The sequence below is a fragment of the Zophobas morio genome, unplaced genomic scaffold, assembly GCF_036711695.1.
Source record: "Zophobas morio isolate AGI-343-1 ecotype UQ-CSIRO unplaced genomic scaffold, CSIRO_AGI_Zmor_V1 ptg000266l, whole genome shotgun sequence".
Classification (NCBI taxonomy): domain Eukaryota; kingdom Metazoa; phylum Arthropoda; class Insecta; order Coleoptera; family Tenebrionidae; genus Zophobas; species Zophobas morio.
In genome coordinates this window covers 53,044-188,042 of record NW_026972370.1, presented here as the reverse complement: position 1 = coordinate 188,042, position 134,999 = coordinate 53,044, and the positions used below count along the sequence as shown (strand labels likewise).

At 35.0% G+C, this 134,999-nt stretch overlaps 12 protein-coding genes and 7 long non-coding RNA genes across 31 annotated transcripts in view; 11 read left to right on the top strand and 8 right to left on the bottom strand.

Annotated features, from left to right (window-relative positions):
* Nucleotides 1–4,803: 4,803 nt before the first annotated feature.
* Nucleotides 4,804–7,047, top strand: LOC135119486 (probable myosin light chain kinase DDB_G0271550). The gene is made up of 10 exons (XM_064043898.1): nucleotides 4,804–4,849; nucleotides 4,903–4,972; nucleotides 5,023–5,090; nucleotides 5,170–5,268; nucleotides 5,791–5,853; nucleotides 5,904–5,962; nucleotides 6,018–6,145; nucleotides 6,401–6,459; nucleotides 6,552–6,755; nucleotides 6,813–7,047. Exons 6-10 carry the CDS (start codon nucleotides 5,937–5,939, stop codon nucleotides 6,897–6,899), a joined length of 504 nt encoding a protein of 167 aa, XP_063899968.1. The 5' UTR covers nucleotides 4,804–4,849; nucleotides 4,903–4,972; nucleotides 5,023–5,090; nucleotides 5,170–5,268; nucleotides 5,791–5,853; nucleotides 5,904–5,936; the 3' UTR covers nucleotides 6,900–7,047.
* A 2,235-nt stretch (nucleotides 7,048–9,282) lies between these two features.
* Nucleotides 9,283–11,872, top strand: LOC135119470 (CCR4-NOT transcription complex subunit 9-like). The gene is made up of 9 exons (XM_064043886.1): nucleotides 9,283–9,364; nucleotides 9,567–9,663; nucleotides 9,789–9,877; nucleotides 9,933–10,088; nucleotides 10,534–10,640; nucleotides 10,773–10,868; nucleotides 11,027–11,160; nucleotides 11,221–11,304; nucleotides 11,743–11,872. The coding sequence occupies exons 2-9, from the start codon at nucleotides 9,578–9,580 to the stop codon at nucleotides 11,870–11,872; spliced, it is 882 nt and encodes a 293-aa protein (XP_063899956.1). The 5' UTR covers nucleotides 9,283–9,364; nucleotides 9,567–9,577.
* A 3,898-nt stretch (nucleotides 11,873–15,770) lies between these two features.
* LOC135119481 (uncharacterized) lies at nucleotides 15,771–17,572 on the bottom strand. Of its 2 annotated transcripts, none has more exons than XR_010278236.1 (7): nucleotides 17,383–17,572; nucleotides 17,033–17,324; nucleotides 16,903–16,975; nucleotides 16,782–16,855; nucleotides 16,508–16,598; nucleotides 15,970–16,356; nucleotides 15,771–15,905 (listed from the first exon to the last, which is right to left on the bottom strand). It is a non-coding gene; the product is annotated as an uncharacterized LOC135119481 (long non-coding RNA). The 2 variants fall into 2 exon arrangements; XR_010278237.1 differs by having other exon boundaries at nucleotides 16,782–16,850.
* Nucleotides 17,573–26,687: 9,115 nt separating this feature from the next.
* Nucleotides 26,688–28,364, bottom strand: LOC135119469 (dynactin subunit 5-like). The gene is made up of 7 exons (XM_064043885.1): nucleotides 28,358–28,364; nucleotides 28,042–28,105; nucleotides 27,774–27,852; nucleotides 27,456–27,521; nucleotides 27,317–27,402; nucleotides 26,964–27,066; nucleotides 26,688–26,791 (listed from the first exon to the last, which is right to left on the bottom strand). The coding sequence occupies exons 2-7, from the start codon at nucleotides 28,093–28,095 to the stop codon at nucleotides 26,688–26,690; spliced, it is 492 nt and encodes a 163-aa protein (XP_063899955.1). The 5' UTR covers nucleotides 28,096–28,105; nucleotides 28,358–28,364.
* A 6,841-nt stretch (nucleotides 28,365–35,205) lies between these two features.
* On the top strand, nucleotides 35,206–36,041 carry LOC135119491 (uncharacterized). Its single transcript, XR_010278242.1, has 4 exons — nucleotides 35,206–35,260; nucleotides 35,315–35,491; nucleotides 35,595–35,668; nucleotides 35,900–36,041. It is a non-coding gene; the product is annotated as an uncharacterized LOC135119491 (long non-coding RNA).
* A 3,614-nt stretch (nucleotides 36,042–39,655) lies between these two features.
* LOC135119459 (uncharacterized) lies at nucleotides 39,656–46,296 on the bottom strand. 2 transcript variants are annotated; one of them, XM_064043873.1, is made up of 47 exons: nucleotides 46,236–46,296; nucleotides 46,108–46,172; nucleotides 45,998–46,053; nucleotides 45,870–45,946; nucleotides 45,738–45,810; nucleotides 45,607–45,677; nucleotides 45,496–45,555; nucleotides 45,362–45,443; nucleotides 45,204–45,308; nucleotides 45,054–45,148; nucleotides 44,928–45,002; nucleotides 44,796–44,874; nucleotides 44,689–44,737; nucleotides 44,581–44,640; nucleotides 44,343–44,523; nucleotides 44,208–44,263; nucleotides 44,062–44,158; nucleotides 43,919–44,004; nucleotides 43,768–43,858; nucleotides 43,569–43,711; nucleotides 43,454–43,513; nucleotides 43,354–43,400; nucleotides 43,224–43,285; nucleotides 43,132–43,159; nucleotides 43,014–43,079; nucleotides 42,876–42,959; nucleotides 42,763–42,814; nucleotides 42,613–42,694; nucleotides 42,478–42,555; nucleotides 42,295–42,419; nucleotides 42,142–42,243; nucleotides 42,008–42,089; nucleotides 41,902–41,935; nucleotides 41,773–41,847; nucleotides 41,661–41,718; nucleotides 41,439–41,607; nucleotides 41,346–41,388; nucleotides 41,199–41,293; nucleotides 41,101–41,140; nucleotides 40,848–40,984; nucleotides 40,684–40,790; nucleotides 40,470–40,620; nucleotides 40,333–40,416; nucleotides 40,183–40,276; nucleotides 40,007–40,087; nucleotides 39,831–39,950; nucleotides 39,656–39,781 (listed from the first exon to the last, which is right to left on the bottom strand). In XM_064043873.1, exons 1-46 carry the CDS (start codon nucleotides 46,242–46,244, stop codon nucleotides 39,871–39,873), a joined length of 3,726 nt encoding a protein of 1,241 aa, XP_063899943.1. In that variant the 5' UTR covers nucleotides 46,245–46,296; the 3' UTR covers nucleotides 39,656–39,781; nucleotides 39,831–39,870. The 2 variants fall into 2 exon arrangements, with proteins under 2 accessions (XP_063899943.1, XP_063899944.1); XM_064043874.1 differs by lacking the exons at nucleotides 39,656–39,781; nucleotides 39,831–39,950; nucleotides 40,007–40,087; ... (1 more) ...; nucleotides 40,333–40,416; nucleotides 40,470–40,620 and having other exon boundaries at nucleotides 40,713–40,790; nucleotides 41,191–41,293.
* A 452-nt stretch (nucleotides 46,297–46,748) lies between these two features.
* On the bottom strand, nucleotides 46,749–47,499 carry LOC135119452 (uncharacterized). Its single transcript, XR_010278225.1, has 4 exons — nucleotides 47,394–47,499; nucleotides 47,287–47,339; nucleotides 47,160–47,230; nucleotides 46,749–46,959 (listed from the first exon to the last, which is right to left on the bottom strand). It is a non-coding gene; the product is annotated as an uncharacterized LOC135119452 (long non-coding RNA).
* A 12,902-nt stretch (nucleotides 47,500–60,401) lies between these two features.
* LOC135119463 (uncharacterized) lies at nucleotides 60,402–64,812 on the top strand. The gene is made up of 23 exons (XM_064043880.1): nucleotides 60,402–60,420; nucleotides 60,501–60,692; nucleotides 60,741–60,878; nucleotides 60,933–61,069; nucleotides 61,137–61,179; nucleotides 61,236–61,426; nucleotides 61,476–61,570; nucleotides 61,641–61,693; nucleotides 61,827–61,919; nucleotides 61,999–62,058; nucleotides 62,207–62,343; nucleotides 62,613–62,722; nucleotides 62,784–62,846; nucleotides 62,906–63,042; nucleotides 63,099–63,155; nucleotides 63,205–63,297; nucleotides 63,398–63,497; nucleotides 63,549–63,656; nucleotides 63,717–63,754; nucleotides 63,814–64,184; nucleotides 64,232–64,379; nucleotides 64,433–64,530; nucleotides 64,585–64,812. Exons 1-23 carry the CDS (start codon nucleotides 60,402–60,404, stop codon nucleotides 64,705–64,707), a joined length of 2,604 nt encoding a protein of 867 aa, XP_063899950.1. The 3' UTR covers nucleotides 64,708–64,812.
* An 8,152-nt stretch (nucleotides 64,813–72,964) lies between these two features.
* LOC135119483 (uncharacterized) lies at nucleotides 72,965–73,506 on the top strand. The gene is made up of 3 exons (XR_010278238.1): nucleotides 72,965–73,039; nucleotides 73,099–73,195; nucleotides 73,373–73,506. It is a non-coding gene; the product is annotated as an uncharacterized LOC135119483 (long non-coding RNA).
* A 6,028-nt stretch (nucleotides 73,507–79,534) lies between these two features.
* On the top strand, nucleotides 79,535–83,127 carry LOC135119456 (calcium-dependent protein kinase 5-like). Of its 2 annotated transcripts, none has more exons than XM_064043867.1 (22): nucleotides 79,535–79,898; nucleotides 79,950–80,088; nucleotides 80,139–80,275; nucleotides 80,330–80,396; nucleotides 80,461–80,509; nucleotides 80,743–80,852; nucleotides 80,936–81,023; nucleotides 81,077–81,113; nucleotides 81,170–81,293; nucleotides 81,347–81,411; nucleotides 81,462–81,506; nucleotides 81,555–81,650; nucleotides 81,704–81,809; nucleotides 81,863–81,936; nucleotides 81,988–82,135; nucleotides 82,195–82,246; nucleotides 82,301–82,398; nucleotides 82,455–82,582; nucleotides 82,638–82,733; nucleotides 82,789–82,840; nucleotides 82,896–82,964; nucleotides 83,022–83,127. In XM_064043867.1, the coding sequence occupies exons 1-22, from the start codon at nucleotides 79,717–79,719 to the stop codon at nucleotides 83,046–83,048; spliced, it is 1,989 nt and encodes a 662-aa protein (XP_063899937.1). In that variant the 5' UTR covers nucleotides 79,535–79,716; the 3' UTR covers nucleotides 83,049–83,127. The 2 variants fall into 2 exon arrangements, with proteins under 2 accessions (XP_063899937.1, XP_063899936.1); XM_064043866.1 differs by having other exon boundaries at nucleotides 79,535–79,901.
* LOC135119485 (immunoglobulin-binding protein 1-like) lies at nucleotides 83,106–84,909 on the bottom strand. Its single transcript, XM_064043897.1, has 9 exons — nucleotides 84,813–84,909; nucleotides 84,329–84,441; nucleotides 84,123–84,267; nucleotides 83,936–84,067; nucleotides 83,754–83,877; nucleotides 83,599–83,690; nucleotides 83,407–83,540; nucleotides 83,233–83,348; nucleotides 83,106–83,175 (listed from the first exon to the last, which is right to left on the bottom strand). Exons 3-9 carry the CDS (start codon nucleotides 84,246–84,248, stop codon nucleotides 83,135–83,137), a joined length of 765 nt encoding a protein of 254 aa, XP_063899967.1. The 5' UTR covers nucleotides 84,249–84,267; nucleotides 84,329–84,441; nucleotides 84,813–84,909; the 3' UTR covers nucleotides 83,106–83,134.
* A 171-nt stretch (nucleotides 84,910–85,080) lies between these two features.
* LOC135119488 (uncharacterized) lies at nucleotides 85,081–89,145 on the top strand. Of its 2 annotated transcripts, none has more exons than XM_064043902.1 (7): nucleotides 85,081–85,258; nucleotides 85,317–85,382; nucleotides 85,455–85,601; nucleotides 85,680–85,778; nucleotides 88,272–88,325; nucleotides 88,947–89,009; nucleotides 89,071–89,145. In XM_064043902.1, exons 1-7 carry the CDS (start codon nucleotides 85,132–85,134, stop codon nucleotides 89,130–89,132), a joined length of 618 nt encoding a protein of 205 aa, XP_063899972.1. In that variant the 5' UTR covers nucleotides 85,081–85,131; the 3' UTR covers nucleotides 89,133–89,145. The 2 variants fall into 2 exon arrangements, with proteins under 2 accessions (XP_063899972.1, XP_063899971.1); XM_064043901.1 differs by having other exon boundaries at nucleotides 88,227–88,325.
* Nucleotides 89,146–89,203: 58 nt separating this feature from the next.
* On the bottom strand, nucleotides 89,204–89,995 carry LOC135119453 (uncharacterized). The gene is made up of 4 exons (XR_010278226.1): nucleotides 89,902–89,995; nucleotides 89,687–89,739; nucleotides 89,375–89,472; nucleotides 89,204–89,317 (listed from the first exon to the last, which is right to left on the bottom strand). It is a non-coding gene; the product is annotated as an uncharacterized LOC135119453 (long non-coding RNA).
* A 5,327-nt stretch (nucleotides 89,996–95,322) lies between these two features.
* LOC135119460 (vacuolar protein sorting-associated protein 51 homolog) lies at nucleotides 95,323–100,692 on the top strand. Of its 4 annotated transcripts, none has more exons than XM_064043876.1 (27): nucleotides 95,323–95,395; nucleotides 95,459–95,596; nucleotides 95,656–95,760; nucleotides 95,812–95,907; nucleotides 95,975–96,060; nucleotides 97,384–97,539; nucleotides 97,628–97,701; nucleotides 97,755–97,887; nucleotides 97,937–98,028; nucleotides 98,080–98,210; nucleotides 98,268–98,374; nucleotides 98,438–98,480; nucleotides 98,538–98,687; nucleotides 98,745–98,812; nucleotides 98,867–98,926; nucleotides 98,980–99,102; nucleotides 99,162–99,237; nucleotides 99,288–99,364; nucleotides 99,418–99,474; nucleotides 99,574–99,665; nucleotides 99,721–99,827; nucleotides 99,877–99,933; nucleotides 99,985–100,106; nucleotides 100,212–100,271; nucleotides 100,322–100,374; nucleotides 100,436–100,514; nucleotides 100,571–100,692. In XM_064043876.1, exons 2-27 carry the CDS (start codon nucleotides 95,479–95,481, stop codon nucleotides 100,595–100,597), a joined length of 2,349 nt encoding a protein of 782 aa, XP_063899946.1. In that variant the 5' UTR covers nucleotides 95,323–95,395; nucleotides 95,459–95,478; the 3' UTR covers nucleotides 100,598–100,692. The 4 variants fall into 4 exon arrangements, with proteins under 4 accessions (XP_063899946.1, XP_063899948.1, XP_063899947.1 ...); XM_064043878.1 differs by having other exon boundaries at nucleotides 98,529–98,687; nucleotides 98,867–98,899; XM_064043877.1 differs by having other exon boundaries at nucleotides 98,529–98,687; nucleotides 99,721–99,818.
* Nucleotides 100,693–109,210: 8,518 nt separating this feature from the next.
* LOC135119492 (prefoldin subunit 2-like) lies at nucleotides 109,211–109,850 on the top strand. Its single transcript, XM_064043903.1, has 3 exons — nucleotides 109,211–109,363; nucleotides 109,480–109,603; nucleotides 109,676–109,850. The coding sequence occupies exons 1-3, from the start codon at nucleotides 109,248–109,250 to the stop codon at nucleotides 109,802–109,804; spliced, it is 369 nt and encodes a 122-aa protein (XP_063899973.1). The 5' UTR covers nucleotides 109,211–109,247; the 3' UTR covers nucleotides 109,805–109,850.
* Nucleotides 109,851–110,479: 629 nt separating this feature from the next.
* LOC135119462 (uncharacterized) lies at nucleotides 110,480–114,931 on the bottom strand. Its single transcript, XM_064043879.1, has 28 exons — nucleotides 114,886–114,931; nucleotides 114,767–114,826; nucleotides 114,627–114,708; nucleotides 114,518–114,571; nucleotides 114,334–114,442; nucleotides 114,035–114,083; nucleotides 113,827–113,936; nucleotides 113,576–113,627; nucleotides 113,365–113,520; nucleotides 113,279–113,307; nucleotides 113,165–113,223; nucleotides 112,994–113,107; nucleotides 112,867–112,939; nucleotides 112,685–112,804; nucleotides 112,571–112,625; nucleotides 112,376–112,518; nucleotides 112,195–112,326; nucleotides 112,106–112,134; nucleotides 111,953–112,043; nucleotides 111,759–111,898; nucleotides 111,623–111,709; nucleotides 111,469–111,570; nucleotides 111,259–111,413; nucleotides 111,152–111,196; nucleotides 111,018–111,103; nucleotides 110,931–110,962; nucleotides 110,773–110,873; nucleotides 110,480–110,722 (listed from the first exon to the last, which is right to left on the bottom strand). The coding sequence occupies exons 7-28, from the start codon at nucleotides 113,867–113,869 to the stop codon at nucleotides 110,530–110,532; spliced, it is 2,037 nt and encodes a 678-aa protein (XP_063899949.1). The 5' UTR covers nucleotides 113,870–113,936; nucleotides 114,035–114,083; nucleotides 114,334–114,442; nucleotides 114,518–114,571; nucleotides 114,627–114,708; nucleotides 114,767–114,826; nucleotides 114,886–114,931; the 3' UTR covers nucleotides 110,480–110,529.
* Nucleotides 114,932–124,437: 9,506 nt separating this feature from the next.
* On the top strand, nucleotides 124,438–124,967 carry LOC135119454 (uncharacterized). Of its 2 annotated transcripts, none has more exons than XR_010278227.1 (3): nucleotides 124,438–124,501; nucleotides 124,561–124,686; nucleotides 124,877–124,967. It is a non-coding gene; the product is annotated as an uncharacterized LOC135119454 (long non-coding RNA). The 2 variants fall into 2 exon arrangements; XR_010278228.1 differs by having other exon boundaries at nucleotides 124,874–124,967.
* A 3,187-nt stretch (nucleotides 124,968–128,154) lies between these two features.
* On the top strand, nucleotides 128,155–133,409 carry LOC135119457 (protein diaphanous homolog 2-like). 5 transcript variants are annotated; one of them, XM_064043869.1, is made up of 34 exons: nucleotides 128,155–128,240; nucleotides 128,406–128,480; nucleotides 128,537–128,644; nucleotides 128,690–128,805; nucleotides 128,916–128,993; nucleotides 129,119–129,194; nucleotides 129,257–129,367; nucleotides 129,424–129,564; nucleotides 129,617–129,736; nucleotides 129,801–129,919; nucleotides 129,981–130,068; nucleotides 130,125–130,159; nucleotides 130,221–130,300; nucleotides 130,356–130,438; nucleotides 130,497–130,560; nucleotides 130,614–130,723; nucleotides 130,785–130,850; nucleotides 130,906–130,951; nucleotides 131,005–131,181; nucleotides 131,239–131,303; nucleotides 131,355–131,505; nucleotides 131,562–131,728; nucleotides 131,781–131,849; nucleotides 131,914–132,003; nucleotides 132,063–132,131; nucleotides 132,182–132,253; nucleotides 132,311–132,443; nucleotides 132,494–132,591; nucleotides 132,652–132,762; nucleotides 132,823–132,897; nucleotides 132,951–133,013; nucleotides 133,068–133,152; nucleotides 133,213–133,311; nucleotides 133,364–133,409. In XM_064043869.1, the coding sequence occupies exons 1-34, from the start codon at nucleotides 128,235–128,237 to the stop codon at nucleotides 133,378–133,380; spliced, it is 3,063 nt and encodes a 1,020-aa protein (XP_063899939.1). In that variant the 5' UTR covers nucleotides 128,155–128,234; the 3' UTR covers nucleotides 133,381–133,409. The 5 variants fall into 5 exon arrangements, with proteins under 5 accessions (XP_063899939.1, XP_063899938.1, XP_063899940.1 ...); XM_064043868.1 differs by having other exon boundaries at nucleotides 130,906–130,954; XM_064043870.1 differs by having other exon boundaries at nucleotides 128,161–128,293; nucleotides 130,906–130,954.
* Nucleotides 133,410–134,298: 889 nt separating this feature from the next.
* LOC135119489 (uncharacterized) overlaps nucleotides 134,299–134,999 on the bottom strand; it is an 802-nt gene continuing 101 nt past the window's right edge. The window contains exons 2-3 of the long non-coding RNA XR_010278241.1: nucleotides 134,840–134,965; nucleotides 134,299–134,658 (exon numbers count right to left, since the gene is read on the bottom strand). This is a non-coding gene — a long non-coding RNA (uncharacterized LOC135119489). The remainder of the gene's footprint in view (nucleotides 134,659–134,839; nucleotides 134,966–134,999) is intronic.

The following is a 134,999-nucleotide window of genomic DNA, read 5'->3' as shown; positions in this document are numbered from 1 at the left end:
TTAGATTACAGTTTTTATTTTAGGGACATGGTTTCTTTTGGTATGATTATAGCTTAGTTTCAAACCAAACAAAACCAATAACAGTTACAAGGCACATAAGTTCAAAACGGCAGAATAATCCTGTTTTTTTGTAAAAGTGTTGCTTACATATATATGACCCGCTAGTGCATTTTATAATTTTCTTATATTAATTGCGTTAATTGCCATTAATGGCCTTTTAATTTCATAAAGTCACCTCATACTATTTGCTCGCAAGCCATTACACTGTTACCAAGGAATCCTTAACAATAAAATTACTATATATAGTTTTTTTTAAAAGGTAATTAAAAAAAAATTTTTTTTTTGTTACAATCACTTATTATTAGTAGTAGTAGTTAAAGAGGAGAAAGTATTTATAGTAGTACACAGTTTGTCAACGTAAATGGGTAAGCCCAACTGTTGCTTACTGTGAAAATGAATCTTTATGTGGATGTTTTTCTGTTGATATACAGTGCAAAGAATCTAATCGCATCCATATTATCTAATTGAATATATAAATAAGGCAAATACTAATATTTAATAACATAGTTTTTCTCAATCTTTTCTTAATCTTCTTTTTTATTCGTTTTTTCGTATATGTGTTTATATATCATTTCACATTTATTATTTTAGATACTTTATATAATAATATTAACTCTTGAATCTAATATATTAAAGATATGTTATTATCGTAAAACAAAGTAATTTAATGTGAGTGCTGACCCGCCTACGACAGTTTTTACGTTGTTTCAATCATTCCCGTGTTCAATCTTACAGTCTTGGTGCATTTACAAGTTTTTTTAAGACTACCACAGGGCATTTAAAGACCGTCAAGGAAGATTATTTTTAAGAATGTGTAGTCTTCTTGAGAGTAGATCTAAGCGAAAGACGCATACATTTACATGGATTGGAGCGCAATGCTATCTGCGTTCAACTTTGCTACTTAAATTGAACTTGATATTATTATACTAACATAGCTATTTCTAACCAATTTTGTTTTAGTTTAGGTATTGGTGTCGAGATGTTTTAACTTGCGTTATGTTGAAGAAGCTTATCCCTTAGATTTAACTTAAATCGCTCCTCTTGTAAAGTAGAGGTTATAGAGCAATACTAATAGTTCTAAATTCTTTAGTCAGGTAGCCCAAATGAATGTCTTACTTGACCATGTAATTAATAAGTACTACAAGATATTTAGCCTGTCAGCACAGAGGATTATCAAATAGTCATCTTGCTCGCCAGGCAATGTTTTATTCTACAAGAGATCAGTAGGTCTCGCATTTAGTGGGAATAATTTTATAACAAACTATTTACTCCGTAATCCTATAGACTCTAAGTTACCTTACCTTAACAAAAACAGTCTCTACGTTAAACCTTTATATCTTTCCTTTATATCTTTCCAGTCCTCTAGATTAAACTATTAACTATTACCTAAACAATATGGCTGGTTCCAAAGCCACGACACTAAGAGCGCAGAGTCTTGGTTAGCAATTAGGAGAAGAAAAACGTAGAACAAAAAAAAGAACGAGCCCCACTATTTCTCTCTGACCCGCATACTACGGCCGACCTTCAAAGAGAAATTAAGCTGCTCAATCTGTATTCCCATATTTATAGGGAATCGGGCACAGTGTACACCAGTATACGCTCCCAAAGGACCAGAAGAGAGCGATATCGGGCCCGGGCTCCCAGCATTAGTCTTGTGTGATGGTAGCAAGTAAAACCCACACCCATTAGGAGAGAGGTCATAAAACCGACTCTCCCTTAAGACCGACCCAAAAATGCCATTCAGAAACTCCAATTAGAAGCTCCCAGCCGGAGGGCGAGTCTCTTACATAGGTACTAATAATTTTACAGAAATACGACTAACAAAAATCAATAATAGTATACAAGGCACATTGATTAAACGCGTAACTATGCTGTAAAGATGACTAAACCCTAAACAAAGTTTTTTTTGTTAAATGAATATCAATTTTTAACAAAGAATAGGTATGCTTGCATATTTTTCACAGTCAAGGGACCTGCTTAGGTACTTGTATAAAAAAAATTATAAGGTCATACTATTCAAGAAATAATTGTTATTGGAACGGCTCTTAGAATTGAAGATAGCAAACAGCAGTGAGGTCCAAAAGAGAGCTTTCAGGGACTCCAGCTAAAAGGGAAGTAAATTTTCTATCTTTTGTAAAAACTCAATTAATCATATTAGAGTATGAAGAAATATTTTAGTCTGTCATTGTTAAGATTAGTTCTTAGTGCCGTACATAATCGAAAACTCCTAGCACACTTGAGAGTAAAAAATTGTAGGTTTTTTTTTATATAACGCTTAAGTAACATGCTCAGAAATTCAAGGATTGGTGGACAGACCTTATAAAAACCGAAGTGTAACTTAGGAATTATAGACTGCTTTTTAACAAAGTTCTTCAATCTTTATAGATAAGCGCTGCTGCGACTTTTTCGAGACAAGATAGCAAGCTTATAGGTCAATAATTTTTTAGAAAGAACTAGGGGTGGCCATTTTGTAGAATTATGATAAAGTGGGGTAGTTCCAGCGTTCAAAAACGTTTATTAAACAAAATCATATTCATTAATATACGTGCATGCATTTACTGAGAGTCTAAACATCGAATTCGATATATATCATCTAGACCGCACGCTTTCTTAGCGGTAAGGGAACCTTTGAGACGAGCACATCAAATTTGTGCTTTGTGGCTTAATAATAAGTCGGGTAAACTAAGGCCTAGCCGGAACACCACTTTACAAGGATTATGCATTTACGTCAATTTTAAGAAAGATCGATCCAGAGAATATTGTACAGATATCCTATTCTTCTAGCCTTCTTCCGAAAGGTTTAAAGGCTGAGAAAATGTTAACCATACCATTATTATTGAGTCTTAAATTAACGTTCAGGATGGGTTTTTTATGAGTAACGCCCCACTCCTAGCCAAGAAGTGGGTCTATCTTTTTATTCTTAGCATTGTTTGTTTGTCACCTTATTGAAAAATGCGCTTCTAAAACTAAAAATGTTAGTATGTTTATAATTACTATTATAACTATCGTCAAGGTTCATATTTCTTACTATATTTCGGTCACTTGCTATATTAATAGTTTTGCATTTCATATTTACGTCGTCTCTAAGTATTTCACACAAGTTTTTTTTTGTGTGCAAGGAAGTTTTGGGGAGTTGATAACTTTTCTTCTCCTAAAAACATCATCCTTAGATAAAAAATTATTATAGAAATCTATTTGTTTGGTAAACTTCTTCTAGTTTTGTTTGTAATTTTAAAAATTGTTCTCTCAATTCGTCGACCGGTAGTTCCTGGTCGGGGAATGCTGAATATTATAACCTAGTTATAGACCGCAAGATTTCCAAACTAAAAATTAATATAAGATATTGCATTTTATAGTAAGTTTTCAGTAATATTGATAATTGATTATAAAATATTAGTTGTGTTCTTAGTAATTTTTGCTGTAACCCATAGTTAATAAGAGATAATATTTATTGCAAATTCAGGGTATAAGTAAATATACACAGACAACTTTTAAATTGGTTAGAGGACTGAGTTGACCGAAAGCGAATTACTTCTTATTAGTTCATCAGGTAAATATACCAAGTGCTTTAATTTATTAAAGTTTTTCACGTTTAGTACAGGTGTATTAGCCCTTATAAAGGTTTATTACCCTGTAGGGTCCCATTAAATAAACTTATTTATTAGATAAAATTTAGTATTTTCTTTTAATAAAGCCTGACATTCTTAAAAACTTTTTTATAATTTGTTTTTCACAAAAGGTTTTACTGTAAAGGTGAAATAGAAAGAAACTAGCTCCGTCTTGAGGTAAAAGGTTAAGGCTTGCTCCATGAGCTGCGTACCCGCATAGCACCCAAAGCTCGCTCAGCTCTTACACGAGCTCATCGTCCAAAACCTTGAAACACTACGCCAAGCTTTTAAGGGCTTCGATCTCTATTTGCACCTAGTGGCTCGGCCTACCGCTACCAAGTGCCAGTTGTATTGTACGCAGATGAGAGCCCTGATAATTGGTATTGTCAATAAGGGGCCTAATTTCAACATAAAGATAACCCAGGGATTTTTTATCACGAAAAAAACACTGTAGCAAAAGCATCGCAGATCTTGGACTACGCAGCTCTTCACGGTGCCCTCTGCAATATATTTTAAAATCACCTTAGACAATGCTCTCGCAACAGCAATAGGAGCTTTGTGTATCTTGTCTCAGTTAATATTATATATGCTTTTAATCAATTTGTGTATACCTTAAGCGCTATGGTATCGTCTCTTCAGGTGCAAAAAGCTTGTTGCCCATCAAGACGGGCGCAATGCTTGCGCGAAACAAGAGTTATCTTGAGACTTTTAAGCTAATTATTATTATGCTGTAGATGATATTTTACCCATCTGCTAATGAAGACATATTGCTTTTCATATAATTAAATAATATTGATACTGTGGGGAAAGTCTTTTTAATTAAATGCGTCGTTTCATACTTTCAAACTGTGTTAAATTTAGCTCCTCCTATGTGTAGTTAAAGTTAAACTGTAGCGCCTATAACTAGTATGTAAAATTAGAGGAAATTAGGTTTACTGATTTGCCTTAGATCCTCGCCTAAGAACAGCTTGGGGCGAGTGATGTCATCAATTACCTTACTGCGCGCTTATAAGCTTAAATTAACCTTTTAATTGGTTAAGCGGCACCAGTAAATTTGCGCCTTTAAAGTTAGACTCCAAGTAAGCAGCTTCCTTCGTGTACATGGGTGTACTCTGTACTAAGTAATGAAAAATCTTTATTGTTCGGTTGAAAAAAGTTTTTCTCTTTTTATAGAGGAAAAGGTTTAATTAAAATTTTAATTATACGTAATTAACATTTTAACAATTTGTTTTAGTTGTCATCCGTTTTGACTTTTAATGAAGACTTTGAAGAAGTATATCAAATTGACTACGGCTTGTGTCTCGGTACAGAGATTATGGCGTACTTAAAATCTATTTTCACGTCAATCTTAAAGGTAAGGGCCCTTTTTCCCAAGTATACGGATGCTATCAACTGTCTTCCAGAGTTTTATACGCAGTAAAGGTATAAACGCTAACTATTTCAAGGCAATTTTTATAATTACTTTAATTTTATATATATACATATATAAATTCCTTTTTAGATTATTGAAACGAGTTTAATTCCGTTTAAAGACTTTTTAGAAGAAATTAAAATCCATTTTATATGCAGCTTTCACCCTTGCGTTCTAACTTTAAAGCAAGTATTTAAAAAAGGAGTTAATTTCTATTTGGTGATGGACTATTGTAAAGTTATTTTTTATAACAACTAATTTGTGTAATTTATGAATATATAACTTTGTTTCACACTAAATTTATTGTAACTCGTTACTTTCGTGTTTGTTTTTACGATTATAAGGTTATAACCGAGTATTTAATTTTTTTTGGCTTCATAGTTGTTCATGATTAATCTTTATAGATTACTTTGGTTTTTTTCAACTTTATGCAAATATTACATATTTTTTAACCTTTTTTTTTTTGAGTTACGTATAACATTGTATAAAAATAAGGTTAATATGAAGTTATGTAAAAGCTAAATTTTTTACATTTAAAGTTCCTTAGTCCTTTTTTATAATTTTGATTTGTAAAAATTTTATTTATATTATTTTTGTTTCATACTTTTATTAGTTAATATTCTTTATTATATATAAAATTATATATATTTAATATAATACGTAGATAAGCTTTAATATTATAAGTTTGGTTTATTATTGTTACTCGCTCAGGAGGGTGATCTGTTCGAAAGACTTTCTAAAGAACTTGTTTTAAGCGAGGCTGTGACTAAGAAGGTTCTCCAAAGTTAAATTTATTAGTTATAAAGTGCCTACCCTTAAGTCAGATTGTTTTGCAAATTTTGGACGTGCTTTTATTTATGCACCGAAATGGATTAATTTATCGGTTTCAAACTTTGTATAAATTTTCTATAAAGATTATTTTTAATTAACAACTTTAGGGATCTTAAAATTGAGAACATTCTATGCGATGGAAATGATGCAGTTCGGCTGACTGACTTTGGCTTTTCAGGCATGGCTAGTTCCTCAAAGGAGTTTTGGCTTCCTTGTTACAGTCGGTATTACGCAGGTTTACTCTTCTTTACCTTTTTAATTGAACGTTTATGTTTTAGCTTTATTATGTGTTTTATGTAAGCTTATACTCCGTCCCAATATATATAAACTTATAGTTGAGAAAATTGCAACAGATTTTATTTTTGCTAATGGTTACTTTATTATATTGTGTTTAATTTATAATTCTATTTTTATAAGTATTTTAAAAACATTTTATTGTTCGCAAAGTTAATAATTTAAAAAAGTGCATTTTAATGGGTTTTTTCATAAGCACCTGAAATAGTTTCGATGAAACGCTACTCTTTTCCAGTAGATCTATGGGCTTTGGGGGTATTTTATGAATTTACACTTTTTTTGTTAATATTTTTTTAAAAATAATTTTATGAGTGTTTATCAGTTTTTTTTAATTTTTTTTATTGAAGACGATGACTTTTATACTTCTTTTGGGCTATGCTCCTTTTGGCAACGACCTGAATGCTCGCTGTATTTTTTCACTGGAGCTAGACGAAGAAGAAAGCGCAAAGATCTCTGCCGCTGCTAAAGATTTCATAGAAAAACTGATGCGCATGAGCCCCGTGGAACGAATGGGCCTCGATAAAGCTTGCAGTCATCACTGGCTTGCCAAGGTAAGCGACCAATCGACTTTAAACTCTAGACGGTTAATAACTCGCTTGCAAATATAGGAAAGCTACTCATACTATACAGGGCTTTCCCAAGAGGAAGTGACCGTTTTAAGAACTCTGTTAAATGAATATATGAAGAAATTTTAAAGAGATTATGAGCACTACGTATTACAATCGCAGTGACTCTTATGATAGAGAGACTGTAAAGTTTCGCATACTATCAAGGTGGCTAAATAGTTGTTCTGCGGCACTTTTAATCCAAACTCTAATGTTTAAGAGGAATAGTATACTTACTGCTAACATCATACACGCCCTACTCTTAAATAAAATAAAAATTAAGGAAGTATTTTACCAGCACACACATTTTCACACAATAGCGTCATATTAGTGCGGAGAGTCTCTTTAGTATATTTAAGAACATACAAACTGTAAATTCTTCGAGCTCTCATTTTTCTAAGCGGTATTCTGATATAAATTGATATTGACCATTAAAGTGTAAAAAAAATTGGCAATAGCGTTTAAAGGTCTTCCCTACTTGCGTCTTCACTTGCAAAATGCGCGGCTTTAAGGGGTCAGAACCTCGACAATTAAATATTGTATGTCAGGTGATAGTTATAACCTCATAGAAGACGAGGGCTCGTAAATAATTATGCATTCGGATGTTTTGTGTTGCGATACATATTGCTTTGCTCCAAGAATTTTATGGTAGTAACAATTGTTTTAATATATAGCGAGAACAACAATTACGCAGGGCGTTTTATATTTTAAAAAAATTGTTGTTTTCTGGCTCACTTCATCATTCGTCTTTCTAAACTTTTATCCTTAAAGAGTAGTATGGTGATGTATTTAACTCTAACTTCCGTGCTCACTATGCCATAACTGTATCCGTCATGTAAAGCAGTAACAGATCATTCACACTTCAAAATTAACAGAAATATATTGTCTGAAGTACCCTGGGGATATAATGCATGCGAAAAACAAATGAGTGAATAAGTAACGAGATGGAGGTATTGTTTGTCGCAGAGTTTACTGACTAAATTATTAGTGCACTTGTCTGTTACCCCCCTTAAACTCGAGGTAAAGACGTAATTACTCATATTAATAGTGTGAAAGCATTAGCTTTTGCACTTAACTTGTGCGCATGAATACAAAAGGTCTGTTACATTGCACGCCAAGACTATTTGCTTGTGTTGCCTTTCCACCCCTCTTTCCCACTACTTGTTCTTTGCTTGGTAATATATATTATACACTAACAAAAAATAAACAACAATACAAAAAGAAAAAATAATGAAGCAAAGAAAAATTTAAACAACCACCGGAATAATGAAGACAAAAAACACAAAGTTCAAAGATAAGAATCCTAGATAGAAAAAAATAATGACAATTTTATTGATTTTTTATTTTTACATTTTATGAAATAAATTTTACGCAAAATAAAAATTAAAACTACTCAACAAAGCAAGTATTTTTTTATAATAGTTTGAGTACAGTCACGTTAACTTTTAAATTTTTTAAAACCTTTTGTTGACTATTTTCCACTAATTATGTTTTCACTCTTGATCAACAGGTAAGCGAGCTAACCCATTAATAGTTAATCGCTGATTTTCTAAAGCACTCCGCTTTACTATTAACTTTGCACAGTGTATATTCGGCAAAAGATCAGAGCATATATCACATGCCAGAATAGCTAAATATTTACGCAGGCGTTTTATTTTGTAATTTTTTTTGTTGAACCACATATTAGTAATACTATATACAGTACTACTATTAGCGCAAACTAATATAATAGGAAAATGTTCTTTAACTTAGTTTTAATGAGCAAGTATAACTTAAAATAACGGTTGAGCTGAAGTGTAACTAGGTATTAAAATTATTAACATTAAGAGTAGCAGCTATTTAAGCTTAAGGCGAAGTTTAAATAGGTAGTTTGGGGAAGCGCGCTGGCGGAAATCTCTTCAACCCTGTTCGATCTGGGTTAGTCTGCTTGTGGGTGACCGGGAGCTAACCACGTACTGCACTTCCCCTTTGAAAATCGGAATATCCATGATACTCCTGAAGATGTACGGGCACCTACTTCCGCCCGAATCAAGACTAAGCGGTAGGCGCTCGGCTTACCGGGCATTCGCAAAAACCATTAATAGAAGAAAAAACGTAATTACCACCACGGCCTTGAGTTTGCGCTTCTATGCTCTTAATCGCTGAGCTACGATCACAACTCAATACCGTTACGATGGTTTTACGTGTATAACATGTACAAAGCTAAAAACCCGAAAATTTAGAAGGACATATTTTTTTAATATCTACTCATAACTGTAATATTGTCTGTCTTCTTATTGCCTTTAGTTGGGCCCAGCTTCGGTCTACTCATGCTAAAGACCCTGAAGAGTACTTTACAAGAGTAAATCCTACTTATTCACAGAAAACAAGTTTGTATGGGAATAAAATCGGAGCGTGGAAAAGGCCACATTAATGATTTCCCAAATAGCAAATAAACGACTTTTCAAAAGGGAGAGATGAAAGAGGGGGCAAAAATCAGTTCTCAGACGAGCAAGTCGATGAGAGGCAGAACGTAAATGATGAAAATCTCCTGGCCTTCTTGCTCGTATATGTAGGTTGGCACCTTTCTTCTGACTTTTGTTAATAAAGCACTTTTATATAAAATGAGCTAAATTGTAACAAAGCTAATAGATAGTCTAAAAGGTTTGGAGTTAACATGACTTATTTTTAAAAAAGCGCTTATAGGCTTTCAGTTAGCCTGCTATGCCTTCCGTTATATACTGGCGATACCACTTATTTTTTATTATGTATTTATAGTAAAATAGTTAATGAACTTTAAAAACTTGGATGGAGCCGTTTACGAGGCTCAAACAAGCAGGAGCAAGTTATTTCAGCTCATTGGTGACTTAAAAAAGTCGTTAATTTTATAGTTATTAAATTATTAACTTATAAAATTTTCTAAATTTCGTATTATATTTTCTTTATATAGTTTAATATAGTTAGTTTTAAAATATTAATTTTTAACTTTAAATACTTTAGCCCTAAGCTGAAGGAGCAGGCTTTACTTGAGCTTAACAAAAACAGAGAATTTTTTCCTGACTTAGCTCCCCTATTATGGTTTTCAATAGGTTTTTACTTCAGAAATCTTGTTAGAGTGCATTCTACATTTTTTTTATTAATTAGGTACTGCAGCTGCGTTAGTCCAGGAGATAATGGTTATTTATCCTCTGTTATCTCCGCCTGTTTTAACCAGTCAAGCATCCAACCGCGTATGTAATGCACTTGCACTTTTGCAGTGTCTTGCGTCTCATCCTGACACTAGAAATCTTCTACTAAAAGGTCATTAGTTAGTCAGTTAAGCCTAACTTTATTTATATTCGGTATTGCTAACTTGAGAAAGATAAGGCATATATTTACAGGCTGCACACTTATATTTTAAATTTGGATTGTGTAGTACAGGCGCTTTTCTGATCTCCATATAGAGATTCACCTACTTTTTTTTTAACAAAAAACAAAAGTAAATACAGTTTTTTAACACTTTACAGTTACTGATAGATTGAGAGTTTTTTTTAACCTATTTTTTGTACTTATTCTTGACTTTAGTACGAGTTATATGATAAAAAAAACAATGGTGGTTTTAAAAGTTGTAATTTATTTATAATTATTTATTATTCTTTTTATATTAAGTTAATATTTTTACTTTTACTTCAAATATATCTTGCTTGCTAAAAAATTTATCATAATTCCTAATCTTACTTTAAATTTTAACGCACCATACACATAGCACACATCCCGATGTTAGTGTATCCCTTCCTGAACACCACCAATCCCGCACTTCCTTTTCAATATTTGCGTTTGAGAAGCCTCGGTGTTATTGGTGCTTTAGTGAAAGTATTACTTTTGTGTTCTTTTGAAAGTTCTGCATTTTTTCCTTTATTCCTTTATAACTATTAAAACAATAAGTAATGTTCTCTAATTTCATTTGTAGTCTTTTATAGAAAATTAATAATTCATTTTTATTAGACGGACGACCCTGAAATTATTGGGTTTTTTTTGTCCACTGAGCTTGTTCCATTGTGTTTAAGAATCATGGAGATTGGAGCTTCGCTTTCTAAGACGGTATCCTAGAACCCATAGTTTATATAATAACTTTGTGTTCTGTTAAAAGTTTAAGTATGTAATCGTATCTTATGAAGGCATTAAATAATTAGCTCGGGAAGTGTAGCTGTAAGTGTACTAGTGGAAAGTTTTTTTATAATTCAGTACCACCTCCGTAGGTAGCAACCTTTATAGTGCAAAAAATACTTCTAGACGAGTCCGGGCTGAACTTTGTGTGCCAGTCCTCCGACCGTTTTCTCTCCATCGTCACTGTGCTCGGCTTGATGGTGCAGAGTCTGCTTGAAAGCCACAGGCACCCACCTCTCGCCCCCAGTCCACCTGTAGACCTTTGCTTTTAGCTTTTTTTATATAGACTGCAAGGAACGCTGGAGCCGCAAACCGCTCGCCTCTTCCGCCACATCATCCGTTGTTATCTGCGTCTCTCGGAAAATCCAAAGTTCGACTACTTATTTGTCGGCTTATTTCTATTATTGTTTCCATTGGTTTACCTAATTATTTCAAGTAATCTTTATTAATCTTTCTGATTCTATTGTATACGTTGTGCTTACGGCTCCAGACAGTTCTTCTTTAAAAGTTTTGTGTGCATGTGCTTAATTTTTCAATTTGTGCGTTTTTTATGATAAAATTTTTGAGCTTAAAATGAATTAAAATAATATTGCTTGGCCATTCTAATTTATGACAAACGCTCTCAGTTTGTTTTCTTGTACCTACTAAACTTGCTTTATAGCTTCGTTGTGCTGCTTTAATTAAGTTTTGCTGGTTCCTTTTTGCGGATATCACGGTACTGGTTTAGTTGTTAAACATATTTAAAGTCAGTGTGCGGGCATTTTGATAACCGTTCTTTATAATCTTTTCATAATTAATGAACGAGCAGAGCACGCGAAGTATTGAAAAAATGTCTTCCGGATCCACTGAAACATCCATTATTTACTCAATTTCTTAAAGATGATTCTTTAGCTAAGAAATGGCTCAAACAACTTTTATTAAACTTGTCTTCACTATAATTCACTACAAAAAAATTTAGAAATTTACACTTGTAGATGGTCTTTTTCCATTCAGTTTAGTAATAAAAAGGGATCTTCTCTTATTTTTTAAGCTGGTTTTGGTTTTTTTCGCTGGTTACACGCATTTGTTAATAAGCAAGTCGGTCGAATTTAAATAAAGGCTGCCGATCGCGCGGGAGAAGGCCTAATTTTTAATGCTCATGGTATCCCCGGTGGATCGTGTTTGTAGTATACGAGGGGCAGTCTAATTACTGTGCATAATGTGTATATGTTCTTTAAAGTGTACAAATGTTTCTACCTTTGGTAAACATAAGTAATTATGCTTCATACAGGCGCTCCCTGTGGATGGTGTTGTGCTAGAAAAAATAACACGTTTACGAATATACTGCTGGACAAAAAAAAAGATTTTTTAAGTCTACAACATAACCTGATTACTATATCAGCTTCGTACTGTTGTTCAGAAGGGGCTGAAGTATCTTCCCAGTACTTAATAGATCGATGTCTTTAACGCCCTTTACACCAGGCTTCAACTTATATGTAGAAAGACAGCTGCGCTTAAACATTAAAGAATTTTTTAAATTTAGCTTATTATATACGTTTCTTGCGTTATATTATAAAGGTTATATTAAGGACCTTATTATTGTTCTAGAGCCAAACACCTTAAAAAAACTATAGCAATAAATAAATTTTAGAAGCGTCCCACTTATTTTAACTCCTCCCCCTTGTATCTTATCTTTTAAAAAAATTATATATGGAAATTCAGTCGAGAACGTCTAAAAATTCTTTTAACTTTGAAAAGTCCTATACTATTGGACATGCTTATTCTTGTTATCATTTGCCCAAACTTAAGCGTTTCAAATGATCATTGATTTTGTGTACTTAACTGAAGCGCCCCATTTATAAACTTTATGAAAGAAACGGCACTATCCGGAGGGCAGCAATAGTTATCAACCCATGAGTTGGCAGTGGTTCCAATAAAGTCAAAGTTTGAACCAAGCCGAAAGGGTACGGTAGCCTAAGAGGGAGGAGGGGTTGGTGAAACCGTGACCACCACCCACCTCCACTCCCAAATAACTCCGTGTGCTGGCTTCTTTCGGGGTAATAACACTTTTGGGTTAGTATTATTTGGTTTATTATAAACTTAATGCGAGGTTTTATAGCCTATAAGCATCTGTTGTGGTTTTTCCTTCCTTAGTGTGAAAAAAAAATAAATTCATTTAAATTATGCTAAGACATTTCTTAAAGGTGGGGTAAAGTATCTGTGCTTATAACCAAATGAGCAGAACTGGTAAAAAAAATATTATCTATATTAATTACAGGAGAACAAAAAAAGAATTAATTCATTATTAGTTTAATTAATTAAGTGGTCAGCCAATCTCATCAGTATGCGACTCTCATTTGTAGCTATTCTTGTATTATTACTTGCCACTACCCCTAGGCATCAACATTACATCAACTTTCTAGATGAAAATAGTATAAGGTTTGGGTTATATTTTTTAAGTGTTAAAGATTTTCAGTTGTAATATCCACAAGGCCTTGACCGCTTACTAATAACCTAAAAAAAACGGACTTGAAACTTTGAACAGGGCTAATAAAATTAAAAAAAAAAACTAAGAGGAAGTCTTGGAAGTAAATTTAACTGTTAAAAATTGATGTAGGCTTAAGAAGGAAGCATCCATTTAGAATGTTTGGAAAGGTTATAAAACCACCAATTAATTTGGTATATTATTTAAAAAAAAGAATTGAAATGAAAGTAGATGATAGAAGGGTGGAAATAATAAAAAATGATATTAATACTAATTCCTTTTATACTTGGTTAGTAAATCCTCTCCCTTCATGGTCAGCGTAAGCGGATATCTTCACTATAGGTGTTACTTACTTGTATATTTAACTATCTGCACATGCCATCGTTAATATAACGCATGCTAACGTTAAATAAGGCGACAAGAAGTTAAAAGTAAAAATTTTCATTGAACTATATTAAGATTTTATATGCGCCGTAATATAGTCCACATTGGTTTATGGACTAAATAAAAAAAAATACAAAGATTTAGAGCGCGCCTGCATCCATAATTCTTGAATATTAGGGAAAGCAATTGTTATGACCCTTTTAATCTCATTTCTTCCTAATTCTTATTTTCAAAAATTACTAGAAGTATTAGACTTGAAGTTTCAACTTCCTCTTCCTTTGGCTTTAGTTAAGCATGAAAATTTTATTCCTTATTGATTGTAGTTAATATTTTCCGCCAAAAATAAAAACAACTGTGTAATAAGAATTTATTAACAAAATTATAATAAACTAATTAATAGTTCTTGTTTGACTAAAAAGCTAATTTTTTACTATGAAATAAACAGAATAATTTTAGTCACGATCACGGAAGATTGTAAAATTTTGTAAGGACAAATAACATCCAACCGGGAAGGCAAAATTAAAAAAACTAGACTCGGGAATTGAACCTTATAGAGAAAGCAAGAAAACTAGAGAAAAAATATCGAATCCGGTACTTGGTCTCGTAGGTGTCTACTATTGAATCCCGTTAAAGTAAAATTATTGCTCATCTCGGACCAAGCGTTGTAACAAAGATATCTTTAACGCCTTTCAGCCTATTAGCAATTTCATAGGTTCCAAAAAAACAGTTTATGATAATAATATTTACAAGATCAACAGGACACCTTTCAACTAAATTTATATAATATCAATAATAATTTTTTTTTAGCAAGAAAATAATGTTTCTATTAGAGAAACTTTACTTATCCTAAAATTTAAAGACACCCAAAAAAAAAAACAATTTTTCCTGGTCATGGTTAAAGATTTTTTTGATGTCTCAAAAGCGTACACCACAAAAACATCAGTAGTATTAAAGCAGATTAATTTAGTTACTTTAGTCATTGACTTTTACAGTTAGTATGGTTGGCTTCGCTCTTGTGTTATCTTATAGTTGCCTTATCTTAGTTTTGTCAGAGGATCTCTGTCAACAAAAATCGAATACCTTATTTTGTAAGATGACTTTTCTAAATTATGATGGGTTATACCTATAACATATAGCTATTAATTAGTTATTATCTCTTCCACCTATAAATAGATAAGAAGTAAAACTAAGAAAAAATTGCGTTCTTTTATGTATACACTTTCCTTTAGGTTAATATTTTAATATATTTAAAAGAAATACCCGAGTTCAGTTACAGAGCTTTTAAACCTTCCTGATATTTTCCGGTCGTGTGAGGATAAAGTTTGAAGATGAATAAGACTTAAACAGGAAATTTACCACCATCGGGCTGTGGGTTTCCATTTTACTCACAGCATAACAACTTTTTTGTGATAATAATTAAGCAGTAGCAATATTATGCTTGTAATTTTTTTAAATTAAGCGAGTAAAAACACATCTTTTGAGTATCCAACTTTGGCTAGCTTAATGCGGGATTAGATGAAATTCCTGTAATATTATTATTTACCTTAATTCCGAGATAGCAATAATTTACTGTATTATTTACTTTGCAGAAAACTTTTGCGCTGTAAGTTGCAAAGGTTTTCGGATCCTAATAAACTTTCTTCGGAGCTAACAGCGACGTTCTGATTTTTTTCGCTATGTATTTTTTTTATAAATATTTAATTGGATATTAACTTTAGATCTTTTTCCTTTCTTAACTCTATTATTCTTTTCATAGTAAAGTAAATTTTAATTGAATAACAATGAACTAACAAGCTCGTATAGTTGCAATAAGTTGTAAGAATGCCTTTTTAAAGCAGTTTAAAGTAAATCCTCTCTTGATTTCTAGTTAAAGTCGTGCTATCTATAATTTATTAAAGAAGAACTAACGAACGAGTGTTTTTAGCTTTAATTTTGGTTATTTATCTTTATAAATTTAATTTTGCTTTTTTTTGTTTCCGTCTACAGAGATTTGAGTGAACACAAACTGACTGCTTTAGTTAATTCTCCTTTCGAAAAACTCACAAAACTACTTATCTTGTAAGTTATTAACGTTTTTATTTATCTTTTAACAGCTTTTCCCTTATGTGAAGTTAGAGTTATCGCTTTTGTATATAGTACGTTTTCGTAAAAATAGGCGTACTGTGGTACACAATCTTTATGGTTTACCTTTTAGAGAATACTGACTTTACCACATCAAAGAAGCAAAGCGCAAAGAGACTTTTATAATCAGTAGGCCTATCCCTGGCACGTGTATGCTGTTATGCAACAATATTTACGTAAGGTAAAGCCGGTACTAATGCGCTCTCTGCCTCCACGTGGACATATTTATGCATAAAGTACAATGTTTATAACGGGCACCGGTAGTAAAAATGGGCCCCTTAGTTGGTGGCCTTTCAATCTCCCCCCCCCGGTGCAGTCGTTTATGTAGTAATAATTAAGATAAAAAAGTTGCTGACAAAAATCATTTAACCCTTCTGGACTTCACATCTCTTTTTCCTTGGGGTTAAGGCAGGTACTCCTATACAAGGACGGGTAGTTTCAACCAATTTTTTCCTAAATAAGTAAAAAGTTATTACTTATTATACTGGTAGTTTTAAAAGTAAAAAAGTTAGAAGTGTAAATTTATTAAAATAGAAGTATTATTTTCAAGTCGGTAAAAAAAATTTAGGTACCTTAACCATTAACTGTTTAAATTATTCCTTACCATTTAAAATATTGTTTGCTTAAAAGAATTGAAGAAAATAAGATAAACTCGATTGCTCCGAGTTTTTTTCATGTCTTCTTGCTCCGGATTACTTGTAAATTTTTAAAAAAATTATTTTGTAATGCCCAAACATATAAATAATAGTAATAAATCTATAAAACAATAACAATGGTATATAGTAATTATAAAATATTAATATAATGTTAAAAAATAAACAAAAGGTAATATATACTAAATTTATTAGCAGTGAGCTTTTAGAAGAATAGAAAAAAACCTCTTTCTTTAGGAGTTTCTGCGTGTACTTTTAGGGCTCTCCCCTCTAATCGGATTTCTTCCTTGGATTCTTCTCTGTTCAGAGGCCTTGTCAAACTGCAAAGATTGTAATAAATAGTTACCGATACGTGTTAGTTTACTGTAACAATAAGCTCAGTCCAAGACTTTAGCTCGTAAACTTTACTTCCCTCACGCCTTTATAAGAAAAACTGTTCTTGGTCTAAACAGAGTCTTAACAAACAACCAACTTACTGCCATCGAGGGCGACTTGTTTCAGGGACTTGTCTCCTTGGAAGAAATGTAAAGTTTGTAAAATTGCCTTAAACAAGTGAAGTAAAATAATTGTAGTAGTGCGCAGAGAGTTTCAGATTAAGATTTTTTTATCTTGTTATATATGCACGTCTACAGATATCTCGACTATAATAAAGTTAACTTCATTGCTAACGGTGCATCTACTGATCTTCTAGCTTTAACGTTATTTTAAGTTCCTCCAGTTCCTATAATTTTCGAGGACTTAACTGGTGCCATAGCACTATAAATTTACCTGCAAGTGAAGAATATTTATAATTTTAAAAGAAACTTTATGGAAAAGTCAAAAATACTAGAGCTCGCTCCCGACGCCTGTAATCAAGTTTTTAAGTTTGGTTAATTGTAAGCCGTTTTGATGTACAAAATGCCTTTCATCTATTTAAACTTTTTTTGGTAGAAAACACTTTCTAGACGGTTACTTTAGTTGTTGCACACTTGTTTATTATCAAAAAAAACTTAACATTAGTGGAGAAAGCGTGCAGTGTTTATGCGGAAGAGATTTTCACCAGTTCACACAATTTAATAAAAACTAGTGTAACTCGAGTGGTGTGACTGTCGGTGCTAAGGATGCTAGCCAGAAAGCGGAACCAGTTTACTGACTCACGCCTGCCAACCAGAGTGACTAGGGAGACCACTAGCAATACAACAACATCAAGCAGAATTTATACTGTAGAATTCTTTTGATCGGTCATATATTAATAATTTTTGCCCTTCATTATAGGCACATTTTATATTAAATAACTATTTATAGTTTTCACAAAGTGAAATGAATTAATAAATACTTTACAAGTTTACGGTTTAGGGTTTTTTTTTGGGTTAGGATTGAGTTAGGATTGGGTTTAGAGAGCTTTTGCTATGTTACTATGTAGCATCATGAGCTTGTTAGTTAGATGGTAAAGTGGTTTGAGGCACTTCTTGGCACATAAACTATCTTAAAATTTATCAAATTACAGATTATCTAACAGAATGCATTTTACACTTAAAAACACAAAGGGATAAAATACTCCATAACATTGGGAACCATTGGAAGCTAACGTACTCTCGAGTAAAAACTTAGAAATGTAAAGTTATTTCTCATCCAAATACAGCTATTTGGTGCGAAATCTTTACTTTGAAAAGTTCATAAATTTTTATATTTTTTTTTGCACATATATTTATATTAAAGAAAGTAAAAAGATATTTTCTGAAAAGTAAGTGAATGCAGCGCCCCCACCTCGCGTATGCTTCATGAAGCGAGTCTATATTAAACCTATTAATCACCTGGAAAAAAGATGTTTGTCCATGCTGGGATTTATTGAGATCTCTACATCCCGGTCATCGAGAAAGGCTTGCGCACGCAAGGCATTACATCCTCCCCTATGGCCCGGATGCGAACAAAGCATACTTTCAATAGGGGTGCAGAAGCGACCTTTTGTAAGATATTGGTGCATATACTGAGGTGTAATTGACAACAGCTGTTGGCTTTGAAGACGGTTACCATCCTTAAGCTAAAGCAAAGGAGTTTCGAAAGAAAAACCGCTTTGGACCAGGTCTTCGACAAAGTACAAGTTTCTGTCTTCCGGCCCCTCGATGCGCTAAATATGCAGTGCACAAAAGCACGCAAAAATGCGGCCAATTATATACTGTCAACTATTTTATGACGGCAAATATTACCTGTCAACACCTTCGACCTCCTATTAAACGGCGCTGCAAACACTTAGAATCCACTCCTTTTAATGTAACTCCGATAATATCGTACGTCGCTTGCTTGCCCACGAAGACGACTTCTCGGCAACCGCAATAAACACTTTGATGACAAGCCCGTCAACAGTGTTTGTGACAGTTAGGGGACTTATAATCGTTTGCAACTTTAGTTGGAGGCCATAAGCCTCCGCCATATGCAGATTCGGTCCTGGAACCCAGATGTCGTTTTACGCAAAAAACATGAAGTGTAGAAATTGCTCTCGAGACTCCTCTTTTTCCAGTGTCTCGTTCAAGTTTTGCTACTCTTAAAGTACACCCAGGACCGCTTCGATAGGAGCGGTAAAGGCGGAGATATTCTGTTAGACGTAGGTGACTACACCTGCGCATTACTACTATTTGAGTCAAAGTTGGGCCCTATCCTAGAAACTAATGATGACGCGTCTCCATCTGGCAGTTACACTACCTATTCTAAAAGACGGCGACTTCGTAACAGAAAATAACGCAGACAAAGCGACACTTTTTACTGGTACCTCGCTGCTCTTTATAAACCACTTGTTTCGTTAGTTGCAGATGAAGTGCTTTTATAGTCGCACTTCCTCCCTAATGCTGAAGAGTAGCTTGAGTCAATCAACATTGTGAAATTAAGGAAATTATTAAAGCTCTACTAATACCGAAGGCATCCGGCTCCCACGATATATCATTCATTAATGTGATATTAAAGCAAATTTTAATGGGACGATGAATCATCCATGCTGCCTCGCAAACTCGACGGTGAACTTCATTTTTTTTCGTTGCGCTGAGGACGACTACTGGTTTGATGCTCTCGAAGACACCGCGATCAGCCTCTCCTCCTAGCAAATAAAATTCTATTAGTCTCTTGTCAGCCGTTGGCAGAGTAACTGAAACCGTCCCGCTCAAGAGTGTTTACTGAAGGGAATCATACCCTGCCAGAGTTTTAATTTAGATATCGACAAGAGATTTCCAAAACGCAACAGCTCCTGCGCCTGACGGAATAGATGTCTCCTGCCTTCAGTTTTAAGAAGGTGACAGGCTCCGTCCTTTTTGTCATCAAAAAAGCGTTCGACCAAGTTTCGCAGAAGGGCTTTTTTCGCAGTTTGCGTGCCATAACCCCCCCCCCCCCCCCCCCCCCCCTCCCCCCTACTAATTTTAAACGTGACCAAATCCTAAAGGGACCCATTTTAACGCATCTTAAGGCAATGCGCACTCATCCTTAAACTAATTAAACTGCAAGTATCCCGTAAGGATCTCTTCTATCCTACGACGCGTCACAGTCCGACAATCCCACAATCGGAGGGCCTTATATATACGGCGAATACGGCACTTTAATCCTCGTTAAAGTCGCCTTCCTTAATGGGCCAGCATATGTAGTACTATTCATTAACGTCTCCAACTGATGTTGTCAATGGGATATTACTATGAATGCGGAAAAAAACAAAACCCTTTTTATCATAAAGCACATTGCACCACCGTTGCTGAACTTTTAAGGGAGGGTAATCATTGGTTGCTCACAAATGGTATACTTGGGGTGATTGATATAAGCTCTCGTAGCGGCCACACATATATTCGGCCGCCACGAAGGTTAATGCGATGTCCTGCATAATATGCGACGCTTGTATGGAGTACGACTAATTATCACATTTATGTCTGCTGCCTGGACCCTACGACTCTCAGGCAGTGACCTCTTCTTTTCAAGTGACACAAAATAAGCTGCTACTCTTCATGACGGCGCTCCGCTATTCCTTTCATAAATGCCTTGCATTAAGATTTCCAGGTTGTGTAATTGGCCCCCGTTTTTTGACGAAATACCACTACCAATTACAAACTGCCTCAGAACAGCAATCGGATACTAGCAGAGGAGCTCAAATACTAATAAGACGAGGCACAATTTAAGTTAAAATTACGAATGAACTTAAAACTTGGTCAAGCTAGTGGATCTCTCTCTTCAGATCACTTCCTAATGCCTTACAATATTATTTTGAGGTGTCTAGCCCTCTAATTTCATAGGGAGATATATTGTCGTTAAAGATTGTTTCCATGCTTAGCATTCTTTTATTAAATATAGAATAACTTTTCAACAACATATTGGATTACTTGAAAATTTATATATTATTTTTTTAAGTTTAGCTACATTTTGTTAATACGTGATCTTAAATTGGTTTTATATCTGAAAAGATATAATCTTGTAAAGTTGAGAGATTATAAAAACAATTTTGCATGTCAGTCTCGGATTTACCAGAGGCGGCTGGGAGAGTCATTCGAACGGGGCCATCCGGCGGAACTTTCTTAGCATCCAAGCTAGCATGGACGACAACGCCGCCCCGTCGGGTTAGGGAAGTATAAAAGAGTAAATTTTTAAATAATTTTTTTACCTTTTTTTCCGTTCTAAATTAGTAGAACAAGTTAGTTAGCCGCATTTCCAGGTGCTAGTTAGTTAGTTTCGTTCTACTTAAGTACACTTCTTTCCAAGGTGAAACAACTGACTTACAACTGGTCGAAACTAGTTATCGATTCAGCTAGAAGTAATCTTTTGGTTTTTAATCTAGTTATATCGACTCAATTTGGAGCATAGGCTCTTAATTTATTGGTAAAATACTCTAATGATAGTAATAAAATGTAGTTCATATCTTCAAGAGCTAAGTATTGTAGTTTATGTGGTAAAACATCAAACTTCTAATTTGAGGAAACTAGTTCAAACATGGTCGATACAAATGTAAGAAACGTGCAAATAAGCGTGGACTTTTGCTACTGGAATTAAGCTAACCCTTTTGATCATGCATGCTAATTTTCTTACATAACAGTAGGAAGGTGAAGAAACGAGTAATAGCTTCTTAAAAGGTTCTAATCAGGTAAAAGATCTGATGGTTCGGCCTATAACTAGTATTCCGCTTCAAGGTGAAAGAATTGTGATGCCATTGAAACAAAGGCCATAAATGTAGCAGCTGCAGTTAAATATTGACCATAGACTAAAGTCTGACCATGTTAAAAGGGATTTTAATACAAGCAGTTATTTATCAATTGATTATCAGGCTGAACTAACACCGATGCCAGCAGTCGGGGTTATTGAGAGCTCAATTTATTTCTCAAAATAGTGTTAAACGGACTAAAACGGTTGAATTGAGAAATGAAATTCCATCAAAATATTAGGAACTCCGTAAGCTAAAGTACCAAACATATTTTAAGACGCTTAGATAATATAAGCCTAGCCTTCAAAGCTGATAGATGGATGTACTAATTCCTCAATCTGTCTACAAACAGGTATTATGGCAACGTAGAGTGGAAAAAACAACTTCTAGAGGAGTTCTTTCACTAAAGCCTTTTAATTTGACGGCACGCGTGTCACCTTATCAATTAGTTTAATAAAATGTGCATGGCTGTTAAAAAAAAATTTGTGCTTCGTCGTAACAAACTTCCTCAACAGACTACTTACAAAAGTAGACTCAAAAAAGTTATCATGGCCTTAGTTAATTGAGCTAAAGATGTGAAACTCGAATATAAGACAAATATAAACTTTTGTATCGAATAAATCTTTGCAATAAGCTTTTGAAGTAGGCATATAAAGTAAACAAGAATTGAAACGTCTTGATGGATGTCAACCTCTACAATGGCTCATTGTCGCCACTTTGAGCTTAACAGTCAAGAAAAAGGATCAAACTCAATCTTGGCTAATAGATCTGAAGAAGTCGTAACAGGGAACCTTAGAAGCACCTGAGGTTGGAAGATAATGGAACTAAGTTGAAGGAAAATATTAACCTTTTACAAGGTTAAGTTGGTTCGATACCATCAGTTTCCTACAGTTTACAACTTCACATACATGACTAGTAAAAGTACTTTTTTTTTCGTTAATTAAGGACTCTGAAAACGCGTATAAAGAGTTTAGAAATGTAGATCCATTCTCGAGGTTGCTATTTCGCCTCCTTAACTTTGCTGTAACTGAAGATAACCTGTTCGGGGCCCATTGTCCACGATTGGCAGCTACACTATGTTGACATCCAAGTGGGATGGTTCAACCGTTAGCTTCGCGCTTTCGGTAAGTTTTGGACACTCGCACACGAAAAAGATCGTGCCTATATCAATAAGTGAGCGAACACGTTGGCTTTAGTAAATAGTTGCGAACGAAAGCTTCAGTTAACCTCTTTCAAATCCTAAGTGATACGTAAGTAATATTATTTGCATAATACCTAGATGCCTAATATTGAAAGCTAATAAGGTCATGTATAGTATATACTTCCGGACAAAATATGTAGTAGTAACAGTGCTAGTATTGTGCTAGTATCCTAGTCTGAGTTAGTTGCTAGTATATAGTACTGTTTAGTTGAAGCAATTTGACCACGGTGATGCTCCCTGTCACCTATTACACAATAGCCTTGACTCCCTTAGATGTAATACAGGACTAAATTATGATCCATCCTCCATGATATAGGGTCCCGTCCGAGAAATTACTTTTCCCAGTCAGATATAGAAAAATTTACATTACATACTTTTTCGAAAACTTAAATAAGTCGATGGGACGGTCTGTCAAAACGGGTTTGATTAACTTTTTTCACATTAAGACCAGCAGAATACAATGCTCTCGATATGGTGGATCTTGAAACTGGTTTATCTAATTTTATTTCTGTTTTTGAAGCTTTCTGTGCAAATTCTATGGCGCTCAATGTCACTTGTCGTACAAGTCGAGCTATATTCTTGTTTTCCAAGGTCTTTGAAAGCCCAGTTTCATTGCAAGGGCAACTCTTGGATCATATTGAGCTTTGATCCGGGATATTGTGGCCGTACTGTCACTACAATCACGAGTGAACTCAGTATAAGGCTTGCCTTGACCTTAAAGGCAAATATACATATTTTCTATCCTCTGAATGTTTACGCTTTTTTTAATATAGGTCTTTAAATAAGCTACCTTTATAGTCACTCAAACGCTTTAAAATACACCCTATAATGGAGTGGCCAAGGAAATTTCTTATTAAGGTCGGAGCATTTTTGCACGAAGGATGTTACGCCCAAATCGTTTTAATCGATACTTAAACTTTAAAAAGCGATAAAGACAAGTAAGAAAGTAATTCCTCTAATTAATACAAACTACATTATATCTTATTCTGAATTTATACAAATTTATAAGAAATCAATATAACCAATTATTCATTAAAGTGTCATAGAATTTTCACGAAAAAATTTAAACCTAGAGACAATTTTAAACGATGGACCAGAGTAAAGTTGATAAAGTGATTGATGGGGCACTACAGAACAGTTTATTTACGTTGACTCCATCAGGTATCATAAATAATGTGGTGGCCCACTATGGACTACGATTGAAGCACTTATAAAACTGAGGAAGTAAAATGGCGGCTAATACATATTACGTGACCTTGATGTTGGAGGAATTCTTGACAAACTTGGCAAAAGTCAAAAAAAAAATGCCTCAAGTAGCGCAATGAAATTTGGTAACCGAAACATGCCGAGCTTGAAAAGTAGAGAAACCCCGCCCCCACCCCTCTAATTTGTAAAATCAAATTAGAAATCCCAAGAAAACCCTATCCTTCGCCTTTTGAGACAGAGACCGATTATACCAATGATGAGTAAGATAAAGCCAATTTTTTTTGTGCGAGGTGTTTTCAGTTACTTCCTGATCACAAGAGATGTAGCTCCTACAAAAGAAAGTGGCGCTAATTACAACCACAATCCTCGTAATATAACTTGCGAATATCTCGAAAAAAAAAAAGAAAGAAGGAATATCAACTTTAAACTTTCTGCGTACTGAAAAACCGCCAGGTCCAAACGGCGGAACCAATGGCATGCTTAAAAACTTTACTGAGGCAATAATAAAGGCTTTAATTTCACTTAATAATTGTTCTTTTAAGTCCTGTACATTTCCAAAAAGATGGAAAACGGAGCAGTCATGTGCTTTATAAAAAATTAAAGCCTCTCCCTCTAAATCCTATAAAGACTACTACCCTATGTCTTTCATCATGTATTAGCATAATAGCTGAGGCTATAATACTTGGACGATTACAAAGTTTGTGGAGAAAACTTGTTGTATACCAGTGATTCAGTTTGGATTTCGAAGAGGTTTCCAAACTCGTCACGTAAGTGCTCCATAACAAATAAGTAAATGTGGTACGCTGGGCTTATAATGAAACTATTAATCCTGAAGATACCAGTTTTACTATATAGCTTAAGTCTTTTCCGCGTAAAAGAACTTTTTAGTCAGAGTGGGAAAAACTAGCTATGGGCGTCCCCCAAGGCTCGCTGCTATTTCTCATCTTAGTTGCTTTATGCAAGTCGGACATACCCAGAACTAAAATCACCTCCTCTTTTTTGTCACAGTTTGCGAATTAAGTACGGTTGTTTACACCTGCTCCAAATTTTGTTATATAACTTTAAAACATGTGCAAACTTACGTTTCTGCGCTTGAGACATGGTTTGATCAATGGGAATAACAACTAACTCCCTTAAGAGCACCGCTATATTTGTATCAAAGAAAAGGATTAATACCAAAGCATTATGACGCTTTGCTTTCAGGTAGCGCCCTGGCACACGGAAGCCCTACACTTGGTTGTTTGGATTAAGCCATTTTTCTTGCAATATTACTTTAACTACCTTAATAGCAAAGCGAATAAAATTTTATCCCCTCTTGTGTTAATAAAGTTCTTTGTTATTGTACAAAAAAACTTAAGCTTTATTAGTAAATTATTGGGGAACCATGACTTGGTCCTATGGTAGTCAACTAGATATTAGCGCCTTTAAATCGACTGCTGAGAATTATTACAGGAACCTCAGAGTGTGGCCGGAGTGTTCCTTTGCGTCGTGACTTGAAAATGGTAACGCTTTTCTATATATTTCCGTTGTATTACTGTGGAGCGCTATGATAAATTTTTAGCTCATTAAACGAATTATTTGTTCGAGACACATTGTATGACGCAGGTCTTGCGCTCGTTACAGGAAACCACGATCCCCCTCCCGGTTCCCCCCACGTGGATGATTATACCCCCTTTCTTAATTTCAAATATTATTAAGTAGTATTATAGGCCCTCTTCAAATAACACACGTGCGCTATCACCCTGTTAAAAGCTCGTAGATTCTCTTGATCTTAGCGAACACCGAAAAATACCGTTTGTTAAAAATAAATTGATCAGTTTCTGTTGCTTGCTTACGCTCTTGTAGCGGTTTTCCTTCTTACCAGGTTATATTTTATTAAACTGTTTGGCCTAAGTAAGATATTTTGCAGTATTATGAACCATTTAAAATTTCATTATAATGTCTTAACGCAGAAGAGGCACCTTATACTTTAAGAAACCCTGTTATTTACTTAAAGCTTCTATAAAGAAGCTTAATCTACGTATTTATCTGGAATTATGAAGTTTTCGTACCCCCAAAAAAGGGTAGTAACGTACAAAAACTAGCCCTTCCCGCTACAAAAGACAGTTGGAAAAAGTGGGACGTTCATTGCAAATAAGCAAGTTACAAGGTAATAACACTAGTAAAGTGCGTAGCATTGTGGTCGACGGCTTGAAGAATTGTCGAAGACTAGTCACTCGCAGTTGGTTTCTAAGTCGTGTGTTACGGCTAACTTGACCTGCTACGAGCAGCAACTTATATCCTTAAATGGGCGTTTTACAGTTACATTTATAAATGTATTAGGGGCTTGCTAATAAAATTGTTTATTATAGTAAACTTGTTAGCTAGCAGCTCGACCTTCTGGTAAAATAAGACTAATACTTACACTTAGAGAAAATCTAGTTATTAATTAAAAGACTTGGAAGGTTAGTCAAACTAATAATAAAAACTTTAAAAATAAAAATAAAAAAATAGTTTATGTTTAAAAGAAAGGTAAACAGGTTTTACGTAAGACAGTTAACTATATCATAGAAAGCAATAACATATGTATGATATATCCCTTAAGTTATTTTATTAACTCTTGGCGTTTAGTAAAAAGAAGATAAAACGATCTCGACTCTTCTTTTCTTAATTCTTCAGTGGCTCCGGTCAAGTTACCTTTTTGTATTCCTTTATAAAGTTACATATGAAGTTCACTTTAGTTAAATGCTAACACTTCTTTAGAATGTTGCACTATCACTATTAATGTATAACTTTCGAGGGTAAACAAAGTAATAATAATTGGGAGATAAACAAAAATTACTATGAAACGATTTATTAGTGAATACATAATAACTGAAACCTGGAGATCCACCGTACAAGGTAAAAGGAGGTACTACAGAATCAGAAGGAAGAGTAGTGTCATCTTTAAGTTCACAACAATCTTTAAGTACACATCTTTGGCCCTTTAAACGAATTTAAAAATTGAGCATTAAAATAAACAAAAAGAAAAACTCTACAGGCTTGAAAGAGAACAAAAAAAACAAAGTATAACTAGTAAACCAATGCTAAGAAAACTATTGCCAGCCACTAAAGCTCACAGAAGACTTTGTTTACTAAATAAAAATCTTATTAGCAACGCAGTAAATAGAAAGTACAGTAGTTAAGAAAATTAACAAAATAATTTAAAAGTGAGTATAAATACTAAATGTGTACTACTATGCAGTTCCTTCCGATTTTCACGTACGAACCAATAAAGGAGGCCTGAATAACACAACCGTCTTCGATAGTAACAAAGTCCCCTGAAATGTTCGGTGCCCTCGTATTATTGCCCGTTTTATTATAATAAAAATACCGATAACCAGGGGACTAAAAGCAACGCCCTTTTTAAAGCGCTTGTATGGAGGCCTAATAACGGTCCCTTTTATATAGTTAACAATTACTACTAACTCTTTTCTATTTTTTTTATAGTAAAACTATATTAATAAATGTAGAAAACTACTAAAGAAAATCAAAATTAGGTTTGTTTGGTAAGAACCTTGTAAAGCAAAACTAAAATGTTGCAAAAATATGAGCCGTTTTTTGTTTTTAAAAAAACTAGAAATTAAATAACAAATAACTTTTTAATTCGCAATGGGTATATTGAATGTTAATAAAAATTAAAGAAGGCAACCTTGTCCAATCCTACAATATCTGCCAATTTTAATGCTAGAAAGGTCCCCTCTTAATATGCTATCCTCGCTGATAATCCCCTAAATTATTAATAAATTTGAAAAAAAAAATAAAAGTTAATTTATAACCTGAAAACCTCACAAAAAGTAAAGTTATAAAATAAAAAACTAAAATTAGCTTATAAATATAGTGCCTAAATATTTATTTTGAAAAGCATTTCTTAATAACATCAAAAACTTTATGTAGTATGTGCTCTGTACAAACCTTACCTGCAACGATGATGTTCTGGCTACCACACAGAATAGATTTACGGCTGACAACATTGCCCGTAGCCTTTTAAAATGAATAAATGTTATGGGAGTATTTAATATTAAAAAAAAAATTACAGTTTCGATAAAAAGTTCCTTTGAATACATTTATTAAGAGCCCTACTTCAATGCCTATTTGCTAAATTGTATAATATAAAAAACTTTCTAAACTTTTTTTTTTTAACTTAGGCGTAAAATAAAAAAATATTGTGGTAACTTAAATTACTAGAAGTTATAATACAACAATTTTATGACTCGTAAATGGTGCGGGACGTACGCAGCATCCTAAGCTATCGCCGCGACCACAGCGATATAGGCTTTACGCCTTCATTGTAGGATCTATTCTTGCAGCTGTGTAGGTGCTGCATACAGTGTAGTGTGGTGCTGATGGTTACACCTTCTAAACCGTTTTCAAGAGGAGCTCCCAAGACTACAAATCTTTTGAGTAACCTTTATGTTTAGTAACGTTGGAGTTGTTATTACATATGCTCTTCTATAATCTAAAACAATTTAGCAAAATTTTTACTTCTAATAAAATTTTCTGAAATCTTAGTAATTTTTTTTTTAATTTTAATAACTAAAAAAAATCCTCAGTGCATATATTTTTAACCCTCCCTCCAATTTCTTCGGGACAGTCACATGGAATTATTTTAAAACAAGTTTGGTAGATGCGAATACTTTATACTATACGGAGGCAGATAGTTTAGTATAACTCTTAAATCAAATCTAGTAGTACCCAGAAAAGTTGGAGCTGACAGCCCTCTTCATACTCAACAGGTTTTAACTCAGTATCTCTTGGTTCAGACCCAGTTTGGATGTGTTTAAAATTTAATCACCTTACAAATTTAAAATTTGTATTATTGAGAGTAAGCATAAATTGTTTACTAGATACCGTGGTAATCTATTGCTACAATATGTATGGTATATATATACTTTTTAGTGAAACACATGGGAGGCTCGAGCGCATTTTCGAGGGCTAGCACGAAGACTAAACGTCTAGAGGACGTTATAGCTTAAGTTGTTAATTAGCTTGGTAGTATAGAGGACAAGAAAATACTAAGTTAACTAGTTTTACTAAATATTTTAAACAAATTTAGAAACTTTATTTAAACGGAGAGTGTTAATGGTTATTGCGCATATTAAGTTTTAGGTCCCCGTATCGTCTGCTCGCTACATATTTATTACTTTGGTGAGGAATTTATTGTTTAATTTTGGTAGCTTGTAATTCCTTTCATTATCGATGTTTCTATTATAAACTTAAAAAAATTGTTGTAAAGTACTGATTAGGAAAAATTTATGTTTCCAAAATTGCAGATAGTGTCATTCAGCGGTCAGCTTCAATTCATATAATTATTATGATAATCTACTTTGAAATAGACGCAACTATTATTTCTCCAAACATTGGTTAAACTTATAAATGCTTGTTTGAAAGTATACACGCTATAATTTAACCTCCGTATGGAAACTAACATTTCAGAGAATGATTAGATTTACATAATTTATTGTGGTTTAAAATGAATTTTGGCACATTTGCAACGCTTGTGAGTCCACGTGTAAACTTCAATTATTACTGCAGAGTAGTAATATTATACCGAATGTTAGTGAAAAGATCAAGAGGATGTACGGGCTCAACAATAGGCGCCATAAGAGGCCTGGAAAAAAAAATTCTAGTATGATGAAAATTATTTAATAGCTTTAGTATATATTGTTTTATATTTATACTTTTATACATAAAATTTTCATAAATTAATGGTTATTTCTTAATTATTACGTTTCCAATTCATTTTTATTAATAAATTAAACTTTTTGCTTAGTTACTAAATGACAGTATGTCAATATAAAGCTAACAAATTTCTTTCTGAAGAGCACAGCAGAGTATGACTACGAAATTTATAAACAAACCTTATATTTATTTAAAACTGAACAGCAAGAAAGTTAAGGCGGGTAGAGAAATAGTTTTTACTAAGTTTAAAAAAATTAATCACTAAAAATTTTAATATTTAAATACTTAACGCTACAGTTAAAGAGTTGACTATTTGTTTAACAATAAATACATCGAGATGTTCTATAAGTTTAGGGCAGGAATCTGGAATGTGGTTTCTGCGCATTTGACACACTTGGATTGGGAAATGCGGAATTTATCGGTACGCCCAAATAAATGCCATCCAAAACATCGACCAACTCTACCAACTCTCCCCTTTTTTTTAAAGGTTCTACTGAAACATAAATATAACCAAAGTTTTTGACTTTAAAATAGTACTTTCGTTCTTTGGTACTTTTACTAATACGAGGGCATAGGAGTGTTGATTTGATCATGTTTTCTTATTTTAATAACTTCAGTGGGGTGGAAGCCTTGATTTCACAATTCCGTTTAACTTCCTCTAATTTCATTTCAATAAGGATAAGACGTAAAACAACCTTAAATTCTTTGTAGAAAAGGAGGCGAGAAGTGTAGTACTCAAAGTTTTCTGAAGCTAAAAGAGAACTTAAACGTCTGTAGTTTTACTCACTAGGCCTATAAATCCTAATTCCATACTTCTAGTTCGTTGCTCCTGAGAATTCGAAGGAGTTTATCTTAATTAAATAAGAAAGTATTCTTCAGTCGTCCCTGTTGCGTATGATAACAGGTGGGTCTTAACTTTAGTTGTACCTTAATATTATTAAAGTTATTAATACTAGTACCACTATGGTTTGGTGTAATGTCTTATCACTATATTATTGCTATTATTATCACTGGTAATATTACTATTACCGGTTTCATTAAAATCTTTATTATTAGTACTACCCTTGCTAACACACCTATTATTGCTATTTTTATAATTAAAGCGTTTACCAGTTTTTAAATTAGTTTCCTTACTATATAATTGTGGTTATCTTTCTTGTTAGAATTTGCATTATTATTGGTATTGTCTATGACCACATCCAACAATTCGCTATCCTCTAATATATCTATATTAACCGTTTCCGAGCTTTCCAAAGTTTGAAGAGCGGTACTGGGATTAAAATTGGTAGTAACTGTGTTATTATTTACCTCAATAGGTTCTTTTCGTCTTTTAATAAATTTTTCATAACTTTTTTTTTCTATTTCAAACTGCCATACTTGTTTTTAAAACTTCTAGCTCCTTTTTAAATTCTATGTTAGCGGCCCACAAAGTGGCGATAAGTTCTTGTTGTTCGCTGCAAGTAGAAGTGAGATCTAGGGAAGGAAGAATTTAAGAGAAAAAAATATAAATAGTAAAGAAAAAAGAGTTTAAAATTAAATTAATAAATAATAATAATGGCAATAATAATAAAATAGACAAATAAAAGAAAAGCTCTTCTGAGGAAGTTGAATGTTTCCTAATAAATTTTTGGTCCTCACCCAGAGATCGGAGTTAATAAAATTTTATCCGATACCAAGTTTATCGAAAAAATGCTGGCTAAAGAATTATTAATGTAAACCGATTTTTTAGGTGAAAAGTGGGTTTGAAAAAAGCATCAAAAAGCTATTTGGCTTGGATTTTTGATAATTGTCTAGTGCTATAGATTTCCATAAAAGAAATTGACCCCTTTAGGATAAATTAATCAAATATACATTGTTTAAAGTATTATTAGCATGGTGCTATTCAAGTACATAAAATTCAGAACCAGTTACAACTAGACAGAAAGCATCTTGGATCGAGGCCTACAATACTATATCATGTAGGGGCGCCGATTGTCGATCGTCTGGTGCTCTTGATGACGATATACTAGCGCTACAACCTACTGTTCATACACTAGATTGAAACTGGTGGTGTTGTGTATTTGTCTTTCTATAGTTCTCTGCTATTCAATTGGTCCAATGCCTAAAAGTAACTAATTTGAGCAATGAAAATAATGCTTACTTGCGATTTATAATCTTTTTTATATAATCCTTTTAGGAATTATTTTAGTAGTTATTATTTTAATCATTTATTGCATTTTTCATTTTAGTTTATTTGTATATTTTATTATGAATTTTTACTTTACTACTATTGATAATGTATTTTCATAATAATTTCATTTTATTCTCTTAGGGTTATATTGCACATTTTATACTTCACAGTATTTTTACATATTTATGTTCTCTCTTGAGATAGCGTGATCTCGCCAAAAGGTGTTTACGGATACCAGCTTAAATTCTGCTCACCTGAGATTATTCTTTCGTAGTTTTTATCTGTTTTATCTCCTCAAATGCTGGCTTCAGTAAATCTATTACATAGGCCAATAAATCTAGGTTTCTGAGAGAACAATCAGGCAGCGGCTTAGGTATACTACGGAAGCATAAATAATCCTGTTTAATGAAGAACAGGAAGGAAAATATTTAGAATCTAACTGTTCTAATGGGTGGTTCTGGTTGAAAATAGTAGATACTAGTAACTAACATTATACGTGTAGTGCTCGTACCTAGAACCATACCAAAGTCTCTCTATACAAGAGAAGTAAGCATTTTTACAGTTAACCAAGATAAATTGTCCAGATACTCTACTCCCAAACATAGAGTCATACAACTCAAACACTATTCTGTATAATTACACTAATACAAACTACTCCTTTACCGCCGAGATAAAGCAGTGAATAGTGCTAGTTAGTACCCCTCACTACGCAAGCTTTTTGGTGCATTTCTCGAGCTTTCGACCGCATCTATTTGCTCAAGATACAATACTTGCAAAATTTATCAATCTCACCAATGTGCAGTTAGTTTAAATGGATTTACTTAGCCGTCGTCTAATAAGAAAAAGATTTAGTAGGAGATGCAGCTAGTATATAATATCAGCTATTTTTTCAATAAATGATTGACCATCAGCGCTCTTACATGAAACAGAACTGTCACTTTGCCAAGTGAAACTGTAACCATAAGGTACAACCCTTAAATTCTCATTATACTTAATTACCAAATTATTCTGGGAGTAAAAAAAAAAGATTACTTACAATCAAGGAAAAAAGATTAAGGCAATTTATATTATAAAGAAAATGCTTGTTAGTATTATTTGTTTCGAAAAAACCATAGCTATTATTAATATAACTAAGTTGACACTTATTATAATCCCTTCTTAAGTGCACATAAATTTAAAAAGCTTTAAGTTGCTGAAGTTATTATATTATTTTCATTATTATAGTTAGGATTACTACTGCTGATGTACTCAGATATTCTTGTAACTCTGAACATATTGCCCGTTCTGTTTATGTATTTCAGTCGACTATTCTATCACTCTAGATAGCCTGAGCAACCTTTTATGGAAAAGACATAGCTCCTTTAAGAGTTGCGCAGGTGAGCATTAGTCCAACGACCCCTTTTAATGTAAAGGAAGTGCAGAATATTTGTTAAGTCACTCTCTAAATTCCATTATTTATTACAATATTGAAAGTACTAAAATTAAGATGCAGGTTTTTGGTGCGTCCTGTTCTCTTGAATTTTATTGTACAATGAATAAGTATAGTGTTAGGTCAACGTCTTCTTTTTTATAGTAAAAAAAGAAAATAAACTGAACTTTGATGCACAATACCACCTGCGCACATGATTAGCAAATCCAAATCTAAGCCAACAGGCAAATCATTTACATATACAAACGCTTTCTTATAAGAAAAAATCAATTAACTACGTGTAAATTTTTTAAAAAGTAATTAATTCTAAGATAATTTGAATTTACGCCATACCTTTTTTCGGTACTGTATTGTAGTAGTACATGAAAAATCAATCACATGATAATGGAGTAACAAAATATATTTTTTAAAGGCTTACTTTCGTTAGGACTTGATAATACCTTAGTAATATGAGCGTCACTTTTTTAGCGTTTAATAACGCTAATTATCCAATCGCAGTGGACTTCAAGAAACGTGCTGTGCGTAACTATATTGCGATTAATTTACGTATATTACATTTTTTTTTTTTTTAAGGAAGTGTTTGTTAAGACTCTCAATTGCAGAGTCTCTCGAGTTGACTATAGCGCTTATAACAATATAATAAATATTAAGAGAAGCAGTAGAGTTTACTGAACTATTTTATAACTGCACACAAAGACAAAGACCAGAGAGACTGGACATTTTACATAAATAATTAACTAAATATAGTATTGTGACGTACAAAGTTTTCCACGTGCGCCCTTTTTCAACAAAAGTGCAAAAGAAGCCTTATATTCAATTGGCCAAGTCATATACCTTTAAATATTCCTAAAATTATAGATCACAAATAAACAACGTTAATCAGTAGGTAGTTATTTTAACATTTGCTTAAGTTTACTGTGATATCTAATTTATAGTAAAAGCAATGCTTGCATCTTTTAGATTTGACCAGTCTTGTTATAATGAGCTCCTTCTAACGCTCAAGTGATTTCATTTATCAAAAAAGAAATCTTTTTCCTTAGAGTTCACTTTATAAAGATTTATCTACGAGGGTATTAATTATTGTTTGCACAAATTGAAGTGACGGTTTAGTAACCAATATTTGGCCACTTAACTGCTCTTTTCCACCTAAAATTTAAGGACTATTTGTTTGTTTACATTTTGTTGGTAGGCAGAAAGTAGTAACAGTGAAATCAACGGTATAGATTCCTTCTTCAATTGGTATTTAAAGCGATGTGAGCTAACTAGTAATATAAAGAAAAATATTTTTATGAACGTACCACTTTGCTTGCTGTCTCACTAAATAAGAAAGTAGACAAGAATAAAGATTATCACTTTACGAATTGCTCAAAAAGCATTATTTTGTGGTTAATACATAATATTAGAGATTAGAAAAAATTTTAAAACAGCTAATTTTTAATGATTTAGAATGTTACAATCAAACTCTCATGGTTATTTGCTAGGTCAAAAGCTTCCCGTAATTAATTTTTTAAAGTTATTTTTTAATCATACAACCAGTTATTAAAATATTATTTGGATAGTATATTGTTTGACTTAGTATTAATACCTCAGAGTAAATTTGTGCTTCATATTTAAGAAGGGTTTACCGGGAAGGTACCCTTTAAGGCTGATGCAGTCAAAAATTTTAAGACAGAAAAGTTAAAAGGATGAAATTTTGCGTCTTCCTATTGATATTGACAAATTAGGGAAGCAGTAATAGATGGCGATTAAATGAAATATAAGATACAAATGCAAAGATATTACTAGTCAACATCTAGGCAACATTTTATTCTGCAGGTTTTAAGAGGAAAGTTACTTTTTAAGTTGTTAGCCATTGTCGGTATGCCGTGTGTGGGTTGTCTCTTTGCCGTACCCTTCTCTTCTATTTTCCAAGGGAGGTAAATGTATCGAAGTTAAAACAAGAATCTCGCTGTCATGGATCATACACCCGACATAAAAAGTTGTAAGTACCCCTGCCTCCTTCACAAATTGCTGACACGAATATATACGTAAAACCCATAAGACTAGAAGTATTATTGATCATAATTTGTAGCCAGAAGTCCTAAATAAGGTCTTATTAATAATTATACTCTTAACTATAATTAAGTATAGACTCATAAAACATCTTGGTGTTCTAACGACCTTTACGCCATTGTTTTACACATATTTTAAAGGTATTTAAACGGGTGCAACTTTAATACTTTTCCCACCGAAGGAAGCGAGAAATACCAAGTGTTGTAACGCTCATGTAAGATTTGACTTCAAATATATATTTAATTTTAAATTAGTAAGAAAAGGCTATACAGTAGACTTAAATATTCTTTAAAAAGTAACAAATTTTTTTAAGTTAAGTGTTTTCTTAGCCGCAATGAATTTTTTTAAAAATAAAAAGAAACTGTAAGGGTATATCTATAAAACCTTAATTAGAGCTATACTTTTTTTAAGTTTTATTTCAATAATTACTAACTTATATTATAAGAGATTTAGCTAATAACGATCTTACCGTCATCAATAAAGAAATGCTTGCTGGCTTTCCAGATTGACTTACTTGTAAGACTATAATCCTGTTAGAATTAATGTAACTTTTTACTGTATATAACGTTATCCGAATTAATAGTTAATTATACTATGTACTTTACAAAATTAATAGCTTACCAATTTACTTGTAATATTATTTAAAGTCTTAATAGTCGCGTTTAGTATTTTTCAGGCCCTATAGCACCTTAATAAGATCTTATTTGTAAAAATTTATGGAATAACGAAATAAAATTAATTGGAGACTATTCATTTTCTCATCTTATTGCCTTGAAGGGATTGTAATCTTTTTATCTCTAGAGTATAACGCTGTGGTTTATACAAGGGAAATATTGGTTTTATTTTTTGTTTAAATAACGATAAACTAATTGATTAAGTTAAAAAAGCAGCATTACCTTGCTATTCTATCCCAACTACAGCTCTCACCGATAACTAAATTATTATTGTTCTGAGTTTAATATATTCTATGTAATGTTTTCAGTAATCTTAAACTGCCGAAAAGATGCCTTTTTAAGCTTAATTATAACCATAATTATATGTAATTTTGCTACACATTATTTTTTTTAACGTAAATTTTAAGGGATTCAGGTAATAACCAACTTACCTCCTTCGGCAAAGGAATGTTCTTTGTCCTTATTTTGACTTTGTTGTAAGATTATTAGTATGATCGTATCATGAAATCTTTTTATTATATAATAATATTTTTTACACACATGCTATTCGAGTCCATAATAGTTTATACACCGTACTTTTAAATTTAATAGCTTATCAGGTTAATCATATAGTTACTTCCTTGTAATGTTATTAAGAGCCTTAATAGTCGTGTTCAGTATTTATCAGGCCCTATAGCAACTTAATAAGATACTATTAGTCTATACCTTACTGCTCTTGGAGAGACACTAATTTTGAAGCGTTCTTGATATAAGATAGCGGTATTCCTTTGTATATTATATAACTTATAAATTTAAAGAAAAACTAATATTGCCTTAAAAAAGGTATTTTTATAGAGAAATCTGTGACTAACAAATATAAAAATTAAAAACAATGTAAACTACCTTTAACTTAAAGCTCAATAGCCATTTTATTAAAAACAATATGGTTGACCAACCACTGACCCAATCTGTTAAACAAAGATTTATAAAAACTCATTAACATACTTGAAGCTAAGTACAAAAGCCGGGAAAAGTGAAGTAAACTAGTTTAAAAAAGCTCTTAAACTAGTCCCATATTCATCCCAAACAGTTATTATACTTAAGATCGTAAGATAATACTAACTCTATCTCTGGATATTGAGATGGTAACTTCAGTATGGGCTGAGCCAGTAGGTATTAATCTGTTATAAATATTCCTTTTTAACTAGATAACTAGAAAGATCACCCCATAGATGATTAATGCTCTCTTACATTTCATCCCTGTAGACCATAATCTGGAACATCTACTATTAGCTACTTTACGAATCAGTGCAAACCTAAATTCTTGGGTCCACAAATGAACAAACACAAGCAGAGAGGGGAATAGACCTCAATTCCAAGTGGTCAAAAAATTTGTACCACTCCATCTTAGATTTAACTAGATCCCCGCAGCGACTTATATACTCCAGCGTTTTATTTTTTAGCGATTATTTTGGTTTGAAGGTTTAATATCAGCTCTGATAGTTCGTTGGGGCGGGTTGATAACATTGCCATTTTCCTCATTAAAAGATAATTTTCCCCTGTTCACGAGGTCATTAAAGCATTCGGGGGTTTTTATCTCATTAAAGATACCTTCTATAGGGAATATTATGTTATCTTTTAAGTTAACTACTTCTTTAGTAGGTTTATATGGCAACTTGCTCCAGGATCCCCAACTGCGTCGAGTATAAGGTAGTATTGAATAACTAATTCTTAGATGACAGGTTATATCTGTGATAGAAAAAATGTTAGGATTCCGTCTTGCCTTTCCTTTTAATGATTTAATATACCACATCTTCGACATTTTTTTTTCAAGAAGACGTTCTCATTTTTAGCCTGTTTTTCCGCATCTTCCGCTAATATTACGATTTCTTTAATATCGAGTAAATTTTTTATACTATGACGGCTTGACTGGTAGAACTAAAAACTCTTATTCTGTTAAGATGAACCGCAAATGCAAAAGAGGATTCACTCAGTTGGGTGCTATTAATCCGTTATAAGGGCCCGCTTACTCGGCCTGCACAACGTCCTAAAATTCGTTGTGTGCCTTGTTTAAACCACAGCTAAGAGTGTGTCTAGGTTACGACCCAATCAAACTTTACAACTTCACCTACAAGTAAACAGTTGCCAGCTGGTGCCGTCAATGAGACGTATGCGGCAAAAGCAAGGCGCCCTGCATTTCGAAGAAACGCTTACAATGCTTCCACTTACTTTGTAGTCGCGGAGGTCCAGTGCTCTTAAGCTAAATATTGAAGAATCATTATCGAAGGTCAAGACGGTGACGCAAGCGCTTTCTCCGCTTTTGGGCGCGAAGGGCAAGATCATTTTTTGCAGCCCATTATAATCTGCACTCCTCTTAAGTGAACTTTATTGCGTCGTTCGTAGTGGCGACATTGGAAATACCACAAAACAAACTACCGCAGCTGACAAATGGCGTGTTGCTCTGGTACTCAACGGCACCCTTTACGATGACAATTGAAGTATCGCACTATAATACTCTTTCAAAACGCGTCAGCTGCTGCTTATGGATTTGTGGGACACCCGTAACGACTTATACGAGATATGGTAAGGCACACATTACCGTTAACGTCCTGCACACGAAAGATAATTAAAGTATTTACCAATATAAAATGATTTTTCTAAATTTAGCAGATTACTAATGACAATGCGAGCATTTGCAGAAAGTCATTAATAATTAAAAAATATATGCAGTATTATTACACGGTAACTTCAGTACAAACTGTTCTCACACTACCCATTTCTAGAAGCAGACTCAGCACAGTAACTGACTCATTATGCCCAAGTGGCTCTCTTTAAAGATCTTTTTTTTAGCGCACTATAGAGCTAATTCCTTTTGAGCCATTAAGATGGATACTTTTAACTCCACCGATACCCCAGAATAATTATTGTAACCTTCAAAGAGTTAGTATCTTTGAAATTGCAACTTAGTGGGTTATTGGAATTTCATTAAATGTGATATTTTAAATCAAAAATGAAAAGCATTTACTTCGTTTGTCCTCTAAAACAATTTGCAGAATCTCAGGAGTTTTTGAAAATTGTTAGTCAGTAGTGGTAACTTGTGGTGTTAATGGAGTTTTTCAAAAGTTATTTTTCTTTTTAATTAGCTATAAAATGGTAAGCATTCGCCCTGTTTTGCGGATTTCGTGGTAACCTTTATAAGCTTTGACTACTTATAACTGATTCAACTCTGTCTAACTATTTGAAATTATATCGCCACTACAGTCGTTTTTTACATAAATTCGAGTCGCAACAACTTCACGTGGTATATCAACGAGTAATCTATTATCGTTTGTACATATGCCTATTAACGTGTGCACAAATAAAACGTAAAAAAGTTAAGAGATATTATTTTAAGTCGCGGCTGTTATATCAATTTCAATGAATTAAAAGAGCTCTCTGTCTCCTAACAAGCTACAAGAATAGTTTCCTATTTACTCCTCCTAGTTCAAAACGCTATACGCACTACGTCGCTAATAAAAAAAATTAATCAAAGTAAAAAGGAATTTAATTGGTGATACTGATTTTGACTGGCTCTCCACTTCCGAATTTTTAGTATATATACCACGAAGCTTTTACTAACCCTCAAGTTTTATTCTATCTATTTTCTTTTTGCATAATTCTACTTAATCTATTATCTATATTCTTTTACTATTAGTATATAATTATTCTTTTTCATATAATTACTTGGTGTTCTATTACTGTCGGTTCTTCGCCCTTCTCTATTCTAGCGGAGATACTGCGCCATTACAAGACGGACGTTTACACTGGGAAACCAGGCTACGGAAACTTTTTCCTCGTCGAGAACTGCTTGTATGTTAATAAAAGACCGAGTTAGAAGAGTTACAGCGAACAAGTACAACTTTGGTCAGCTTGCAGGAAAAAGTTGGAGAAATCTGGAGGACTCGAGAAAAGAGATGGGGGGGGGACAGCGTAATAGCGTTCTAGTAAAATAAAAATTTAAAGGGCTTCGCTCAAATAGAAGACAGAAGAGTCGAGGACACGGCAGAACCCGACAAACACACAAATAGATGTTTACTATTGTAAAGCGCTCCGCGGAAGCTCCATATGCCCAGCAGAGTCTTTAGAGAGAGAATAGTCGTCAGCGCGCTTACTTTTAAGGCAATGGCTTTCTTTGCATGCGACGGATTGAAATGTTTCCTCTATGATAAGAAAAAAACCTTATAACCTCCTCAATACCAGGCCGTTCTATAATTATGTTCAAGACTGCCAGACTCAAGGATTTCCAGGCTCGCTGGTTGACTTTCCCATCCTTTCCGGTATTGGCTGAGTAAAAAAAAGACCAACGCTGCGTGGAAGCCCTACCAAGCCGATCCAAGGCTTCCTTACGATTGGCTCCTCCCAAACAACCTGTAAATTCTGCGCTTCATCGACGCTCGTGAAAAACTGATGGGCATCTTGGGATCCGTCTAGTGAATTGTCGGCACGAGAACACAGAGATGTTTTATAGAGGGCCCTCATTGGAGAAAAAGGAAAAGTGTTTTTGTAAGAGACTAACTCCGGCAAACAAAAAAAGTACCATGGCCGCACGTGCTTAAAAGTAATATAGCGATAAACATTACGGCCGACTTTGTAAACTAAGCATTCTTCAACAAGAAAGTTGAGATCTTCAAGGAGCGTTGGAATCTTTAAGGGAAATGTATAAAGTGCTGGCTAATAACCATAAGAAAAGAATTTTTTAACCCTCACGGATTGCTGCAGTTGCGCGAGGGTGATCCCGAACTCCCTACTTGCCTCGATAGTATCGAAAAGATGCTTAAGCAAAGCGTCACTTCTCCCAGAATTGACCTCAATGCAGCATTCGTCGAGGTCGACACGCGCTGGGAGATACGCATAAGAAAAAAGAAGACTGACTGTGTGGTTGGACCACTCCAACAGTAGCAAAGGAGGCGATACGAACAACACAGAGTTGTGCTTATATATTAATTGTTACTACGTTTCTTTCTTTTAGGCAGAGGCTCTTCATCTGTTGCGAGCTAACAAAAATTATAGTGAAATCAAATGCAATACAGAAAATGAATCCAACAAATAAACTAAGTTGGCGGCAAAAATGCTGTCGTTATCCTGCAGAAGAGACAAGGAAACCGAGCACGCTTCCACAAAGGAGTACACGTCGGCATCGTCAAAGGCTAAAGAAAGGAATGAGGAGTCTGGATAGAATAAAAGAACCAATCCACAAACAGTCAACGAAGGGCGCGGCAGGCTCCGAAAGGTCCAATGCAGCCTTCATAGTTCCGTGTTAGTTTTAAGTGTTTCAATATAAGCGTCACAAACCAGTCCAGCAGCCGTGCAGTCAAGAACAACAAGAAAAAGCTGCGGTGCCGTCTCCTCGGAAAGAGCAACGCTTTTATTATGAAGAATTTCTGTTTTAAACTTTTCGTAAGCCTCAAAGTAATTCTCAAAGATTTCCGTCTTCAAGGGATCGAGTAGTTGTGTTCGAACTCTACAGCAATTATAGTGATAAAAATACAATGTATATGCGTATGATATAATAACTGGTGTCCTGGTAATAATGGCCAAGGCAGTAGCAGGGTACTTTTACTTTTTTTTATTACTTACATAGGTATTAGTTAGTAAAAAAGGCAATGATTTAGGAAAAAGAGAAAACCTCTTTTATTAATGAGATCACGAATGACCGGCTCCAAAAGGTGGTGGTAATCTTTAAATATGAGCGTTCCTACACCTAACAACAATAACAATAATACTAATGATAGTAAGAGTAATAATAGTATAACACCTTTAAGTTTCGGCACTCCGCAAAAAAGTAATATCTAAGGAGTAAAATGATAAGCGGAGCGCGTGATAGCCCACGAGACCTCAATGAGCAACAGCAAGTGCATTACCAGCACTAGCTCGGTTACATGAAAAGTGAGAAGACTGGAGGGGCTGGACGGCCAATCACGGTCGTTAAAACTTTCAAGACCACTGGAAGGAAGGAAATGCCCAACTCTGAATAAGCGCACGCAACACGTGTTACCTAAAGGGGGTGGTTGAATCGAGTTTTAGGAGAGAAAAGCCCGTTTTTAACTCCTCCTCGGTGACCGGAAAGTCGCCGAAGTGGCAGGGAGACAGAAGCCGACTTGTCGACATTAACCCGGATTATAAGCACGTGAACGAAGCAAAAAAGTACCACAGTGCGTCTTCTAAAGCACCGACAGCCTTTTCCCAGTCGAAGCTGGACGAATCGTACTCATGCAAGACTTCCTGTTGGGCGTTGAGAACGGCATGGTACGCGCCCATGACGCTCAATTGTAACTAGAAGGCAACGGGATTACCACAAAACCACAAGAAGCTGCAACCGAAAAAGCAGCACCTCACTGGACCTGAGAAGGACGGAAAGACGCGATCGGAAGGCCCGGATGTCTTTGGGTTCTTCACCTTCAAAGTGTTTCTTTTATAAGGAAAAAAGAGAAGGAAGGTAATAGCTTTTAAGTGGTGCTATACGTACATTGACGGCCGCTGCGAGGTCTTTGTAACGTTGACGGTTCATTTTAAGAGATTTATGGCGGATGCAACTGGAAATATAACACCTGCACCGCGTGCGAAAGGACGGACGGTGAAAGCCAGGCAACCACAAAAATAATAATTCAGTATATACAGTATAAAAAAATTGTCCTGCTGGACCGTCCACGTATAGAACGAGCGCCTGTCTAAAGAATAGTAAAGACAAGTTTACGTCAAACGGAAGGAGATGGCCTTCAGGAAACTCACGAAAAGAAGAGTGCGAGAGCCCTTCTTCGCTCTTCTTCTCTCTTGCTAGCTTCTCACTCAGACCAGAAGCCTTGCTGGTGCGCGCTAGAAAGCTATGAAGGCGTGCGAACCATCACCAACGACGCGAATGAGAGCTACCGATCCTTTTCCTCGGACGGACAAAGGTTTCAATTTTGGACTTGGGTAAAGCCCTGAACTGGCGCGCTTGTCATATGCAAGTCAGAGATAAGCACGAAAGAGAATGAAGCATAGACACCAGACTTGCTCAAGAAGTATCTCCGGATCTAGCAAGGAGCAATACAATGTTAGTAAATGCGCGTCCGTCCCCGCTGTACGTATAAAGGTCACATTCAATTCACTGGTGCCCAGTTCCAGTGCTATTTGCTCAAAGTCGAGGTGGCTCAGAAGACCTATACACCATGCAAACCATCGAAAGGTTTGATTGGCAGGAGACGTTAAAGCAGAATGAACACGAAACCGTCGACTGCAGAGTAATGGGCTTCCAACACGTTGGCCTCTTCCTTGCTATACGGGGAGGTTAATTCAGCGAAGGAGAATGGACGTGCAAAAGTGTGTGCCTTGGCGTCCAAACAGCCTTCCAGTAACGCATGAGGTTCAGGCCAAGTGACTGGTCAAAGCTGGTAGTACATCAATGAGGGCTGAGGGTTGCGTAACGGCCAGTGGGCTCCATACCCGGCTACGGGGAAATTTTGTGTGAAGTTCACGGCGGCCTCCAGATCGTCCCACCACTTCTTCACCGCTGAAGAGCGGTCAAACTTATACCGGCAAACCTCAAGAGCAGCACTTTTGGAAGAGTGAAGGCTGAGAGTGGCCGCCTGCCCAGCAGGAAGGAGATGAAACAAAGGTGTACTACAATTAGCAAAGCCCATACCGTGATAACTTTTAATGTAGAGAAGTCCTTGCATTCAACCAACCGGAGCTTGGATAGCCATGTAGTCGTAGCGTGGAAACGTGGCCCGTACCTTAATGCGAGGCGCCATAAGGTAAGCGGTGGTGACGCCAACTTTAATACGAATAGGAACCCTCTTCCTGCCAGCAAATCTCGACACACAAGGGGGGGAAGCTGTTTTAGTGGGCAGGCAGCGCACTCCGGCGAGGAGAGGCACGTCTGCAGGCGCAATAGAGGGGAAGAGGCTCAAATGAAAAGACTGGAAAAAGGGAGGACCTGCACTGGCTGAGAAGGATGATCGAGGCCCAACACTTGAAGAAATAAGCTCAGCGGCATGTTTTCCAGGATGACGGAGGTCATCAGCGTGTTGTCACTTAAAAAAATTTAAGGGAACAATTGCTTGAGACCAAGTTTATATATACTTCAGTTGATCGTCATCAATGACCACCTCACCTATTTCAGCGGTCCTCTCTTTGTTCTTCATAATAAGCGAGGAAAAAAGTTTTACTGAAAAGAAAACAAGCGAAAGGTGGGTGCTAAGCTTTCTATAAACTTACTGAATAGAAACAAAGCTTCCACAAATATAAGTGAAGCAGTCTACATCTCTGATATCGCGCCGGGATCCAGCCATACCGCATACGTATGTGCGTCGAACTGGCTGGGTTTGCCGAATGCGTGCTAGTAGAAACCTCTGCTCCCCAAAGCTTTTCCGCACTTTTTTCTCCTTCGTGCGAGTGGCTGAAAAAAGGTTAACGCTGGAGTGGGAATTTAGAAGATTCCGGTTTCTGTATTTACCTCAAAGGAAAAAGATATTGGCCCTTTAAGGACCGGACATACGTTCTTACAATTTCACTTCTTTTTGTTCAAGTTAGTTATAATAACGATAAGGAAGAAAAAGTAAACTTCATTGATAAGCCGGGCTCGAGCAGAAGCGTCCAAACTTTAAAGTGCCCTTAAGGAGATGGCAAAACAAAATGAAAGGCGCAAAGAAAACCAATTAAAATAAAGACCATCCAACAAAGCAACGGAGACGCGAATGAGCCTTACAAGTTTCTCCATGCACAGCGTCTTCAAGAGTCGCCGCCGAGTCTTGTACAAAACATATTAAGATAAAAGTCGAAGATACTGTGTAAAAGATTTACTTTCGAATCAGAAACTATTACTTTCTGAAGGTCAGCAGAAGACGATTTGTACAAGTCCTTAGTGACTTCCAACACCTTTAAAGGGTAATAATTAATATAACCTTTTTGCTTAAAGAGGTTGTTAACGTGGTTGACGGAAAGCACGTATAGTATTTGATCACATTTCTCCCGATGCTCCTGCGAAATGCGATGGTTTGCCTCCACTTGTGAAAGAAAGTTGTCTTTAAAACACGTGATCACAATCCAATCAGTAGAGTAGGCCAATCTAAGCAGGACCAGTTACAAGGACGAGGTGGTCCATATCATGCAGACGGCAGGCCACAAAGTACTCGTTGCAACGGATGCAAGTGGCAAAGTCGCAATCAAAACAGACACAGTAGCCTGTGCATGTGCGCGCATCAATCTAGAGACGTGAAAAAAGCTAACGTGCAAACCTTTCTGGCAGTCCTCCAGTATATCATTGCAGCGAGTGCAACGAGACGAGCGCAAGGAGCTTACTTTGACTAGAAAGTCAAGCTGTAATTATAATAATGAGCAGCAGAATATTGATAGGGAAAATGTAGTAAACGTCAGTCTCTTGAAGAGCAGGCAATTGCCTTTGAGGAGGCGCACAATGCTGTGGAGGGACCTGAAAAAGACGATACGATGCTATTACCACTTTGTCTTTGCTCATTATTACCACAAAAGACTGGTTGATAAAGTAGCGATACTCACTCGTTTTCCCTACAGAATGAAAAACTTTTTTGACTCCTAAAGGTCAGATAGTAGCATTCCATATTGAACAAAGTGTTCTGCCACCCGCTGCCTTACCATACTTGGAAAGTAATTCTTGAAAAATGCGTGCCACGTGTTTCCTGCGCAAGTTAAGTCGCTTCACCACTTTCTTTTAGAGCATATTTACTAGACCAAGAAAAATAAAATGGAGGCGCACGCGTGCGATACCCCTTGTGTGGCCCCCTTTTTAGGGCAGCCGGCTATAATTTCGTAGGTTTGCCTCAGGATCGACAGTTCCGTGCAAACTTTAGAAGCAATATAGATTACTTGTGCTATTAGAATGGCGCATATACTACTTTTAGTGTCGCTGGTTGAATAAAAACGCCCGAGCTTGTGACTATCAGGTAGTTTTCTGTTAATAACGAAGCGTAACAGGTCCCTGGGCACTGCTTCTGTATAGGCATACCGAAAAAGAGCTTTGGAAGGGTCTGAGCGGAGCTGATATTTTCCGTCAGCATCCTTCTTTAGTGACTAAAAAAGAATGATTGACCACGTGAGGGAGAAGGTTTAATTATTATGAGTGCTTGAACTAACCCCCTCCATAGTTAACTCCTCAAATAGGATGTTAACAGGAGGAAGTTTTGCACTATTTCCTTGAAAGCTTGCACGGTGCTCGCTAATCTAAAGAAAAAATGTTCTGGTAGAAGGCCTTAAAACAAGCTGGCGAACCGTACTAAGTCGCAAAGCTGCCTTTCAGAGAAGGCAACCTCTGAAATGGCCGATAAAGTACAACAAATGTGCTGTTTCAGGCCAGCTAGTGCTTCAAAGTCTCTCTCGAAGCACTTCAACAGGCATGTCACCGACTGGACAGGACCGCGTGTGTCCTCGAAACGCACGCTGGACATATGAAAAAGTACCTCAAAAAATGACTGCGAAGTTCTTAGTATAACAAGACTTACATTAGACCTATACTTTCCAAAACCTTCAGGGGGAGAAAGGTGTTTCGGGTGCCGATGCCCGAGGCTTTCGATAAATAAATTTGCCTGCGCAATGGCTCGTAAGAAAACAGGGAAATTGCTTTAAATACTAGCAGAGGCCTTTCTCCGTGGTGGCGCTTGTAGCCTATACGCTCCAGGAAGGCATACTGGAGGGCGGACAGGTCGGCCGGGTTCTTGCATATAGCAAAAGTCTGATAAGCAAAGTATAGGCGATGCACGTGTTTATCAGACTATTCTGTTATTTGTCAAGGCCTTCCAGCGGAGTTCGAAACAAGCAACCAGCACAAAGTTTTCTTCTCCGTAACTTTGGGTGATTTGTTCTAAACATAAGGTTAATTTTCTAACAAAGGAAAAACAGAGCGCTGTAATTGATTTCTATATTAGAGTTACATATAGTTCAATACTTAAGTTACAAACCGTATAAAAAATATAAGGGTGCAAGGAGACTATATAATAAAGAGGTTATTAAATATTAAAAGTAGGTCAGGGGGTCTTATACAATTAAATATATAATCAATACGCAAAGTCTGTGAATGCAAAATTTCTGGTGCTAATTTCTCTCTGACGGAGGAAAGACTACCAAAATTTTCCCTAATTTTATAAAGTAAATATTCCAAAAAATACTTTATAAGGAACAAAAAAAGCACTTTTCTAAAGGGATGACAATTATAATTAGGTTTTCAATTTTCCTTGGAGGGGCCTATAAAAAATTATTATAAATTTATAATAGAAGCAAGTTTATTAATTATTGTACAGTAAGTTTGTAAAAGAGAAATTTTCGACTTGCAAACAAGTAACGCCAAAAATATTCTTTCAGCTTATCTTCAACAGGACAGTTAACAACTTCCTCTAGCAGTTGATATACTCTTTTTAAAGTACTCCCTAATTTTAATATTATATGAATATTACAGAATTTAAATATATAGCTAGCATAGTTTACAAATAACTATTATAACAACAGAAACCTTCCAAACCATCGAGAGCAATTTCATAAGTTAAGTTTAGAAACAGTTTATCCATTCAAATATTATCTTCCTTAAGTAGTTTTATTAAAGAAAAAAAGGTAGGAAGGGGAAGTGGCGTGAATAACACACAAACAGAAAATTCCTCTTTATATTTTTGTGACTATATAATATTTTGAGGAGACTACGCACATCCTACTAGAATTTATGAGGGCGAGGTTAAATACTCAACCAACAAGGACCGAAGAAGAGAGATGTTCCGGAGGGAAACGAACCCACTACCTTTAGGTATGCGCGACATTATTCTTAACCGCTAATCTACGACAACAACCGATCACGGTATGATGATTTTACGTATTTAACCTGTTACATTCTACTTTCAGCCCCTGAAATACCTCTTGAAGGCATGAATAAGTCTTTGATGATCTTCCCTCGCTACGAAGTATCTTTGTGTTATATTATTCGAGCACTACAAATTATTAATAAAATAACAGAAGTCATATAAACTAAGTGATCGCTAGTCTTAGCATAACTGTCAATATGGTTACTTTTTGTTTTAAAAAAAAACTTCTGTTTCTTTTAAACTTGTTAAAAGTAACCCTATTGGAATCGAATTAATTTTAAAAGTTACACAATAAACTGGAGAAAATTTTTTTAGCATCAGATCGATATACCATCAGGGCTCTTAGTAATTTTTAAATTGTTTAATGATTTCAGTTTAAACCTCCTGTTCATTCGTAAACACTTAATAATTAGTAGGAAATGCGATCTTTGCGAAAGTAAAATAATTTAATTACTATCGTAGTATTCTTTGTATTACTAAGAATGGCGAAAGGCATGCCCTGAGGGAATAAAGTTTTCAAAAAAGTATTGGTCGTTCCTGGTTGAAAAAGTAATTTCTCCTTTTATTATTAATAAGAGACACTTCTACGAGTTCTAAAAGTTTCTCATCTTTATTAAACCATCAAACGGGTTTCGATATATTGGCTTCTATTCCAAAGGTTGTTAAAAAAGCATTTAGTTCAAGTCTAACCGCACTACTCCTCTGCTTTAAGGCTAACTTATTGCACGGAGCTCGTCTTCGCATATATTATCTATTTAAAAGTTTATGTTTACTAATGAGATCCTTAAGGTAAAAGAATACAAAGATATTAGATAATTAGCATTTTGATTGTTGATATATTATCGTGCTTTCCATAAAAAGAGGCAGCCATATCAATTCTAGAGGAACAGGGGGGGTTTGGAAACTATGATTAAAAATTAACGTGCTTTGAAATGATTCTAATTGGCCCCCTTTAAATTTTTGTGAATTAACCCAACTTTAATTTCTAAACTAATCAGGTTCTGGGTTCACGATCAGGTGATAATTCAAGAAGGTTGGTAATGTGCATATATTTCTAATAAAGCTATGTCCAACCCCATCAACGGAGTCCTTGGTTGAGCGATGTGTAGGTATAAAAAGGCCTGGAACAAAAACCATTATTTTCTGCCCATTGTTCTAAGATTTTGCCATTCGGATTGTTCTTCCCGCTGTTCCATGAGAGTATTTAATAAAAAAGGTAAGCGAAAAGCAACAAAAGGATGGAAAAAAGCAGGAAATGGGTAAAAATTGCTTACCTCTCATTGACTGTTAATCTTTCTATGTATACTTTAGAAAAATAAATAAAAAATAGCAAAGCAAAAGTTCGAGTTCAATTATCCACTAAGTCATCCTTATGTTTATGTCTTATATATTAATTCTTAGATTTTTAAGCACTAACACTTTTAGTTGCTGAGAGGTTAGTGTAATTTTCTCTCTCGTTATAACCCTGTATTATACATACTCTTAGATAATAAATTATTCTTGTCTCTGCTTTAAAATGGTTTAGTGAATATATCAGCAATGTTTTCCTCCGAATTTATATATGAGCTACATGATATGTTATTCGATAAAGAGCTTGTTAGACAAAATGGTAAGCAATGTCAATGTGGCGCAACCTCTTCAGAGAAGTCGGTCTTTTAACAACTGCAGCTTCATTAACCACAAGTACACCCAACAAAGCGGGAAATTGGGAATTACCTCACTCAATAGGTTTATGGTGAATGTAGTACTTGCTATATCAGTACTAAAAGCTATATTCCGTTTTACAAAAGGATTTTTGTACGTTATTTCTATCGAGCTTAATCTTTCGGAAAACAGGGTTTCATGAATAAATATATATCCCATTGTGGTACGATAATCATAATTACCTACTTAGGATGCATCACAGTAACAATCGAGGACAATATTACCATCCATATTACTGTTATTACTTATATTTAGTAGTTCAAAGTCTTCTGTGTAACTAATAAGAGCTCCTTACTTTTGTTCTGTAAAAATCTGACAAGAGTAGTCACATATGACATACTATTTCTTGCGCTATCATTTGTTTCTTAAAGGATTCACAATGCTGTTATATTGATCATTAATGGGCAAATGGTGTTTTACATATCTAAGAATAGGCATATGACCTGTGTTGTTAGTAATCATATTGTATTTCTATGCCAATTGTTCAATCAACAAAAATTGGTAGGCATTATTGTATCTTCTGTTAAAATTATACTTAACTCCAAAATTTTATCTACTTGTAGCGACTTCATTAATTCATATGCGCCCCTCATATCACCTAAAAATCTTGTGTCTCCCCTAAAATTATACAGTCACCCACGTCTACGCCACCTCTGGTTTTCGAAATTTTGCCAGGTATACTTTGCTTGTACCCATTTTTACGTAATCGGTATAATATTTCTCTGTAAAAAAGTCTTGCAGATTTCTTCAATTCAAAGTTGCATTTGTTCAGTAAATAGTAAGTTTTTTTTTTGGTTAAATACATATCCTGAGGGCTATAAACATTGTGTGTAAGAATATCGTATATTTGTTAGTTCCTTTCTTAGTAATAACACTATAATAAGTGACCTATATAAGTGTAATAAATATTACTCAACACTACGAAAAAACATATATTATTTATTAAAGTATCCCATATATTACTACACACAGGAAAGACCCAGTCCGTGCACAGTGGGTAATTAAAAACAACAAGAGAGAGAAAAGAGGAAGCAAGAAAATATTTACCCTAACCCTTAACTTTCACTCCTTTGGAGTCAAAAAATTTTGCAATATATATGTAAGGAGGGTTAAACACTTAAGGTCACATGACTAATTGGTTTTAATGAAGGCGTGAAAAGCTCACATTTTTCCTTCCTTTTTTGTTTACTAAAGGTGTAGCGTTGTTCTTCACAGGCAGCTTGAAAATTATCAAATAAATCATTAGAGTTCTTTGTATTTACCATAACCCTATATTATTCTTTTTTTATCTATTATGTATAGCTCTCGGAAATATTAATTTTGTTAATTCGACAATACCTAATAACATTGTAAGATTTCCTTAGAGCATACGGGGGTATAAGCTTTATTTAAGTTAATTACCTTTCCTTTGCAGGGATGCCTTGCTTTGTTAGGATTTTTTTTCAGAAAGCTTAATTTTAAAGCCGTATTGGGTGTGCAAAGAAAAGAGTTCTTTAATGACAGCTTCCATATAATGTTTTTTGTCCTCTGTACTCCTTGACTTACAAAATAATGAGTTGTTAACTTTGCTCTTTGTAGGAAAATTAGAGATAAACCCTTTTTTTAAAAGAGGTAATTCGTTCAATAAATAAACTTCATGTTCACCGTCAAGCTAAGCATAAAGGCGTGCTTAGAGCTAAGGTGTAAGTTTTCTTCGTTACTCTTTATCGTCGGACCTCAGTACACTACTCCTGCGTTGGTCTTTATTTATTGAAACGCAGTCTAGACTTATGTACCTTAATTATCTTTTTATTTTAGTTCTAATTCTTTCTTTGTTATATTAAGAAGATTCTGTTGTCTTCGTTGTACTTTACGTAACCGGATTGATCGGTTACCTAATTTTTTATTGTCGTTAATAAGTAATCCGTCTGCATGTTTTTTTCTTAGTTAGGATTTAGTGTGTCTTTTTCTCTTATCTCACTTGTATCTTGTAGAATGACTTCCCTTTGTTGTAATTAAGCTATAGTCTAAACAGTTGGACTTATTTAATTTCCAATGAAATCAGGTGGTAGTGGAGTTAATTATTGATATTAAAGGTTAGAACTTCTGGACTGATCTAGCGTATAATTAGGTAAAGGTGGGGTGAGAGTAGGTCTTCTTACCCTTATATTTGTGATGAAGAATTAGTAAGGTTCTAACCATGGGAATGTGTTCAACACGAATGGAGTCTGTAGATTTAGAAAAAAGAACTCCAGTATTTTCTCTATCTTGAAAATTACGTTTAATATCCAAATTATAAAAGTAGGAGATGCAACCGAGAGGCATATAAATTCTGTTGTTTTGAGATTTTAATCCCTAAACCAGATTCAATGTGGAAACAAGTTCATTTTTTTTGAGGGATAGCTTCCATTGCTATGATATGCTTATGGTCATATCATAATTGTTTGAATGCTAGGATTATTAAGCGTATATTGAGGAGAATCCTTAGGGACCGTGGTATGTAGTACTCCTTCTCTTGGAGCAGCTTTTGAGGTTCCATTCATCTGTCGCTGCCTTATTTCGCCCTTAGTTTCTCAATGGTTGCTGTTAACGTGTACTCATGACTTCGCCTGTTTTTTATATGCTTATACTGCCATGCTAACCAATCAGGAAGTTTTATATTTAGTGAAGATTGCAGTGACACGCTTAGATTTAGCATCAGTTCCTTAATAACGTACTGATAGCCATTAAAAGAAGTTAATTCCCAGTGCAAATTATCCACCTACAAAATTTGACTAGGTTATCTATGCAATGGATATGGCTAATTTTGCTTACTTTCTTATTTCTTTCTTGCAACTGACATATTTCGCATTGCTTAATCTCGAAAAGATTTAACTTTTAAGGCAATGTTTTTTTAGATATTAATGGCTAACGGACCATATTACACTTTTAGTCAATGTTTTAAAATCTTTATAGCTAATGACTATATTTCAGTCTGTAGGATTTAACATTCTCTTTAATTTAATACATTCGTTATGATATATAAAAAATTTATAGGCTTCATAAGTTTCGTATTTAAGAGTACAGTTGTAATATTTAGAGTATGGATTAGTAATATCCTTAATTAAAGCTATATTGAGTTGAAGGCGAAAGATTCCTCAGATAAGACAGGAATGATTGAGTTATAATCAATTACAGCAGTTTGTTATTAACCTCGCAGTTAATCATGCCTTGTGTTCATTATTAATTTTTGTTATATTAACTTATCAAGTTGTAAATAAAATTTTTTCAATACTAGAAACATTTATGTCTAAAATCCTGAAACCATTCTGCTTTAAGTAGTGATGCAAGTTTAATGGTAGTAGCGTCCATGTAATAATAATTGTCCTAACTTGACTTCTTCAAAAGAAGGGGAGGTGACTGCTAGATGAGGGCCCTCCTTAGTCTTTTGATAGGTACTTCCTTCATTACTAACTCTAATTGTTTTTTATCGAAGTTTGTTGACTTCTTGACAATTGGTATGAATTGTAATTCATTATCAGACTCAGGTAAAGGGTACGAGGTGTACTTAAAAGGTCTTTTTCTGGTTTTTTTGAAAAACTTTTTTCATTTTTGTTTTTTAATTTCTATTTGGAATCAATTCGTGGGGTCTGTGGTGCATTCTTCTATTCAGAATCATATATTTTCTGTATACAATGGTTTATTCGTAGCATAATTATTATTAATCGGTCATTTAGTATTTTCAGTGACGTAAGTTGGGAATTAATTTATATAATCGTAAGCTTTATGTATGTTTAATGGTTCAGTTTTATTAATATTTAACTTCGTAAAATTAATTTTTTCTTTGTCTTTAAACATTTATTCCTGTGATAATTTAGTAAATTCTGTCTTAAATAGTTGCAAGACTGATTCTGGAAGTTTTATCTGTAGAAAAGATTAACCCTTTACTCCTATTGTATTGAATAAGCATATAGTTCTAATATTGTCAGTCCTATTTTTACCATAGGAAGATATGCTTTCGTAACTGATTAGAACTTATGAGTGAATTTTTTTTATTATTTAAATTTAAATAAAATACTCATCTTCAGTAGAGTCTGATGGTTTAGGAAGTAATATTCCTTGTAGAGCTCTATCATGTGATATTTTTTTGCAGTCTGAATCGTAGATGTGGGAGGTAATTTTGGTATTTGCTGTCAATTTCGTATAATTGACTGCGCGTAAAAAAGTTGTTGCTTTTTGGTTTGTTTTTATTGATAAAAACGACATCACTCATCGCTCACTTCAGGATTTTAGAGGTAAGCAAATCATCTACTCCTAAAAAGATTTTTATGGTCCGTTCACCGAGCATATATTATATTGAGGTGTATTTTTGAGTAGTAAATAGTGTTCCTTGTTGCTCAGGTTAGAGATTTCATTGATATATTTGTTACCCTTATTTGACCTAATCTCTTTAATACATGCTGAATGAGTAGTGCTGTTAAGCCTCTTGTTTCTGTTATGTTTATTATAGCATTTAACCAATCAAATAGTTTGAATTTGCTTTTGGCTCCGGCAAGAATTATTACATATTTGAATCTTGCGTCCATTTAAAGAATTAAATCCTACCGTGGGGTGTCACTGTTTTGAAGTTGACTAGGTTTTATTTGCCTAATCTTGTTCACCCTTTTCTTAATCATTTTATTCACATTTGTCATTAGCTATTACATCCATATTGTAGTGTTCAGGAAGTATAACACAGCTTTGATTGTTTTAAATAGTGAGCAGAAGCACAAATTTTACCATTTAGGTGAGATATATTAACATATACCGTATTCCAAGCGACCTTGAGCAACAGGCAAGATTTTTCTCTTAATTATAACTCGGGTTTCAAAATTTAGTGGTGTATCCATTTTAATCAAGTTTCCCGACAGATATTAGATTATGTTTAAATTGTGCACCATAAACTGAACTTTATGTCAGAATTTATTGTAATAGTGGTTTTGTCATCTCGTACCTTATCTATTAATTCTTTATCTTTAATAAACGTGCATAAGTGGAAGAGTCAAGTATCATGCCTTACTCATTGGGTGTTATGGGAGATATGATTTTTGTGGGCTTAACATTTCTGTGCTGCTTTATATTATTATTTTTCTTTTAGAAGCATATATTTTCAGTATGACTTAAAGTCCACAAAAGGTACAGTGTTTTTTAAAGAAGGGCCAATAAATCCTTATGTCGTGATCACTACATCCTTTACATATGTATAAGGACGAAGTTTTTGTGAAAAGTTTTCCCTTGATGGATGCCTTTTGGAACCAGTAGAAGTGTTTGCTTCTATTTGTTTCCTAGTTTCTTCTTGCAGTTAAGAAGTCAAAGCTTAATTGTAGTATAATTTCTATAGATTGTAGCCATAAAACATTGCACTAAAGATATTATAACATGGAAATTCATCACCACACCTGTAAATAAGTGCTATCGTCCTGTAGAGGTATGTGATTTTGGGGATCTGTGCTGTTAGTTCAGAATCCCTGTATTGTTCTTGTACTTACCGTACAATGAAAATCGCGTCTATGGCATATTGTTGAACTGGTTAAGTGGGTCGTTTGGAGGTGATACAAAGTTCTTGCGTTTTTTGCATATATATAGCTAAAGACTTCCGGTCAAATGTGTTTTTAAACGCTTTTAAATTTTATTTGGGTGGGTGGCTGGGGTCTATATATCAGTTTCTTAATTTACTTAAAATATCTTCACTAATACTGCTTATAATTATTTAAATACGTAAAGCAGATTTTCATTAGGTTTAAACCTCTTTACTGATTTATAATGGTTTTTTTCCTTACATACATCCCAGTGTATGTTCCATCCTTGGTAAAATCTCTAATTTTTTCCCCTATAATATGGCCCAATATGTCACGCCATTCTTCAAGGTTCTATTAGTTTTGTTCTCAGTATCATTAAAACAACCATATAAACCCTTAGGGGCAGTCTTCGGCTCTGCTTCCTGCAATAGTTCTTCCTTTATAACCTTTTTTCATTAACTTTACATTGCTTAGAGTCAGAGATGACAACTCTATTCTCAGCACATAGTTGTCCAACACTAATCAAGTTTTCATTTGCGCTGGGGACGTGTAAAGCTTTCATGTCGATAATACTGTGGACTTGAAAGCAGCGATTCATTAAATTTTAAGATGACACTCTACGAAAGTTATTTACTTGTTCTTATTATATAATGAATGAGAACACAATGATAAATGACACCTGTATTCGGAGATTGAAAACCGAAGCAGACTGGTCTGAGTGGAGTATATATCTCGAGTCTGACTTACACTGACACCGTGGAGACCACCAACTGATACCCGATCTACAGACTGAAGAAAACTTGATCTCTACTAATGACCGTCCTTAGTGATCTTATTACGAGAAGTTCGAGGGACGGAAATAAGCTGTGAACTTCAATGAAACCTATACAGAGTCCTTAATAATAAATTTAACGTTATTACGGAGAGCATGCTTTTGGCCTTAGAAGAAAAATTTTTACAGCCAGAAAGAGTGAAATTGAAGACATTAGGGCTATCACGAATAGGATCAACTTGTTGAGCTACAGAACAGAGCATCAGGACAAGTCAGCAGCTAAAATTAGTAACCGAATGAAATTGACCAGGTTCCTGGGGGCGCCGCCCAATGATGAGATCTGGGCCTCTTTTAAGAAGAATGTGTTAATGAATCGAAACAGCCCTGGAACAAAAAATGGTTAAGAGGAGGTTCTTAATTCAGCAATTTTATGGAAAGTTACGATGAAACAGCAAGTTCAAGCTAACCGGAGATTCGCTGATGATAAAAATTAGAAGGCCTGATTCACAAAATTGGCTATTAATAGGAATAACAGAGGTGAATAAATTATAAGGGAAGAAAAACCTAGGAGTTCTATACGTGTGGTAAACGTGGTCATATTGCTAGATATGGTAAATAGGCAAAGTAAACAAACACCTTTTCTTAGTAGGAATAGGTACTGGTCAGTAAGCTTATCTACCACAAGCAGAGGCGGGCTGTTCACATAATTAAGGGTAGAAAGTCAATTAAAATTTATAGACCCTGCAAAGAGAGGATATTATGGGTAAAGTGGTTATGTGCCTGCAGAGAGTACAGGAAAATATTTGAACTGAAAAACTTTACACTTCCCCAGCGAAAGTAAAAACTTGATTAATATGGTACAAGAATACGTTATATAATTAAAGTTGCCATCTTTGACTCAAAGGGTTCTCAAGGAAGACCTACTGCGGGATGCAGAGTATCCCTAAGGGTTTATATGGTTGTTTAATGTTACTGAGAACAAAACTAATGGAACCCTTGAAGAATGGCATGATATACGGGGCCATATTAAGGGAGGATAATTGAAGAAAATTTTCAAAGATATGGAATATACACTGAAGTGAAAAACATAGACTGGGACTTATTTAAAGAAAAAAAACTTTTTATAAATCAGTGGTGATTCAAACACAATGCAATATCATAGACCTTTGATATTCAAAAGGTGCGTTTATACAACCAAAAAGAAGCATCGTCCATTGAATCCTCTTGTCGTTCGGTATAGTGAACGCAAAGTGTTTTTCTGAAATCGCGATGTATAGCTCTCTGGTAAAATCCCTTAGCATTGTGCAAACTAGTAAAGATTTATCGCCTCTCGCCTTCATAATTAAACGCTTTTTTGCCACGCTATATCTTCTTACAACACACCACTTATGAAAACCTTACAGCGCGTCACACATTCTCAGATACTTTTCTGGTTAGTGCTCTTAACTCTTGCCGGTTAGCATAATTGTGTTTAGGTTTTTTAATGACATTGGCCATGATTTCACTCGTAACTTTTGAGAGCTCTGACAAACCAGGATACAGTAATTTCTCACACTCTCTGATAATTACTTTTTTCTTTAAAAAACCTTGATCTCATTCTTACACCATATGGGAGAAGCACTCTTTTCAACGTAACTTTAAGTGGTTCCGACCGCGAAACGCTTTTTCTCTCTGGCTTCCTTATAAAGTTATAAATTCTTTTAGCTAAACGGCTCACCATTGACTTTTTTACTTCCCTTCATATCAACCGCTGTAATTCCTATTAAAATCTTTCCGTCACATTGTCTTGTTTTCGAACCAATTCGTTCTCATCCTAAAGTAAGCTTTCCTCGATCCTTTCACCAAAACTAACCGTTCCCTTCTCTATAAGATTTTCAGTCTTATAGTGCATATGAGACCGCGAGGGTCCTTTAACGTTAACTAATGGAAAGCCCAGATCCTGAAGATCCTTTTAGCCAAGCAGTGAGTCCACATCTCTGCAAAGTCTATGCCTCACTAAGTAGACTCTTAACCGCTTGTCATGTTATTTAACTTAATTCAACACAGTCAGGTTATTCACCTCCAAAACTAAGCTGCCTTACATTTAAGAATAGGTGTATGTTTCGTTTCGCTCACCATTTTAAAAATAACATAGCTTGTATCAGAGTCTCTATCTCCCTTGATCTTACATTAATAGTCTTTAAGTTGACTATAAACTAGACTATTACTACCACCTCTACAGCTATCGCTCCAAACACTATAACTCCAGTAAAAGTTTCCCTTTTCGGAGATCTTACCCCTTCGGACCATTACTAAATAGCGTCTTACCGGTTATTGAATCCAGTTATTAGAATGATCCGCTTGCCCTGCCAGCCTTTTTATATAGCATTCAAAATTTTTACTGAAGAGCCTATAGGAATTCCTTTTCAGCTTCCTTCTCTACTAACTGTAAATATCTCGTTATAAAACTTTCTTACTAAGTTAAGCCCACTTCTTTTATAGCTAAACTCTTCAATCCTTACCAGGTAACGCTCTATTAGACACAAAGTTTTCTCAAAGTCGACTTTGCCTTAACTCATTATAAATACGAAAAAAAATTATGCGTAGTAGCTATATGGAGTAAAATTGTTATTTTAGAGCACTGAAACTACCTACTCTGGTGACCGAAGTGTAATAAAGATCAATAATTATACATTATAATATATTAATTCTACTACCCAGCGACGCTACTCAACGCAAGAAGCAGGCCTCCGAGCAACCAGCGATAGAAGGAAAAAAAGATCTTTTTTGAGCTGCGCCACTGGCTAGCTTATATAATTTACAACTTAATCCTCACTAAATTATATTCACTTACTAACTACTTGTCAGTCAATATAAATAATGTAGGCCCCCGCAGGAGAATATCTTTGTTTCCTGGGTAGAATGTGTACTGTGATATAAGGGAACAGCCTTATGCATATCACATTTATTATCTAGTAAATAACTGTCCATTTATTCCTAATTTGCGGTATACATGAATATTATCACTTGTTACAGCTACTACCCGTGATAGTGCCATATTGAGGGGTTTTCCAGAACATTTAATCCTTAGTTGCGTGCTAGAGCACACCCATCACCGACTTGTAAATGGCCACACTATTATTTATCACCAATAATATATGCCATCCCATCTTACGTTTTCTTTAGAGATATTCATTCTTTATACTTTCATCCCACCGATGGTAGCATATAGCCGTAACAAAGGTTGTATTTAAAATTTTATAACCCAACTCGTGTGCCATCGCTTGTGGAAGCGCTAGAATTGATTCTTAGTACGAAATTTAACTCTAATGGTAGCCATTAAAAGCAAAAAAGGAATACCTATGGAAAATTTAGCCCCAAAGGTTTAGCTACTTTGCACGTGACATACTACGAGGCCACGAAACTGTACGAAACTATACCCTCTACTAAATTCAGATTAAGTTTACATAAAATACATGAAAAAAATCTATGGAATTTTTAAATTAAATTTTTTCATCAAAAGGTACTAGCCACCTTAAATTTTAGTTCTTGTTTGATATTAATTAGAGAACTATCGAACATAAAAGATACCAACCCTTGACAGCTGCATTAACACGAATGGTTCAAATATATAATTTTCTTTTGCAGAGAAGGATGCAAATCTGTTTATATATATCATACCTCATACACATGGCGGTAGTATGGTAAATAGCGTGGTAGAGAAGTTCTATCGACAAATATTCTTTTCACAGAGGCTTTTCAATTGTTGTAAGAAGTTATTTTCTCGTTTATTACATAGAGGTCATATATTTACAGTATGTTTGATTAAAGTATTTTGTCATATCATATATGCTCCTAATAGCTCAAGTAGAAGAAAAACAGAGAAGCTATCCTTTATAAACTTATAAACTTATATTTAATAGCAGAAAAGTGTTCTATTACAATTACTTATACTAAACCTAAAAAGATTAATGTGCTTCAAGGACTTGAACGTTTTGTCTCAACAAAGAAAAGTAACTGGGTAAAAGCTAGGATGCTGACTTGATTATGATACCCATGCTGATTTTTTCTTCTAAACGCCAACGTCTCTTTACCGGGTAAATCTTCCCACACTTCCAATTTAATCTATGCTAATGTATTCACAAGCCCGTCAACGGTAAGATTTTCTTTTAAAAAATTTTATAGAAACTTTTTTTGTTTCACGCTTTTGTTCGGTTTTAAATTAGTGCTGTTTTAAGGTTTAAATGTTAAAGAATTCGAAATATATTTTCCTTTACTTTGAATAATTTTAAAAATATATAAGCAATGAAACAATAAACAGACTAAACGTAAAAGGCGTAAAACTAATATAAGGAAAGATTTTCTGATATAAACTATTTAGATAGTTGCTCATTTTAAATCGAGTTGTGTGATAATCACTGGGTTTTGATTATCCAATAAAAGACCTTGCTAGACAAGCATTGTTGTTAATGGGAACGTCCTCTAAATGACGAAAACAAGAGAGAGTATGTTTAATCTTTAGTCTATTAAATAGTAAAAAAAATTTAAAAGATTTTTATTATTTTTCATTTTAATTCCTATTTAGACCTTAAAAGTTCAGATAAAGTTGTTTTTTATGACAAACTTAAACGTCAATTCTATAATGGAACAATTCGAGCAGCCGAAAAGACGGGTAATAAAACTTTATATAAAATAGCCTTAGACGAGGAGGCCATAAAGGTGGAAATAGAAGTACCTTCACTAAACATAGTTCGTCTACAACAAAATATCTATACAGGTTTAATATAACTTTTAGTTTTTAGTCAATAGTAATTATTTCTTTTAGCTTACCATTATTTGAACTTGGAAAAACTATTTGAAAAAGTGCTATCTTCTTCCAGCGTTAAGCAAGTTTTATCTTTTGCTAATGACAACAAAAATCTAACAACCAGCGAAAATAAGGGCCTTGTTGATTTTTTACAAAGTAACCTATATACTTTTATGCAAGAACCAACTCTAATTTTAAGGTTATTTAAAGTCCTTAGAAAGCATCAAAAGCATGAGTACACAACTTTAGAAGAACTTAAAGATGACTTAACGTTGCTGGTGGATAGTGCTCATAGATATTCTGGTAATAATAGAGCTCAAGTGATAAAGAGTGCGGAGGAAATAAAAGTAAACTAGTATCTAATAAAGTTCAATATTCTAAATTATTCTAGGGCAACTATTTTTACAACTTTAGACTTTTTTTCTAAAAATTTTAGCTGCTCTAACGAAACATGAAGGTGCACTTCTATGCCTTATTATAATGCTATATTATTTATTTTATTAATTTATCAAGAGGAGAATGACGAAGATCCTGACTGGAGGATTTTAGAATTTTCTAGCGAGTTTGCATTTGTTTACGACTGCTGTAAAAAGTGTGGCGCTGTGTGTACAGGAGAATATGTCACATGCTCGACCTGTTGCGAGTCGAGTCATCTGAGTTGTTGTGATTCTGTCGCTCAACTAAAACAAATTAACCGATATAAGGTGTCCAAGTCATCTTGTGGTGTATTACTATATCATGTTGTTGTTTTAGAATTGGAAGTACAACTGTCTTTCTTGTATCGTCTGTGAAAAGTGTGGAGAGGAAGATCCACAGGATGAACTTCTAGTTTGTGATGACTGTGGAAGGTCTCTTTTCTTTTTCTTACTATAACCGAAGGGCATCAGTAAGATTGTTTTGGCTGCTTTGCGTAATAAGAACCTTTCATTATAAAACCTGCTTGGCCGAACCCTTGAAAAATATTCCCGAAGGTCCTTTTAGCTTTTTAAATATCTTTGTCCACCATTTTGGACGTTTTCAATTTTTTTTTATTCCAACCCTTTAATATCTGAAGCACTTTCCTTCTTAATTTCGAGTTTAAAATTCTCTTCTCTACCTTTATAGGCAACTGGTTTTGCGGTAATTGCCAGGCACCAAAGCCCGTCCGCTCGAAACTTGAGCTCGTTCACCTATCGAGCTTGACAAGCTTACCCGATGGTGTGATTATTTGGTTTAATGAGTCGATAAACTTTTTATTATAATCTTCTTTAACTGTAATAACAATGAATACTTAAAGTTACTGAACAAGAAGATGACCGAAAGTGCAGTCTCTGCCACCACAGAGGCCACGGAATAAGTAAGCTGTACATAACCGTGAGTAGGGCTTGTGCGTCGTCTTTTACTTTAAATTCGCACTCTTCCAATTTACGTTTAACCTTTAATTTTTTATAATTCTTTTTTGGGCTTTGGTTTTTATGTAGTGCTTACCTTAATTATAACGGTAGCAGGGGATCTGCTCTACGCTGCATACGACATCTGGGTCCATAAGGCCTGCGCCTACTGGGCTTTTTCTGTCCGTGAGGAAATGCTGGAGCACTTACTTTTCAACGTTCTCAGTGCTATCCGCCTTGGAAGCTTTCATGTACACTGTGATATGAACGATAGAATGTGGTAGGCAGCGGGTTTGTGCGTGAAAGGCAATCCTAAGTTTTGCAATAGTGGCTTTGTTAAAATGATCATTCGCTTCGTTGGGCTTACATTACGCATTTGTTTCCCGTATTGTCCAGGAAGAGTATTGTGTAGAACAAGCACGTGTTCTTTGCCGTTGTCTACTCTAGAGTTAGTAAAAAAGCGGTTTCCGACACCCGCCCGTACCTACCGGTGTAACATGTAGGTAACGCAGTTCACTAGAAATGCCAGCTGTGCCAACGAGCGGGGGCCACCGTCATGTGTACATATAAGGACCAGGAAGAAATAAATTGCCCCCATGCCTACCATCTGCCATGTGCTGTTGCGTCCGGGTATCACCTCTAGCTTTTTTTGAATAAAAGGAAAGTTGCATGATGAACAACTCTTCTCTAGGTGCCTGTTTTTGCAAAAGAAGCGCATGCAGTGCTCCCAACACCGTAAGGATAACTCGGAAAAGTTGCGTTTCTTTATACCCTGCACTGTCACTGTTTATCACGGCCGCTCTCTGTATCTAGAGGGCTCCTATCTGCGCAGTACCTGCAGTTGCATCGACCGTTAGTAATTCACACTTCGTTCACCGAACTTCCGGACCTTCCCAAAGAACCACTCTTTGTACGCCAGTCGAACATCACAATCCTCTCCGCAGGAAGGGGTTGAATTTTGGGTTACGCCCTTTTTGTCACTTTCTTTTTACTTATTCTTAATAAGGAAAACAAAGAGTCGGTTTTAAATGTTTCAAAGTCTACTGGAGTGTAGTGAAAAAAGGTTTAGCGTCTTAAAACTGCTACTTTTTATTATAATTTTACATGGTAAGGAGTGAGATATCCGTATCTGTTCTCTATTCTTCCCGATGGAGTCTTCCAGCTAACAGGCGACGGTCTGTACCTGACTAATAAAAATCTGGGAGGTTTATAATTGTAAAGTTTGAGAGCCGATACGTTTTACTTTATTGTTAAAATGATGTAATATCGTAGACTTTGGGTCTTTAGCTCTCAGGCTATTTATAGATTTAGGTAATGATTTCCTTTCGAAGGTCCAGAAAATATACTTCCCCAAGAATAAAGTCAGCCCTGCGCTATTCGACTTTGAGGCCTTTTTTGGTCTAAAGTATTCACTTTTTTTTAGGCTTATATTCGATATACATCTTACCGCTAACAGCGTCTCACAGCCAATGTTCGCCCTTCCGCCGAAAGTGCCTAGCGAAAAAACCATCAATCAATGGATCTATCGCTTGCAGACCAATCTCATTGTAAAGGAGAACGGCCAGTCTCTGTCATACCGTGAATGCTTATATTTCTAGTAAAGCTCTTATTTTTCTTTTTTTAGAGAATTAAAAAATCCCGAGGGAAAGCAAAAAGGACGAGGTCGTGCATGAGCCTTGTTGGGCAGTTCTACACTAACTAACATGAATTCTATTGTCTAGCCCAAGAACCCAATAAAGTGCCGCGAGACGGTGCTCCTGCGGAGCCTACTCTCGAAACTCTCTTTGGAGTAGCATCGAAAGAGACAAGGGAAAATTATGTGGAGAGCAGCAGAGAAGGGGGGAGCCCCGCCAAACTAAGGAAAGTGGTGGACGCTGAAAATAATGAACTCTCTCAACTTGAAAATTCTTCATCCGTCGCAGAACGGAAAGTTACTTTTCCTCAGACAGCAGCTCCTGCGAGTGCCGATTTATGTACACCTGCTCCTACCGATCTGCCGGAAAGTTGTCCAGCTACTGGCTCGTCCGAAGTTCAAACAAAGAACTTGGTTCCTACCCCCACCACGCCCGTGCAACATGTGCCATGCGTCAAGGTGATGATCATTAGTTCTTTTCAGTGAACACATGCTAATGAAAGCAGGTTTTTGATGTTCTCTGTAATAAAACGCTTCTTGGTGTGCGCGTGAACTCCCCGTATCTCAACGTTATCTACTTCATGCCATGTCAATGCGAATTTCCCTTTCTGTACGGAAACAAGTACGAGGAGAGTAAAATTACAGATTGTCAAGGTTCTGTGAAACACTCTTTTTAATAGTTTGTGCTTTACTTTATACTTCTAAAGACTTTAATATCGAAGAAGAGTTCATCCGCGAGAGAGAAAGCCTTGCGCTTCTGCTTTATAATATTTTAGAAACTCAAACGAAGATATTTAAAATGGCCGTAAGCACCTTTTGAACTGTACGCGCTTTATTACAACTTATAATAACCCCGCAGAAAAACTTAAGAGAAAAACAAAAAGTAGCCATAGAAACTTTTATAAAACTGAAAGTTCCTGATGAGGTGCAAGCAAACTACAGGCAGCTTACAGAGCCGCCCGCTGCCGGCCCCAGTCGATGATGGGAAAGACGCCCCCGCAGTAGACCACAAGCAGTAATCTCCCCTTCTAAAATCAATAAAGTACATTAAGCAAATTAGTTAATGAAGTCCACCTAAATACACAACCAGTATAAATAAAAGCGCAGAAAGTGACAAATACCGACTCTTCGCTTGCCACTCTGCCAGTCTCCCACCGCTCTTAGCGCTCTATTCTATGCCTTCTAGAAACTATAACCCGCCGATGACCCATTAAGCTCCCTCTTTTAAACTAATAGGGTCTTTCGCTTTCACGTTTGTAGTAAGCATTTTTCCGCAAGTCGACAAGTTGCTGTCAAGTCATTGCCTGTGAATATTTATATAAATTGCCGGTCAAAGATTACTACAATAACCTATAAGAAAACAGCTTTTCTTTTAAATATTTCGTTAAGAAATAAACTTGTCACCTTTTCGTTACTGCGATCACTTCACTTAATAATGCCACAAAGGAAATATCACGAGACAAATTCTGTTTATGGACTTCTAAATACGCGATTGCCCTCAAATAGAGTTCTTTATCCTACGAGTTTCATTGATTTGCTATTTGTCTACTTTAAGGGCTTGTCCTTTTTTTTAATGTAAAGAGGACAGGTTAAGTAGAAAACTCTAAACCCAGGCATATTCTTACGCTTATAGAAAACTATGTGCGGGGTGGACTAAGCAGACAGAGCCTCCTGCAGTTGACAGTTGCTACCAAACTAATTAAATACGTTTCTGTATATTGCCTTGCTGCAATGCCTTGCGGCGTTCTTAGGTTACCAAACTCTCTGCTAATTAAAAAGGTTTCTTGAGCGCTTTAATGTGTAAAGCGGTGCCTATATTAACCAAATAAGGCAATTATTAGTACAGCCTTACATTCTGTAGTTTGAACGTTAAATTTCTTTTGTTGCCTTGAATAATAACATATAAAACCTTTTGTTATGAAGTCATCTTGGTAAACCTTTTCTTTAGCACCTTTTTATTGAATCTTTTAAAATAAAAGAGTTATTACTCATAACTGAATTCAAACAAACATCCATTGCGCACTATTTAAAGGATGCATGACCAAAAATACCGAAGTACTGGACCGAAAAAATGTACCCTGGGCCCTAGCTGACACCTTTTTAACATAATATTTAAACGTGTATATTTAATGGGAGCCAGTTCATGCTTAGGGGTTAGGTGAAGTTTCATATGAAAATCAGAAAAGAGTAGGCGAGCACGTACGTGGTTTACAACATAAAGTATATAACTATTCGCACAAAGTTTTAATTTACACCGTTAGAGGGGCCTGTTAGTGGTGCTGCATGTATACGGCGTTAAAAGTCTCGTCTCGATCAAAGAAAGCGTCCTAATCCCGCATTAATATAGTATACACTAGGAAACAACACTATTATATATATATCATTATAAAGAACCATTACCAAAGATTGTAATGCTATATGTGCAGTTAACACTATTTTATATGCTGAAGAAGGCGGCGAGAAGAATACTACAACTCTAGCATAGTACTATGAAGCAATACATGTATTCCAGAACCAGTTTTCAAGTGGTCTGAAAGCATCTTCAATCAATGCGAAGTGTGTCATCACGTATCCCTTTTCATGTTAAGTTTATTCGAGTCATAATAACACACCTTTAGCTTTCATCCGCAACTATTTAACAAATATGGAGTACTACACCCAACGAATACCCAAGATAGTTAGGAGAATCCAACATTAATTCATCTTGTTAAAAGCACCCGGCATAAATGGCGGTCAAGAACACTAGTATATCAACGTAACCACCAAATGTACATAAAGATGAAGAGCACGATGCATAGATTTATTAGATTAGATAGAAGCCCTAACTTAGTAAAACCAGCGCGGGCACCCTCATTCTTGTCAGTTCAGAGGTAAAATAGAACCTTTTACAAATGACAATGTTTACTATACGTTTTACTATTATTAAGAGATTTTCTTCCGAGTCGTGAGGACCGTCAAATCAATGTTCCCAGCTTCACCCAAGGCTCTCCACCGGCCCCTATCCTAGCATGAGTGAGTTAACCTAAGCATGGTAATCATTTTCATTATCCTCGGTATTTAAGCATTCTCCTGAATTGAAGTCAGTACTAGGGATTAGGCAGAAATAGTGAAGGGTTACTAACACAATGATGATAGTCACATGCCTTAATTAGAGAGTGCACCCCTAGATGGTGGTCTAATATACAACGTTAATGTCAGTAGTTAGAGGTTACCTGTAAATCTCTCGAATTTTAGAAAGATGCTAGGTATAAATTGGTAAAAGTGCTATTAGAACTGTTAATCAGGGTATTCCAGCTAAGTTGACACCATAACCTAGTAATTTAGTCGCTAATCGAAGCACCATCATTGCCGCTTTGGTCCCAAGCCATAAAATGCCAGCGAACACTTCGCATCACTATTATATAAACGCTGGAAAAGCATGTGTTCGCTGCAACGCGGAACCGTTTTTTACTTTAAAATTATGACATTCAAGCCTCAATAGCGTTGATCGATGCGAAAGAAGGATAACGAGCTTTAAAGGAGTGTTTCTGCTCCCTTTAAACATGTTTTTTCCGGGGTTTAATTATTTAATTAATAATCTATTACCTAAAGAATTAAAATTTAATTGCTAATTTTATTTAGTGTAAAAGACCTCTGCTCAACTTCTAACAGCGCATCAAAAGAATTTAACCACTAGCAACGTTTGATCTACCTCTCTTAAAAAGAAAGCGATTGTTTTAATTTGTCAGGAAGTGTTATGGTTTATCCCCAGTCTAATGTTTTCAGCTCCTCATCAAATACCTAGCTAAGATCGTCTTTTAAGTTATCCCCAGTATTCTACTTGTAACTTTGCTTATTCAAGTCAAAATTACATGTAGAATAAAAATCGATACCCCCCCCTAGAATTAGAGTAAACTCTTCCGTCTAGATAATGTTCATTTCCCTTGGTTTTACATTATAATATACCAATCAGTCGGCTCTTTTTGTTGATAGTTAACATTAGATTTGGAGGCCTTTAACCCACTGCTATCTATTTTTCTAGCGACTAGCAAAGCACCATCAACAATCCCATTTAATGAATGTATAGGTGTACCTGATGTGCAGCTTCTACTATAATTTAAGGCCCTTCAATTACTTTTTTTGCTTATTACAGTATTAATGCTAAGATTACTGTGCTTCAATATTTGCCTGGTAATTTTTATTATACAATTGTATTTTTAAGTACTACAAAGTTGACTACTCGATCTAAGCTGGACATCGATTGAACGGCGTTTTATATTACAAATAACATTAATGCACAAGTACTTTTAATTTTAGTTTAATAAAAGAAAAACTTAGCCAGGATTTCTCCATAGTTTGCATTATTAGTTTAGTTTCTTTTGAAGAGGAGACTGTAAACAATACTATTTAGTAAAAAAGCAAATTTCACGGTTAGCTAGGCCGCTCCATGTCCTATTTACCAAAAGCAGTCTAGTTAGAACCCGCTCCTATTTAACAGTTCTATTTTACTAGTACTATTCGATATATCGATCAGTGTCAGACTTCCTCAGTACGTGAACCAAAATTTTTTTCTCCAGGAAGGAACCTAGTGTCGTTAGTAATCGATCATTACCAAAGCATTCATAACGTTTAAATTCGATGTTTGCTACTCGCACTAAACGTCCATTGGCTCGAAAACCTGAGTTCCAAAGCTTCCATGTTTACAATTTATATCCAAGGTCTGTAGTGGTAACAGTGTTGGATCAGCACTCTCACTTCCTTACTAGATTAACCCGTTTAGCTTAAAATTATAGTTCGAGGGTTTTTATATAAATGATGCCATCAAGTGTCTATCATGGAAGGTTGTGACCTTATTTAGTTGTAATGAGTACGCAGTTAAATAATTATTTTTCTTCTCTTGTAGGTATATAAATTAAACGTCTTCTTCCTGATTCAAACGAATTTTGCAGTATTTTTTATAAAGCTCTATCTTTACGGGTCTTCATTTTTGTTGTTTTCGATTATTGTTCTGCGGTCTTCTTAATTCGATTTCAACAGTTAAGTATCCATAGTGCCCTCATTTGGTTTCCTACGGTTAGTTCGACCTTCTTTGCTACCTTGCTTTACGGTAGTTTCTTCTACCTAGCATTAGTTACTCTCTATGCCTTGTTACTCGATCATACATTTTGGGGCTTTTTATTTTCATAAGAGTTTATAACCGGCTTGGTTATAAAAAGGGTCTAGCCGAATTTTGTAAAAATAGAATGTAGTTAAAAATTATAAAAGTAAATTAAAAGTATTGAAATTAATAAATCTGTGACTATTAATAATAAATTAAAGCTTGAGGTTTTAATTTATAGTAAAATGCTTCGTGGTATCTATACTAAGGAAACGGATTCAAAGAACCAATCAAGGTTAGTATTGCTACCAATCCACTTCCTTTCCCCTTTAATGAGTTACCTATTATAGTAATTTTTTGTTAAAAAGACAAAGTTTATCTCATGTCTGTAGCACCAAAAAATTTCCATAAAATTATAAACTAGAAGCATAGCTAAACCCTAACCTTCGCTCTAGTCAAGACGGATAAGATTATTCGTAACTTGTAAAGGAGAAAACCATAAGTTTTTTTCACCAGTTACTTACAGAATTACACTGATTAAATTTGAATTAGTTTATTCAATGTTGACGGAAGTTTGCCCAAATAAACGAAAGTAAAATATAAATGAATAAACTCTGACTCTTACTGGATTCTGAGGATGCTTTGATACTTGCATTAGAGTTTTTAGCCCGTCTTAGATAGTACAGACACCATGAAAGGTGAAAAGTATCAATTAGTTAACAGCTGGCATGCATATGCGGTGTTGTTATCCTTCATTTGGAGCATCTCCAGTGTAGTACTAAATAAACATAAAAATCTTATCGTTTTTTACTAGGTTGTAGTACAGCAGAACGCTCTAGTTGGTTAACCCGCGATTCTAAAAATTAAGAGATTCACTCAAATGCCAACTTAATAAATCTAGCAACCGGTTTCCTAAACTAGTAATTCCGAATTATTTTACAGTTCCCTAGTAATGCTTCTTTATTGAAGTCGGTTGGGTTTTGGTTAGAGATAGAACAGGGCCTTGTGTTTAAATTGTGTAAGGTTCTACCTGGCCTTTAAACGAGTAATGTCGAAGTTGGCAGCGAGGTAGTTCTAAGATCCTTTATAAAATAGTAAGCATTTGGTGGCTAATGTTCATTTAGTGTAGGATTGTTCTATTGATGTAGAATCATTCTATTGAGATAGCATACTTATCATCACCTATAATTGGTTTCAAAAGTATTGCTGCAATGAGTGCTATTGTCTCATATTTAATACCACTAAAATAGAAACGGGTGGCACTAATAATTGAGCTTGATCAAATCCAAAGAATCGAGTTTTACTTTACAGATACAATAACCATAATTTAAGGTGCTATACCGCGATCACCTTTAATAAATGCTAAATTGTCCAATGAGTGATGACTAATAACACTATGCTTGTTTTTAAGCACTGATGCAGTCGAACAATTAAAAACTTATATAGCTACGGCACTTGTAATGCTGTAGCTGAATACTATAGTTGAATACTTAAGTTAATACTTTAGTGGAATAATGTAGTAGAAGACAATGAAGTCGGGATTGGCTGCATCATTGTTAGAAGTCTGAGTGAGATACGTTATTAACGTAGAAATCTGTTCGGAGGTTTATGATTAAAAGTAACAAACATGTTAAAAAGTTATAAGTAAGCTTGAAGAATGAAATAATATCTTCTATCCTTATCTAACCTTGACAGACATAATCAACCAATTAGAGCTTTGAAAGAGGTACTTCCTTATCATCTATGGTATAGAATAGAGATATTAAGTTTAGATTCTTTGATTTCAGTGTTGTAGTTCAACTGCTTAACCTTCTAGCGAAGAAGCTAGTTTAAACCCAGCAAAAACTTTAATATTTATATACTTTTTACCCAGAAAAATGAAAAAACTTGTGTATCATGTTATCATTCTCTGGGTAGTAACACTATTATTTACATTTTAGTTGCGTTTTTGATAGTTAAGACCTTCAAAAACCCGTTGTAAGAGATATGAGCTAATTAACTGTTTTCTCGATGATACAGCCGCTCCTGCGCGTAGCATTTTTTTTATCAGCGCCGAAGCTAGCTTCGAATCCTCTATTGGGCTGCGATCACCGCGATCTGTGCGTCAGTCATTATTGAAAGATCCTGTTTAAGCAGCGGTGTAGGTCAGTTTCGTAGTGGGAAACGTATGTCAATCAAGTTTTTTGGCATTGACTGTGAGCTATATTTTGCAGCTTTCGCCCAATAGTGTACACTCTTTAACGAAGTTACGGTTGGTTTTTACCGCCAGGACGTTATCGTAAAGCGATCGAAAAAGACCAACCCTATATATAAATGCGCGACCAACCTTGGGTTAGCCTCGGTTTCCTGCGAGGTTTCGATCTAAGATAGTCTACAGATTTCTATCCTAAGCTGGAATAGCGTACAAATGTAGATTATCTTAACTCGGGTCATGGTACCCTCTACTCATCAGAAGCGTCTTTGGTGATCTTTCCTCGGGCTCAACGTCTTGTTTCTTTTCAGCAAATATAGCTACGTCCTATTTGATGCTTGATAACACTTCTGACTAAAAAACCAGTGAAGCGTGATCATGGTACCTTCTCTAGATTCAGAGTTGTACCACCCTCAGGAGGTTGCAAATCGTTTTACGCATGTTCGACGGAACTACTATTAAATCCGGTAAAAACTCGAGGTTGACTTTGTTCCTTTGTCAAGTGTTAGAGTCCTCTTGTCATCCAGCCTACTATACCGTTAGTGAAATGCCTTTTGCTTGGTGCCTTCGTGTTCACTGACGAGACTCGTCTAACTTAGTTGAGTGACCTTTGTAGCGTCTTTATTATTGAAGTAATAGGCTGAATAACATTAAGCTTCGCGCAGCAAACTGCATTGCCTTCCAAAGCTATTTATTCTTATACGTAGCGTAGGAAGAGTCTTTGGAGCCTTCATTGAAACATTGAAAAGATTGGTTAAGCGCTATGTTAGTCGGTGACTTTCAGTTTAACTAACAAAGACGAAAGTAATAGTCGTATCTGAGGCGTCGAATGAGTGATGACAATGGGACCTATGCCCCGATCCTGGGCAACCAGTGGAGTTCGGTTTCGAGCTATTTGTCAAAATGTAGTAATTGTAATACTATGGTTTAATACTGTAGTGTAATAATGTAATAGAGGACATAGAATATGAGCTCGGGCTACACTAGTATTGGTTCCTAGTCCAATGAATCGGCTTAGCTACCCGTGCAATCGAACCAAAAACTAAGTAGTGTTATATACCAGTATGTTAGATATAAATGTATGCGCCGATCCCTTTTCTATTACTGATAAACAATCGTTGGGGGTACAATATATTTTCGAAACGATTTTAAGGCTTTCATTATTTTATTGTGGGCGCACTTATCAACTCGAAAGAGTTTTAGTAAAAAAGGTTCTGAGAACCAAAATAAAATTGCTTGTCAAGATTAAACTTCATAAAAAAAAGTTTTTGTACGGAGAAGGATAACTATGAGGAAAAATGAGTCTGTAATACCCACATAGTTGATGAGTGAAGAAAAAACAGTTTTTTTCTAGTAATTCTACAAAGTCTTCAGGTTCTACTATCATTAGGGCATTGTACCAGCGGCCAGCTTTAAGATCCGGGGCGCTTGCAACTAAAATTATTTAGATCTCCTGGCAGACAATTAAGGTAATTGATGATTAAACGAAAGATTATTATGAAAGTATGGGCAGCGGTGCGCCTAACTGCCTTTTGTCATTGTTCTCGATGGGGTACTGGCTGTAATGTACTGTGGGTAAACCTCGGCACTACGGATCTCGCTGCAGATGGCGCGCTTTGTAAACTACTTTTTAGATTTTTAACTGTTTACGCAGCGCAGAGATACTGTGCTACCTTGAGTGCTTTTAGCAAAATGAGCCCTATATTTCGTCATTCTTCGGTAAGTGCGTTGGCCGCCAGTTTTCAGGGGTTCTCACCTGTTTGGCGCTGCGGTATTCCGCAGTATTAAGATTATCAGGAGCCAAGAGAGAAGGGGTGTCTGTCGAACAACGAACGCTTAGGGATTCTAGTATTTTACTTGTCCGTAGTTCTTAAGGTACTACATGCTCTTCTCGTACTTTCTCAGCAATTTCAAGTTAGCACCTAATTACTTTATTCTTGCGGAAAATTTTCCCTTTCGGGTTTTTACCAAAGTAAAAGTCTTTTCATCCCGGTGGTGGGAACAAGAAATTTATTTTTCGATTTTTAAAAAAAGGAACGTATAATGGTGGCTAGTAGTTTGCGCTTCCATTTTCATTAAAGGACCCCCCTTTTCTAATAACATAGCTGTAGTTTTCAAGGTGGATGCATTGACATTTGAAAATTCATTGAGTGCAACTAACTTTTATGTTCCTTGTGGGTGGATCTTCTTATATAAGGAAAGGTACGCTAACTATTCCCAATCTTCTATTAGTTTCGGTGCACTAGTTAGGTTACAAAAATTAAATTAATCTACTCTATATTTCGTCGTACTAGGTAATATAATTATAAAAATCCATATTATACCACTAATTCTCTTTTAGAAACTGATACATTAATAAGTGATTTTTCCGTCATATAGTTGGCGAATTCCCTTTGGTGAGGCACTCTCTAGAAGTTTGTTCCCTCCTGCCTGTAAGTTAGCGCGTGGTAAAAAATATTGACTACAAAATTGTCACGCAAAATGGGTTAAGAAAAGTTCACAAATGCGCTCCTACAGGCTTTTGTTAAAGTTGCTCGGTTCGTTTGTGACTCGACTCTCTGGAAGAGTGTCACTGAGTAGTCAACTTTGTTAATTAAGTAATCTATATAGCATGCTATAGAGCCTAGAAACATAACCTTTAACGAGGGCTGGCATATTCTTTCTTTGGGCTTCCTCTTTGACTTCCGTCCGGTAATCTTGTTATAATATTTGCTTGAAATATAATTTTATAATTTTATGATGGTTTAGTAAAAGGTTTGAGACAGTAATTAAATGCTATGATCTTCTGTCCTTTATTTGTAATTGGAATTTATACTTTATATGTATTGGTTTTATACTTCCCTCTTAGTATAATTTATTTCTATTCCTCTCTTATTTTCTAATATATATAAACTTTAAGAACACAATTTTTGAAATGACAATGAACTTCATAGCATTTAAATATTGTCGCTGATTATTATGTTGACTGAAATTTTTCTCAGAATTTCTTAAACTTCAATTCTATTTTTTTGTGGTTTTTGTTGCCTTCATTTCTGCTATTGCAGGTCGCTTTGTGGCTGTTTAAGGATTCCACTGCACAAGCTTTCTTTGAATCTTATTTTGAAAATTAAATCGAAATAACTAATGTTTTTCGGGTATGTATACGTCTTTTTAAAAACATATTGTGAGTCTTACTCCTAGAATGTTGCATTGCCTCTTTTTAAAAAAGTGCCTTTGCGACTTTTCAGAGGAATTTAGTGGACAATAAAGATTGTTGTTTTTGGGATCTAGTTAACTGTGAATTTTTAGCTTTTAGTATTGTTATAGGAGACATTGTCATAATCAATTTAGCGCTGTAGTAATATGGAATTAGTTAAATTATCTGTAGTTTTGCTTTTTGTTTAAAATTATATATGACTATTTGAACTTTCTTAAGATAGTGACGAGAATTGGTTGCTTGATAGGAAATATTATTACACTTTTTAGTTGGAATAGAAAATTAGGGTAGAGCTCTTACTTTCTGCAAACCGAGTAGCTTTATTTAGCGGCGAACATACAATTCTTTTGGGAAAAATTAACGCTTTTGTAAGTTTCCTTATGGACATGTAAAAGGTTTTTGTAATCTTCAAGCTTTTCTTCCCCTGTTTCGTTAAAGAAAACCGTTAAATCCTTTATCCTCTTATCATTTGCTGGATTAGTCACTATTGCCACCTAAAGATATTGTGGTTCTGAACTTTTACTTCAGCCTCATCCCTTAACATTTTTGCGTCTCGATCATTAAGCAATAATAAAGGTGAAGCGAGTAAAGATTTTTTCTGGTTGAACCACTGTATTATATTAGTGCCTAGTTTTATTGCTGTATCATCCCGTTAAGACTGGATATTGATGAGAAGTTAAAGATAAGGAATTGCGGTCCCCTTAGTGTTCGTTGAGTTTATGAAGCTACTCAATTTAAATCCTAAGGCGTGGTCGCCCTGTAGTGTTACTCGCCAGCAGTAATCTTCAATAGCTGAAGAAAACTTTAATATTTTTGCAGGATGGTGCTTTTACTAGAGAAAGAAGCCATGGAATATGGTATTATACATATGAAGTCACACGTTATCAAGTTCAACGCTATTTGATCAGAATATCAATATCGGCCAGACCAGTATATCTGGGCCGTGAATGACTCCTGCAATTGTAATATCTCGTAGCCTCTTTTATGGAAGAATAAGCTTTGTTGACCGTCTCATGCTAGCAAATTTTAATCGCAGAGCCACTAGCCCATGTAACTAAGGAAGCCGAGAAATTACTAAATTTTTATTATGAGAGAATATAGTAATAATTTCGTTTAATTAGTGCACTGATTATATTGCAATCGCCTATATAAGCACAGGCATGCTTTGAGAACTATGGCATAAGATGAAAGGCGTTTGTTTAATTTAACGTATAAATCGAAGAAGCGTTGGAAGAAGCGGAGGAAACCTCGCATATGCTTTTAAAATAATAAGTTTCTGTGGTAAAAGCTGTATGACATCGCACTCGTCTTTTATGCAGAGTTCTATCTTCCGGCAACTCATAAAGCAGACATCCCTAGTTTGTACCGAAAGGGTGGAAGGAGTTGACCCAAGACACTAGCTTCTACTTCTAACCTTATTTGTGAGCTGTTGTAATTAAATTTCTCGCTCCACTAGTTCTTGGACTTTGTGCATCCTAGTACGAGGACCAACTTTGCTTCACGACTCGTTACACAGATTATCGATCGAACATATGACATTTAAAAGAGTTGATTTGCAACTAATTTCACTCCTAGGAAAGCGAGCTTGCAAAAACTTTTTTTAAACCACTAATTAATATATAATAGAATATGCGAGTTTAAAAGTTTCTTACAAGATTTTTACATCTTTATAATAATTGAAACTTCCGTCATGAACTGTTATAAGTTAATAAAGATACTTGTACACATTATTAGACAGAAAGGTTGGAACAGGTTGGCGGAATGTGGACTTTTATTTGAATTAAACTATGACCTAAAGTTGATTTTATATCGGTACATAAACCTTTGAAGAAGTAGTTAATTTGTGAAAATGGTGAATGCACAATTTACTATACTCCTTTATGACTAGCCGCGAGGAACTTCAACGCTAAACAAACTGTCATGGTTTCGTAAATTCAATAGCGGGGATAACCATTTTTTTGTAATAAATATAAATTACATCATAAAAAACGTCGCTCGGGGCTTTTAAACCTACGCCTACCTACGTCAAACATTTAGGATGTATTAGAGCGCTTTTTTAATAATATACCTATTAGCTACATTATTATCTACCTTCCATCTTAGTTTAGACCATAATTCTATTGTATGAGAACTAATGACAACTCCAGTCGAGTTCCGAGAATTAATAAAAACAGAAGGGTAATTTTAATATATTGTCATACCTCTCTTGGACCTATATGCACTATATGTGATGAGGCGCCGATATCCAGCGCAGCAAAGTTGCTCTACTTGAACTTAAATGTTTTAAAAAAAGGACGCGGAGAATAGTATATTACCAAATAGAGGAATAAAGTTGGTCCAGTTGCACCTTTACTCATTGCTGTCAATACTATCATTGAAAAGGAAATAATACGACCTCCGCAAATATTTACTGTACAAACCTATATTTTTCTATGAAGGCGATGGTGGATAACTTACGTTAGTAAGAAGAGCTGAGGGCTTTATTACCAATATTAGTTGTTTGAATTTAAAATGTTTTTTATAATTTAGCGGTAGGTTTAAATAATACCTTAGTAGTTAGCAAGTGACTGATTAAAGTTTAACATAATTTAGCAACATTAAGACAAATTTATATAAACGTTTATTCTGGGATGTACTATTCTCAGAAAGGCTTTACAACAAGTGAAGGCTATTTTATTTATATACTTATAACACTAGCTTGCTAAGAGCGTGACTTGCAATCAGTTGCTGCTTTAACTAATTTCGCTCTATTATGGGTGCTGAGGCCACTAATCCCTCAACAACGGCATTGCGCCATTAACGGGAATGGATGCGCTTTATTATTACAGCTAATAGTATATATAATAACAGCAACAACATATACTGTACTGGCACAGTGAAAATTTAGTACCCCCCCTCCTAAACAGGTCTTGAAAATGTTCATTTTCTTGGGTCCTCAGTATACCGGCGAGAGTCATAATTGAGAGTTATCTAAGAAATTGTTATGGTGACTACAATGTAGTTGGTTGCCGGCACGAATACGACTATAACGGATGTCAGTTTGTCTTGTTTTCTCATAATGCTCTAAGTTTTTACAAACCCGAATTGCAGGTTGGTTATCCACAAAAATTAAAACAGTGTCATCTAAGCCTACGACCTCTTTAGTGATTTCATAGGCTGCTATGAACTCATTTTCCATTTTAGACAGAGCTAGGTCTTCTGTAAAAACGTACTCCCAAGTCACTGGCTCATCTTCAAGCAGAAAGAGGTTGCCCGTGGTGCTGCGTCTAGTTAGCTTACAGTTACCATATCACTAAAGCTGTAACCCTTTTAGAATGAAACCACAGCTTTTTATAATAAATACTATAATGCTTAGAATCTGTCAGATTTCCAGCCTTGCCTAAAAGATGCACGACTGCCTTAAGGGAGAGGGGGGTGCAGGAAGTCAAAATTTATATATCGAGTTTTATTAAAGTCCTAATTAAATACTCAACCATGTTCATTCCAATACTTTGCTTACCCAGAAAATTTGCATAGCGGACATGTAGAATGCATAATAAATGTTAAGGCCCTGCACTCAAAGGAGAAAAAAAAATTCTGATTCAAAAAACTCTTGCACAGAAGGAGAGATAGATGCTATAATCCATTCACCCCATACTTGAAAGAGAGTAAGCCCTAACGGTATCTCTAATAAGAAGCTTTAACATTTAAAACCGACAGGGTTCCACCTTATTTTCACTAATCTAATCTATTCAAATTTACAAAACTCTTATTTTTCGAGATAAAGGAAAAGCGCCTGACGTGATTCCTTCCAAAGCACGTAAACCTGGTACTTTTGTCCAAGACTTCCGCCCAATTAGCCTACTCTCGGTCTAGCCAAAGTACTGGAAGCAAAGACTAGGACCACAATTCTTTGCTGAATATACATATGTAGTACTAGTTAATTTGGCTTTAGATATAATCAGTTAACAACTCAACAGATTTTTAGGTTTTCGGAACACGTCTCAAAAGCTTTTAATGAAAGAAACTCAGCAGCAGTAGTAATAGATGTCGAGAAAGCAATTGGTAAAGTATGACAAACCAGCAGTGTTTTAAAACACAAAATGATATGTGGCTTTCTCAATAACTTAGCACTTATACTCATTCATTCTGCCTAAAAGAACTATTTCTACTAAAAATAATTTAGGGACACTTTCCCAAAGAATATTGAAAAGCGGTGTTCCTCAAGAATCTCTTCTTTCTTATCTACTTTTATGGTATCCCACATACGCTAATGTCTTTGTGACTCCATATGGGGCGATACCGCAATATACTGTAACTCAAAATCAGCTCCCATGGCAATAAATTAACTTCAGTGCTTTCTTGAAGTACTTGAAAAATGGTTTAACACATGATAAATTCAGTGTCCTTTAATTAACGAGAAGAAGAGTAAAAAGGCCTCCTACAAATCTTATCATTCTACAAACAAAGATCCTTTGAAGCGTTCACGTTAAATATTTCGGTGTATTAATGATTTCAAATTATTTTGGCCTGCCCACGCCACCTATTGTTATTGATAAGAGGAAGGCTTTAAGAAATGCTCTTTAACCCCTTAGTGCCAAAAAAAATAAACTTAGCATAGAGGATGCTTTACACATCTCTAATTAGACAGATACTTAGCGTCAATTGCGTAGGCCTATTGGACGTCTTTATTTATTGACTACAAACCCTACAGAACAACTTTCTCCGTAAGCTGACCGTGGCGTCATGGTTCGTCCACAACCACAACTTATACAGGGGCCGTAAAACTGAGTTTTTCAAAGACTTCTTTATGAAGCAGCAAACTGATGGTTCTCAGATTTTAGCGCGCATTCTAACCACTTTCGTTCAAAGCTGTAGCTTACGATACTAAGCACTACACAAAACACAAACGCCCTAAATGTATTCTCACGTAACATTACAAAAAAATAGGCGAATAGTTTATACAGCATCTGAAATGACCTTTATTATATAACTTAATTGCTGTTTTTTCCCCACAATAACATATGCGGGTGAAGTACGGATCAAGCAGTCTTGGCCCGTAAACAAGTAAATAAACTTGAAGTTATTTAATGAGTACACCACCACCTTGTGGAGAGCTCGTAACTTCAGTGCCCCCCTTTGGCCCTATTGAGCGCCAGAAAAAATATTAATTAAAAAAAAAACGCTGTAACTACCATTTGAATGTATAACAAATACGATGCGTTTATTAAATATAACAGTTAAGGAAATATCAATAACCTGAACAGTGATTAGCGATTAAAATAGCATTCAAATGAAGACTCAGTTTAGATTAAATAGCATATCGGTTAAAGCATTGAGTTGAAAACTCAAATAATGTAGTTATGTCTTTGAGACACTAACTATTGGACACCACCACTCAGTTATTCTAGTAGCTTAAAAGCAGAACTCATAATTTTCTGTAGTCGGTGTTTATCTTAATTTGTTAACTTAAATGTAGGAGGTAGCAAACTTTGTATTAAAAACTGTCCGCAAGGCGTCCTGGCTAAAGTTAAACTTAAACAAAGCTATGAAAAATAAACTTTTCAGAAGTTTTCAGAAAAAATCTGGAAAGAATTATGTTACTTGCAATAATTCATTTAAAGAAAATAATATACGAGCCTCGGAAGCTGAATATCGTCAAGCTTGTAAAATTTTCAAACACCTTACCAAGCGTGCTCATTCCACTGACTCGTTTAATAAAGAAACTTTGTAGTAATATTTGTGTAATAAGTATAGCAACTATTAAATCTTTCTTAACAGCCTACACTATTTTACTTTTAATGGAATGCTTGGACTGAGGCTCTTCGATGTTTTTGATAGTAAAAGGGATGGTAAAATTGATCTTCAAGAGTTTGTCTGCGGTTTGAGAGTGGCGTCTTCCGGAACATTGGAGGAAAAAGTAGAATTTCTTTAACCCCTCAAACAAATTTATTATGATATTATTAATAGTGTCAATTTTGCTATAAACTATTCAATCTTACGGAAGATGAAGGCGTTAGCCGCGAAGATTTGACAGTTATGCTAAGCACCATTCTTTATATTGCTTTTAGCATACAAAGAGGCCTTATTGTTCCCGACTTTGTAAGGTCCGAGTAGGAAGTGGTATTATAGTGGGCTTAATGATAATTTATACTTGAAAGGCATACTGAGAAGCTTTGTAAAAACAGTAAAGAGGCGGAACAAGTTGACCACAATTTTTCTTTAGACGTTAATTTTCATAATAATTTCATCTTAATATTTTGATTAAACTTAAATAAATATATTTTTTTAGGATTTAGCCAAAGCATTATTAAAAATTTCAGAAAACTGTAGTAACATAGGTGTTCAAAGATTACCTATTTATTATTTTCATTAAACTTTTGTTTTACAGCTTGTATTATTTATATTTTAATTGTTATTTGTAAAGTTTTTGGAGTTTAGGCATTATCCTTATAGCTAGCCTATATCGTACTTTTGACAAATATTATGGCGTTTTGCGACTTTAAACAATTTCACTTTAGTTTTCATATCTTTGTTAAACTCTTTAATTTATAATTATTAAAAATTCTTAAAGAGATCGAAATTCTTGCTGAGGAGTTAGTCAGCTCAGCATTTTGTTCCTCGGAAGAATCTAAAGAAAAATTATTATACCCTGAATTCTTAAACTGGCTTAATAAAAATCCGGTTGTCTTTGTTCTCTTTACTTAGTTCTTTTTAGCCTCTTTGCTTTATGCTTTACTAATTTTATGATTTTTTAATTTCCTTAGGCAGTTCTGGATTTTATTTTTTGTAACGAAAGTTTCACAAGACACACCGGGCTTTTCTCGGAGGCATCTATAAAAACTACTTGGTGTGGTAAACTTAAAGCCTTGTTTGCACTAAAGCACATTTTTTAATTAATTTTGCAGGTTACTTATTAAAAAAACGAAGAAACAATCCTCTCAAGTTTACTATAAATTACTCATTTATAATTTTTTAATTGCTTTCCTCTTTATGAAAAGGAAGTGGGTGTGGCGTTTCTTCGTCTTAAAAGGGCAGTTTCTTTACTATTACGCTTCTGAGCATCAAACGGCGCATCCGCGAGGCGCCATCTATTTAACGGGCTCGTTGGTTGACATACACGAGGTGCACCGCTTGTGTCTTCGGTGCATCGATCCGTGCAACAACTTCCTTATTAGAGAAAAAGAGTAAACCGTACGGGAGCCACTGACAGCGCTGAAACAGATCCTCAAAGAAATTCTTTGTAAATTTTATTTTTTGCTTAGCTCAAATTTTTTTTAAAGAGGAGGAAAGAGAAAAGACTGCTTTAGAATACGAAAGTTACAGAAAACATCGAAAGTAGTCACTATTTCCGTGCTTTTAAGTTACTAATAATATTTTTTAAAGAAATGCAGTCTCTAATCGTCGGTTTGGCGTCCTTTTGGAGTTCGGAAACTTTAGGGAAATCTTTTATGCGAGCAGCTACGTAGACGCCAAAGGATGGTTGACACTCGCTCTTCTTTAAATAAATTAGTAGTTAATCGAAACCTTACAAGGACAAGAGCCATCCAACTTCACTTAAATTTAGAAAATATTAAAGACAAGTACAATATATACTACTCAAAAGTCATCGGGAGTGGCGGCTTCGGGATGGTTTACCAAGTAATATATTTACTTACTATTGGAAATTTGTGTTACTGTATCACATTGCGAAGTGCGTTCATAGGAGAACTTTTGCCAAGTACGCCGTAAAGATTGTAGACAAAAATTTACTCAACGATCCTGAGCGGTGGCATCTTTCTTATACTCGTCAATGCAGTGGAAGTTATTATGACCAAAGGAAAGCCCTCGTGGACGAACTTGCGATTCACAAGCTTATCAACCACGTCAATATCATAACGTGCTATGAAACCTACGAGACACTGCATCAAGTGTATATTGTCACCGAGCTTTGCGAGGGTGGATCGGTCTTTTCGCTTTTTGACGAGGTTTTTCTTTCTTTGTCCGTCGTGTGGCTCCGTGGCTTCCCACCACCAGACTTTTTCAGGGAGCGCTCTCTGAGAAGCGTGCCCGCTACCTGCTCCGCCAGCTGCTTTTGGGTGAGCTTCCCTCGTACTAAAGGCCTCCTTGGAATTAACTTTATTTTCTCTGAGGAATTACCTACTTGCACCGTCTTTGCATCATTCACAGAGATCTAAAACCCACCAATATTTTACTTTCCAGCAAAGATCCCATGACTCAAGTAGTTAAGGTACTTCCTCCTTTAAACAATTACTATCAAAAACTACGCAAGCTGAATTACTACAGATTGCTGATTTTGGCTATGCAACTTTTGCAAGGCAAACAGAGAGGCTCGATCTCCCGGTCGGCACGCTCAGCTATTGGCCTCCCGAGATCTTCCTTGAAAAGGGCTACAATAAGCCCGCGGATGTTTGGTGGCTTCTGCTTACAAAACATGCAGATGACCTCGTGTCCTTCCTCGCCATACAGGGCAGCAGGGGTCATCCTGTACTGTCTGGTCTGCGGGAAGTTTCCGTTCCATTACAAAAACGACCGTGAACTTATCTCTCGCATATCAAAAGGAAGGTAACGAGCGCTTTTTTAGTACCGCATGCTTCAGTGGATCATTTGCAGCACGAAGAGTCAACCGATCTTGCAATGAGCATAAAAGGCTTTCGGAAGGATGTCGAAATGTGTTTATTGACCCCTGAGACCTGTTGTGGCAAGTGCTTATCAATTTGGCTTTAGGCTATAGAAATGCTTCTGCGAGTCAAGCCGGAGGCACGCCCCAGCGCTGAGGAGGCATTGGAACTAGAGGTTATACTTTCGCTTGAGATTCCGGCTATTCCCCTAAGCTGTTGACAAATTCTCAAGTGGTTCAAGGAATTTGCCGACGTGTAGCCAGTTTCGTAAGTAAAACTGTCTTCAATGCGAACAGACAATTTATTAAATAAAATGTACGTCGAAGTATTGGCGTTTGAGTCCCTTCAACTCCGATTATGAAGGTTACCCGACCCACGTGGGTTTTCTGCGGTAAATAAAAAAATTGCTAGTGGTGGTGGTTTGAAGGGATCTTCGTGCATACCATCTGTAAAGTCATCCCACTTTCTTTGTCTGTAGACCGCCTGGTCACTGGCGCCGTAGGCCTTCCGGTTGTCCATCTCCTCACTGTGGTTGCTATCGTCCGAGAGAGCGCTCTCGCTAGAAAATATATTAAAGCTTGTTACGCTGAAGGACACACCGTTCTTCCAGCTCTTACCTCGCCTCTGCGCTGCAGTGAAGCCCACGCTCGTGTTCAACCAACGCCCACTGCTCCGGAGTATACTTGAAGGGCCGGTGGGACGTGCCGAACACCTTGATCATGCTACGTGTTAGAACAAAGGGTTTGAAGCACTAGTAAAAATAGATATTATAAGTATTACGGCGCATAAGGCTCAGGAAAGAGTGTTACTGCTTTGGCTGGCGGCGTGGCTGCTTCCTCCCCGTTCTCAGCTTGAAACTTACTATACTTTTCAAGAATTTCAATTTCACGCTGCGTACTGTCTGAAAAAAGTAGTAGTTACTATTTAACAATTCCTAGCAAAGAAGATAACTACGGAAACCAACCGAGTTGGAAGCAAACTTTATTGATCCACACGTCCAGCAATGCTATCATATGCTCTCGCTCAAAGTTTTCTTTAACCGAGCCTTCCAAACTATGGTAACTTTTAGAAATTCTTTCCGTCAGGGCCTTGCATGTAATAGAAATTTCAACTCTATAGATGTTTCTTAAGAAAAAGATCCAAAACTTTGTATTTTTCTTTGGTTTTTTTTTCCAATTTATAGAGAGCTATTTTCAACTCTCTCATCTGGACGGGAGCCCTTTCTTGTTGTTCTTGTTCTTCTTGACTCTTTAGAAATTTGTCGAGAACTTTTGTGCACTGCTTGATATATTAGTAAAATAAGCGCCATAAAGATCAAAGCAGAAATAATAACTTCTTCAGGAAGAAGTCTTAACTCTTTACACCTTAATAAAAAGGCCAATGAACAATCTTTGACTGCCTTTAAGTTAGTTAGTCTGGCTTCTTTGTCTATAATTTCAAGAGTTAAATCGCTTATCATGACTGGAATTAGTAGGTATCTGTAGTAATTGAATAAAGTTTTACAATTTGGACTATTACAAGATATCAGTATAAAAAAACCTTAAATCTTCAGTATTAATGTCCTCTAAAAGTTCATTAGAAGAAAAAACTTTTGTTAACCTGAGTAAATCTCCGCACTTTAGCAGAGAGTTGATTGTGTTCCTTACTAACACCTAAGAAATATATTGAGGGTACCAACGGGGGATTACGCCATAGCACTAATACTTTTCTCGAGAAATGTTTTTTTAAAAATAAAGTTTTATCAATATTTACAAAAACGTACGTAACCCTAATAAGAAAACTCAAAGTTTTTATACTTAATGTAGAACAAGAATTGTAACATATAATTTTAAAGTGAAAAAAGAAAATAACTTGAGATAACATTATCATAAAAATAAAAAATAAGTTTATTTAATTTTTCTTTGAGAAACATATTGAAAGATGGTTAGTAAAACTTTATAACAGAAGAGAAAAGATGATAAGCTATTATTACTACTCCTCTAACTCTAATACAAATAAAATATAAATATTAAAAATTTAAAACCTGACGCTCTGGATCAGCACGCCCTTGGTCACTTTCAAGGTAATGATAATCTCTTTCAGCCAAATTAAATAAGTCATGTAACTCAAAACACGTAGTCCGCGACATTTCCATACACTGAAGATAAGTAATTGTAACTTGTAGCTGTATATAAAGAACCCTCGAGAAAGTTGACTTAAGTCAGCGATCGATTACGAGGTTAAACTTCGTAGTATTATAGTTTAGACTTTCCAGCTAAGCTTGTAAGTAAATTTGTTCATGGTTTTCCCTCCAAGATAGTGAGAAATTAACGTTTAACTTTCACTTAATACAATAAAAACCGATGGATCAACATCTACGCAGAAACATAGCTCAAAGTCGTGCTCATTTCGATTTATGGTGTAATAAACTTGGAAAAGTTTTAGATGGCTATACGTCGGAAAGTTCGCTACGCATAGAGGAGCTGAACAGTATTATTTTATTTAATATATATTATAGAATAATAAAACTATATTTCAACCTAATAAGAAAAATTAAGGGACGTTTCTAATAAAATTGCTGAACAGGAACTACAAAACAAAAAAAGTGCACAAAGTAATTTTTTAAAAGCTTAAGTTTAGCCTTGAGGATTCTTGTCTATCTTAAAAAACCTTACATCCCTTGCAGTTTGTGAAGAAAGAAGAATTAGAAAATTAAAATTTGAAGAGGAGATAAACGCGTTAATCGAGCGTAAAAACTTATACGTATCAAAGAAGAACAGCTTGCAAGAGAGTTGCGAAGATTTAAAAGGAAAAATTTTAATTAAAAAAAAAGGTTCCATATTATCTGTAAATTAACTTTTTTCCAAGTTTCAAAGGTAAGTAATAAATGGTCAACTTTTTTACTACAAAGTCTTGAACGAAGAATTTATAAAATCTGAAGAAGACGAGAGCGATCAGGTGGAATTATTCGAAAATTTTTTGGGCTTACGATTTGTACCTGAAATCAAAGGTTTCTATAATTAACCTTTAATTTATTTTTCGCACATTGCAGAATTGTAAACTATAGGATTTTAGCTTTATTTATTATATTTATAATTTGAATTATTATAATTACAAGTCCACTTTTTTATTTCTATAGTTGTTAACACTTCAATAATGACTTTTATTTAAAAGAAACGTAATTAAATTCTATTTTTTCAATATTTACGTAGGATCGCTATATTATTAAAAAATTGTCTTTTTATGCAGATAAAATATTTATTTGCGTAACTAACTTTACTGAAAGTCACATAACTTTTTCTAATTTAAGCCAGGCCACTATCAAATTATACAGTAAAAAATAACCCGGTTAGGTTAAAAAAATTATTAAGTATAAAATAGACAATGTTTGCTTTTATTGACATTTGCGAAGTTGATGATGCTTTCAAGAAGGCATACGTTGACTGTTTAAATTTCTTTCAGGCTTAACTATTACTTTAAGATTTGTCTAGTGGAACAAACTATGTGCTTCACTTTTTTTTGTAAAAAGCAGATCTTTAATTTAATTTCCCGGTACATGTGTCGTTGCGTATGATAAATGAATTTGAATCCGTTATTAATTTTTTGAAAGTTTTTTTTTTCTTACCAGGGTTTTTATTTCCCTTGATAAAATTATTTCGAAAGTTCGCTCTAAGGAATTGGGCATCAGCTAGTTTTATGCTAACCCACTAGTTGAGCTTAATAATATATCCGCCGCATATATATAAGTATATTGGTAAACAACACTATTTAATTCCTTCAGCCACCGCATAGCTAGCTAACCCCAATGCAACCAGGCGGTCAGTATACTATAAACTAGCACTATAACATAGGTACTAGTTTAAGGTTACAGACTATTATAGAGTAAAACATAAGCCTGTATTGGCACTGAAAAGGCTTCAAGTTACATTCAATTAGATCCCGACGCTAAAGCAGCGAACACTATTTCTTATATCATATAGCAAAAAAAAGATATATACATCAAAACTCAGTGATCGTTTTTTTTTTCTTTTTTATTAACGAAAACAAGAATTAATATAAATATATCTATGATTCTACGGTAACTAAGTTAATATAAATTAACTACTTTTAAATACGAACCACGTCCATCATTTTGTAATAAAAGATGTTAACGTAGAATTCGTGCTACGGTTTTCAATGTTATGTGTTATTAAATTATCTAGTTGCCTCTCAATATTTTAAATCTTATTAAACTTAATTTTATTTGAGTCCACTCCCCTTATTGCTGGTCTCATTTTACTGTTCATTTCACGCGCTGCTTTTTATAAATTGTACTGCTCAGACCGCGTATTCAATAAGTTAACTTCCAGATCGCAATTTACCGCTTTTGGTAAAAAAGGTCATTGTTACTATAAGTAAATTTTCTCTAGTAACTTTTTTTAACATTAATATTAACCTGTCAGGAATTATGGAACATATATTTTATGTTAGCTCTTTGTTGATATTTATTATGACTTCAAAAACTTTTTCTAAGTAATTCTGTATAAACTTTTACATATCCAAAGTAGCATTTCAAACAATTTTGTTTTGTAATAGTTTTTGGCAATTATTTATTATATTTTTATAGTTACACTGAAAGTAATTGGGCAGAAATTTTATTAATAGCCTTTATACTAAAGAATTTGTTGATCTGTTAAAAAAGTGAGAAATTAATAATACACAACTAGTAGTATTCATACGTTTCTATAATAAAAGTAAAAAACTTTAAACTTCCGCTAATTATTTTTATGGTAATGATTAAAAAACGCAAAACACAATGAGTTTAGCAAACTAGTAACAGTTCTACCAATTTATTAAAGTTTATTAATAGATTGGAATTTCTTAAGATTATAATCTGAAACTTGCTAGTACTGCAAAAAATAATTTCTTAAAGATAAAATAGTTGTTAATTGACTTAAGTTACAGAATCTCTTTTTTATTAGTAGTATATAATAGCAAATAACATTTATCTAAACTTTTGTTATTTAAGTAAAATTCTGAAGAGTTTGTACTCCACTGCCGTTCTGAAAGTTTCTTTTTTTCAGGTCATGGTGCTCAACCAGAATATAAATGAAAAACATTTATGGCAAATATTATTAAGCACAGATTTATAAAATTCTAATAAGTTATGACTACTTTTTTTAAATAATTTCTGAACGTTACCTGCTATTATATTTACTTTAAAAAATTGTATACTTTGCATATATAAACATTAGATTTACGATTTAATTAAAGAGTAATTAATATACTATTTATTATAAATTTGCTCCGTTAAAAAAAAATTAAGTACTAACCAAGAAATAATTGACTTTAAACGTTTTGATATTTACTTAATTTAACCTGGAAACCTTTTTTCTTCTGAATATACAACTTTTCATGTTTTAAAATAGTTGAGAGTTCTTAAAAAAGATGTTTGCTTCATATAAATTTCAAACTTAAGATTTTTCTGGAGTGAAATTTATTTTTACTAAAATTGACCCTCAAGATTCCAAGAAGGAATATATCCTCGTTTTGGAAGTTCTTGACGACCGTTATCAAGGTGCATGCTAACTCGATTTAGTAGAACTTTAACAATTTTAACTTGCTAAATTAGAAAAAAGTTAAAATTTAAAATAATAAAATAATTTTTATAATTAAATGTGTAGTAAAAAATTTTTAAATAATCTTGAATAAACAATCCATTTGTTCATATTTAAGGAAAAAATAGTAGTACAAGTAAAATTAAATATAAAAAAATGAATTTAAATATAATAAATTATCTACAAAAAGTAAAAATCTAAGGTATTATAGTTATTTAAAATAATCTAATTATCAATTGAATACTTAAATATTATGTAGCCTATATCTGCGATGGTCAATATTATATAATAAGAATTTCCCATAGTTGTGCAAGCTTAAAGTGATAAGTATATAGCAATAACTATAATTATCGTAAAATCTGCAAGTAAATGTGGTAAACGTGATAATCTACTTTAGTTACATTAAATTATTTTTCGAAGTATATTAATAAGGCCAGTAAATTTTGGTGTATCAGTGAACGGCTTACAGAATATATTCAGCCTTGTATTGTTGTTAGCGCGTTCAGTAATTAATACTATTTATTGTCGAAAAACGTTTAATAATACGATAACTAATATTACTTATAATTCTTTACAATTAGTGAGAGAATGCGTTCCCAACTTCCCTGCAATCTCCAATTGGGTAAAGGAACTTAACGAAACCCGTTAGTAACAAAAAATTAATTTATATACTCTGAGTTTTTTAAAAATTTATTTTCGCTTCAGTTGATTTCGAAAAATTTATAAAGCAAGTCCGACACGAATTTACTACAATAACCAACGCTTAATAAATATTTTTCTAAAATTAAAGCAATAAATATTATTAGTAGATCGGTACTACCTAAGTTACGCAAGATAACAGAATCTCACTAAATAAATTACGGGACACACTTGGAATAATTAAGATTTTTCTATTCTAAAGTTTCCCCGATGTCGAAAAGTGTAGAAAGAGGGTTGATTTTCTAAAAACGGTCTATTAAGAATAAAATCTTCAAAAACTTATTTAGAAGTTCATCTATAAGAAACCGACGTGTCTAAAGGGGAGCACTTAATATTATGAAATTTATCGGAGGAATAAACAATTGCTATTCCACAAAAAAGAAGGCCAAGAAGTGTTTGAATAATAATCTAAAGTAGAAGAAAAAAAATAAAAACGAAAGTTGTATAGAGGTAAATTAAAAAGGAAACAGTTCATCTTAATCAACGCCGATCTAGTATGTATAATAAGTAATAAGAATTAAACTAAAGAATTTAATAAACGACGCTAATAATTTAACATTTATGAAAGGTGTTAAAAATTTACCACAATTTCGTATTATAAAATGTTATAAGAAAAGCTTACGTCACTAGGTAAAACTTGAAATTCCTCATCAGTGAGTTGTAAATAAGTTCTGTCTATAAAAATAAATTTTTAACGGGGAAGGAGATAAAATTTAAAGACTATATGATTTTAAAATATACATAACATAGTAAACCACTAAGTTCTCCTAAACAATTAATTAACTCTCTTAAGTTTTCGAAAACACCAACATTATAGCTTGGATATTTATAACCAACGTTGTATAGCCGAATAAGCTGCATTAAGTAAGGAGATGGCTCCTAGAAAAAAGAAAACTTTTCCTAACATTACAACGAACGGTTCGCATTCCCTGTAAACGAAATGAAGTCTGCCCTTTCGCAGAAATAAGCAAGTAGGCCCGTCTCGACGTTTTTTTTCAATAGTTTTGCCTCCTGCCGGCCGCCGACCCATTGTGATTAGAGAAGACCGTAAGACATCGGAGTTACAGCGAAAGCTAGAATTTTACAGGACGCTTTATGCCGATTATTGTAGCCTACAAATAATAATTATTTAGAGCTGCTCATGGGTACGTTACTTAACCTTACTAAATATCTCCTATTAATAAACAAGGTTTTAAAAAAAATTAGAAATCTTTATAAATTTGAATACAATATTTTTCTCTGTTATGTATAAACTTATTTGTACAAGTATGCTCAGCAATATTTTTATAATTTAAAACTTACTAACTTTTAAAGTTATACCAGCCTAATGGAGGATTCATACTCCCGACAACCCACTCTTAATTAATATGATTAATTTTGTAATCTTTGTAAAAGATTTGAAAAGGACAACTTTTGTACACAAGTTTAAGAAGTCTTTTTGACGAATAGTTCAGCTCTAATTTTAACAAATATGTACAGATGTATGTGTTTTATAAAAGAAGGAAGGGAGTAAAGAAATCAAAGAATAAGTCCCTCTTCCTAACACTGGGATTACTAGGCATTTACTTTTTAATTTTTCCCTTTACGCTCTTTCACCAGAAGTCTTGATTAGAGCTTAGAAGACCTTATCTTTTTATGATTAGCATCGTCGTGTACTTACTAACAATAATTGCACAACTTAGAAGGCGAGGATAATATAGCTATGTCCTCGAACTTGTTTTTTAATACCTTTAATCTTATCCTGTCGCAGATTTAGTTTCTCTCTCTTCAAGTTAATGTTAATGCTTGCGTAGTCCACTAAATAGAAAGCATTGTTCTTTCAAAGCGCATAGAGTAGAGATAATTATGATGTTGTGAGCGTTTGTCAATGGTCTCGAGCATCCTCCGTCTCCATTAGTAACAGTCTTCTTTGTTGCATGTAATATTAATTTTCATAGCATGGAATTTAATTATTTATGGTATACCGCATCGCAATATTGTTATTAAAGTCCGTTTAGTGTCCATTGATTCTTTATAACTATGAAGGTCTGTTTTGTGATGACCTAATACGATGGGCTATATTTCGTGTTGTTCACCATTTCTTCAACCTAACTGCCTTACTGAAACAATTTTTAGCTTTCTCGTAAACAAAATTTTCATTCTGAATCTTTCTAGGTATTTCCGAGCTAAACAAAGTTTTCTGACAGTGTTATATTTGTAATTTATGGGGGAGTCGCCAGGAATATTCTTAATTAAAAACATGGTCGCTCCTTTCCAACCATGAGCCTTAACGACTAATTATCGTGGAAAGATATTCAAATTTCGTGTTAATAAATAATAAAGAAATAGTAAGACATATAAAAATCGTTAAACAAGGAATGAAGTTTTACTCCTGAACTAAGCATTATATGTAACAAAAGTCGGTAATTACGCTTACAAAGTAATTTTAATTAAAAAAATTACAAATATGACAAATCGTTTGACGAAATATTTTGGGACAAAACTGTTACTGTGCAGTTTAATAAAGACCCTAACCTAACCTAACCTCTCCGTCGCCTTAACAACTGCTGCTCTTCTAGCAGGCATAATTGCTGCTGAAGATTTTTAAAACGCAGGTGTAATCTTAGTTCATAATCTGTCAGTTTTGACTTTAAATCTAGAGTTGTTCTCTAAGAGGTTATTTCGTAATTGCTCCTTCATTTAAGGCCAGATTATTTCCATAATATTAAGGTCTGAACTACTAGAAGGTCATGAAAAAACTGTAACCCCCTTCCCAGAGAGCCAATTTTGTGTTGACTTGGCTATATAAAAGAGACTTCCGTCTTCTTGGAAAACACAATTTTCCGCTACATACAACTTGTTGACACTGGGAAAAAAAGAAAACTTTTTGTTATTTCTCTGCGTTTTCAATACTACTGATAAACTCAGTTACCAAACCTTTTGCTAATAGCCAGCCCCAAATAATCATCCCTTTTGGGAATTTAACGATGCGTTCGATTGTCCTGCATGGAAAGCTTCATTTTTTTGTCAACAACCCGTTTTTCGAAATTCCTCCACACAAACATTGAATTTTGATTAGTCACTTAATATAATTTTTTTTTACCAAGTTGTCTACAGTCCATGATAGTTTAAACTTCGCCCATTCACATCTATTTTTCTTTTGTTTCGGTGTTATGTGGTTTTTTTTAGCCTTAGTGTAATAAAATAGTCTTAAATTGAAACTGAACACAATGTTTTTCCCATACCTAATAATATTTTAGTTCAGATTTGAGTATTCATTGACTTTCACGAGATAATTTTAATCCCGTTCCTCTGTGTCGTAATGTCTTCTAACGTATCTCGTCATCCTTATTTACACATTTTATCAAGAGATTATTGAATTCTTGGTGAAACCAGCTTAGGGAGGCCTACGCTTTTACCTTTAACAACTACATCTCCTTTTTTTCTTGAAATATTTTAGAAAGTTAAAACAGTTGATTTTGCAAACTCCTTAGTAGTCTAGCAACCTGCGTAAGTATTGCCGGGGCAAATACTGTTTGATAACTATTTTAGCACATCCTTTCTCGTTGATGACCTCGGACCATTTACATGACCAAAATTTGAGAGATAGTTACCAAAAACAAAATTATAGACTGTTCAGGTGACAGAAGTTTGTCTTTAACCGATCTTTATAAAAGCTTGTGCCAAAATTAGTTGTCAACCTTTTTTATACCAAAAAGAAACAAGTTCATCTCAACTTATAACAAATTGCGGATATTATCTCTATTCCGATTTATAACAGTAATAAAGATATATTGTTAGATCTCTTTTAAATCTGTGTGAATAATTAATTTAAAGTTGTTTTTTAATTAGCCATTAATTAAAATGAAATTCACGCCCCAAAATATAGTACTTAGGGCTCGTAGCCCCGGTCGATTGACGTCTTACCTATTTTTAAAAAATTGTATATAATGTCTACACAATATTTGCGTATCTTGAGTTCGTGCGGTTTAGTGTTAATAGTAAGCCAAAGATTAAGCAACTTACCCTATTATTAATTAACTTTTGCTATAATACCTATTTTTAAAGTCGAGAGAACCATTTTCATTTTAAAAAATATATTACAACTTAAATACAATGCTCGGAGTTAATAAAAAGATTACCATAGCTTATGCTTTTGTAAAGGGGGGGTATATTTGTATAAGATTCTACATTTTAATAATTTAAACTATATACATAAGTGTAGACCATACATGAGTTATATTTATATGCGCTAATTTTATTTATTATATAAAACCCGTTTAACTTATTAATGCTTCACACCTAATGCCTCTTTACTTGTAACGCGTTACCTTTCTTGTTTACCGTGATTTAATCCAAACAGAAATTAACTTTAATGCGCTCGGGCATCGCATATATAAAATCATCCAACCACTTATTTTCACATTACTATCCGTCTGAAGATAAACTACGCTTATACTAATCGTGCTTAACATAAGCTTCAATTGAAAAGTTCTAACTTTTTACCATCAAACCTCCCTTTTTCCTTTAACAGGTTATTTAGCGGTCGGGTAGTAACACCTCATCTTGACTGTATCGCCATACCATTGTAAAATGTTGTATAACTTCTTACCCTTAAGAGTTGACATATGCTTAAAAACTTTTAACGCATTTTCGCCCTATTTGCTCCATAACTCGATGGCCCTCTTTAAGTCATCGCATCTACTTATACTTATATTTAACGGTTTGTTTTACATATCCTCTCACAAATTACTCAGTTTGAAAATTTAGGAGAAAGTTGGCAAGTAATCTTTCTATTTTGCCCAAAGGTAGTACTGTTAATGGGGCTTATAACTTCTGGCACACATATGTTCTTTAAGTCGTACATTTTTCCTATAAAATTTTTTTTAGAGTCGTCTTATATACTATTATAACTATTATCTCGGAATTCAAATTACCAAATTGTTCATCGTAGATGGATTCAATCACTATAATTCCCCGTCCCCTCTGGGTGCATTTGCGGACTTATCTAGGGTTTTCTTCAGAGGTTTGTACCCAGTTCCTGTTTTGTGCTTTGAAAAAGAGGATTCCTTGCAACATCTCGCATACCATTAGGCTTATTTATTTATTAGTACAAGATTTAGGGACGCTATTCTTTATTTAACCTTCAAGAGGGTTAAATACACTTTAATATTGAACACAAAAAGATAAAATATTTTAGTCAAAATGTCCTTTTTTCAATTCTACACCCCATTGAAGCAGCTTTTATTTTTTTGTTTTCAGTGAATAAAGTAATCCTCTAACTCTTTCACGTAATTAAAGTCGAGCCATATCCACCAATAACTAGTATACCTAATTACCTGTGCAGTCCCCCTTCATAGTTTTATGACCTTGAGGCTCCTCATTCCTTCCAAAAGTTCTTAAAGTCGTTATTTTTACAATATTAACCAATTGCAGCAATGTTGGAGAAAATGAAAAAACTGATTAGGTTTATATTTATTTTTCATACGTTATAGCATTGTCATGCTACAATATTTATGAGTAAAATAACTTAAACTGCTATCTACATTCCCCTGAGTGAAAGGATTCAAAAAGATATTCTATTTTCAAAGGGTCTGTTTCCAAGTCTATGTCTAAAGAAGAAAAGTAAAAATACCAACGGTTGACTCTATAATGACGCTTTTTTATAAAGTAGGTCATGAACTTTACCATTTCTTGACTTTAGATTAAAGTAAAAAGGATTAGACATGTGACTACGTTACTGCTTTGATTATAACAATTGATAGTAATATGTTTAATTGCTTTTAGTTACTACCGAAAGGGAGTCTTTGTCAAAGTTTATAAAGTATCTTCTTCAAAAACTAAGCTCCCAGGGGTAGTACCCAAAATTAATTATTAGTTCAATTATAGGTTTTGATTCAGTATAAATTTTTGCTTGTATTAAAGTTTTATTTTTTAAAATTTCTCTTTTTTTGACCTTGGGACTTAAACGAGATTGCCTAGTATATAATGCAAAACTTTTCTTCATCCAATTAGATACAAATTTTCCAATTAAATTAAATTGTCAGACAAACGTATTGCATAACTAGTGTTTTATGTTTAATAGTTAATCTACAATTTATTTTTTCAATATAAACTGTTCAATTCATTAATAGAAATGCTTTCACACTTGCCCATTTTCTGCTTTTTTGTACTTAGGTTTCCGTATATTTGTTAGACTTAAGCAACCCTAAAGAAGGCTTAACAAGTTAAAATTTAGGGCGAGGTGAGTACGCAACTTTAATTTCTAAAAAGAGACGCGCTGAATTTCTTTTTCCTTACCCTAATTATGTCATAGAGTGATATTCCAGATTGGTACTGCCTCTCTTACTAAGTATTAAGGCTGAGTAAAACGCTCTTTACCTTGATTAATTTCTTTCTCTTCTGTATTTACAAGAATTTTTTAAGCTGAATTAAATGAACGCCTGTGAACAGTCAGAGAGTAAATCTTCAAGTTCTGAAGAAAAAATACCTTTTTCTTCCTCCAGACTTTCCCCTGTCTCATCATGTAGTACTATTTCTGAGGAGGAAATAGGTTTTTGTGAACAAGCGAGATTAAGCTGCCGTTGCTAATAGGCAATAACTATGGTTTAGGTGAGAGAAGAAGAAACCGCAGAGAACTATTAAGACAGTATTACTCGAAGCTAAGCGAAGGGCTCGAAACTGCAGAGGACGAGGAAGGCGCAATGTTGGACATTGGTTATTGATTTTTATTACCTACTTTATAATTTAATTTTTTTTTGGTTTTAGATAGTCCCCGTTTTGATGTGAATGCCTTTGTTTCACTTGTCTTAAAGCAAAAAACTTTGCGTGAGCTAATAAAACTAGACAAACGATTAGTTTCTGGTATTTTAGCTATAACTACGACCTTCTTTTCTTTGTTTTTTTAATTCTTTTGTAAATTTACTTCTAGAGATTCGTTTGTTAGATGAGGAAATTCAAACTCTTATATATCAAAACTACAGCAAGTTTTTAAGCGCAACAGACACTGTCAGACAGGTTTATTTTATATTTTAATAATATTTTGTTATAGCACCTGTAATTTATACACTACGTATTTGGAAAACATAAATCAGCTTGTTTTTATTTCTTTAACGAATATTTAACTTAAATTATGTTGAATTGTGGGAAAACTAACAACTATAAAATAAATTGAGGTCAAGGGGGCATCATTTGTAATAAATCTGATAATTAACATTAAAAATAAGATTAAAGTAGGTTGTGAAAGTTATGATAGTAAAATATTATTTGGAACCATTGAAAAGTTTAAAAATTCTTCTACGCAGACCAAAAAACTTAAAAATTAAAGAAAAGAGCGAACTTATCCTTAATTCACCTTTTCAAGCTCGTCTGTCTTTTTTTAAGAAAAGAAACAGCGCTTGTTGCTCGGGTGGGATCTGTTTTAATCTTTTAGGTCATAAATTTTAAAATAAAACAATTTCAGAGTCTATACAAGATTGTCAGAACTTCCAAGTAAAAATGAGCGCTGACGAGAAGAAATTTAAGATCATTTAATATACATTTTAATATATAACTTAATAGGATTTCCACTTTAGAAAGTCTCGATAATTTGGTTTAGTTGAACAATTGCGTAACTTTCAATTTTTGAATAGTAGTAATTTTATAAATTATACTGTTACCTTTGTCCTTCAGAATATTTTTATTTGAAAGTTTTTACTCGTACTTGTAGTTGTGTTATCAAACTTAAGAAACTTCCTACTAATTAAAGAAGACAGGAATAAATAATATCATAAACTTCAAGTCATGATTATCACCCCGTCTTAAGAAAGGCAAATGAGCATTTATGAAGGTATCGCGTTGGGTGCTGATGGCGATCTTGTTAAAAAGAACATTGAAAAAGTTATTAATAATTCAAGTGGTTGCGTATTAGGAAAGTAAAGCGGTACTCACAACGGCACTTGTATTTTCTAAAGCCGTTACTAACGTGTCCAAGTTTTAAGCGACCTTTTTAAATTTAATCTATTGGAGAAAAGAAAATACTTCTTAATACAATTTACTTATATTATCTAATTTTTTTAATCTATATTTATTGCTGTTAAATTTCTTAGAGGTTTTTTTTATTACGTCCTTAGCCTTTACTCTTTAGTTTTTTTTTTTATAAATTATTTTATTTGATTATAAAAATTGTTCTTATTATTTTTTAATATCCATGACATGCCAAAAAATTTTCAAATAAAAATATTTTTAATTTTATAAAATAAAATATATCTTTCCTGAGTAAACTACCGTTGAGTGTATGATTCTCTTCTGTACTTGTTGAAAATACTATCAACTTTTATCAACTTACCAATACTTTGTAAGATGAAAGGTAAAATAGAGCATATAGAAGCGGAAATGAGTCGTTTGAATGAGAAAATGATAGCCATTAAGGATTTAAATTCCAAAATCGACTCCTCCCTGGCCGAAAACCGTCTCAAAGTGTTTAGGCTTTCCAGTGTTCATGTGTTACTGAAAAAGGTATTGGTAACTATACAACTTTACTGGTAGTTGGGTTTAAAACTTATTTATTATTGACTTGATACAACGATCCAAACTACTACTGAAGCTGAGGTTTCTTTTTGAGCTCCCAGGAAGACTAAAGAAGAGCATTGAGGCTTCTGCCTACCGCCAGGCAGTGGAGTATTCCCTTCGTTATCATATTGATAACTTCTAGTTGATGTAATTATTTATAGTTATTACTGTAAAACCCACGGAATACTTTTGCGTTATGAGCACATCTCGTCTTTCTCGGGCATCAGAGACGAATGCCAAGCATTGCTTGTTCAACTAAAAGACGCTCTTCATAGCCGTCTCTCCTACGAAAAGGTAATTTATCTTTACTTTTCTTTATGCTTTGCATTTACTTTTCTCTCAGAACGTGTCTCTTTCTCAATTGACCGAGGCCGCCGAACTGCTGCTCTTGTTGGACGCTCCTCCGGCAGAAATTGCTGAATCATATTTACTTTCGTAATTAGCTTTGGCCTTTATGGCGAGTCACGTGTGATAACGGGTGTAAAGAGCTCACGAGGCTATAAGTTGCGCAATGGGGGTTTTGGAAAGCAATGTCGATCACGACCCTCATTCCTCACACCCTTCTCTAGAGCATAGCCTGCCCATTATTATACAACACATGAAAACTTTACTAAGAGGTGCAAGGCCTTTGCTCAGACTACCACAGCTTACTCTCATTGCTAACCCGTTGGCAGGCCACCAAACCCTCTTTGGAGAGGAAAAAGGCGAGCAGCTCAGGAGCACGCTGGGTCGGCTATTCGGAAGGCTTCTTTCCACGCTTAAAAAAACCATACTTTGTTCGGTTTTTGTTTATGACGTCAAACTTCGCATAACTTATTTCCTTGACGCTCTACTTATGTACTAGCTGGAACAAAATCCTCCTGTGGAAGGCGACCTTCTGATAAAAGGTGAGCTGCCTGCCTGCTGCAGTGGTTGGCTACATCCACAAATAACAGCTGGCGCAGATATAAATTCTCTGTACGTGTGTCTCACCGAGCCGGATGTCTTTTTTTACCAAGAATCGTGGGTGAAAGAGCGCTTTACCTCTTTCGTAGAGAAGATGTTGGAAAGCATAATAGAGTTTACTTTGGAGGGAATATTAAGAATTTTTGAGGGTCCCTTTCATTTTTCCTGCAAGACTCTAATTTAATTATTTATTTCTTTGCAAGCAGAGCGTATTATGGAAATAAAGAAGATACTTTTGGACAGCAAGCCGTCCTCGAAACCTTTATCTCAACTTGTAGGTCATGAGACTTTGTTTGCTCTGCCTCGGGTCACTGATGCGACTATTTAGTCGGATGATTTGTCGGTGGATATGAAAGCTTTGGTCCTTTCCACAATCACTTTACTACTGGCTCGTATTTACTGTTGTACGGTGGATGTATCCAAGTCATCTTCCCTCTGCAGGAGCTCTCTCAGAAGGACAACCGACTTTTCACCATCAGAAAACTTTGCAGACGCTACTATAAGAAGCATGTACTGGACCACTTCCTCGCCAGCTATTTCGTGAAGACGACAGAAAGATGCAAAGTAATGAACCCCTCACATGAACTCCTGTTGCACGTGCACTTTGCATTCTCTTAATAAAGGTGCTTGCTGGAACCAACAGCTTAACAGTGAGCTGGCCGCTGGAAGGCTCTTCCCTTCTCATACTAGTACTGGCTGGTAGGAACTGTCAAGCGGTTAAAATCTTCTTTGCATCACTGGCCCAATAGGGTATTTGTTCGGCTTAGAAAAGTACGGTCTCCCCTTCCTCTATCAAGAAACCTTAAAGAGAATCAGCATGTTCAAGGTCGCAAATCTCGTCATAATTATTGTATAACCCAATAGCTACTCGCTACTCAGGTGGATGCGACTGGAAAACAACAGGAGTGCCTTGCAATCGTTAAAAATGGAGCTCAAGTAACCACTCAACATATAATAATGCACAAACCCGCTTTCGAAAGCACTTGAGAACCTCCGGCTGTCTTCCTAATCCATTCCGTTTACTTCTTTCTATAGGAGTTAGTCAACTGTTACAGTAGAATTTACGGTAACAATGTTTCGGCGTTGTCCCTGGAAAGCCTTGCAGCCGCCGATTGGTTAACGGATAGGTTTGTCGCTTTGAAGGTTTCTATAGTAAACTGCTTCAACTATGTACTCATGTAGGCCGCCCACTGCTGTGCGTGCAGCTACTAAAGGACTTATTACAAAACTGAGCAACGTTGCAACAGAGCTGGATGCTTTTTTTGGGGCCGACATAAAAAGTTCTTTAAGTATAAAGTCCGGTGATAAGTGGGGTTGATTGTAACGTCCTTCCGCTAGATGTTAACGAGCACCGGACGACGCCTTCTATGAGCTTGACCACCAACCACTATATGCGTGCGATTCAGTGATGTAGTTTATCTTAACATTGACTAAATTACTGATTAGAAAATGGATTTGGTATTAACAATAACTTTCATAAATTGTTTACTGACCGGATTGATATATACAAAAACGTTGAATTCTCAAAATCTTCTATTATGAAATCAATTATTTTGGTTTATTTAAAGGTTATTTTAATGAGCATTAACTTTATAAGTAAATTAAGGAAGCTAAAAGCTAAATAATAACTTCTTCGTGTGCCTATGTTAAAAACTACAAAATTTGCCCTTCAGGCCTTTATGGAAGAAATTCGTTTGTGTGTATTAAGTACGGCTGGAATGCAACAAGTTCAGGTGAGTGTGTTCATATATATAGCTCTTGTTATTAACATTGAGAAAAACAGCTTGATGTTGAGTGTTTACGACGGCATCTCTCCAAGTTCTTTACTGACGGAAGGTACATATAAACCCGTTACACTAAAAAGTGGGGTGCTCGTCGCTGATATATGTCACTCGAGACTTCTTAATTTCTTTTTGGATGAAATCCTTGATTCCTGCGCAAAACGCTGCTTGCGCCCTGTCCCGTTGGAAAAGCAGGTTCCTACTCAGCTTATAGTTATTATATATTCACTGAATTGTACTCCGGCAAAAAGGTGGTGAAAACTCTGCTTATGGTCTAATAAAGACAAGTTATACGCCACTCAAACTTATTTGGGAAGAAAAGCTTAAATACCTATGCGCTTATAATTTTTTAATTTAAAATTAATCCACTATTGCGAATTAAATTAAGTGTAATAACGGACTCTCAAGCTTACTCTTGATTTTTTTCAAAGTCATAAATATTTTTCTTATATTTAACAATGAAGTCTCAAATAAAATCTTTCATTTCATGTGTTTGTGATCAAGCACGGCTCGGAGAAGTGAATTACTGTAACAGGGCAATACCTCAAAAAATTGCTTGAGATGCGGTTATACACTCTGTAACACTATACACCATTTATAAAAGCTTTAGGATCCCTTTTGCCAACAACAGCCCCAGTTTTTTAGAGTATGTATAGCGCCCTGTGCTTCTTTTAATTTTTCATTCTTCGAATTAACACCCCACCTCTCCTTGACGCTGTGAGTATATGGTTATTGTTATAGAAATTGGTTAATATGTTCTAGCGACACGCAGCAAACCATATAATATACTTATTAAAATATAAATCAAGTAAACATATTCTGCAACAATTATGAGGCCGAGTTTAGAGCTAACTATAAATTGTTGAGGACCCGTATAGATTTAAAGTCGAGAGGAGAACAGGGCCTACAGAGCCTAGTCTAAGTTTAGCCATTCCGCCGTTGTCTCTATACATTGAATAATTATATACTCTATTGATCTAATAAAATGTTTTGCAGTGTGTTTTTATATACACCTTAGCAAATATAAATCTAAATATGAAACTAGAGGTGAAGACTTTCAGTCGGTTAAACACGACTACACTACCACCCCGTGCATACGCTTATAAAAGGAAAAAAGGAGAGGAGCTCTATCCCAACAAACTTTACTTAGTTTCTTTACGAGTGCTATTTTTTATAAGCCCGCAATTCTCTTTAAACAACAAAGTACATATTCATACAAGTCTTTTAATATCCTTAGCCAAAAAATTTATATATTTAAGTTCAACTCCAAAAAAAATCGCATGGGCGCGTCAATAAAGTTTATAATCAAAAGCAAACGTAGCTGTACTCCTTAATATCAAAAAACTTTTCTTGTACTAATAAAGTATGAAAATGAGCGTAAAAGTACATAGGTGACATTGTGAATGAACGCGGTCCCTTTTGCAGTTCTCTCGAAACTACCTCGAAGCAGAAACTCAGATTTATATATAGGCTTGTCCTGTCACAAGTACTTGTATGACATGATCTAATTAGCGGTTCCATTCGCCAAGGCGAGCCTCTATCTGCTATTTTATACAGCTCGCACCCGCCCTATTTCTCGTATATTTTAAAAAGATTACTATTTTAATTACAGAACCTTAAATTGTAAGTAACAGACACCTACACAGGAATGGTCACTAAACCTATCAAATTATATTCTATATAAAAAGCCAAAACACAGCACATATACCAAACATGAAACTTGCGTATGTAATTGAGGAATGGGAGGGAGTGATATGGTAAGTAATTTACGAGTTAAGCTTTGCACACTAGTGATAGCTCGTGACAACTACCGCTGTAACATGTATTGAATACATAAACATTAAGTAAATATGGTAGCTTATATATATGATCGATTATATATTGAAGTTGCTTAATAAGTATACTTCCAGGTGCTCCTGACACTTTTTTAGAATACTATTGATTTAACTTATTTAGTATTTTGCTTTTTTTTTCCAATTTAAACCGACTGTTAAGCTCGGGAGACTAAACAAACAGCTGTAAAACAAAGGAATGCAAAATCGGAGAATAATCTCTTGTTGTTAACGTATGAATGGTACTCTACTGTTATAAACAATACCATTACTGGCTCGCCGCCGGATTACTGTAACACTTTTCCGCTATATGGTTATTCTTTAAACGTGGTTAGTGGCTAAAAGTGATGTAAACAAAATACCGTACGTAGGGATCTGCGTATAACCTTATTTAAAATATAGATAATATTACACAGTAGTTAAACTACTCCGCTAAAAGCCCGCACCAAAGAGTGGAGGAAAAAAAATACTCTGATCTCTTGTTGTAAACTAGTGTACATTGGTACTAGTACTATATACAGACTATAGCCCTAGTACTATATATATATCCGCGCCGCTCCTCTTTCTTTATAGTTTGAGGATCTCTGTATCATGCTTTACTAAAAAAAGACCATATCCTTTATAGATATTGTTCACCATGGAAACTAATTAACAAAGTCTTATCTGCTTAAAATTTTTTTTAGAGCTATTAAGCTTGGTAAATGCAGATATCCCCTAGACATTAAACTCCCTTTTGTAAGCTAAACTCTACATAGTAACAACACTAAGTTAACCCTATACATTTAAACAATAAATCAAACACGTCCCCACAGACTAAACGAAAGCCGCAGAACAACAGAACAGAAATCTTGAAATGAATATATATAGTTTCAAATTTTCTAGATGGCCAGATCTACCAGTTAAATTTAATCAAAACTTAAAGCGTTCATGCCTCGGTGGCGTAGGCCATCTTATTTAACTGCGCACTGTCTGTTAGATAATAACTCCCATAGAATAACAATAGCTATAATCCTTATGGTGATAGTTATTTTTGTGTTCTGAGTCAGACGCAATACTAATATCTGTTTTTCTCGTGAAGCTCAATAAAATCCATCTCGTTTTGCTTCCCTCTTGCTAACGTGCCATTTCATCGATTTACCTTGGCCCTTGCTTCGTCCATTTACATATACGATGAACTTCATAAAAATAAATTTTTGTATTTATTTCTTTTTAAATCTAATTGTGCATTATCACTTTTTTCTTTATAAATATTATAAATAAAATAAAATTTTTTGCTTTCTCTATTAAGTTCATTAAAAAATGTCAAAGTCCAGTTGACCGGTCGGCTACTAAACGTAAAAACTTGTAATTACTTTATTGCAGCCAGATCAAATTATTTTAGACCTTGCTAACACAACAAAAACCTTAGAGAGATACACCAGATAGAGCTCTTCCGTTTTGTCTTTGCTTCCTCTTAACACTTTTCATATTTAAACTTTAGAGTTTCAATCTTATTAATTTGCTTAAGGCATCAAAGTATTAGTGTTTTTGTAAGAAACTAAAGAATTCTATAATTAACAATATATGGCTACTACTAACTTCCATACCAAGGCAATATTTTTTTCTGATATGTTAAATTCTTTATAAAATTTTTTTAAGATCGATTACCGTAATTCACTTCCTAGAAAACTCCTTTATATAACTGTTGGTCGGGATATAAAAATAAAGGCAGTAAAAGTTAGCACAAATTTTAAATTTATTAACTATCGATATTTTATAAATCGCGATATGCTGTTTTTTTGTAAAGAAGTGAATATTTTTAAACTTATAGAATTTTTAATCAGTATGCTTAGCTACTAGTAATTTTTCAATGAGTTATAATCGCAATAACTTATATAGACCTTGCTGATTACGGAGTCGTATAGATTAAATAAAATACTTAATATACTTATATTCAACTGAGGAGGTAACTTTGTAATTTACTAAAGGACTTAATTGAATTCAAAGGTGCTTTTATTAATTTTGTCCTCACCTGAATAAGTTTAAGTACGAAAAATAGTGAAAGTACTCAAAGTAATAAATAGTTATTACTTCTTCAATGTTTTCTGTTATAGCGGTAGACACTAGGCTGTAGTATACTACAATAAAGTTTCCATTTTTAAAGTATTCTGTTGTGCGCTATAGTTTTTTAACTAGGATTATTTTAAGCTTTTTTAGCTAATATTTTAAAGATAAATTAATTTTATAAATTTTATAAAATTACGTATTAGTAAAGCATTGAGTTAAGAACTCTAAAAATGTAGTTTAAATATTTATTTATAAATTAAATGTACTACAGCTTGGTTCTAATTTAAAAAGTGGGACCGAAATACTTTAGAATCCTGCACCTCCCGAGAGTCGTTAAGGGAGCGAAAAGTTGTCATAATTTCCTATGACTGTGGACATCAGACAGCAAAGACTGGATAGCAGGGAAAGAAGGCGATCAGTTAACTTCAGGGTTGGTGTTACATTTTTATAAGTCTATTCTCATAACATGTCGAACGCGTTTTCAAAATACAAATACATACACATCAATTAAAATAATATTAAACCCTGTCGTAACGTGTTCGAAGAAAACTTAAACCAAACTGAAAAACAGATATACGAGTGCTCGCTACAAACTTACCCCAAGTACTACCGCTTCTGCTATCTTGCTAATACAGGACAAAAACCTTTAAAATAGTAGCCCTTATAAGTCCAGGCAGGGAACACCCTATTTAGAAATGCGCCCGACTTCTTCCGTTTAACGTCACTCAGGATTTGTACAAGACTTGAGAGAATAATTTGCGACTAGAAACTAAGACGGTTATTGCAATCTCTGGTAAGTGTTTGAGCATTGTTGTTGGTTAGTCGTTTAAGCCTGCCACCTTTTTAGTTCGTAGAAGGTTTATAGTTGATATCGCACCACATACCTATATATTAGGAAGTTATATTTCAAGGGTTGCCTTTGCGGAGCGCTATTTTCGATAGCAGATGCAACTTTAACTGTGAAGGCAGTGGTTAAATAAAAGTCGCATAAAAACGTATCTGGGCAACGGTTGAGGTTTCTTGCGCTTTCTTTAAGTTTAACAGATCGCCAGTAGATATGAGGTTTTTTAATCTTTCAAAGTCAACAGTTTTAGAGGTACACGTATATTAAGAATACGTTTATCCTTGAGGCTTTAGGTGGTTACGCATTTTAGTTGTTGCCGCCTTTTTAGAATTTAAATGAATTACATGGTGAGCCCGCCAATGCAATAGAAGCCTTTTTACATGTTTTACTTACCGTAGTCTCAGAGAGATGACAGCTAAATAGTTCAGGAAAACTACTAGAGCCGAATTTTATAAAATCTCTGCTATAACTAGTTATTAGTATTATAGTTCATATGTTAAATAAAGGGTTGAAGGCAGGGGAGCCCAACTCGTAAAGCACAGGTGTGTAGCCCGAGGATAGATTTACTGGCGTGGTCCTGAGAGGATATCACTGCAAACAATTAATTAGCTCGCAGAGCTTATTAACTCTTTAAAACATATAATCTATTTATATCCATATGGAAACAAGCTAAAGTTGTTTTATAGTAAAAACACCCCGCTCAAGCAACTACGCTTAGGATTATTGCTCCATAAGCTTACTTTCCTGCTTTGCTTCTCTAAAGGTTGTAAAAATATGATAACGATTGAAAACTTTTCCTGCTAACCGGTTTGATTCTGCTGGGGAGCCATCCCATCGCACAACATATATATTTTTTTTTCTTGAGGTTGGTAGCAAAACAACTAAAGAGTCTTAATTGGCTTTTGAGAGGGTCTGACAGTATACAATATGTGTAGATGTAAAATTTTCACATATTTTATAAAAATTATAGTCATTCCTAGATGTGACCAGTGTAGGAACAGAACTCTCGAATTTTAGTCATTTAATGATAATATTTCTTAGGTATTATTATTATCGCCTACTTTTTTTCGCCTACCTGTCAAACAACCTTGGCGTTGTAATGCCTTCGGCACTGGTATGTAAAGTAGCTCCCAGCCCCTGCCTATAGCAATTAAAATGTAATATATGCAATCTTACCTTAACTTGAGAGGATTGATTAACAGTTAAAAAAGCTACGCCATGCTTAGTTAAAAAAAAAGGAACAAAAGGGTATTAAAAAATATATTTCGTATGCCTATCCTCTTCCCCTAAAATAATAATGTCAAATACATTATGATCGTTTTAGATAACCGATTATATCGAGGGTCCCATTAACTACCTACTATTATAGCAAAAATATTTTACTTAACCTTGATAACATTAATATTATCTAAAAAGATTTTCTTAGACCAGTAAGGATTTAACGCACCAAGAGGTTGGGCCTATTTTTCGGACTGCAGCATTGATAGACTGCAATAAAATACAAAACATCTTTCAAGAGTGCTCACAGGAGCTCCTCGGTGGATTAGACTTCTCTCTATGCAGTTGCGAATCTGAACCATGATTAACTTCTTTTAAGCACATGAAGATTACTGTAATGAATTATTTGCTACTTCTCTAAATTACAACACCTCACTTTCCTATATATATAAGCTTTCTACTATGTCAGATTATAAATTTGAATCCAGAAAAGTGAAAAATAGTATAATCCTACAAACTGCTACAAGCGATATCGGGGTAAAAGGTCTGTCTTTTAGCGCTTTGGTGGAAGAGAATGCTGCATTGCATTTGTAAGTGCAATGGTACTGGAGAAAGAGGTTTAGCATTACAACTAGAGAGGCACCGGCAGTAGCTGGTGCACCTATATTAAAGTAAGTAACCAGAGACTTACGGGGTAACATTTTAAAGATCTTTTGGGTTAAGTGAGTATGCACGCAAAAGAGAGAGGACAGGGCGTCCACAGAATTTAGAAGATTATGGACATGTGCGTTTACTTTAAAAAATAAATGAAAACTGAAACGCGGTGACTTTTCTTCTCTTTATATGATCGAAAATATAGAGGTTAAAAAACGAAATCGGCAAAGTTATGTTGATTAATGTCTAAGATAATACATATAAGCTTGTTCCATGCAAAACTTAAGAACTGAGAAAACTATTTAAAACAAAAGTTATTTAAAGAGTGAGTAGGCAAGTTGGTTAGGACTGCTTCACTTTGAAAATATATGCGTAAGGAACCATATTAAGTTTATTTAGTTAAAAAATTTAGACGGCATTCCTATTCTTAATAAAAATATCAAATTTATATGTATCAAACGCTAACTTTTTTTACTATGAATTAAGCTACAGCTACTTTTTTTTTTATGCTTTTCCTGGCTTGTCCAATGCAACTATTTTATATATTAAAAGGCTACACAAACTTCAAAATACTTTTAGGATATCAACGAATTCGTTCTGGTTTCTAGAGATCGACTTCACCAAGACTCTTTAATAAACTAATATTTTCGCGAAAAACCCACATGAGCGTATAAAAACGCAAACTTTTTACGTGTAAAATATACTAATTATATCTTAAAACATTGCCAGAATTATCGACGACGTTCTAAGTCTTATAAGGCGGAGGAAATAAACTATTTTATTTACTTTTATCTATTATACATTATTTTTTTATTCGTTTTGTCTTTATTATTTTATTTTTTGTTACATTTTATATAAATACTTTTTTCTAGCCCCTTTTTCTTTTTATAACTATTGGCACAAGAAAGAAGAAAGTTAAAACCTCAATAAATAGTATTATACTGGAAAAGTCTTCATGGGCATCCCTGCGATACTAACGCCGCTCATCTTAACGGCCCTGCACGCTACTCTAAGTCGTTCTATTGGTGGTATTTTAACTACAAACCCTATCGCATGGGAGAACCGGCTAATAAACGCAGATTGAGAATTCACAGGACGACAGCTGAGAAAAATGAACACAATGGAATGCACCAGATTAAGGCGTCTGATGAACTGCCTTGGATCACTTGTCTGTTTCGCTCTAACTGATTCCACTGGCCTTTCATTATAATGAGCAAATTAATAGAAATGCTCAAGTAGACGTTCTCACCGTTCTCGTGATTGTTAGCAACGCCTGCTTTACTGGAAACGTGGTTACTAACTGCGAGAGTGCGGTGAAATAAGCTCAGGTTAACCAACGATGATAATGAAGATAGCGTGAGGCCTGTTATGCAAACTGCACACCCTGTCAATTTTTTGCAGCTAAGACGTGCTCAAGTCGTACTTAAACGGCTGGGTCGAGTGAGCGTGTTGCCGCCAGCAATTTCGTAGCAGGGCCCCAAATGCTCTCTATCATATTCGCTGCTCTTGTTGCTCTATACGAGTCTGCCTCTTCCAGTCAACCGTCATATGCGAATCGTCCTTTACGACGTGGATTCAATAATTTATTCGCCGTTGAAGTCACCAGTCTACCTCCTGAACATATACAGCTTTATCTTTCAAGGCGCCGCTGGAACCAAGCAACCTGTCATGGTATCCGCGCCTAAATTATGTGATGGTAAAGGTCAAGGCAGCGAGCCAGGGCTATTTTCTTTCATTTGCAATTAAAGTAGACTTCCGTTGCGTATCAAGTGAAGGTTGTATTAATTGCATATTCGGTCGATCATGCCCTATGCCTTTGTCGTCTAGGCTCGGACTCATCGGCACTAGGGTCCTCGCTACGTGTGACACAACGTACTGGTTAGATTCCCACCACGTCAAAAAGAGGACACCCACCTTAATGAAGAGGAAATCACTTATAAAGGTATCGAGTTCTAACGATGTGCAACGATTACATCGCGAACTACTGGTGAACTGCTAACCACAGTCTATAAGCAAGGACATCGCACTTTAAGTAAGGATATTAGCTTTTTAAGCCGAGGAGAACTCACGAGTTATACAGAGTTTAAATAAAACCCAAAGGACATATATAGTTTAATTACAAAAAATTATATTGTTTAAAAGCTTAATATTGAAAGGTTGTGACCCGATCGAGCGCTAGAAAACACTGTTTGTAAGAAAATTCCTCGAAGGAGGGGGGCATCCACTAATTATAGTCGCATACTATAAAACGCTACCAACCTAAAATAAAAATTTCGTTGCACACCCGGGAAGCATTATTTTTACTTGTCTTTGTAGTACTAGTCCTTATAGTAAATGACGGAAAAATTGGACCAACGCGAAATAGTAGAACGCTTCCAGGCAATGTGCAACCAGCAAACGCAATTAAGTTCTAAACTAGCTGAACTTGAGGCTGAACGAGCTGAGCATGAGTATCTTATTTGCTCTGTCAAAACCTATATTGTATTTAACTTGCCCTATTGCTGTCCGCTGAACAACAAAAAAGAATTAAATAGTGTTTATAAGGTTTTAATAATATTCTTAACAGGTTAGTACTTGAGACTTTGGAAAAAACGCCAGATTCTCGTAAATGCTTTCGACTGATAGGGGGTGTTTTAATCGAGAGAACTGTTAAAGAAGTGTTTCCAGCTGTTAAACAAAATGAGAGTAATGTAAGTCCCTTATTTATGTACATAACCCTTCTACTACTTGCATATATTTTTGTATGCAACTTAATATTTTAGTTGTGCAAAATTATTGGAGAGTTACAAGAAGAACTAAATAAAATTATCATTGATATATCCGAGTACAAGCAGAAGTATAACATAATGACCCAAGAAGAATATTTAGCAAGGCCAAGGCAAGTTGTTTGAAGTTATCGTTGCCCTTAATAGTATATTCTTCGCTGATAATTTCAACTGTAAAGATTTTGTGTGGAAAGAATAAATAATTTCAAAGCTAATTAGCTCTCTATTAAACGATATCGCCGGTAGCACTTTTTAAAGTATTTACGTGGAACTTTGATTTCAATTTTCGCCAATTTACTTTTTGTTTTAGAAATATAAATTAAAAGCCGTTTATGAGTTTTATGTAAATTGTATGATTAGGTCTTTTACATATCTTAACGAGAATCTTTTCATTACAGGGAGTACTTTTTTTATAAAACTGTATAATCAAGACTGGAAGCTTTTTTATAACTTAAAATTAAATGGTTAAAAGCTTCACCAAAGTTAGTAGTTAAGCAATTACTTATAGTTTTGTTTAAAAGTGAAGTGCATGTATTAAAAAAGAAAGAGCCACCAAAAAACGTTTACAGTTAGCCATAGTGGCACGCAGGATCCCCTGCCTCTGCGGTTCACGCAACACTTGCAGGCATAAAAATTTTTATTTCGGTAAGTATGAGAAGCAGACGATCCGGAAGAGAACGTTTGTGTTGCACAACATATAATCTACGCAAGGAGTCAAATATTTTTCGCGTTGCGGAATAGTTTACAATTAGAATAATTTGGGATTGAAGGCATTCGAACTTTATTACTGTATTCTGTAATTACATGCCTAAAAAAAGGGGGTCAAGGTTCTATTACAGCTAAGTGCTCTCTTAACAATTATAAGCCATAATCGTCTGTTTTCGCAAGGATGAGCGTAGCAAAGAGTTCAATTCTTCATCTGCTTCTAGAAAACTTTCCAGAAATACTTTATGCTTATGAAATGTTCTCCCGTCAGGCGAATTAGGATCCTGCAAAATTTCTTCGAAAAGTTTACTCCAGAGATCAAAATGAAGTTTCCTTGAACTAATAAAGGAGACTCAGAAAAAAGTAAACAGGTTCCTGCAAACAAGAACTTTTCAAGAGGAGCAATAAAATTTTCGTTGCCTGATGGAATTTCAAAGGGTTTCATGTATAGTAAATAATATAAGACACTTAATAATCCGAGAGAATCGTTCTATCCGTTGGTAATAATAAAAGGAGGGAGAAGAAATATTAATAATAGTCATCAAACATTTTGCAATTGCGGTTCTGCAAGCGCTTTTTCTAAAGAAAAAAATTAGTAAAGGGAGCTATAACCAACTCCAAAGAAAATGTTAACCGCATTTCTCCAACGAAGTCGCACTTGAACCCAACTGTAAATCTGAACTCTTTTCAAAGTTTATAATAACGAGTCCGTGATCCCTCCTGAGCCAAACCTTAGTAAACATACATAATAAGTAAACAGAAGCGCACCATCCATTGGAGCCGTCCTTGAACCATTTGCCGGTGGGAGCTTTACTAAAATGAGACGAAAAAAAAGCATCACACTCCTTACAGCTAAACAGTGTTAACATCAAAACCCAGATCTCAAAAGAAGATTTTCAGGGCAAACAGCGCCATGAAAAATATTGCAGTCTCGAAGATCTTCTAAAATACCCAAAAGTTCGATTGCGTAAAAAATAACGAGACTTTCGTCCATAAATTTATTTTCGCACTGGTAAGCCAGAAGCACATCCTTTATAGATGTATTGTTACGTTAATAGATTTGCTACAAAACTAATGATCCGTACCAACAAAGAGTCCTGGTGAGGAAGATACTTAAGTAAAGTGACACTGGCATCCTTAAAAACAGTGACGCTGTGGGCGGCTGCCACCCGACTTTGGTGTACATTCTGTGCGCAACCAAGAATGAGGAATGGGTCTAGTGCGGATTTTCCAGCATACTAGAGTGGCCGGCTCTCGAAGATTCCTGATCCTCCGCTGGAACTCACAGGCAATGTAGAACTCCCAGACATCGGAGTGAGGAGCTATCTAAGGGAAATCCACAGAAATCGCACCAGAATCCAAGGAGGAGAGAAACCTTCATTGTGAGCACATCATGGTCGTCAGAAATGTCCACCTCGTCAGTGATTAGTAGAGAGTCGTAAACGGCCATGTGGACCACCATGTATATCCTCTTTCCATCTCCAAACTCTTCTTGGACGTCATACAGACCCGTCCCTGGCCGATGCAGTAAAGAGCAACAAACGCCCGACAGCTATTAATTAATGGCACCAAGTTCGAGTTGAGAGCCAGCGCATATAGTAGGCAGCCAAGAGTCGCTAGAATAGTAGTTTGGGTGAGTGAGGGCCGCTGACTTGGCCGCCTGACAATGTAAAGTCGAAGCGATTGGGTGGCATTTGCTAAAAAAAAAAAAAAAAAAAGAACCTTTAATGCAGGGCACAGCCCTTCAATGTCTAAAAAGCATATATTCGTACTTACTCTCTTTATCATAACCAATAAACTTTCAAGTAAACCTGATGGCGCCGGGGCTACGTGCTTGACCTCCTCAGGGCTTGTTTCCGGTATCGGTGACAGCTTCGAGCGACCATTTAAGCTGACGAGGGCAGCAGCGGGCGTCTGCGTAGTATTGAAGGCCTGTGGTTCAGCTAAGCATAAAAAGTACCAATATATCGTTTCCAGAGTCCCAGGAAGTACTTTTATTATCCTGGTCTGTACGAACAGACAAGGGCAACAATGTGCTGGGCAGCGGAGTCTCGTCGGGCGTGTCCTCCAAGCACAGCTCCTTCTCACCGTCTACGTATATAGTGAATGGTACTGTCTCATGAGAAACAGGAGGCCTATGTATTGGTTGACGGTTAGAAGAAGGATTATAGTGGAAACAGAGGATACTTTTCTTCCATGGCTTTTAGGATGTCTGCGTTAGTCAGCTTTTGCTTGGGGTGACCTTCAAAGCACACATAGACGAATGTTAAAAATAAAGAGTAAAGCGCTAATAAGGAATACTATCTTCGAAAGGAGCCAATGGATCTTTAGTACGATTCATGTCTTGCGGGACGGGGAAAGCGCTGCAGCCTTTAGAGAAAAGGACGCTGACGGCATCTGGTGTTACCACGGGGACGGCCTCTGCGAGCCCACAAGTGGAGTAGCCATGACCAAGAACAAAGGGTGTCTAAGCAGAAGTAAACCATGCACGTGCTCGAAGGGCAAGGGGGCGTTGAACATGGCCATGACGTCGCTAATAGCCTTCTGCGTGTGCACCTTCCGGGGGTAAGCCGCTCCAGTAGACAACAATACACATTATCAATAGAATACGGTGGGCGAGCTGGTACTCGGCGGCTCCAGCACTTCCGAGTTTCTGGACGAGCGCGACAATATTTCAGCTTTGAAGGTTGCAGTGAAGTCCTTAAAGCCGTCTACTTCGAGACTCTGCTCGCAGTAAAGAGACAGTTCTTTTTATACCATAAGTCACGGAATGTGCCGCACTTTATGGTCACTCGTCGGGCTTTCTGGCAGAGTTACACGAGCCTCCGCGCTAATTAAGTCTTTTTATTTAATATGAGTTGGCTTTGCCCGCTATCTAACCAAGGTGAACAATACCTTCTTTGAGGATTTCCGTACTTTCTCTTCTGAAAAAGCAAAGCGGTAAGAGTCGTGGTATCAATAATAATAATAATAGTTCTCACATTATTAAGTAAGAATACTTAGGCTGCAGGGCCCGAAGTTCCTCTGGAGAAAGTTCGATGTCGCCTTTGGGGCTCAATAAATGCACGGCGTAGCGAACTCTTTCGACCCCCCCCGTCGGAAGAGCCCTCGTTTGAAGTAGAGAAAGAGTCTCTTTGCTACGATTTAACACGTGTTCGCGCAAACAACTAAATACAAAGTTTGATAGAGTACCGTTCCTTGCAAGATTCCTTAACGGGGCCCCCGTTGTCTTGGACTTTTTCCTCTGCAAATAAAATTTTAAATAGCTTTTATAGTAAACGAGAAAACTGTAATAGACTACTTTATAGGGTAATAAAACTAGTTTTACTGAACAAACTTGTTTAACAACAAATCTTAATTTTGGCACACTTTTATTAAATTATACTGAATGTAAATCCCGAACTAAATAGAATAAAAAAATCTTCTTTATAAAGTGACTGCACCTTTTAATGAAGAATCTTTTAGAACACTTAAAGGTCGACGCATGGTTTGTTTATGCCGTTTCTCAAATTCAAAAAAATGCTTTTTTAAACGATCTAACGGTTTTGCTTGTCTAAATATTACTTTTTAATTAATTAAAAATAACACGAACTTATAATTAAAAAGTCAGTCCCTTATAAGTTTATATATATAATAAATAAATAAATGAACCTTTCTATTCCAATAAGAAAGCATTGTTCAGCCTTTTGAAGTAAACCCGCTAATAAATGTTAAAGTTACTTCAATTTTTTACTAAATATTATTAGAATTTTAACTTTCGTTCTACGAACACAAACTAATATTTAAAAATTCAGCTACTACTATTGAAAGTAGACAGCCTAAATGGTGTTAAAGGGATAAAGACCGATAAAGTTTACTTGAAAAAAATAACAAGATCAAACAATAGATTCAATTATTATTAAATGGTAAACAACACTAAACGCAGTATATGCTGTAGTCCACGTTAGTACTTTTTTCAAACAAGGCTCCAAAGTGCTCATAAAAAAAAGCCAACTTCGATGCGATTTTTAACTGAAGTATCTCTTCGTAGATAGAAGGTATATCACCCGACACTTCAGCCTAAATTAAAAAATAAACAAGAAGTAAATAATAAAATAAAAATAATTAAAAAAGGGAATAGGCAGGACAACTAACATAGCGAAACCATAATTTTATAAAGCGAATGTCGTTTCTGTATTGATCCGAAAACTAGAAAACGTAAGCAGTTTATTTATTACGCTCTGTAAGAAGCTAAAAAAGAAACTTTATATTCTGTTATACAACGTTTTAAAACAAGTAAAAAGTTATAAGCAGAATCTTCGCAGTTTTCTAAGTAATTGAGGTAGCTAAAAAAAAAATTATCGAAGATTAAACGTTATAAAGTATTTTAAAAAACTAATCGACCAAATCCAAACACTAAGAGGATCGTCGCTTTCATCGCTAGCAAGTTTTCTTTCATATTCTCTATATCATAACCGTTCTATAATAAAAGAGGCTGATGCTATAACAATAAAGAAAACAACTTAATTGCACTATCTTGCTTTGAATTTAAAATGGTAGCAGAAGAACAGTGTGAACTTTTATTCTCTTTACTTTGTAAATCTCTCATTTAAAACTTTAACATTGAAAAACTAAAACCACGGTTAAGTAAAAATCAGCTTAAGCTATAAAGGCCATGCAGGGTTCTTCGGGAGGTTTACTTTTAAAGTTGCTCTAGGGTTTAGCAATTTTTCAGTTGACGACACCGAGAATATAAGTGTAATAAAAAAGGCTCGGTTGAAAAAGCAAGAGATACAAAGCGCTAGCATAGGAAAATAAAATATAGTATAGTAAACGTTGGAATAATTGATCTGCGCTTTATTATTTTTTTTTAAAAACCTATTTATTAAAAATGTCTTATATGACAAAATGTAAGGGTACTATAATATAAAAAAAAAAACTATTTCTTGCTAAGAATTTGCAATATAAACAAATAACGTCTCTAACTTAAATTACCGACCCAGCAAATCTTTATAACAAAGTTATGGAGAAAAGTCTACCTCTTTGCAAAAAAGTAAATTGCTCTGAGATTATCTGACATACTTGCAGTTCTATTGACCAAAGCATACGTAAATATGCTAAGAACTTTGTTCATAATTATTTTAGGTTGGAGGTTAATAAAAACACCTTTTATCATTACAGTTGCTTTTTGTCATGGTTAATTTTTTTTTTTTTAAACCTCCGCAGAGAACTTAAGTATGCGGAATAAACTTAAAAAATTGCTGTGTCAAAGGGGCCATAAAAGATTTTTGATAAACAAAGAGGTATTACAGATATACAGTCTCAATTCTTTTTTTCGTTTTTTTGGATGTAAAGTTATAATTGAGTAAGTCAACAAAGTGCTTAATAGTTAAATAACCAGATAGTAGTAATAGTGATTAAACTACTAAAATTTGAAAAGTCAAACTGACTAAAGCGGCATCCTCAAAGGAACCATTAATTATACTTATCTGGGTTATATAAGCTGTCTTCAGTATTTACATTACTGAATGAATTCCCCTCTAAACTACAAATTTTTTTAAAATAGAATATTTACCTAAACGATTCTATGCGATTCACTTAAATAGAAGGTAAATTTTGTCATCCTATAACAAATAGGTCTTAACCTAGCCTAAGAGAATAACCAAAAAGCTTTACAAATTGCAAAGAAGTCATACTAAACTAAGCCACTCAGTCATGGAGGAAGCTTGGCTAGCAGAAAGGCTGACCAATAGCTCCAAAGAGCCTCAGCTCTTGTAGTCGGGAGCACCTTGATTAGACCGGATGGCTACGGTCAGGGCCCGTACGGAATGTAACACTAGCAACCTCAATTACCTGTCGCATACCCCAACTAGGTAATCTGCGCTCGAAAACACCGAGCATCACCTAAAGCTTTTAGGAAAAAAGGGCTTCAGTAAATATTTGAAAGACAGACCATAGCATGTCAGTGAAAAAAGAAACCCTAAAAATAACCTCCTCTATCTATTTTTATATTACGTAAGCCCTTTACAAACTAAAGTCACGGCTGCACATTAGAGTCAACAACTTGTTTCCTTTTAATGATTTGGAATTAAGGACGTTATAACAAACTTGGTTTTGAAAAACTTTCTTACAACAATGTTAATAACGTTAAATACCAAATTCTGCTTAGCCTCGTTTTTTTTGACTTATTAATATGGTTTAGAATTTGTGACTTATATCGTATTACCCTATTTCTTAGGCTTATAAGGAAAAAATTTAAAGTCATCATTTTTCTTATAGACCAAAACAGAGTAAAATTTAAAATTATGGAACCTCTTTGTTTAAAAAAAATATAATCAATTTAATTTTTTTGAAATGACAAACTATATAAAAAAGGCGGACTTTTTAGGTATGATATGCTTAGAACCATTGAAATGGCCCATAAAACGTGAATTTATTCACAAGTAGGCTTTAACATATAGTAGAATAAAAATAATAACAGGACGAACAAGCTTAATTTGTTAATAAAGTTAGAAAATTTTGTTTTTTGAATTTAGTATATTTTACTATGTGGTATCCTGTAAGAAATTAGTGATTTATAAGCTTTAAAGCAAACGGAAAGCAGAAAAACAGCACTACTAGGAGAAAACTTTGTAATCTTGTCGCGAAGATAAAGATCCTCAGCGTCGATGTTACTGATTATTTCTATGACCGATAAGCTAAGAGAACTTCTCGTTCTTCGTTACTTTTGGTCTAATATTGTTTAACTTTTGTACGTATATACAAATTATATTTGTTTTTCCGCTTCCAAAAAGAAAACAAAAGGAGGAAGAGAGAGAGAAGTGGAAAAAAAAAATTCCTCTTTTTTACTTTTTCCTTTCACTCTTTTTTTTATTTGGAGGCTTCGACGCAGTAATAGAAGGAGTAAACGGGTCGAAACCTTCTCCTTAATAGGAACGGTGTAATATATCAAACAACAATTTTTTTTGAGTTATGAAAAGGGACAGCTCTCAGGGTATAGTAGCTAATTTGCTAGCTACCATCAAAGCTCTGCACCAAAATTATATTCTGCAAAATTTATTGAAGAACTAAGAAATAAAGGCCTTTCGAGGCTAGTGCTCCTAAAAAATGAAAGGGAAAGCAATCAGTCTTAGAGCATTCAATAGGAAATATTTTTTTCTCTTAAGGTACTATTTAATAATGAACATACTGTAAGCTCAAAGCATACCGATGGATATCTTAAAAATTTGAGCATGAACACTATTAAAAGTAAGAAAAACAGGACTAATAGTTCAACTAGTACTTCATATAGTAGTACAAGTACTAACAATGTTAATAATAAAAACAGTGATAATAATATTGATAATAGTAATAGTAATGGTAATAGTAGTAATTATAATAGGCTCAATAATAATAGTAATATAATAACAAAAATTATAATAATAATAGTAATAAATATAAAGATAATAACAGTGGTAATAATCACAGTAGTATTGATAGCAATGTTAATAGTGTTATTGATAAAAACCTTCAAATTCCCCAAATTATTGTCATAATAAATCAGTTTAAAAAAAATAAAAATAAAAAATTTGCACCTCACAGTACAAAGCTAAAAATATATCTATTAACCCCGCTAAAGATGCAATACATGGGATAAAAATTACGGTACCTTTTGAAAACGACTTAAGAAAACTTACAGCTCTACTTGACGCCCATGGTTATAAAATTTTATACTTACCAGTAACCTTTTGAAAAAAGAGATAAAGTTGTTTTGCGTAGTCTTTACTGATCTAGACGCCGAATATATCAAACAAGAGCTAAAAATTCAAAGGTTCCACCTTCTGCACCACCAAAATGCGACGCTATGACAATTTAGAACTCCACTGCCTTTGGTGTAACAACCCCACAGGAAATTGCTTCGACGATGGAAGGACTTGCGCAACTAGAAATAAGTGTAAATAATTAGTAAAATTATGTTTATTTGAATATTTTTATAATTACAGAATAAAACAAAAGAGTCGGAACCTGAACCTGAACAAGACCAACAAGAACGAGAAAAAGGAGAAGAACAATAAGGGGGACACCCGACCATAAAAAGAATTAACGAAACTCAAGCTTTCCTGCAGCTGGCCAAGTTCACAAGTGGGCAATGTTAAAAATAATTAAGCGGGTTAATCATGAGGGCAAAGGGCTTAAAATTAGAAGGGTTTAGTACCGAGTATTACATTTGGTCCCTATTAAATTACCTTAAACTGAAAAAAGTATATACAGCGTAAGAGTTATAGGCTACATTACAGTCTCTGCGGTACCTTTTGGTATAATGGGAGGATTGGCAATGCTTTAGATGTCAGTTATTCAGATATAACGAAAAAAATTTGTTCCTCTGGTTACAAATATGTTTAATGCTGTTAAGATCATGCCACGAAGATATACCCTAAAGAAAATATGAAAACCAAAGATGTGCAAACTGTGATGGCGGCCACACTGCAAACTACAGAGGATAAATCTTACATTATAAAAACGCTTATCTTAAACAAATTTGGAGAACTGATAATAAGGAAAATATAAGACATTGTTCTGTAGAACCAGCACCGAGCTACGCTCGCGAAATTCGAGTTGTGATAGGGAACCTTCAACATCTACTAACTTAGACGATTTAATAATTAATCATGTAGTAAGTCTCCCTTACTGGGGCTATTAGTAATAAAATTTCGAAAGCGATAGGCGATTTATTCGAGAAACTTAACAGTTGGAAATAAATAATGAATACCGCTTGAAATATTTTAAGATTTTATCTTGGAAAGCAGTCGGCTTAAGAAACAAGAAATTTGATTTACTTGAGCTTGTTACTCGTTAGCAGATTGGTATTTTTCTCATTTCGGAAACTCGCTTGAAAGAAGGTAATAAGTATCAAGTAACTAATTATACTACTCATAGGCGCGATCTCATGTCTCATGTCCTTTAGAAAAGGAAGGGTAGCAATTTTAGTTATGAAAGGAGTTCAACACAGAGTTATGTATAAGCAATGTTCAAGCTTAGAGATAGAAGCAGTTGGGACACACATCAATTTACAAAAGAATGGCTACGCATCAGCGATATCAGCTTTCAAGTCCCCAAGGAAGAAGTTATTTTATGTGGACTTAGAATATTTTTGGCTATAGAGCTTAGTTTTGTTGACTGGAGGTCTCAATTGAAAAGCACGTTCACTGGAACGACCGCTGATCGAATAGAAAGGGGAGCTCTTAGCTGATTGAGCTGATTTATTCGATTCCACTTTTTTTAGGCCAAATGACCCAACCCACTTTTAGCGGTAAAGCATTGAGGTATTGGACGTTGCAGTATTAAAAAATATATATGCCACTGCAAGTATTAATTCTATTTACGAGTTGTCCTCCGACCACAGTCCAGTTCTCATCGAGCTGGAAGATATTGTTTTTCCTGAAGGCTCATATCAAAATAACTCACTGGTCAATTTTTTAAAGATTGCTGGACGGAGCCGGGCTTCGATGAGGCGGCAATCATCTAGAGTCAACAATCCAAAGTGCTTACAGTTCTGTCTCAACTTCTAGGCCTTCTAAATCCATTAGCTTATTAATACCTCCCGCTTTTACACAGATGATTAAAAGGAGACGCTTCCTTGTATTAAAATATATAAAGACAGGCTTTTTAGGGACAAAAAAGCCTACAACAAAGTTAATAACTTATTAAAGAGGGAATTGATAAAAATTATTGGAATTTTAGGAAGAAAAATTTAAGTGTTTAAGTTCTACCGACTTGTCGTTATGGGAATTTAAGTGTCAGGAAATTTAAACCCTTAAACCTATAGAAATTAACTGTACACAGATACATATATATAAGATACAGACGCACGGACGAGACTAAAACGAAAGCGCAGAAAAAAATTAATGCGACTGCTTGTTTACTTTAAGCATACGTTCCTTATATGCTAACAATTAAGCGATAAAATAATCTTTAAACAATCTTAAGAAATTGCCTAAAAATGGCAATTTGAGTTAAAATTATGAACTGGGATCTTTTCCTCAACAAAAAGGTCCCTTAACCCTACCGCGATTTAATAAGTATATTACCAATATATCATTAATGTGGAGTAGCACATACTGCCAGCGATAAATCTAACGTTTTTGCTCAACACTCGTCTTCGTATTACAGAGGGTTTTACGACCCAAGAAGAGGAATTTTGGTGTGAGGCGCCCTCTATAATTAAGACATTATTTACTTTACTAGGTGCGATGAATTAATATAACCAGCTGGGTAAAGACCATAAAGGATGTGGGTACAAACGGTATATTGAACCTATTTCTCAAACATTTTATTACTAAGGCTGTTGCCTACATAGACGAGCTTTTTCATTCGTCTTAATACGATTAACTATATCTTACTTTCCAAATCGTTGAAAAGTTAGCAGTTCATATTTCCAAATTAAAAAAAAAAAACAGGAGACTTATTCAAAGTCTCTAGGCCCATAAGTTTACTATTCTGCACGGGCAAAGTATCAAAGGCTGTGATACTCGCAAGATTAAAATAACTTCATTGAATAAAAAAAAAAGGACTTTATCCCAGAGTGTCAATTTGGTACAGATGCTAAGATTTTCACAATGTGTGTTACTAAAGCTTTTAACGAACGAAAATATTCCGCAATTTATCCTAAGAAGTTGAGGAAGCCTTTAATAAAGTTTGGCACACAGAGGCTTGTCTACTAGTTGGCCATATTTACTTCTTATGTCCTTAATCATGATGACAAAAAACTATTTACTAAATAGAAAAATTACAGTTCCGTATAGGGACGGTTAATTCAAATCAGGGAGATTTAAACGTTGCAGTCCTTCAAGGATCACTTTTATCACCGCTTTTACTTGCGATTCATACGGCCGAAATCTCTAGATCAACTATCGTATCACTAGCCCAGCATGCGGACGACAGTCGACGGCACTAGCTATTGAACAATATAACTTTATTTTTACACTCTAAAAACCTGGTTTACTAATTGGAAGATAACGACCAATGCTTCCAAGAGTGCAGTAATGGTAATTTCAAAAAGAAGAGTTAATATTTAGAAGCGCCGAACTTTATATATATTTAAAACTGCTATTCCGTGGAGCTCCCGTGTTAAGTACTCAGGAGTTATTGTAGATCATAATTAACGTGGAACGCTCAAGCTGAGTATGTTCTGAGAAAAAGGAATGCAGTTAAGAATATCCTATACCCATCAAAATATGTGGGCGCAGCAACTCCACCTTAAAAAACAAGTAAAAACAAGCAGATCTTATAAAAATGCATTATTCGCTGAATTATGGTTGTATGTTTCCGTTTGGATGTCCTACTCTGACAGTCATATAAATAGATTGCAAATTTTTCTAAACAAATTTCTCTAAATAATCACTGATGCTTCAGGGTTCATATATAATACTCTGTACATCGTGTCTGCCAAATGAAAACAGTCAAGACTTTGTCCTTACAAATTGCGTTTAAATACTATAAAGAAAGCAGCAAACATGCCAATAGTTTATTAGCCACTGCTGTTAGTTATAATCCAGACCAATACAACAGGTATAGAATACCTAAACAAATTTAAAGACCACTCCCTTTGAGCCTCGATTTATCACCCTAATTATTTACATTTAATATTATCATTTAGTAATGAGTAATTCGTATATAATAGTGACAAAATACATATACAATCCTATTTTTCAATATGCTTAATAGACTTAAGTATAATTATATTTCAGTTAATATATATGAGAAAAACAGCGTATTAAAGTATATTTATGTATTATCACTTAAATTATGTTGTATTATTATTATTTACTGATCTTATTTAGTTATCTTGTTATATCCTAGTCATACTTGATAATAAAATCACTTTATTTTTGATTGGTTGTTGCTGTGTACCTCTTTCTTATAACTTGCCAATGGACTGGTACGCAAACATTGAATATGACGACTCTTTGAAGGGGACTGAATCCCTCTTTACCTCTCTTATAGCTTAAGAAGAGAATAAGGATTAAGAAGCAAAGATATGCTATGCATATCGTCTGTAGTACGTCAGTAAAAAATAAATAAAAAGTAAACGACGGACGGGCAACAGTTTTAATATGTGGCCTGGACACCTCTACATTTCACTACAAACTTGCTATAAATATTTTACTTAATTATATATTTATTACTACCTCTACTTTTCACTAAGTATTTGCTATATATACTAATTATCTACATACACATACTAAAATTGGCCACCGACAGCAGAAGATCTCTAACAGTCTAAAAGTGTAATATTCGGTAACCAGGAGATATACTCCCGAGTTTATGGAAAAACTGATTACCGCAGCCAAGGAACTAAAAGAACAACTTCAAAATTCAAACAAATCTTGAAGAAGCTTACTAGAAAGTAAACTCCTTTGAAAAACTTTGGTTGATAATGGTACCTTCAGGAGAAGAAAAACTATTTACCCACCAATAATTCCAGTGCGCTAGTGCTTGCCTACGTAACCCGTATAAGATACTTAAAGACGATGTAAATAAAAGGCTGCAATACTATAGGTAACGCCTACAAAAATAACAGTATTAATAGTGGCCGAAAATTTAGCGCTAATAATGGGAGGAAAAAATACATGCGCTGACGACAGTTATATTAGTAATTATAATAACATCAACAATAGTATTAATACTAAGATTAATAAAATTAACAATATAACGATTTTAACAATAATAGTAAAAATAATCTAACCAGTGTTAATAAGTATGATTCTAACAGCAAAGGTGACAACAACAATAATATTATTAAAGGAAGAATTCTTCCTATTACAATCCGAAATAAAGAATAATGGGATGGTATTGTTAATTGGAAGCGCTAAAGATGTCAGACATAGCATACGTATACTAATCTCATCTACAAATGGCTTTTGCAGGTTCACTACTGCCTTGGACACAGACGAATATGAATACATTTATCAACTCCCTGAGGTTAAGGATTTTAAAGTTGTGATTCGGGGTGCTCTTACTGAATTGAGCAGTGATGTATTCAAGACTGAGTTGGAGTCTCAGTGTTATCCCAAAGAGGTAATTGCATGCCACGTTACAAAAACAAAAATCCTTTACTATTAGTTCTTATAAACTTGTCTAAAACCGAGACTACCATCTATAACCTAAAAAAACCTGTCGCATTTCAGTTTCACGGGAACTCTTAAAAATATAGTGACCAAATTAGCCAATGTTTCCGCTACCAACTATATGGGCACATCAGAATTCAAATGTGTAAACTGTGGTGACAATCACGACTTTAAACTTTACGGTAAACACAACTCTTTAAGTCCGTGTTGCGCAAATCGCCGTTTGATTGTACCGCTTCATAAAGAAGCGAAGAAAAGGTAAGACAAAGTCCAACCAGATATTTCATATTCCCAAGTCGCTGATATCGGAATGCATTAAGGAATACCGGGCTTAATGGTAGATTTAAAAGGCTCGAACTCAGTCAATGATATAATGAGTAATTTTTTTTGTTTTTAATTAATAGAATTGTTTTCAAAAGATAGGAAATTTAGTCTCCAGATAGAAACCTCAACTTCTAGTTTGTACTCTCTTTCTGAAGGCGCCTTACAAGGTTCCCTTCCCTTGTTCTGTTTGTTATCCTCACTTCTGGTATCCTAACAGTCAACACTGTTTGCCTCGCTCAGTATACTGACGACACTGAAGTCTCTACAAGTTCTTAATCAGTCCCGTAGGCTATCAAATGTATGCGATTTTACTTAGAACTTCTTGAAAGCTGATTCCCATATAATAATCTTAAATTAATTTTACGATTCTTCGATTAAGACCTCCTCTGGTCCTCGCAGGCTAAGTATTTTGGTGCAGTTATTGACTACAGGTTCAAGTGGGACACTCACCGGGACTACTTAACTGAAAAAATTTTGAACTACTAGTCATCTTTTATATCCCCCTACTATACAAAAAGAGCAAGTTAAACCTTAGTAATAAGCTGCTTCTATATAAATGCATGTTAAGACTTATACTTACGTAGGCGTCTTCTGCTTGGATCTAATCTTCTATGAAACGCTTAAATAGGCTAAAAACCCTACGAGGTAATTTTCCTCGACTGTGTACCAACGCCCGTGGTTTTAAGGAACGTGCTTCCGCAAGGAGACTGTAAGTTTGAATTTATCACGGTTTTTATTAAAAACAACGCAGAAAAATGTTTTGTGTAGACCAGCACTCACTCAAACAAATTGCTATCTACGATAATAACCTACGCCCTTCGATGGTTCACCAAATATAGGAGACAAAAACCCTGGTGGGCCCTATCCTATTTAGCTGACATACTGAATACTTTGGTTATACTTTCTCCTCTACTACCGCCAATAATTAGTAGTGATAAGAATAGTATTGATATTAATAATGATATTAATAATAATAATAGTAATAACATTTATAATATTATAGCCATTATAATTTTAATAAAAATAATTACAAATAAATTTCATATTGAATAAAAAATGCAACTAATGTGCTCTCTACTAGAAGACTGTTAAAGGTTGACTTTCCTTACTACTGGAGTTTACTCTTCGACCCTTTCTTACAATGGGAATGAGGACGTATATTCTTGACTGGAGGACGCCAACTTCATAAATGAATAAATAACATATTTTTTTTACCAATGTTTGGTGCGCGCTTGCTAGGTTTTTTTTAAAGAAATTGCTTATTCTTTAACTGCTTGACTTTCTTAATATATAAATAAGCACATTTTAAACATATTCAATAAACTTTCGTTCGTTAAATTCAAAAATTTTTCATTATATTAGTGCTTAAATACTTTTTTTTTCACAATCTAAAAAAAATAAAGATGCACAGTTGAAGGAAATGGTTTGACAGCTTATTACAATGCTGTAAAGATTAATAATCTGAAAGTCTCAAATTCGGTATTGTGGTTAAAGAAAAGGGTAAATTTGCTTGAAGTTAGAAATTTCTAGTTACTTGTGGCATATAGGGGTATTTAATAATAGTTGTTGCCATAACCCATTGAAAACTCAATAGCTTTTTTTGTGGCGAAATAGTATTGGATTGGTTGCAACTAATGCAACCATTAGCTGAAAAACTTAGACAGTATTGTACAGGAGAATATGAAAGAAAAAATTCCACCTTTTAAAAGTGAAAAACGTATTATAAATAATGTTTTACAGAATAATGCCCAAGTTTATGTGTCTCACTCACATTTTGCTCTTTATCGTCTGCATTTTTATCTGGTTAAAAGCTATTCCATAACATGTTTGCACGAACGGTTTACTATCAATTAAGAGTTTTGATCAAATCCTATTGAAAGAAGCTAGAGTAAAGTTTAAAAAAAAATTATTCAAAGCCTAGAATAATTAATGCTAATAAAGTAAATTGGTTATTAAGGAAATTAGAGGTGTTTAAGTTACTATAAAAGTTCACAACTAAAATTTTTGTCAACTCATTTGTATTACAAGTCCGTTACATCTTAAATGACTATTCGCACCTCGTAAAAAGTTCGCGTATTTTTTTTTGTAGTTAAACGTAACACTACTTTTTAGTTGTAAGTTCAAATTATTAATACATGTTGTAAGAGCTGATAAATGAAATCTTGAAGCACGCAACAGTCGACGTCCTTAGCAGCGTTGTGCGTTGTGGTATTTTGACAGCCGTGAATTAGTCTGTCACCAGATGCGAGCGTGGTTTATTTATAGTGCACGATAACCTTGAAAGCAGCTGTAAATAAAAGTATATAATGGCCGGTAGTAGCCAAAGAAATTGGTCTTTGTGTTGTAAATATATATATATATTTTTAAAGTGCTCTTCTACCTAAGTTTTTTGGTAAAAAGTAACAATAAATCTGCTTAAGCTTTTTCCTACTTTATCGCCGATAGGGGTACCACGTTGTACTTATGAAACTACAATTTATGGTGCACGATTTATTCTGTTTGTGTTATGTATTTAAAAAGGTATGAAAGGACATGAAAATGGGCGATCGTCAGTTTTAATAATCGCTCTTTTCTGAAGGCCTAATGAACTTCAAAACCTTATTATCATATAAAAAAGAAGATAACGAGAAAATTTGAGGTCATACTGTGAAAATTATTATAAATAGTAAAATGCCCCGCCAAAGCGAAGAAATCAAGCATACGGAAGGTCAGCTCCTGGAGTACTCATACTTTTGGTAAAGCGTGATATTTATTTCGTGTAGTTTCTACTTTTTTATGTGATACTATACCCTTTCCTCTCACAAAACCATTTTAGGACAGTTTTAAACCCAGGAATTATGGTTTTTCTGGTTAAAAATTTTTTATTCGTGTTACTCCCTGATGACTTCTTTATCTTTAAAACCGTTTGTCTTACGACCAAGGTCCTAACATAGGCCACCTTTTAAATCACTAGACGGGTATCCTCTAGTGTTAAAGCTCCCCTGGCCATTGAAGCATGTAACTCAATAGAAAACAGTAAATTATGGTTTAATGTACCAAATGTACTTACGTTATAGCTTTAGTTAAACAGCTTTAAAGATCATAATTGAAAAAAAATAAGTCTAAAAAATTAAAAGCAGAATTCTTCCGGAAGAGACTTAATGAGCCTGCAGGTGTGATAAGAGATTTTAATTACGCTCTGTTTACAAATGTATATTGGAACATGCGCTCCTCAGTTTTCTCAGTTCTTGTTGATTAACCATTAATGGAAGCGACAACATATATATTTATATGTATATTTTAAAAAATCAAAATCAGAGGAGTATAAAGAAATAATTACGGAAAAAGCGTTTACATATAAATGAGCAAGGAAAGGTAACTTAACTGGTATTCTCTACTGCATTAGCGTTTTAGTTCATTGGGAAATAACTGCCTATTTAAGTCCTTTCCTTGAAAATAATTTATACAAGTTGCACGGTAGTAGGTTAGCAGTCAAGCCTAATAATGTAATAAACTTACAGGGGAATGAAAAATATAACTGGTATAACTTATTTACTCTCTGAGTATACCCAACATGAAAGATTTTGAGCTTATTTTAGAGATTAACAGCAAATTTTATCTTTATTTTTATCACGACCCCCTTGAATGAACGAAGACGAGGTAAATAGAATTTTAACTTAAATATTTTAGCTTAAAGGCAAACTTAATTACTAAGTAGCAATCATAGAAGACGATTTTCCATCTCAAGTGGGCGACGGTTCACTAATTCGAGCCTGCTATCCTCAAGGAAAAAATATACGTCTGCAGTTAACATCTATCAATAAACTTGGACATATAATACTTTTTTACTTTAATAAGATATAATAATGGTTACTAAGGCAATAGTATAATTAATACTTGTTCTTTTAACGAAACGCCTACTAGTCAGGCGGAGGATCTGCAAAGGAGGATGGGTTTAATCTAACAAGCTTCAGTGTTATAACATTAATAAAAAGCTTAAGTGCTTTGTTACGTAACATATAATGAAACATTAAATAAATTTTCTTTTTAAAACTATAAAATTTCACTAAGTCAAAATTTAATAACGCCCAAGGGCCGGCACATTAAAACTACACACGATCTAGTGGTAAACTTACCTATAGTGATAACTGTAAGCTAAGCTTTTAAAACCCAACGCCTTTTTTTAAACTGCTTTAATACTATGGTCTGTAAACCATAGTATAGTGCTTGTGCCGACTGTAAATGTTTTGCCTTAGTCTAAATGCAAGAGTGTACCACAATTTTAGGTAGAAAGCTTCAGTATTACTGGACGTCCCAGGTGCCCTTAGCAACCACAGCCGTGTATTAAAAAATTGTCCTTTGCTCGTTTTATTAGTATTAATGCGTATTGGTTTTAGCTGCGTTGTAGTTCAGATAGCCCCCTTGAACTCTTGCTCTGGCGATACTACAGATGACCAAGAAACATGACGGTCTCTTATTTTATCAAAACTTATGTTAAAGGGCATTTAAACTTTAGCCTTCTGTAAATTTTGCTTTATCCCGTTATGCATATTAATACTTTTCAAGTGGTTATAGAATAGCTGAGTAATTCATCTTTCATTGTGCTTCATAATGGGGCATGATATTAACAATAGGAAAAAATGAAAACGCTAAAGACTGATGACTCTCTCGGTAGCAAAGATATCGACAAGAGATTGGCCGTTTATTTGGTTTCTAACTATATAACAAAAAATTATATATATATTTTTAATTATAATTTTATAAGTCGAACAGTGGTATGACAGAGGGACAAATTAAAAGTGTACTTTTGAAACCAGAGTCCGTAAGAAAAGAAATGTTTTCAACTTTTATAAAGAGAGAGGATTTGGAGAAAGTAATTAACCGTTTTTTTTATAAGAAAGAGTTTTGATTCGTATAGAAATCAGAGGGCTCGGTCGGGATATTATGCCAAAGAGCTATGTCCACCAAGGACGAAGTGGACGCTCTGGATGCCATAAAAGCGTTACGAGTTGGTTTGAAAAACGAACCCATAAGGTTATCCCTTTATACAGAAAACATATTCAGACAGAATTACATCTTTTTTTTAAAGCTATTACAAGCTCTTTTTTCATGTTATTAGTGCGTTAATATTTTATATAATTTAGCTGGATGAAAGAATTTGAAAAAGAGAAGGGTCTTGATAAACTTTTGATAGTTCTTCAGGGTTACATTACTAGACCAAAGTAGTGAAGTGAATATCCTAAATTTTTTAATTGCCTGTCACTTTTAGTAGTGAGATTTAGATTTATATGTTAACTCGCTTAAATTTATGTTCGCGCCAATTGTAAGCTCGCGTTATCTCTTATAGGCGTGAAAGAGGAGAACTCAGAAGTTCCATTTTGTTGGAGATTCTTCGTGCAATAACTCAATACATGAACTACAAGGTTTACTGCATTATTTTTTCTAGTGATCACTGTTTACTTTTCTCATTTCTTATTACCAACAGGACGGCATGCACTCTGTAAGAACGAATCCAAAGTGTTTAGCTCTTTTGGTCCGTTTGCTTTATGAGAAGAACTACAAGATTGTCCTCCATGTCTTGATTACTCTTGCTGTGGTGAGCGTTTCTTTCCGGCTCCCTTCAAATACGTGTCCACTCAGCTTTCCTTTCAGGTCTGCGTATCGCTTGAGGATGGGAGACTGCTGGTCATCGAGTCATTCAACGCCCTGCTTAAGACGGTGCAGGCGAAACATCGCTTCGAAAGACTCATTAAGCTTCTTATGAAGAGAAGACCGGAATGCGGTGAGTACAAAGTAAGTAATGCTACTGCCGGTACTGCGCATATCCGCCTTCTATATTGCGTAGGAAATGCTCATGTCCTTAATTAACGGCATCGTCAACACCCGCCACGAGTTACACGGCTTGGAAGCTCGCATCGCTCTCCGCAACGAGTTTTATGCGCTCGGCCTCGGAAACGCCTTTAAGGCGCGTACTTTCTTAGTAGCATGAGCCTGTCAGTTTTTCACGCACAACTCCACGCCCCTTGCAGGTCCTCAAGGCTGTTCCCCCGAGCGAGGGGCTTCTTGTGCAAGTCGATATTTTTCTGAACTCGGCTCGCGACGATCACGAACTCGTTCTGGAAAAGCTTCAATCCATCAAGCAGAGCTTGTAAGTTTCGTGTATTCTGCAGGAACTTCTCTTTTTGCTTAATTCCCTCGTGATCGCATAGCACCAACATTGACGAAGTTTATGCACTGCTTGCTGCAAACATGGCGCCTGGCGTTTATGAAGAGCTGGCCTTCTTGCAAATTCTGCAGGTAGCACGAAAGCCATCAGCTTTTTGAGTCGCTATTACTTTGTATATTCTTGCTAGTCAGTTTTATTCTGCCCCTCCGATCCAACTAAGAGGTTTCGTTACTATTATTATTATTATTATTATCATTTGCATTGTTATTAATATGACTATTAGAAAATATTTTTTTATGTGCATTGAAGCCTTCACCGCTGAAATAATCGTCCAACCGCTAACCATTGACCCGGATTTTTTGAGTATAATAATTAACATATACATCTCCGTTAGCAACTGTTTATTTTGGACCAAAAGATTTTCGAATTGAACGGAATGCGAATAAGACGTGTAGCAAAGAGGATCAGAACTTCATCAACACCAAAATTACTTCGATCGAAGTTATATTTGATAATATATGCGGAGGCCTCAATAACTGCTCATGTGTTGTTTTCGTAGCAAGCCATCGAGATTCATCAGAACTCGCTTTCCTCTCTTCAAGTCGACCTAAAAAAGCGTTTCGGTATTATCTTAATTTTGAGTGCAGAAGCACGTGTCATGCTCTATTCTTCGCAGACGCTGCAAGCGAGGCGTGCCGCGATGCAGCCGTGGAGCTCAGCGTTTTGAAAACTGACAAGGAACGAATGGAGGCTGAGATCGCCAGAAACTCCGCGGACACCGGAGAGGTTCCCCTCAGGTCATGCGGTCTGGCATTGTTGCTTACTTTTTTTTTGCTCTTGCTTGCAGCAAATAAAGGCAAACACTGCTCAGTATGAAAGTGCGTGCGAACAGGCAAAGTTGCTTAACCAGGCGGTACTCCTCACTTCTCATTTTCACTTGTTGAAGTGCCGTTGTAACAACGCCGCAGATTACAGGAGATAAGGAAGCATTAAAAAAACTCTCTGAAGTAGCTGGTGGTATAGCCGCCTTCCTCTTTGCCGCATTCTTTATACATCTCCACTCCCAGTGTGCACAACACCGGAAGTGCCCTTGCCGGCGCCGCCGCCTTCTGTTATACCACCACCTCCGCCCCCGCCCCCGCCCCCAGTTTCCGGAGCAGCCTTACCTCCGCCTCCTCCTCCTCCTCCACCAGTCGCCGGGGCCCCACCGCCGCCGCCTCCTCCCGGCATGACCGCTCCCCAAAGTGCGTTTGTGCGAAGATACTCTTACCTACTTAAGTACTGCCACGTGAATAATGCAGGCCGTACAAAGCCTAAAAAAAATTGGAAAACCTCTCAACCTATGAAACGTTTGGCTTGGACTAAAGTTTCGCTTATACTGTTATCCTCTTCTCCTTACTTTATTATTGTTGTTCAGATCCAGCCCACCAAAATTGAAGGTACATTTTGGGAAAAGGCCAACGAAGAGCCGTATGCGCAGAATATTGATCTGGACAAGTTTGAGTCCCTATTTTCAGCAAAGAAGCCTGTTTCTTCCGAGGAGAAGAAACTCCCCGCGAAAAAAATAGGTCTGCTTTACTCGGTCTACTTTGTATGGATGGTAGACCAATCCGTTTTTTGGTAGAGCAAACTGTGCTGGATCCAAGGAAGCAGCAGAACTTGTCAATTCTCCTCGGGCGTCTGAAGCTCTCCGTTGACGAGATGCGCGCCATGTTCCTGGAAATGCACTCCTTTCCGCTGGAAGAAGCCGTCCTGGTGAACCTTCAAAAGACGGCACCCACCTCGGAAGAGGTATTTGTTGGTCGGTGTGACTCTCTCAGTACTGGCACCGCCGATTTACCAGCTGGCAGCGTTGGAAGACCCGCCCTGTGCCCGCGACGAACTGAGCAAGGCGGACATCTTCACGCATACGGTACAACCGCAGGGTGTCGAGGAATGACCCAACTCGTGCTTTACGTTTCTTCATCGTTCTGCAGATTTACACGACAATTCCCCGTTTTACACAACGACTGGAAGTGCTTCTGTTCACTTCCAAGTTTGACGAGAAGATCAGAGACGCACAGAAGGTAACCGTTCTCTCTGCCTCCTCATTGCCGCTGCGCATCTTCGTGGGCTTTCTATAAAGGGTCTCGAAAGCATCTTTCTGGCGTCCGTGGAGCTCAAGTCCAGTGAAAAGTTGACTAAAGTTTTAGAGGTTTTTTAATATTTATTGCGTTTAAAAAACTTGTCGATGATCTCGCTTAGATTATTTTATTGGTGGGGAACTACATGAACGGCAAACCTTCGTTTGGCTTTAAAGTTGATGTGCTCCAAAAGGTTGTCAGATTTTTGCTCAGCCGCTTTCGCTCGTTAATCGCCGGGTCCTGTTCGTAGCTAACTAATACTAAAGGAACTAAGAACCCAAACGTTACCCTTTTGCATTATATCGTGCAACAATTAAAAGAAAAGCAGCCCGACCTTTTAAACTTAAGTAGTGAACTTCCCCATCTGGCGGAAGCGAGTCGTGGTTCGCTTCTCTCTTATTTTTTTTTAAAACTTAATAAAGTGTATTTGCAGTTTCTACTCCGCAACTTCAAACAGAGAAAGCGCAGCTCGAAAAGGGAGTTCGTTTTATTGAAAGCGAAGTTGCACAGCATAGAAACCCTCCTGCTGGGGTTTTCATATAACCTTTTTTTGATAATCCTCCGTTCACATACCTTTTGTGCAACCAATAGGACAACTTTGTGCAGTTTGCTCAAAAGTTCCTTAACGACGCTCAAGTGCGATTGGTCAAACTAAGGACGACCGAAGAGCGAATGACAAAGGCGTATGACGATTTAATACAGGTCTGTGATTTGTCATACTTTCTTACAGTGCCTTTTCATTGGTCCTTTTCTATCTTGTAGTTTTTTGTGGAAGACTCCAAAAAAAAACCAGAGGACTTGCTTTCGCTTTTTGCTTCCTTTATAGACTCTTTTGCTGTATTGTGACTTTTCAACCGGAAACTTTTCGTGTATCATATTGCTTGCAATAGAAATGTATAAAAGACGTGGAGCTACTCGAAGAGCAGAAGGAAAAAGAACTAAAAATGGCGGAGGTGCTCTCGCTATGTGCCGGCTTTATTTGTGGCGTGTTATTGAAAGCTTATTAGAAAAAGGAGGAGCGGAAGCTTAAGGAAGCTCAGCGCAGAAAAGAAAGGAGTTATAATCCGTCAGCACTGAAGCCTTCCGGACCGAGTTTGCTTTACTTTCCCATCATGACTACTTTCCTGTTTATTTATCTGTTTTTCTGTACAGGCGAGATGATGATGGATGATCTCATTGGGCAGTTGAAGTCGGGCGTGCTGTTCCGCAGGGCTAAGGACGAGGAAAATAAACCAGCACGCCAACGGAAAGGTAACGTGGCTTTCTGATTCGCCAAGTATCCGACTTACGGGTATCTCTACAGCTAAGGAAGAGGGTTAAGTCTACCACTCAATAAAACTTCATTGTAGTTTTTGTACATCAATGGCATTACCCTCGTCTCTCTGTCCCCAATCACTTCCACGTGAACACTTTTACGATATTGCGTTCACGTGGCTTTTGCTTAGTTTATCTAAAACCGGTAGCAGCGAGCTTTCCTCTCCCGCTTCTTGTGAGTCGCCACAGGAAAGTCTCTCTAATGCCTACGGTAGCAGTAATTTGCCGGGGCTATATTTAGAAATTTCTTAAGTTATTCTTAAATTTAGGAAAATTTATAATATACTGTTTGAGCGGCAGATTCGCGGCGCAAGTATTTAATAATAAGTATAAAAAGTGTGACAGGAATGTGCTCTTTAAGTCTTTTCTTAATCTTTGAAGTTGATAAATTAGTTTAATTCTTCCTGACGCCAGCCTCATTTACGCACCTTTATATATATATATATATACATTAATTTTTTTCAAGGCCCACCGCGAGGCGGCTAAAAAATTCGCCTTTTCAGAGTGTGTAAAAAGTTCTGGGCGTGGAAGCGGTTTAGATGATTCTCTACTTGTTCTCAGCGGTGCATTTAGAGAATATTCATGACGAGATGTAAATGACATTAAGTAGAGTGTCGTTGCGCAACGCAGTACAGTACGCCAGCCAACAGTTGCAACAGTTTTTCTATTGAACTTGTAGTGCCATTATAGCTGGCGGCTGGATAATGTTTATACCGGCGGATCTATTTACGCGAAGACATTCTTGCTCTTTACGCACAGTAGCTAAAAAGCGCTAGCGTTGCCAGCATGACTTCCCTACAACGCGCTTGCCGTGTTGTCACCACGATCGATGTATAGAGAGCTTTTGCTTTTTATCGGGTTAATTTATTTCGAAAGCAATAGCATGCATAGTGAATATCTTGTCGCCCCTTTTGTTTTTTTTTCCGACGGAAAGGCATCCATAGTAAGACTGCAGGAGACAACGTTCGACCTCACTGTGCAATTGATATTTTATACAATCGAGTGATTTCCCTGGCTGCACTTAGCGCACTTGGCAAAAAAATAGTCCGGAAACCCTTGACTTTGTATAGTCAGGTAATCTTTTTCGCACTTATTTTCTGAGTCGAGTAACGTGTCCGTTCTGTGCGCTTCGCTTAAAACGTTGACAGCGAGGACACTGCCCCTTAAGGTTATTTATATATTATGAGTTGGCGTCCTCCAGTCAAGAATATACGTCCTCATTCCCATTGTAAGAAAGGGTCGAAGAGTAAACTCCAGTAGTAAGGAAAGTCAACCTTTAACAGTCTTCTAGTAGAGAGCACATTAGTTGCATTTTTTATTCAATACATTGAAATTTATTTGTAATTATTTTTATTAAAATTATAATGGCTATAATATTATAAATGTTATTACTATTATTATTATTAATATCAATACTATTCTTATCACTACTAATTATTGGCGGTAGTAGAGGAGAAAGTATAACCAAAGTATTCAGTATGTCAGCTAAATAGGATAGGGCCCACCAGGGTTTTTGTCTCCTATATTTGGTAAACCATCGAAGGGCGTAGGTTATTATCGTAGATAGCAATTTGTTTGAGTGAGTGCTGGTCTACACAAAACATTTTTCTGCGTTGTTTTTAATA

What these genes read in the sequence shown, in the direction of transcription:
- LOC135119488 (XM_064043901.1), top strand. Translation starts at nt 85,132, where the DNA reads ATGGATCAACATCTACGCAGAAACATAGCTCAAAGTCGTGCTCATTTC. An exon ending in ACGCATAGAGGAGCTGAACA is followed by an intron (nt 85,259 to 85,316) that starts GTATTATTTTAT and finishes CAACCTAATAAG; the next exon opens with AAAAATTAAGGGACGTTTCT. An exon ending in ATTTGTACCTGAAATCAAAG is followed by an intron (nt 85,779 to 88,226) that starts GTTTCTATAATT and finishes TTCAAACTTAAG; the next exon opens with ATTTTTCTGGAGTGAAATTT.
- LOC135119457 (XM_064043868.1), top strand. An exon ending in CCAAAATTACTTCGATCGAA is followed by an intron (nt 130,439 to 130,496) that starts GTTATATTTGAT and finishes TTGTTTTCGTAG; the next exon opens with CAAGCCATCGAGATTCATCA. An exon ending in ACTCCCCGCGAAAAAAATAG is followed by an intron (nt 131,506 to 131,561) that starts GTCTGCTTTACT and finishes GTTTTTTGGTAG; the next exon opens with AGCAAACTGTGCTGGATCCA.
- LOC135119462 (XM_064043879.1), bottom strand. Translation starts at nt 113,869, where the DNA reads ATGCGTCGACCTTTAAGTGTTCTAAAAGATTCTTCATTAAAAG. An exon ending in AAAAGATTCTTCATTAAAAG is followed by an intron (nt 113,628 to 113,826) that starts GTGCAGTCACTT and finishes TTTTATTTGCAG; the next exon opens with AGGAAAAAGTCCAAGACAAC. An exon ending in CGAGTACCAGCTCGCCCACC is followed by an intron (nt 112,940 to 112,993) that starts GTATTCTATTGA and finishes TACCCCCGGAAG; the next exon opens with GTGCACACGCAGAAGGCTAT.
- LOC135119486 (XM_064043898.1), top strand. Translation starts at nt 5,937, where the DNA reads ATGCACCGAAATGGATTAATTTATCG. An exon ending in TTACAGTCGGTATTACGCAG is followed by an intron (nt 6,146 to 6,400) that starts GTTTACTCTTCT and finishes TTTTTTCATAAG; the next exon opens with CACCTGAAATAGTTTCGATG. An exon ending in GTCATCACTGGCTTGCCAAG is followed by an intron (nt 6,756 to 6,812) that starts GTAAGCGACCAA and finishes TTGCAAATATAG; the next exon opens with GAAAGCTACTCATACTATAC.
- LOC135119456 (XM_064043866.1), top strand. Translation starts at nt 79,717, where the DNA reads ATGAAAAATAAACTTTTCAGAAGTTTTCAGAAAAAATCTGGAAAGAAT. An exon ending in TTACTCAACGATCCTGAGCG is followed by an intron (nt 81,937 to 81,987) that starts GTGGCATCTTTC and finishes TTATGACCAAAG; the next exon opens with GAAAGCCCTCGTGGACGAAC. An exon ending in AGGAGGCATTGGAACTAGAG is followed by an intron (nt 82,965 to 83,021) that starts GTTATACTTTCG and finishes CAAATTCTCAAG; the next exon opens with TGGTTCAAGGAATTTGCCGA.
- LOC135119460 (XM_064043875.1), top strand. Translation starts at nt 95,479, where the DNA reads ATGAACGCCTGTGAACAGTCAGAGAGTAAATCTTCAAGTTCTGAAGAA. An exon ending in AGACGACAGAAAGATGCAAA is followed by an intron (nt 99,103 to 99,161) that starts GTAATGAACCCC and finishes CTCTTAATAAAG; the next exon opens with GTGCTTGCTGGAACCAACAG. An exon ending in CTGGAATGCAACAAGTTCAG is followed by an intron (nt 100,272 to 100,321) that starts GTGAGTGTGTTC and finishes TGAGAAAAACAG; the next exon opens with CTTGATGTTGAGTGTTTACG.
- LOC135119469 (XM_064043885.1), bottom strand. Translation starts at nt 28,095, where the DNA reads ATGTTGTCAGCCGTAAATCTATTCTGTGTGGTAGCCAGAACATCATCG. An exon ending in TCGGAAGGAACTGCATAGTA is followed by an intron (nt 27,067 to 27,316) that starts GTACACATTTAG and finishes ATTCGTTTAAAG; the next exon opens with GGCCAAAGATGTGTACTTAA. An exon ending in CTTGTACGGTGGATCTCCAG is followed by an intron (nt 26,792 to 26,963) that starts GTTTCAGTTATT and finishes AACTTTATAAAG; the next exon opens with GAATACAAAAAGGTAACTTG.
- LOC135119492 (XM_064043903.1), top strand. Translation starts at nt 109,248, where the DNA reads ATGACGGAAAAATTGGACCAACGCGAAATAGTAGAACGCTTCCAGGCA. An exon ending in GCTGAACGAGCTGAGCATGA is followed by an intron (nt 109,364 to 109,479) that starts GTATCTTATTTG and finishes TATTCTTAACAG; the next exon opens with GTTAGTACTTGAGACTTTGG. An exon ending in TTAAACAAAATGAGAGTAAT is followed by an intron (nt 109,604 to 109,675) that starts GTAAGTCCCTTA and finishes TTAATATTTTAG; the next exon opens with TTGTGCAAAATTATTGGAGA.
- LOC135119459 (XM_064043873.1), bottom strand. An exon ending in TAATAGTTTCTGATTCGAAA is followed by an intron (nt 44,875 to 44,927) that starts GTAAATCTTTTA and finishes GTTTTGTACAAG; the next exon opens with ACTCGGCGGCGACTCTTGAA. An exon ending in CAAAATTTCCCCGTAGCCGG is followed by an intron (nt 43,514 to 43,568) that starts GTATGGAGCCCA and finishes ATGTACTACCAG; the next exon opens with CTTTGACCAGTCACTTGGCC.
- LOC135119470 (XM_064043886.1), top strand. Translation starts at nt 9,578, where the DNA reads ATGAACTTTAAAAACTTGGATGGAGCCGTTTACGAGGCTCAAACAAGC. An exon ending in CTCATTGGTGACTTAAAAAA is followed by an intron (nt 9,664 to 9,788) that starts GTCGTTAATTTT and finishes TAAATACTTTAG; the next exon opens with CCCTAAGCTGAAGGAGCAGG. An exon ending in CCTATTATGGTTTTCAATAG is followed by an intron (nt 9,878 to 9,932) that starts GTTTTTACTTCA and finishes TTTATTAATTAG; the next exon opens with GTACTGCAGCTGCGTTAGTC.
- LOC135119485 (XM_064043897.1), bottom strand. Translation starts at nt 84,248, where the DNA reads ATGATAAGCGATTTAACTCTTGAAATTATAGACAAAGAAGCCAGACTA. An exon ending in CCACGCCGCCAGCCAAAGCA is followed by an intron (nt 83,541 to 83,598) that starts GTAACACTCTTT and finishes TATTTTTACTAG; the next exon opens with TGCTTCAAACCCTTTGTTCT. An exon ending in GTGGGATGACTTTACAGATG is followed by an intron (nt 83,176 to 83,232) that starts GTATGCACGAAG and finishes TATTTACCGCAG; the next exon opens with AAAACCCACGTGGGTCGGGT.
- LOC135119463 (XM_064043880.1), top strand. An exon ending in TCCGCCTTGGAAGCTTTCAT is followed by an intron (nt 62,344 to 62,612) that starts GTACACTGTGAT and finishes GCAGTTCACTAG; the next exon opens with AAATGCCAGCTGTGCCAACG. An exon ending in GACTAATAAAAATCTGGGAG is followed by an intron (nt 63,298 to 63,397) that starts GTTTATAATTGT and finishes GGCTATTTATAG; the next exon opens with ATTTAGGTAATGATTTCCTT.